General features: G+C 41.2%; 2 pseudogenes; one reads left to right on the plus strand and one right to left on the minus strand.

Annotated features, from left to right (window-relative positions):
- Window positions 1-9,513: 9,513 nt before the first annotated feature.
- Window positions 9,514-10,094, minus strand: LOC110297027 (sorting nexin-10 pseudogene; annotated as a pseudogene).
- Window positions 10,095-33,900: 23,806 nt separating this feature from the next.
- On the plus strand, window positions 33,901-108,947 carry LOC147003969 (uncharacterized; annotated as a pseudogene).
- The last annotated feature ends 35,232 nt before the right edge of the window (window positions 108,948-144,179 follow it).

Genomic DNA, 144,179 nt, shown 5'->3' on the forward strand with positions numbered 1-144,179 from the left:
TTTTTTGATTACTATTTATTATTATTATTAATTAATTAATTAATTTATTATATGTAAGTACACTGTAGTTGTCTTCAGACACTCCAGAAGAGGGAGTCAGATCTCGTTACAGATGGTTGTGAGCCACCATGTGGTTGCTGGGATTTGAACTCCCGACCTTTAGAAGAGCAGTCGGGTGCTCTTACCCACTGAGCCATCTCACCAGCCCCCTGATTACTATTTTTTGTTTGTTCACTTTGTTCAATTTTTGAAACAGGGTCTCTGTAGTAGCACAAGCTGGCTTTGAGCTAAGATTCCTCCTAATACAGCCTCCTGGGTGTGAAGACAAAGTTCATGAACACTTTCACAACTCCAGAGTGTGTCACCTCCACCTCTTACAAGTGGATTTCCTGATTTTGATAGTCACTTTCTCTTTGCTTGGGATTGAATTTCACTTTCTCTTTGCTTGGGATTGAATTTGACGAGTGAGCTCTCTAGACACAACCAGTCTCCTTTGTTGTCTTGAAGTGATTTTCTTTTTCTTTTTCTTTTTTTTTTTAGGTTTTTTTTTTTTTTTTTTTTTTTTTTTTTTTTTTTGAGACAGGGTTTCTCTGTGTAGACCAGGCTGGCCTCAAACTCAGAAATCCGGCCTGGCTTGAAGTGATTTTCTAAAAAATATTTTGCTTTAACAAAAACAAAACAAAAACAATCAAAAAATACAAACTATAAATTGTAGATTATGAGCAAATTTTAATGCAGGGCATGGTGTATCATACATGTAATTTCCCAGCCTTTGGGTGGTGGAGACAACAGGATCAATCCAGGCCAGCCTGGGTTATAAGACCTGTTCTCAAGAAGACAAACCAAAATTACAACAGAGACCCAGAACATTTTACTGCACTCAAGTATTAAATTAAAAAAAAAAGTCCACTAACGGATCAAGAGGGATTGTTCAGCAGGAAGGCACTTGGTACCAGGACTGACAACCTGGGTTTGATCCCTGGGACTCATAGGATGGAAGGAGAGAACCTAGAGTTCTTCTCTGACGTCCATGCATGTGCTGTAACAGCACAAGTAATTGAGTGTAAAAGAATTTTTAAAAAACTATTACTTATTTCTGTTCCATTTTCTCATTCTTTTACTTATCCAGGAAGGTACAGGGGAAACATAACGCACTGAAGAGTAGTGCCTTTTCAATGTGTGAGAAAGGTTTTTTACAACCTTGCTGGGCTTGAGAGATGGCTCAGTAGTTAACAGCACTGATTGCTCTGCCAGAGGTCCTGGAATTCAATTCTCAGCAACCACATGGTGGCTCACAGCCATTTGTAATGGGATGTGAGGGCCTCTTCTGGTGTGTCTGAAGACAATGATAGTGTACTCACATATATAAAGTAAATCTTAAAAGAAAAAGAAAGAAAGAAAGAAAGAAAGAAAAGAATGAACGAAATACTCTTGCATGTGCTTTAAGCAAGCACCTGCAAGCATTTAAGATCAAGAGCCAGTAAAATGATTTAACCAGTAAAAGCATGCCCAAGTCGGACTTCCTGAATTTTATTTTGGAAAGCTTTATAAAGGTAGAAGGAGGGCACTGATAGCAGGTAGTTGTCCACTGATGTCTATATGTGCGCACTGTGGCACATATGCCCCCTCCAAATACACACCGTGCACAAACACACAATCATAAGAGATCGATAAAATTTTTAAAATGTGTAACTAAGGTATCTTTTAGAAAGTAGATGGGTTTCCCCAAATTTATAAAAGCTTTATGGAACAAAGTGCAAGCAATCTACCTTGAAGTGAGCAGGAAACAAGACAGCATAGCAGAGTTTACAGTGCACTTGTGCAGCAGGTATGAAGTGTAGTTCAGTTCTTAAGTAAGCATCCAGGGGTGGCACATGCTTACGACTTCACGCTTCAGAGGTAGATGTAGGAGGACCAGAAGGTCAAGATCATCTTTGAGTTCTGCCTGTCCAAAACAAACAAACAAACAAACAAACAATGAGGAGGGAGTGTGGGAGGGAGAGAGAGAGAGAGAGAGAGAGAGAGAGACAGACAGACAGACAGACAGACAGACACACACACAGACACACACACACACACACACACACACACACACACACACACACACACACAGGGGTGAGGGAGAGACAGAGAGGTCACACACACACACACACACACACACACACAGGGGTGAGGGAGAGACAGACAGAGAGGTAGATGGATAGAAATAGAGACAGAGATACGACACACAGACAGACAGACAGACAGACAGACACACACACACACACACAGAGAGAGAGAGAGAGGTGGATACTCACTGACAATTCCTATCCCTTTATGTTGGAGACTTAGAGTAAGTTCAGGGTTACCCTCTGGTACATCATAAGTCTGAGAGTGGCCTGGGTGACCATGTCTCAGATAAATAACAAAACAAAATGAAAGTTTCCAGATAATTTCCTATTTTATATATTTCCTAATCAGTGGAATATTGACTTTGGATGTATGCAGTGTTGTGTACTGAGTGGTAAATATTCTACCCACATTTTAAATAGCAAATACTGAGTTAAGTATGAATTGGAGATTGACACATGCCTTAGGATTGCATCTTTACTTTGCTTTGGCTGACCACTGGATTTTTGGGTGTTTTAACTTACAGTGCTCCTTGATGCCCACTAGAGGGACCAGACCACAACGAGTACAGGTTTCTGTCACTCTCCACTTTGTGTAAAGCCCTTTCAGACAACAGGTCGAAGTTTACAGTGTTCCCTAGCCTCTCTTAGCTTCAAAAGGCCTACTTTATCAACACATATCAATACACCTATAAAAACATTGAATACACAGTATCACACGGACAGTTTAGAGAAGAGCAAAAGCTGGTCTAATCTGGCGGCTTGAGAACTTCTCAGGACATAGAACCGAGTTGTTTCACTTCACACCCAGTACTTCAGTACACGCCAAGTCACATTCTTACAAGTTTGCTGAAACACTCATTAAACAAGGCAAAGGTGAGCTTTGAAATCCGACTTTGTGTGGCAAGTCAATGTACAATGGATTGTGCAGAATATGAATATTGGTGACTAGCTTATGTTCAATAAAGCCTTGAATTTACTTGCAGTATTTAAAATTATACAGTTTGAAAATATTGTCTTTCAAAATAGAGTCAATGTATGCATTAGGAATCTGAGTCACAAGTCTTCAGTATTTCTGTTTTTACTTGAAACCTGTTTTTCAAAAGAACTTTATGATGTGAAACAACACATTTCAACATTTCATATACTTGTTTTTTTTTCCTAACTTAAAGTATTTTTCACATTTTGTGAAACAACAGATGAAGTAAAACAGGGTTTTATTTTACGTGAATATAGTTTACGAATCTCACGTTGCACTATTTCTCTCAAAAAGTCGGCTCCATCAGATAAAGATAACTCGTACAAGTAGAGAGTCTAATTTTTTTTTCCCACAAAAGATAGCTTTCATTTCAGTGCCCAACTTTTTTTTTTTTTAAATTCAGCATTAACATCGTGATGCCACGTGCTTTGTTTAAAATAACAGCAGCAGGACACATCCGCTCTCACATCGCTTTCCTCAGACTCAGGAAGACAGTGTAGCAACTGACTGTCCACTAGATGCCACACTTCCTTTGCTGTGTGCAGTGGCGGCTTGCAGCCGGAGGGATTGCACGAGCTAACAGGTTCCCACAGCTGCCCTTTGCTAGTGTTCTCCTGCCCCACCCTGCAATGGTAGGCCTAATCACCACACACTTTGCAGAGTCCAGGCTGGTGAAGTTGCTGAGATCCATAGGGGCAAGCCTAGGACGTTTGCTGACTTTGAATGTCATGTCTAAGTTAAGGGAACTTATAGTCTTTAAAAAGTTCACAGTGCCTATCTTGGAAGGCCTTTCCTTTTCATGGCAAAAATTAAAAAAGGATTTTGCTTTATTTCTGCATTTAATTTTTAAAAATTCGGTGTTCTTTTCTTAAGCTTGTCTTGTTCCCTCACTAGAGAAGGAAAAAAGAAAGCTGGTTTTAAAAAAAATCCCAAGGAGATGTAATTTAAATTTTTACAGAACTACACTGCGTGCAACTGATGCCCTAGATAACCTGACAGTTTTTGGAGAGAGAATGGTTGTTCTCCTTTTTGGAGATTGGCCTTGTCAGGCAGCTGAGGAGGGTCTTGAACTCCTGATCTTCCTGTCTCTACCTCCTAAGTTCTGGGCTGAGTCAGACCTTGGCCTGAGGCCTTGGCCTGAGGCCTGAGTCAGACCTTGGCCTTGTTAGGCAGCTGAGGAGGGTCTTGAACTCCTGATCTTCCTGTCTCTATCTCCTAAGTTCTGGGCTCGCAGCCATACACCATCGTGGCTGGGTTTATGTGGTATTGAGGACAGAATCAAGGTATTTTGTATAACCAAGGTGTTTTGCATGCTACATAAGCACTCAACCAACCTAGCTACTTCCTAAACCTGGCACTGAATTTTCAGAGGTCACTAAAACTGAAAAACAACCTTTCAGGTTTCTTTCCTTCCTTCCTTCCTCCCTTCCTTCCTCCCTTCCTCCCTCCCTCCCTCCCTCCCTCCCTCCCTCCCTCCCTCCCTCCCTCCCTCCCTTCCTCCCTCCCTTCCTTTTTTGCATACGTATGTATGTGTTTGGTATGTGAATACATTTATGTATGCATGTTCTCCTATGTGTGGCTATGCTGCATGCATGGGCAGGCCAGAAGTTGATGTAGGGTGACATTCTGGGTCCCATCCCACCTTCTATATAAGGCAGGGTCTCTCAATCAACTAGTCTAGCTAGCCAGATTGCTGGGATCAGGGCACTTCCCGGACTGAGGCTCCCAGGTGGCCTCCAGTATTCGAGGAATCCAAGCAGACCACAGAGCATTATCCACCGAGCATCTATGTGAGAGCTGGAGATCTAAGTCCTGGTTCTCATGCTTACGTGGCAAGTGTTTGTCCAACAAGCCATCACAACCCATTGCTTTTCTTTTTTTGAGGCATGTAATCCACAATGGGACTACAGCATGGCCAGGGTGATCTTGAACTTCTGACTTTTCTCCTTTCTGGGTGCTGAGGTGGTAATGCCCTGCTGTGACTGGCTTTTTTTGACATTTTCTTAGTAGGCCAAATTCATTGATGACATTAGAATTCAGTAAGTAAAGGAAAAATGCCTTTCCACTCTGTGTTATCAGACAAAGCCAGTAGGACTTAATTTACAAGTTGTATGTTGTACCTGAGAATTATTAATTGTTTCTTTTTTTTTTAAAGATTCATTTATTTATTATATGTAAGTCCACTGTAGCTGTCTTCAGACACTCCAGAAGAGGGCATCACATTTCGTTATGGGTGGTTGTGAGCCACCATGTGGTTGCTGGGATTTGAACTTGGGACCTTTGGAAGAGCAGTCGGTGTTCTTAATCACTGAGCCATCTCACCAGCCCATATTAATTGTTTCTTAAAGGGAATGCAAGTCATGGTTAGCATTTGGTGGTATGGGATCAAAAGCCTGCTTAGTCATGTGATTGTGTGGGATTTGTCATCTGCTTTCCTCTGGATTACCAGTTACCTAGGCATGTTTTTCTTAGGACAATTATTATCTTGCAACATTCTTTTTTCCTACTTATGAAACCTTTTAAGGACCTAGTCTATTATCTATTTATACTTTCTGCCTCTGTCTGTCTGTCTGTCTGTCTGTCTTAGGGTTTTGCTGCTGTGAACAGACATCACAACCAAGGCAACTCATAGACAATATTTAACTGGAGCTGGCTTACAGGTTCAGAGGTTCAGTCCATTATCATCAAGGTGGGAGCATGGCAATGTCCAGGCAGGTATGGTGCAGGCAGAGCTGAGAGTTCTACATCTGTATCTGAAGGCTGCTAGCAGAATACTGACTTCCAGGAGGCTAGGACAAGTGCATTAAAGCCCATGGCCTCAGTGACACACCTACAGCAACAAGGTCACATCTCCTAATAGTGTCACTCCCTGGCCCAAGCATATATAAACCATTACACTATCTCGCTACATATCCATCCATCCATCCATCCATCCATCCATCCATCCATCCATCCATCCATCCATCCATCCATGTGTTTATGTGTGTACAGGTGCACATACATGCGTATGGTGAGCGTGTATATGTATGTATGTACCAAGGCCAAAAAACAATTTTGTACACCATTTTTGTTGTTGTTCCCGAGACAAGGTGTCTTACTGGATTGTAACTTACCAAGTAAGCTACACTGGCTGACCAGGGACTCTCAAGCATCTGTCTGCCTTTGTGCACTCAAAAGAATGCCATCACCCTTGGATTTTGGGAATCAAACCAAGGACCTCATGCTTGCAAGGCAAGTACTTTACTAACTGAGCCATATTCTCCTCCTGTTCATACCTTTATTTTTAAAATTTATTTTGTTTTATTTATTTATTTTTTATTTTTCATGACAGGGTTTCTTCGGGTAGCTCTGGTCATCCTGGAATTCACTCTGTAGATAAAACTGGCCTCGAACTCACAGAGATCTGCCTGCCTCTGCCTCCTGAGTGCTGGGACTAAAGGTGTATGCCACTGCCACCATCAGAACCCTGGCTAAAGATTATATATATATATATATATATATATATATATATATATATATATATAATTCCTGCATGGCAGAAGAGAGCATCAGATCACATTATAGATGGTTGTGAGCCTCCATGTGGTGGCTTTGGATTTAACTCAGGACCTCTGGAAGAGCAGCCAGTACTCTTTTGTTTGCTTGTTTGTTTTTGTTTTTTTTCGAGACAGGGTTTCTCTGTATAGCCCTGGCTGTCCTGGAACTCACTTTGTAGACCAGGCTGGCCTTGAACTCAGAAATCCACCTGCCTCTGCCTCCCGAGTACTGGGATTAAAGGTGTGTGCCACCATGCCTGGCTCACAAGTGTTTGTAACTGCTGAGTCATCTTTCTACTCCTTCCCTGTCTTTAAAGATGAGATCTCACTCAATAGTTTGAACTAACGTAGAAGTCACTAGATAGCACAGACGAGAACTGGACTCACGGAAATCCTCTTGGTTCAGCTCCCTGAGCGCTGGAATCACAAGCATGTGGCCAATATATGGTTTAGATGTTCTGAGGAACCATTTTCAGATGTGCTTCTTACTGTAATGAAATGAAAAATTCCTTCTCAAGCCTTCTTTCTGTCTCTTTGTCTCCTCTGTACCTAAGTCTCTTTCTGTCTCTTTGTCTCTCTCTGCAACTGACAAATGGTCTAAATTTGTTGATTCCTTTTGAATAAAATATTTCTATACGGGAGGAAAATATTTGAAACATCTCCAATCTAAATTGCCTTGACTGATCTGTCTAGATAACTTGTACATCTGTAGCAGGAAATTGTCAAAATCTGTTATTTTTTTCCAAGTTTAATGTGAAAACTGTGGAGTTTACAGAGCAAATATGAAGCATCACTTCATATTAACTTTGAAGGTGACTTCATGTCGCCAAGAAGTAGTATGATAACTGACTATGTCACAACTTATGCTTTCCAAAACCGCCAGAAAACATAAATGATGAGAATTCATCTATACTGCTGGGGAGTGTGGGTTGCTCAGAAACTTTACATACAGCTGCATAATCATTTCCTTTTGGCATTAAAATAAAGACAATTAGAGGACACGGTTAACAGGATCTAAGACATAAATCAAAAATATTTACATAAGTTTAATAACGTTTCAGAGGGAACTTTAAAAAAGAATCATTCTTATTCCAAATTGAATCTTCCTTCCTTCCTTCCTTCCTTCCTTCCTTCCTTCCTTCCTTCCTTCCTTCCTTCCTTCCTTCCTTCCTTTCTTTCTCTCTCTCTCTCTCTCTCTCTCTCTCTGTATCAAGCATCTCAAAGGAAAATTCAATAACTCTTTATTAATACAACAACTTTTAACCCAAGCAAAATGGCTGCTTTTTGCCGCCGCTTTTGCACCCACCAGAGTGGGAGCCACTCATTGGAAGCAACAAGTTATCCCTCTTAGGTGAAAATTCCTTCTGCTGTTTTCCAGAGATACCTGGGAAGACTCTGGGGAGCCCTTGGCTAATAATCTCAGGAAAACTGCTGCCTCAGCTGAAACTGAAAGCTCATGGTGGATCCAAGACTTCTTATCTCTGGGATACTTAAAAAAAAAAAAGAAAGAAAAAGCTATTTTATTTTAATTAAGCCTCCATTTTCTGGGAGACACCTAAAAACAAAGGGCTTCTAAAACATGAACATGAGCTCTGATGTTAGCAACCCAACTTCCACTCCAAAATTACTGAAATATTTATGGATAAAATAACTCATAAAAACATTCTTCTAACTGAAAAAGTGAACAGCGAGGAGCCACCACTGATGCAAGTTACCTGGTGGTTTTTTTATGTACTTTTTTTTTTTAATGTCAGAAAATTAATAAGCTATGGCTCTAATTGCACAATGGAAAAAGTATAAGTTGTTGCCAGAACCTGTGTTTAAGCTGATTTTGGACAGTGAGAATGTATTTCTAAATCTGTGTATGGCAAATTTAAGCAAAATTACAAAGATTTTTGGTTTTTTTCCCTCCTAAGATGTAAACTTTTTTTTTTTTTTAGTGCATCTCTATTTGTAAGACACATTTTCCATTTACACATGGTACAGTATACTGGAAAGCTTAAATACTCTTAAATATTTCAATCAAATACTGAAAGGTGAAGTACTTTCCAGAGAAGTCCCCACAAAACAAGAGCCACATGTCAGAGAGGCAGGCAGGGTCTGTACTCTGACTCCAGTCGCATACTATGTTTATAGTAACTTCCTCATTGACACAGCAATGGTGCCCTGTCTGGCTTTAAATGCTAATAATACACCTAGCTCTTTAAAATCCAGTTAAGACCAACTGTGTGTGTGTGTGTGTGTGTGTGTGTGTACACATAGAGTTATATATATCTCATATAACTCATTTCACTTGAGAGCAGGATTGTATTTACAAGTATGGAATGCCAATAAAGGGCCGTATGGCATCCACAGACCTTGTAGCTTCACACAGAAGCTTGGCTAGAATTAGACAACTACTACTACTAAAAACTACTAGTACTACTACTAGTAACCCACCATTTTAAGAATTTCACTACCAGGCTGGCGAGATGGCTTAGCGGGTAAGAGCACTGACTGCCCTCCTGAAGGTTCTGAGTTCAAATCCCAGCAACCACATAGTGCATAGTGGCTCACAACCATCTGTAATGAGATCTGATACCCTCTCCTGGCACATTTAAAGAATTATAATAATAAATCTTTGGCTCAGAGTGAGCGCGTTTGACAGGAGCAAGCAGAGGTCCTAAAAATTCAATTCCCAACAACCACATGAAGGCTCACAACCATCTGTACAGCTACAGTGTGTACTCATACACATAAAATAAAAAATCTTTAAAGAAAAAAAAAAAGAAAGAAGAAGTTCACTACCTGGGATACTGACAGTGGCACTGGGTAAGAATCTATTATGAGCCAGCATTCTTTATGGCTGGGCATAATTTCATTCCTAAGGTGGTAGCCCTAAAATTCCTTCTCAGGACTCCTGCAGAGCTGGGCTCCTTTTACATCCATGAGAACTGCTGTAGTCACTACTGTGTTCAAGCCCAGAGGATGAACTTTCTGAATCATACTCTACATCGGTGTCTTTCTTCCCTTCTTCGCCTTCTTTGGGGAACTGTCTATTCATCAAGGCAAACTTGTGAATGGCTTCTTCCACCGAGTACTTGGTCTGCCCAGAAACACATGCTTCAATGTCCTCAGAGTTCAGATGGATCTGCAGGAAGAGGTGGAGGCTGTTGTCAGAAAGCAAGAGTGCATTCTGCAGGACTTTTCTGAAGCAATCTTCCAAGCCCTGGTGGTGCTGGTCGACATGCTGGCGGTTGTTAATGTTGAAAAATAGGTTTTTAGATGGAAATACTAACAATTGCTTTGGAGTCTTTGCCTCAGCCACACGAACTCTCTATCCCTTTTTCGCACACAAGATATTTTCATTGTAAAACACATGCTATTTGTGTGACTACACATCTCATAGTTGATATAAGTATGCCAAAAGTCTTCCTTCTGAATCCTGGGGTCTTGGACCCAGATGCTCACGAACTCCCATAATGCCATCATTCAGGAGCAGAATCACCTTATAGTCAGCCCCAGGCCAGCCAGGCCTACACAGTGAGACCTTTTTTCAAATCACCACAATCATACTGGCTGTCAAAATCTGTTATTATAGCTTTCCTAATATGAAATATTGTTAAGGACTCTTGTTTGAGAAGCATAATCAGTTTCCAGTAACTTTTTGAAGAAAACTCCAAGACACAGATCAACTAACGTGTGGCTGGTGAGATGTTCTAAGACCATCAAAGCAAGAGTGTGCCTGTAAAGCCGGGCGTGGTGGCGCACGCCTTTAATCCCAGCACTCGGGAGGCAGAGGCAGGCGGATTTCTGAGTTCAAGGCCAGCCTGGTCTACAAAGTGAGTGCCAGGACAGCCAGGGCTACACAGAGAAACCCTGTCTCGAAAAACAAAAACAAAAACAAAAACAAAACAAAACAACAACAAAAAGAGAGTGTGCCTGTGGCCTCTTGTACACTGGCCAGAGGACAGCCTACATTGGTAGAATCTAGCGTTTTTGTGTGTGCTTTTAAGAGTTAATACCAAAAACCTAAGTGTGCATTTACAGGTGAAAGATAGCCACAGGCTTGATCTCAAACACAAAACAGAACAAAACACTTTTTCTCTTTATTCAAACTTTGTTCTTAAGAAAAGACATTAAAATCTACTGAAACGTATTTCCATGAGATTTGAAAAACATACTGACTGATTTTAAAGACTCTACAGTCTTATTTTTAAGAAAAAGTCTTGGTGTGTACTGTTATTCTTAAGCTATCAAAAACCATAAAAAAATACATTCAATCTTCCTAGAATTTAGAAGTAACTATAGAATGTTGTTTGTTTATGTGTGTGTGTTGGTATGTATGTGTGTGTGTGTGCATAAGTGTACATGTACAAGTGTGCACATGAGTTCACACATGTCCAAGGAGGCCAGAAGAGGGCATCAGATACCTGGAGATAGAGTTATAGAAAGTAATGAGCTGCCTTACATGGACCCTGAGAACTGAACTTGGGCTTTCTGAGCAAACAGTATAAACTCTTCACTGGTGATTCATCTCTCCAGTGCTATCAGTAGGATATTTTAAAATAATAGACTCAAGTTGGATGTCAATTGTGCTACTTATTTTTCTATAGCTTTAAATAAATTATAGAAGATTTGAAAAAATTGTAATTATCATATTTATTGCCACTGTACTAGACTTTATCATCTTGTGCACATATCTCTGCTCAGGCCTTTGGTAACAAAAGAAAGAACTTAAGCATTCATAAATGTCTTTCTATATTCCTTGGTGATGAAAAAGGGGATGGATTCTGGTTGCTCAGATGACTTTCTGCTTTGCCTGGATTAGGGAATAGTTTTGTCTGTCTTTTGTCTTCCCTGTGCACCCCATGCTTGCTTCCCACCCAGCAACAGCATCAGCAAAATACTACATAGGGAATAATACTCAAAGAGAAACTAAGTGTCTGGAAGTTCACACTTTGGTTTGACTCGAATTTACTTTTACCTTTTAAAATCACCGTTGGTCATCAGCTGAGGGCAAGAAGGCAATTTATCTCTTTTGCTCCCTAGGACAGCGACAAATTTATTTCAAGCAGTGCCTTGTTATGAAGGGTGATTTCTTCTGTTCTTTGAGAAATGTGTAGATGAATGTGGATATCATGTGACATATTCACACTCCTTCTGTGGTCATCCCATGTTCTGTTTAGTTTGTGGTTGTTGTTTGTTTTTCTCCTGAGACAAGGTCTTGCTATGTAGTCCAGGCTGCCATGGAACTCATAGGTTGGCTTTGAACTCTTGATGATCCTCCTGCCTTAGCCTCCTGAGTGCTGGAATTACATACACAAGTTATCTCACCTGGTTAGAGGAAAACTACTTTAAATTTTTATTGAACTATAAAAATTTGTTTCTTTAAAAATTTTAAAAAGATTTATTTATTATTATACATAAGTTCATCTGTAGCTGATTTCAGACACACCAGAAGAGGGTGTCAGATCTCATTATGGGTGGTTGTGAGCCACCATTTGGTTGCTGGGATTTGAACTCAGGACCTTCGGAAGAGCAGTCAGTGCCCTTACCCTCTGAGCCATCTCACCAGCCCTTAAATTTTTAAAAAAAATTATTTTATTTATATGAGTACACTATAGCTGTCTTCAAACATACAAGAAGAGGGCATCAGATCCCATTCCAGAGCCACCACCATGTGGCTCTGGAAGAACAGTCAGTGCTCTTTTTTTTTTTTTTTATTTTTTATTATTTTTTTTATTATTATTATTTTTATTACATATTTTCCTCAATTACATTTCCAATGCTATCCCAAAAGTCCACCATACCGCCCCCACTTCCCTACCCTCCCATTCCCATTCTTTTGGCCCTGGCATTCCCCTATATTGGGGCATATAAAGTTTGCAAGTCCAATGGGCCTCTCTTTCCAGTGATGGCCGACTAGGCCATCTTTCGATACATATGCAGCTAGAGACAAGAGCTCCGGGGTACTGGTTAGTTCATCTTGTTGTTCCAACTATAGGGTTGCAGATCCCTTTAGCTCCTTGGGTACTTTCTCTAGCTTCTCCATTGGGAGCCCTGTGATACATCCAATAGCTGACTGTGAGCATCCACTCCTGTGTTTGCTAGGCCCCTGCATAGTCTCACAAGAGACAGCTATCTTTGGGTCCTTTCAGCAAAATCTTGCTAGTGTATGCAATGGTGTCAGCGTTTAGAAGCTGATTATGGGATGGATCCCTGGATACGGCAGTCTCTAGATGGTCCATCCTTTCATCACAGCTCCGAACTTTGTCTCTGTAACTCCTTCCCTGGGTGTTTTGTTCCCAATTCTAAGAGGGGGCACAGTGTCCACATTTTGGTCTTCATTCTTCTTGAGTTTCATGCGTTTAGCAAATTGTATCTTATATCTTGGGTATCCTAAGTTTTGGGCTAATATCCACTTATCAGTGAATACATATTGTGTGAGTTCCTTTGTGATTGTGTTACCTCACTCAAGATGATGCCCTCGAGGTCCATCCATTTGGCTAGGAATTTCATAAATTCATTCTTTTTAATGGCTGAGTAGTACTCCATTGTGTAAATGTACCATAATTTCTGTATCCATTCCTCTGTTGAGGGACATCTGGGTTCTTTCCAGCTTCTGGCTATTATAAATAGGGCTGCTATGAACATAGTGGAGCATGTGTCCTTCTTACCGGTTGGGACATCTTCTGGATATATGCCCAGAAGAGGTATTGCTGGATCCTCCGGTAGTACTATGTCCAATTTTCTGAGGAACCGCCAGACTGATTTCCAGAGTGGTTGTACAAGCTTGCAATCCCACCAACAATGGAGGAGTGTTCCTCTTTCTCCACATCCCCGCCAGCATCTGCTGTCACCTGAATTTTTGATCTTAGCCATTCTGACTGGTGTGAGGTGGAATCTCAGGGTTGTTTTGATTTGCATTTCCCTGATGATTAAGGATGTTGAACATTTTTTCAGGTGCTTCTCTGCCATTTGGTATTCTTCAGGTGAGAATTCTTTGTTCAATTCTGAGCCCCATTTTTTAATGGGGTTATTTGACTTTCTGGAGTCCACCTTCTTGAGTTCCTTATATATATTGGATATTAGACCCTTATCTGATTTAGAATAGGTAAAGATCCTTTCCCAATCTGTTGGTGGTTTTTTTGTCTTATTGATGGTGTCTTTTGCCTTGCAGAAGCTTTGCAGTTTCATGAGGTCCCACTTGTCAATTCTCGACAGTCAGTGCTCTTAACCACTGAGCCATCCCTCTGGCCCCTAGAAATTTCTTAAGAAGACAAAGCTTTTTAGTCCTGAGAACTGAAGAATGAAAAATTTGTGTTTTGCTAGCTCTAACAAAATGATCCTTTATGAAAAGTTCTTTATCAAAATCTTAAAACAAAGCTCCGGGGATTTAGTGATTTCACTGAAGTCTTACAACACTGAAGAAAAATGTATGTATGAGTTCACGGGTTCAATTCCCAGTAGTTCATTAATATTGTCTCCCAGTGAACAGAATCCAAGTGTTGAATGCCTTTAAAATATTTTATTGATCATTATGCATGTATGTAGAAAATGTTGGGGGGTATACGTCAAGCATGCAATGGAGAATGTCAAAGCACACCTATGGAGGTCGGAGTGTATTTTCTCTCCTCCACTTTAAAAGGATTCTGGGGATCAGACATAGGTGACCATATTTGCATTATTGGATGGCAAGTGCCTTTATCTACTGGCTAAGCAGTACTGCTGACCCTTGATGTGTTTTTATGCTTTATTTCACCAAAAGCTAAGTGAATAAAGCAATACAAAGACAATCATGCCAAATACAACCCTTGCCCATTTCTCCATGAGGTCTAAGCAAATACTAAGTTGGAATAATTACATCTACCACAAGTTAACCGGCCATATTCTTCACTTATTAAGGGTACTGCAGTCATACATGGACTGGGTCTTAGGCTGAAGGTTGATTGTTTCCTCTCACCACAGATTTGAAATTTGAACTTCTGACCCTCCAGTGTGATGGTATCAGAGACAAGATTTTGGGAGGTGATAATATCATGATATTGAAGCCCTTATGAATTGATTGGAAGGTCCACAAGGAGAGACACAACACTGGTCTGTGCATCTTCTATCATGTGAGGCTCAAATGAGAATGTGATTTTCAAACAGAGCAAAGGACTTCACTAGAACCCAGCTGAACACTGGTGAGTTTTTAGCTTACAGACATTTCTGTTGTTTGAACTATACAGTTTATGACATTTTATTATAGCAGCCATAACTAAGACATTACTGGCATCACTCCCATGGATGTCTTTGGGTAGTGTGCTAGTTAATTTTGTTGCTGTGATAAAACACTAAGACCAAGGAAACTTATAGAAGATTGGATTTATGATAGCAGAGGAATAAGACTTCACCAGGAAGGGGAGGTAATGTGACAAGTGGCAGCCATAGTGGCAGGAGCAGGAAGCTGAGAGTTCACACATTTAACTGCAATCACAAAGCAAAGAGAGCAATTTGGAAATGGCCAGAGGCATTTGCCCACCCTTAAAGCTCTCCACTAGTAATGTTCAAACCTCCCCATACTGCACCATCAACTGGGGACGAAGCATTCAAATATTCACGACTATGGGGGACATTTCCAAATCACTGTAGATAGAATGGGTAGATGAACAGAAGAACACTGATTTTTTTTTTGGTCAAGTGACACATGTTTCTTACGCCCTTCTGTTAGAGAGAGGGGATCTACTTCTTTGTTACTGAACCTGGTCCAGATAATTCACTTTGAACCAAGAGTATATATGACTGGAAATAGACAATTGGCTCACTGGGAGTAGTTTCTCTCATTACTTTTCAAAACTGTACATTTACCATCATTTGAATAAACCTGGGCAAGCCTAGTGGGGTGATCAGATCTGTGGTCCAGTTACTTTGTGGCTTAGCAGAAGTCCATCTGGGGGCTGGAGAGATGCTCAGTGGTTAAGAGCACTGACTGCTCTTCCAGAGGTCATGAGCTCAAATCCCAGCAACCACATGGTGGCTTAAAACCATCTGTAATGAGATCTGATGCCCTCTTCTGGTGTGTCTGAAGATAGCTAGAGTGTACTTATATATAATAAATAAATAAAAATCTTAAAAAAAAAGAAGTCCATCTGACCATAGAAACACGAGGGCTCAGCTACTTTTCAGTGAGCATGCCCAGTTCTCACTAAAGTCTTAGGTGCCAAGAACTTCCTATCTCCATGGAAAACTGAGATGGCTGACTATGTTAGACCCATGGTTGAGTCCAATCTGACATGTAGAGGAGTCATCGTGTGAACTCTGCCCAGATTTCTCATGTACAAAATCATGGTTGCCTTGTTTTGTAAGTAAACAGAGTTTTAACATAGTTTGTTATGCAGCAGAGACCATAGGATACAGACTTTAGGGGGCTTAGTTCATTTATCTCATTTTGGAGATGACAGTTGAAAATTTAAGAGGTTAAAAGATCTACTCAACATCAACAATTTGTCATTGTTTGATGACAAAAAATAAAAGATAATATGAAGAAATGTCAGGAGATATTGTCAAAAGGGTATGTTTGAATTGTAATATATAAAGACACCCACAGCTCATGAATGTTCTGTTGTGCTTACACGCATGGAAAGGCTGACCAACACAGCACATAAAAGCAAGATGGTTTATGTCAAGAGGATGTAAGTTCAAATCCTACTTGACTGCCATCTCATCTGTGTGGCCAACTAATCACTAGTTGCTTTGTCTGTACAGTGTGCATGCTTGCACATGCCTCATTGGCATAATAAAAAAGCATTAATAATAATACAACAATAAGTATTATGTATGGTGCCTAGCCTTTAGTAAGGTTTTCATGAATGGTTGCCATTGATATTATAAACATATATGTCAGAGATTTATTCAGAATGCTCAAGTTAATGATGTTTTAATATGTATGGTCATTAACAAAAACTACAGTTCGAGAAGTCAGAGATGCCTCTTCTCCAGCTTCCAGTACTGACCTTTAATCAGGGAGCCCAAGTCTAGTTTGCCACTCTTTTTGAATTTTTAAAAAATGTAATGAACATCTGTAGCTACAATATCTAGAAACTATTGGTAGCTACTAATTTCATTTTTAACAACTTTTATTCCTTTCAAGACAGGTCTCCTGCAGCCGTGGCTGGCCTTGAAATCTCGATCCCTCACCTGCCAAGTCCTGGAGTTTCAGGTGTTGGTAGCCAAATGGGAAATCTTAAGCATAGACCTCAGTTAAAAACTTTCATTTTTGTTTATAACTATTTTACTTGTCACTATATATACCACATGGGTCTCAGTTCACTATCAAGGGCTTCAACGAGAAAATAACAAAACCAGCTTTCAAACTGTTTCAAAGAAGAAAGGTAGCATAGAAGTCCAAAGACACTAAAATATTCTGACTGGTCCTTTGGCCACAATAGGAAGCTAGCTGGTACAGTTAAGAAGCGGAAAGCTATTCAGGTAACCGAGAAAAGAAAAAGCCAGCAGCTGTAACCCCCCAGCTGCAGATGGAAGAAAGAAACATTGCAGAAGAGGCATCTCCAACTTCTCCGTACTGTAGTTTTTGTGAATGACCATTGTCATGTCTCTGGTATGGGACCACATTAAGAAGAAAGGAAGAGATCATCACCGTGACCACACCGCAAGCCTCAGGAAAGCCATTGTCTGTTTCTTGTTGGAGGCACATTGTTCAATGTTTCACCGAGGAAAATATCCCTTGGCATTTCAGGGGCCGAGCTGCATCTCCGAAGCTCACTGTGCTTACAGTTGTCTGAGTATGAATCACATGGTTATCAGCTCAACTTTCAAAAGATGGTATCTCCCTGGACATCTGCTTTAAGCGATTAGCATCTAGGATCTGTGCATAGAAGTTTCTTAAAGTGAAAAATTATGATGTGTGCATTTAATATTAGCACATTTCAGATGGTGGAAAAAGACACTGTTTAGAAAATGTAGACAGAATTTCATTTCAGATCTCTCAATACCCTCCTCCCCCAACCCACAAGACAGATATCCTCATGGTGCCCTGGATAGCCTCAGATACCCTACATAGCCAAGGATGACCACAGACTTCTGACTCTTCTGTCATTACCTCCTGACTGCTAGGTTTACAGGTGTAGCATTGTGCTTGGTCTCTGCAGAGTTGAGGGCAGAAGCCAGAGTTTTGTGCATACTAGGCAAATGCTCTGCAAACTGACTTGTGTATCTTCTGCCCATGAGTCAAACCAAATTGTATCAGAAGATAATGTAAAATTTTGAATGAAAATTAACTTCTTTCAAATCTAGTTAATATATTTATATATAATTAAAATAGTTTATTTTTTGGTATATGAGTGTTTTGACTGTAGGTCTGTGTACCATTTATTTGTCTGGTGCTCACAGAGACCAGAAGAGGGCATCAGATAGCCTGGAACTGGAGTTACAAATGGTTGTGAACTGCCATGGAACACTGGGGAAATGAACCCAGGTTCTCTGCAGGAGTAGCAGTGCTATTAGCTGCTGAGCCATCTCTTGAGCCCACTATATATATGGCTGATTGGGATCTTGCTATGATTACTAGACAGGCCTCAAACTCACTTTAATCTTTCTGATTTATCCTCCCAAGAGCTGGATGTGCAGGCATGAGCCACAGTGATACACTTCCTCCATCTCTTCCTTTTTCTCTTCCTGTGTCTGTCTGTCTGTTTTTTCTCTCTGTGTCATCACTTCCAAGATGATAAAAATAAACAAAGACTCTCATGTTCACTTTTCCCTCCAAGGTGAGCACAAAGGAGAACTGCTTTACCACAAGACTTGTGATACAAATGATTCGGTATTGTCAAGCTGCCCAAGTGTGTGGTGAACAGATGAAACTTCTCTGTAGCTCTATAAGACAGGTGTAAGAAACAATGGCTTCTCTCAAGAGCTCTTCCAGAAGGGGTCATCTATGCCTGATGAGAGAGACCAAAATGAGATGGCAGTTCAAATTCCATTGCCCAGTGAGTCTACCAAGACTTCAGTTGGGAGCTGTTTCTGACAGGGGTGCTGAGTTACAGACTTATGCCTACAATGAACACAGCTGGGTTTGAGTCCCTTTCATATTATGTCTTCCAGCAAGGGACATTCAGGTGACAAGGCTTTCAGTGGCTAGCTGAACTCCTACCAGTTTCCTGATTTGTTCCGAAGCCACAAATTTCTTCCTTGGTGGAAAAGGTGTAGCAGCAGCCTTACCTTCAATTCTGTGGCCTTTTAAGAGGGACTAGTTTTTGTAAAAACCAACCACCACCACCACCAACCACAACCACCACCACCACCAAACAAAAACCAAAAACTAAAACCAAACACACACACACACACACACACACACACACACCCCTAAACAGTCTGTTGATATCTAAGACCTTGAGCCCATGTGGCTAAAGAGGAGCATGCTTTCTGTATGAGATAATGAACGAGTGGAAACTTTTTGAAGTTTTAAGTTTTTATAATCTTGTTTAATACTCTCTCTCTCTCTCTCTCTCACACACACACACACACACACATTATATTTAACTAGATTAAAAGTAGTCATGAGTTTGGATACATAAGAGAGTTGGTTTCAGTAAAGCCCAGAGACGTTGGTTTTAGTAGTTACCACATGCTTAGTTGTTACTAAAAACCTTTATTTATTAGAAAGTATCCCCAGAGATGCTGTGCACCATGGAGAGGCACAATTCAACATTCAGCTTCAGTCTCTTTTTAAAGGGAATAGAATAATAAGATTTTGTCTTTAAGTTTCTCTGGCAGTTTATACTAAAATTCTTTTAACCTCAAATTGATTTTTTATATCGATTTTTTTAAAACAGCCAAGAAAGAAATATGGTTCATACTCTGAATTATGCTAAAATAAATCAGCAGTTTAAACACTTTGTTTGTTTGTTTGTCTTAACAAAGTCTGGTTAGTGGCTGGTTTAACTTTTGCTCCTGAAGTGCATGTGTACGTTTTATGTATTGATGACTCTTTTAATCTTGTAAGAACCACATCCAGCAATGAATCACATTCTTCGAGTGAATAATTCAGTCCTGACGCCAACCTCAGAGGGGGAATATTGTGGTCATGCTGTCTGAACAGTGTGGTAGCTATGGCTACCTATATAATTCTTCCCAATGGAAAAAAAAAAGTGACAATGACATTAAATTTAATCAGGTTTCCCTTTTCTGTGGTTCCCACTGGGATGAGCCACTAGTGTCCTGCCTTAAATATTCAAAGGCCTTCCTGAGTAGTATGCATGTGTTCATGTACTGGGACAATGTCCTGCTACTGCAGAACAATAGATCTGTCACATAGTGCCCTTGCAACTGGGGGCAAGGCTAGCTAGCAGTGCTGAACACAAGGTTTGAGGGCTAAGCTTTAATCCAGGGAGCATCTTAACTCTCAACAAACATCAGTAAGGAAATGTACACAGGCACTTAGTGTCCTGGGGTAAAGAGCCCTGGTGGCTAAATGAGCTGCCAAGATTTCCAGCCTCACTTCACAGAGGTGAGAGGCCTGATACTGAAGCTCTCATGGTTGAAAAGTCACTGAAAAACAAACTAAGCACATATCTAAGAACAGAACTCACATCTATGACCCTGTATTTCTGCAGAACACTACAGAAAGAAGAGGTCACTTTCCTTTAAGTTATAAACAGAATTATATATTTTATATAAAATATAAAAATACTTTATCCCATTGTCTGTGTGTAGGAGGATTATAAACTGAATGTTAATTTTTTAAAGGATGAAAAACACCAAGAGGATCATTACTGAAGTCTTAGGAGGATGTCTACATCCGGTATGTGGCATTCATCTAAAATATCCCTCGTGCTTATAACTTTGGGACTTTGAAAAACAGAAGAAAGGAATATGCAAATTAAGTTCTATCTTTTCTTTCCTTTTTTTCCTCCCAGGAGTATAAAACCAATCAACCATTAGAAACAAAAACCAGTAAGCACAATTTTATATTTCTAGGAAAGAATTAAAAATTGTACATGGTAATTTCTGCTATGCAGACAGAGTAAGCCCATTTTGGGTTATGTTTAATACTAAAATCTGGTCAGAAAAGTTTTGAATAGTTTTAATATATTTGGACATCATATTGTATAACTAAATACAGTGTTTAAATGTTGTATAGTCATAATGTGATAAGATTCTTACATATTACTTTCTACAAATATATATATTTATATAACAAAATACATAATCAAGGTAGAAATGGAATATGTGATAAATGAAACGTTTCTTTGTTTCTTTTTTATTTCTTATCTCTTTTGCTGAGTGTTAGCTTGTATTCAAATCCGGCTCTATGTCTTAATCAATATGCATGCTTAATTTCTACTAATACCAATTTGAAGACACGAGAGGTATTAGTTTATTGCAGATTCTCTTATAGAGTTATATTTTAATTCACAAGTCAGGTGCTTGAATATGGACAACTTGAAATTGTTTTTAATGTCAAGATCATAATCAAAGAAGTAAGTGTCTCATGAATGGATCAGAAAATCTTTTGCTAATGACATCTCAGTGACCTCAGAGTCATGGAGGAGTTCAAGGTCAACCAGTGAGTTGCTCACAGTGGTCAACTATTTTTGACTGACTGACACTTGTTTTTTTTTAACCTTTGAAAATGTGATTTCATGTTTATCAAAGTTTGACATAAGGCATTGTTTATAATATAGAAATGGGGACCCTGTGCTATGGCTTTCCAACATAAACTTGACACACAATATATTGGCATCCTCTTTAGGACAGATCAGTGTCAAAGGTTAGGAGGTCAGGAACAAACAGACTTACTGAATAGGTTTCAGTCAGAGAAGGCAAGTTCCCCAGGAGAAACGCCCTTCCAGAGAGTCACATTTGTGGACTCTAGGCAGAGCCGCTCAGCTCTTTCCATATTTTCTATTGTTTGCTGACAGGTCGTTGGAGTGAACAAGTAACTCATGCAAATATACAGGGGTGAGAAAGTCATTATTTAGAGGGGAATGGAAGGAGCCCAGTGAGTTTCAGCGAACCTAGAAAAAAAAAGATTAGTAGGGAAAGTTTATTCTTTTTTATGTGTTTCTTTCTTATGTTTAGAGACAGAATCTCGTTATGTAGCTCTGGTTAGCTTGTAATTTCCTATGTAGGCTGGTCTCATATTCACAGAGATCTTCCTTGCACCACCATACCTAGTTGTGTTTTAATTTTTGTTTGTTCCATTGTTTGATTTATTTTGGACATTTTCTCCAGCAGCCCAGCTGGCCTTGAACTCCTGATCATCTTGTCTCTGCTTCCCAAGTGCTAGCATTGCAGGTGTGTGCCACCTGCACTGCATGGCAAACATTTATCTTTATCTAATCTTATGCCTCTTTCTGATTATTCTTCACTCTGGTGCATTTTGGACATAGGACACAGCTGATAAACATTTACTGTATAGTATAATCGAGTCCACTGCCTGGCTTTATTAGATTATTTTAAAATGTCATTATTTGTTTCTTTTGTATGTACATGTGTGGGTGCACCTGTACCATGGTATATGTGTGGAGACAGAGGACAGCTTGCAGGAATTGCTTCTTTCCTTCAATCACATGGGTCCTGGGATGAAACTCAGATTGTCAGGCTCAGTGGTAAGTGTCTTTTCCCTTGTAGTCATCTTCCAAGTGCTCATTAGATTAAAAAAGAAATATCTAATTTTCTTTAATCTAGAACAGTCCAGTTCCCAGTGTTCTATTTTATTAAATTTTTTTATGGGGGGGGTTGATAAACCATTCTTGCTCAGGGATAATACTTTGGTTTTTGTAGTGTTACCCTGATATCCCTGTTTATTTCTTTAGTTTCAGCGAACCTAGAAAAAAAAAGATTAGTAGGGAAAGTTTATTCTTTTTTATGTGTTTCTTTCTTATGTTTAGAGACAGAATCTCGTTATGTAGCTCTGGTTAGCTTGTAATTTCCTATGTAGGCTGGTCTCATATTCACAGAGATCTTCCTTGCACCACCATACCTAGTTGTGTTTTAATTTTTGTTTGTTCCATTGTTAGAAACTTGAAACAAAATTTGGTTTCAGAGGGGTTGTCACATAATTGGACACTCCTCTATTTTGTACACACTTGTTCTTCTCTCCATGGACAGCTGCTTCTGAAGTTCTCATCTGATGACAGCAGGCCCCACAATCCCGACTGTGACAGAATAGCCATAGAAATGCCTCAGTGATTTATGTTGGAGGTAGGACACTGGGGTTTGGCTCTTGTCCCTAGAATCAGGAATGTGCAGATGCACTTATTCAAAAACACAAAATAAAATTTTTGTAGGCGTGGGCAATGACAGCAAGAAGCCATTAAATATTGTCAACTGAAAGCAGTAAATGAAGGAGGAACCAGTTTTTCCTTCAGGGACATTTCCAACTGAATTCTCTGAAGTCATTGGTGAGGAACCTGCATTGAGCGTCCTGCCACAGTTACGGGGAATGACCAAGCACTGTAATGAGAATTCCCACACCCTCTCTCCTACTGTGCCCATCCCAGGTTCCCTCTCTTTAGAAATTTCTGTCACTACTGGTTCTGCTATAGTTGACAAAGAGGCCACCCCACAGCAGCCAGTGAAGCAACCCCGACAGCCTCTGTTGAATCAGTGATCCCTCTTCCCTACCATGCTCACAAAATTTCCAAGGATGTTATTATAACCAATTCTGAGAAGCTCTACAGAATTTTCTCAACTATCAAAGAACTGCCAATTTCTGGATTCTTCCCAAAAGGCACTGCAACATTTGCCCACCAACTTTCTGCTCTTTATTAGCAGGATGTCAAAGCAGAGTGCCATCCCATCCTAGAGCTGCTAGTGTGGTGTTGTGGGCATCTGGAACTCTGTCTTTCTCCTCATTCAGGTCAATATCACATGTCCCTGCAGCCTTCAGCATGGGTGTTCCAGTTGTTCAGTCAACTTTCTCTTTTCACAGTCACTATGTGGTGTCACTGCTCAGGGATTTCTTTCATACGTTTATATCAATTTGAGTGTTGCCATCTTTTCCTTCCAGAAGCATGGTATCTTCTATGGCAATGATCTCTCTAGCTTTCCTGAAATCATGAGTTTGAAAACCTCCAAGATTTAGATTCAACTCTTCTTTAAATACTGAACCACCAGTAGCAATAGTCATATCTTTAAGCTGGTTCCATTGTTCCCAAACCCTGGTGCTTTGACTGCTGCAACCTGAAGACCACTTTTATCCTGTTCAAAACCAAAGTACTTGGCCTTCTTCATAAACATTCTTAGTGATTATGACTATCGGTCTTCCAGTGAACACTGGCAAAATTATACAGTAGGTATGATGGAAAGAACACTTGAAAATTTCCTTCCATTCAACTGAAGATAGGCATGTTAGGATACACATTTTTAATGTTATTACAATATGGGGAAGCCTGGCAGTCGTGGTGCACGCCTTTAATTCCAGCACTTGGGAGGCAGAGGCAGGCAGATTTCTGAGTTCGAGGCCAGACTAGTCTACAGAGTGAGTTCCAGGGCAGCCAGGGCTACACGAGAAACCCTGTCTCAAAAAAACCAAATATATATATGGGGAAATATGTTCTCTGTCATGGTTTCAATAAGAATGACTCCATAAGCTTATGTGTTTGAATGCTTGCTTAGTCACGAGCTATTGCCACTTCTTGAGTATGTTTAGAAGGTGTGGCCTTGGTGGAAATGTGTCATTGGGGGTGGGCTTTGATGTGTCAAATGCTGAAGACAGCCCCAGTGTCTTTTTCTCTCTGCTGCTTGTAGATTAGGATGTAGAATTCTTATGTATTTCTCTAGCACCATGTCTGCCTACATGCACCAAGCTCCCTGGGGGTAGTTCTGGGAAGTCTGGTTGGTTGATATTGTTCTTCCTAAGGGGTTGCAAACCCCTTCAACTCCTTCAGTCCCTTCTATAACTCCTCTATTGGGGACCCCGTGCTCAGTTCAATGGTTGGTTGCAAGCATCTGCCTCTGTATTTGTAAGACTCTGGTAGGGTCTCTCAGGAAACAGCCATAGGCTCCTTTCAGCATGTACTTCTTGGCATCCACAATAGCATCTGGGTTTGGTTTTTGTATATGGGATCAATTCCCAGGTGGGACAGTCTCTGGGTGGCCTTTCCTTCAGTCTCTGCTCAACACTTTATCTCCATATTTGCTCCTGTGAGTATTTTGTTCTCCTTTTAAGAAGGACTGAAGCACCCTCACTTTGGTCTTCCTTCTTATTGAGCTTCACGTGGTCTATGAATTGTATCCTGGTTATTTGGAGTTTTTGGCCTAATATCCACTTATCAGAGAGTACATACCATATGTGTTATTTGTGATTGGGTTACCTCACTCAGGATAATATTTTCTAGTTCTTTCCATTTGCCAAAAATTTCATGAATTCATCATTTTTAATAGCTGAGTAGCACTCCATTGTGTAAATGTACATTTTCTGTTTCCATTCCTCTGTTGAGGGACATCTGCGTTCTTTGCAACTCCTGGTTATTATAAATAAGGCTGCTATTAACATAGTGGAGCATGTGTCCTTATTACATGTTGGAGCATCTTCTGGGTAGGATTTTGATTCTTGATCCATTCATTTAGTCTGTGTCTTCTGAATGGAGAATTGAGGCAATTGATAGTTAAAGCTATTATTGAAATATATGTGTAAATTGTGGTCATTACATTGTTGATTTTTGCTGTTGTTTGTGCTTTCAGTGGTACTTTGTGTTTTAATAATGATGGGTTTGTGTTTCTTTCCAGTCTCTCTGTTATGCCCATTCCTCTCTTCAGCTGGAAAGAATGCTTCCCGTGTTTTCTAAAGTTTCGTTTAGATACCCACATCTTAGGCTGTGTCTACCGAAAACCCTTTTTCTTTCTTCTTCAATTGTGGCAGAGAGTTTTGCTGTCCATACTAGTCTAGCCTGGTCATTAGACTCTTTTAGGGTTTGCAGTGCATAGCTCCAGGTTCTTCTAGTGAGACGTCAGTTGCTACTCTCCCGGATCATCCTTTGTATGTGACTTCATATGTGGTTTTTTTCCTCTTCCACATTTCGGTACACTTTCTTTTTTTCTGTATTGTTACTGTATTAACTCTGGCGTGCTGCGGAGATTTTCTGGTCTTGTCTATTTGCTGTTCTTGTGTCTGCATGGGTGTGTCTTTCCTTTGTTTAGGGAAAATTTCCTATGATCTTATTGAAGATATGGTCTATGGCAGTGAAATGGGACTCTCTCTCCTCATCTGTGCCTATAATTTGAAGTTTTTTTTAAAAATGGTGTTCCACATTTGCTGAATATTCATGTCTTTTTTTCCACATTTCTCACATATTTGGTCTAGATCCTCTATCATAGCTTCACATCCTCATATTCTATCTTCTGCTTGAGTTTCTACTTGTAAAGCTTTCCTATGGATTTTCTAGCTAACTTATTGGGTTTTCTCTCTTCCGGACTCATTTCATCTTGAGTCCCCTTCAGTGTTTCTAGCTCCTTACTGAATCCTCTTCTCACCTTCTGGGTTGTCTTTGCCGTGGCCCTCAGCTTTATCTTTGCGGTTTCTTGGACATCATTCAGCTGTTTGCTCTCCTTAAGTCTTTCTCCTTAATTTTTATCGAGTTGTTTCTTTGACTCTTCTTTAAACTCCTTGGATTATTTGATGAAGTTTATGATTACTCTTTTAATCTGTGTCCTGGGATTCATCTAGGTAGTTTTCATTGGTAAACATTTCTATGGTTTTGGAGATAAGATACTGACTTGATCAGGTTGGGGAAGATGAGAGGAATGTGAAGGGTTGTTGGGCCTTAGAGGCTTGGGTGGGACGTGGACAGAGGGGACTCAGCTGGTGTACAGGTTGTGCCATCTTGTCCAAGCCTAAAGTACAGAGATAGATCTGGTTGAATGGCAAGTTTTGATGTGGCATGGGAGGGTCTTGTAGGTTAGAAGAGAAGTAAGGAGATTTCTGGCAGAAGCCTAGCCATGAGTTGGGGTGCAGGCTGGGGAGGCCAGACTAAGCTGCTGCACTGGATGTGGAACGTGGGCTGGATTTAGCAGGCTGGAGAACAGGCATAGGTTAGGAGGTTATGGAGACTAAGTGGACTAGACCCTGGAGAAGGATCGGGGAGGTCAGTGGTGAGGAGGGGAGATGATGAGCAGAAGGCACCTGGGAGTAGCGTGGGCTTGGGCCACATCCCAGGTAGGAAAGTTTATTCACTCTTTGAGTGTAAGTGTGTGCATGGGGGTGTAAATTTGGATGGCAGCCAGCTTTGAAAACTCAGTTTTCTTTCCATCATGTAGGCTCTGGGGATTGAGCTCCGGTCATCTGGGCTGGTGACAAATGCCCTTAGAAACCAAGCCCTCTCATCAGTCCTGAAAGACCTCAAATTTTTGTAGAAGAAAACTAAAACATTTGGAATAAAATTTGCACTGCAGGAGATAACAGAAGACTAAACTCTGCCATTTTATGAAAACCCATTTGATTGCTCTAAGAAGCTCGACAATCCATTGTCACAAGAAACAGGAAGAAGCTGGGCAGTGGTGGCACACGCCTTTAATCCCAGTACTTGGGAGGCAGAGGCAGGCAGATTTCTGAGTTCGAGGCCAGCCTGGTCTACAGAGTGAGTTCCAGGATAGCCAGGACTACAAAGAGAAACCTTGTCTTGAAAAACAAAACAAAACAAAACAAAACAAAACAAAACAAAACCAAAAAAATGAATGAATGAATGAAAGAAAGAAAGAAAGAAAGAAAGAAAGAAAGAAAGAAAGAGGGAGGAAGAAAAGGACACTTAGGCACAGTGTGCTCAAGTTGCTCAAAACCCATTGTCTTAGTCAGGGTTTCTATTCCTGCACAAACATCATGACCAAGAAGCAAGTTGGGGAGGAAAGGGTTTATTCAGCTTACAATTCCATACTGCTGTTTATCACCAAGGAAGTCAGAACTGGAACTCAAACAGGTCAGGAAGCAGGAGCCGATGCAGAGGCCATGGAGGGATGTTCTTTACTGGCTTGCTTTCCCTGGCTTGCTCAGCCTGCTCTCTTATAGAACCCAAGACTACCAGCCCAGAGATGGTCCCACCCACAAGGGGCCTTTCCCCCTTGATCACTAATTGAGGAAATGCCTTACAGTTGGATCTCATGGAGGCATTTCCTCAACTGAAGCTCCTTTCTCTGCGATAACTCCAGCTATGTCAAGTTGACATAAAACTGGCCAGTACACCCAGGATAAGAGGAAAACTTGGAAACCAGCCATGGCAGCAACAAAACCATGGCACATTCTTTTCAAAACCCAGTGCAGACAAGACTGCAACAAGGTGACATCATGAAGGTAGGTAAAGAAAGAACAAAAGTAGGATTCTATACCTAGTGAAAATATATTTCCAAAATTGAAGAGAGGAGGTTGGAAAGCTTGTTAGGGAGAAGAAATAAGAGTATTTGCTACTCAGAGTGGTTCGTGCCTTTACTACTAATGCTACTACTACTACTACTACTACTACTACTACTACTACTACTACTACTACTACTACTACTTTGTGATCTTGAAGCCAGCCTGGTCTACATAACGAGTTCATCAAGAGCTACACAGTGGTCTTAACAAACAAAAATCATCATCATCATCATCATCATCATCCCCATCATCAATAGTCACAGAGGAGTAGAAGTGGCAGCAGCAGCAACAACAACAAAAGCAACAATGAAAGAACACTTGCTGTTGTTCGTGCAGAGGACCTGGGTTCTGAACCCAGTGTTCTCCATGTGGTTCACAAGCCTCTGAAACTCCAGTTCTAGAGGATCTGCTGCCCCCTTCTGGCCTCTCTGGGAGAGGCATTGTCTATATAAAAGTCTAGTTTTTTTGTTTTGGTGTGTGTGTGTGTGTGTGTGTGTGTGTGTGTGTGTGAGAGAGAGAGAGAGAGAGAGAGAGAGAGAGAGAGAGAGAGAGAGAGAGAGAGAGAGAGAGAGAGAGAGAGAGAGAGAGAGAGAGAGAGAGAGAGAGAGAGAGAACATGAAGTTGGGATAGGGAGGAAGTGGGGAGGTTCTGCTGGGAGACACTGGGGGAGGGGAAAACATGACCAAAATATATTGTATGAAAATATTTAAATAAAACTTAGAAATGACCTCCACAAACAAGATGCATTTTCAAAATGAACTATTTATTTATTTAATGTATGTCAGTACACTGTAGCTGCCTTCAGACACACCAGAAGAGGGCATCAGATCTCATTACAGATGTTTGTGAGCCACATGTGGTTGCTAGGAATTGAACTTAGGACCTCTGAAAGAACAGTCAGTGCTCTTAACCACTGAGCCATCTCTCCAGCCCTACATTTTCTAAAAAATGGAAAAGAGGTAAATTTTTGTTCCAGTGATGTACCAGTTAGAAGAATTACTCACAGATCTTCAGGACATGAAATGCTATGGGTAGAACTCCATGATGTATGGAAATGATACCACATAAGAAGTAGATCCTGAGATGAAAATATCAGCTCAGGACCCCCAAGACCAAGTTATCAGCACATAGGAGATTTATTTGCACCAGAGGGCAGGGATGAGGGATAGAGACAGGAGACAGAGGAAGAAGGAAAAGGGATCAAAGGAGCGGGGAGAAAGAAGGCAAGGGACAGGGATGAGAGGTATTTGTCCCAGGGGGACATGGGACAAAGTATTGTCTCTGGATAGAGAGGAGACAGACATGCATACAGGAAAATTGCAGTTTATAAAGGTACAAGGGAACCCTCGTATTAGGGCAAGGTGTTTAATTTAATTGGGAATGTTAATTAGGTGAACCAAAGGGAACCTTTGATGGCTGGACTTCAATACTTTGATAGCTGGACCTTGGTAGTCAGTTTCAGGAGGAGAGACTGGCCAGATTAGGGCAAGCTTCAGGGAAGTAGTCTAAAGGTCTTTAGCAAGGCAGAGGGAATTGGGGAGAAGGGTGAGGCCTGCCAAAGCCATGCTTGCCACAATCAAGTTGTCCAGAGTCCCTTCAGATCCTAGAAATGAAGTGCCCAGTGCACAGATAATACATGATCTACTGTTGTTATGTAAAGCTTTGAGCTAATCAGGAAATAGCAGTGTTTGTGGGAGTTCACTTACACGGAGAAGGACAGCAAAAATGTCAGAGGAGAAGACATGGAAGCCCCGGATCTATCAGGAAATTGGCACTATCTTTGTTGCATGCTGAAAGCTGACTGTGGAACATTAAAGGCAGATGCTGGAAGCCCTTACGCTACTGCGCCACACTGAAACAAGCTCCCACCACTGAGAGAGGCTGGACAGCAAAGTAACCTGAAAGCAGTCAGAGACAAAGGAGAAGAGCTCCGAGGGTAGACGGGACAAATAGAAAGTCAGGATGGAAGCGGCAGTTTACGCCAGCCCTACCAGTAACTGTGGTAGTTTCAATGGCCCAAGGTATAAGATCCCAAGCTGTTGGCAGGGATGCTAAGATATGTGTCAGTGGACTTTCTTACTGTTGGATGAGTTTTCTTCTCTCCCTCCCTCTTCTCCCCATCTCCCTCTTTTTTTTTTTTTTCAGTACTGAAGATCAAACCCATGGCTGCACGAATGCAAGGCAAGCACTCTCGGCATTGAGTTTCATTTCCAAGTCCCCCTCCCTTTTGGTCTTGTTTTATTTTGAGGCTGTGTCTAAGCTTTTCAAGCCAGCCTTGACTTCACTCTGTTATCCCAGGTAGGCTTCGAACTTGTGATATCTTGTCTCAGGTTTCCTGGTAGCTTGGAAAATATCGTAGGGCTTGTTGTTAATGTTCTGGAAGTTATTCGATTATTACGTCTTGTTTATATATGTAAAGAATTCTGGGAAGAAGTGTGGCATCCACCATTCTGTGGATGAAGCCTTTGTGATACACTCCCATTATCTTTTATTTGTTTTTGTTTGCAGGTGTGTGTATGCTGTGAGTGTATGCCATGTGTACCCAGGGAAGCCAGAAGAGAACTTCATATCTCCTCGAGCTGGAATTACAGGTAGTGTGGCAAACTGAAATCCAGTCTTCTGCAAGAGCGGCGCACACTTTTAACCACTGAACCACTGGTATTATTCTAACCAGCATATTTTTTTCAAGCAAAAGTCACCAGATTACTAAAGAAGTTGTCACTCTTTGCTGTTTTGATACTTACAAATAGGGTTCCTTTCCATAAAACACAAACAGCATCAAAATACTGCTTCATAGAAAGGATAATTATACAGTATTCCTTAACCTTAAAGTCTTATTTATTGATGACAGCCACACTTTAAAAGTCTTGTGTAAAAGCCTTTAACTTGTGGGAATTATAGTTTTAGTAATTCACAGCTGTTCTGTTATTTGTTGACATGCCAATTTCAAGGTCTGGGGACCAGTTCACTGTCAGGCATTCTGGCCTTATACACCAGCTAATCAACTATACCATATAAAAAGACAGTCTCTGGCTTTCATTTGTTGTGTTGCAAATCCTCAGGCATCGTGCCTTACATTTTTGACTAGCAAGTGCAAAATCCAGTTCAGGTTACAGTGGAAGTTATGAGCCCAGTCCCTGGCCTTTGACTTCTAATTTAGTGGCACAGTAGGTGTAAATTAATATATCACAGCAGAGCTTTGCTGCGGGTGTAACTGCACTGTGCCTTTAGCTGCTTTGCAGAGGGAAAATTCTCTCTCAAAGAGCTACCACTTTGTGCTTGTGTCTAAAGTGTAAAGACTCCTTCTCGGCTGCAGCAGGTGCTTCACTTCCAGTTTCTTTGTAGAGCTTTTAAGAGAGGTCTGACATTCAGTTTCAGGTAAGAAATCATTGATTGATTGATTTTTACATTGCTAATGATCAGGTAAATTTCATTATTGCAGTTTGAAGATTTGTATTTTGGAGAGATACTGGCCAAAGCTCTGATAAATATCTTGAAGTTAATATAAGGGACACGAGGAGTTGCTAAAACATTCTTGATTCTGTATTTAGAAAAAAAAAAGAATAAGAATGGCAATCAGTGACTAACATTAAAACCAACAGCCGCCGATTTTCTAAAGTATGTCTTTAATGACTGCATCTATGTGTGTGTCGCCCAAGCTATTCTAACAAGTTACCCTCATGTATGGAAATTAGAGTTTACAGCCATCTTGTCCACTCCAGCAGGGTGACAAAAGTCCAGTTGTTCTAGATTCCATAATTAATGCCCAAGATGTACAGTATAGCCCAGGGCTGATACTTCCATTATTTAGTACTTAAATATCAACGATTCAGCAAAGGAAACATTTTTGGTCGGGAGGTAGTGGGAGCAGGCTCACAGTTAAGCTGCGTGACAGCAGAACTGACGGAGAAAGGATGCTTGGATTTGTGTGCATCCTTCATGGCGAGGTTGTGCTAGAATTATTGCTACTCACTATTCACGGGCATACCACTTGGCGCAAACTTATATATGGAGTGACTTGGCAATAGCTTTCAAGAATTAACATTCACATGTGTTTGGCTCAGCTATGCCAATGCAGTAATTTCATCTGACATGAGCAAATGGTCAAGAAAGTGTATGCCCAGATGCAGCAAGTTACACTGGGAAAGCTGGAAGCAACTTATTCATGCATCAATAGAGAACTGCTAAAATAAAAAAGAGTATGGTATAGTCATGTGTGTGATAACTGCACTGTTTCAAAGCTTGAAATTCAGGTTTCTGTGGCAGCTGAAGTTTTCCACCTTGTATGTTTGAAGGGTGGAGCGATAACTCAGTTGTAAGCGCGGTATGTTTTCATATGGCAAAATACATTTCTACATGAGTGTCTGTATGTCTGTGTGTTGGTATTTTGTAAATCTTTTCCAAATTTTTGTGACAAGATTCAATTCAAGGTGTGAGGTTGGAAGTTTATCATTTTATCTGAGTTTATTTTGAAAATTATACTTCATTGGACGTGATGACACACATTTTTAATCCTAGCATTCTGATGGCAGAGGCCGGCTTGATCTACATAGCCAATCCAGAATAACCAGAGCTACAAAGTGAGACTCAGTCTCAGAAAAATCTAAATAAATAAATAAATGTAAAAAATAATAAAATAAAAGATACTTGTTACTTCTTAAATAAACAAATATAACATTGAGCCATTTTTATCTTTCACAATGATGAAAGGACTGAGGAGTAACATAGATACACAAATTTATTAATATGTTATTTGAACATGTGACCTTAGCGATGAGGCAGGGAAACTGAAACCTGAAAATTTTCATTCCTAATCTTGATCTTATTACTTACCTTTGCTTTCTGAAGGAAGTAATCATTTATTTTGTTTTGTTATAAAATAAGTGCCTTACTAAGAAAAGTTTATATGTTACAATCAAATTTAGAAGTATTGATTTAGTACTTTTTCATTTTGTTAAGTTGTTAAAAAATAATAAGTGATAAAAAATTAATAGTCAAATTTAACCTTGGATTTTTCTCCATTGTCCGTGCAGTGAGATGGAGAATGGATGGGCTTACCGCAGGATGCTGGAGAGTGGATGGGTTTGCTGCAGGATGCTAGAGAGTGGATGGGCTTGCTGCAGGATGCTGGAGAGTAGGTGAGCTTACTGCAGGATGCTGGAGAGTGGATGGGTTTGCTGCAGGATGCTGGAGAGTGGATGGGCTTACTGCAGGATGCTGGAGAGTGGGTAGGCTTACTGCAGGATGCTGGAGAGTGGATGAGTTTACTGCAGGATGCTGGAGAGTGGATGGGCATACTGCAGGATGCTGGAGAGTGGATGGGCTTACTGCAGGATGCTGGAGATTGGATGGGCTTACTGCAGGATGCTGGAGGGTGGATGGGCTTACTGCAGGATGCTGGAGAGTGGGTGAGCTTACTGCAGGATGCTGGAGAGTGGGTAGGCTTACTGCAGGATGCTGGAGAGTGGGTGGACTTACTGCAGGATGCTGGAGAGTGGGTGAGCTTACTGCAGGATGCTGGAGAGTGGATGGGTTTGCTGCAGGATGCTGGAGAGTGGATGGGCTTATTGCAATCCTGGAGAGTGGGTGGGCTTACTGCAGGATGCTAGAGAGTGGATGGGCTTACTGCAGGATGCTGGAGAGTGGGTGAGCTTACTGCAGGATGCTGGAGAGTGGGTAGGCTTACTGCAGGATGCTGGAGAATGGGTGGGCTTACTGCAGGATGCTGGAGAGTGGGTGGGCTTACTGCAGGATGCTGGAGAGTGAATGGGCTTACTGTAGGATGCTGGAGAGTGGATGGGTTTGCTGCAGGATGCTGGAGAGTGGATGGGCTTACTGCAGGATGCTGGAGAGTGGATGGGCTTACTGCAGGATGCTGGAGAGTGGATGGGCTTACTGCAGGATGCTGGAGAGTGGGTGGGATTGCTGCAGGATGCTGGAGAGTAGATGAGTTTGCTGAAGGATGCTGGAGAGTGGGTGGGCTTACTGCAGGATGCTGGAGAGTGGGTGGGCTTACTGCAGGATGCTAGAGAGTGGGTGGGTTTACTGCAGGATGCTGGAGAGTGGATGGGTTTGCTGCAGGATGCTGGAGAGTGGATGGGCTTACTGCAGGATGCTGGAGAGTGGATGGGCATACTGCAGGATGCTGGAGAGTGGATGGGCTTACTGCAGGATGCTGGAGAGTGGGTAGGCTTACTGCAGGATACTGGAGAGTAGGTGAGCTTACTGCAGGATGCTGGAGAGTGGATGGGCTTACTGCAGGATGCTGGAGGGTGGATGGGCTTACTGCAGGATGCTGGAGAGTGGATGGGTTTGCTGCAGGATGCTAGTTGATGTCTTGGGGGTGTTGATGGTGGGAGAATAGTCTCTTATTTCTTATTGTACTTATCCTCTGAAGAGGGAGTTTAAGCATGATATGATTTCTGTAATGATTGTTTACATTTGGGTACCAGAATTTAGTCAGTTCTGTTCAAAACAGGCTAGTCTGTTTATATTTATTATAATGAATGCTACAATAACCCTTATCTTAATAGTTCTTAATTACAGTATTGATTACTATTTTATTCATCTTCTTTTTGTTATTTTTTTCTTATCATTATTCTCATTGTATATTTTCATATTTTTAAAAATATTTAAAGCATTTTTATTTTATTTTTAATTTGTCTTTTACACTCCATATTCCATTCCCTGGCCCCCCATCCACCCTCTGACTGCTCCACATCCCACACCTTCTCCTGTTGCCACCCCGTCTCCAGGTGGATGCCCCAACCCCCACCCAGCTTTTTTTTTTCTTTTTAACTTTGGAATTGTATTTGGCCATTCTAGAATGGCTGGGGTTACAGTACATGAGCATCTATAATAACCTGCATGTTCAGAGATGAGGTATCTACGGGCTGTTCTTAACTAGGAGCCATTTCTACTCTCTTTTCTTCCTACCCACCAAAGGCATTCTCTCCCTCCCTCCCTCCCTCCCTCCCTCCCTCCCTCCCTCCCTCCCTCCCTCCCTCCCTCCCTTCCTTCCTCCCTCCCTCCCTTTCCCTTCTTTCCTCCCTTCCTCTCTCCTTTTCATTCTTCCTTCTTCTTTTACTTCCTTCTTTTCAAAGCTGGTATCAAACCTAGGACCTGACATAAATTATGTTGTCTTTCTCTTCTTGAACTCCATACCTATTTCCTTAGATCATTTTTGGTTGTAATGACTCTAAAGTGATACCTGCTGCTCTTACCCAGTGGATGGAGCCAGATATGTTGTTGACCCCCTTCCAGTGCACAAGAACACATCTCTTTTTTGGGTGGGGGAGACTTTATTCATTTATATTCCACATTATAGTATATCATTAAAGGCAGTTAGGGCAGGAACTCAAACTGGCAGGAACCTGGAGGCAGGAGCTGATGCAGAGACTGTGGAGGAGGAGTGTTGCTTACTGGTTTGTTCCTCCCGGCTTCCTCAGCCTGCTTTCTTATAACACCCAGGACCACCTGCCCGGAATGGGCAGATCCCTCCACCATCAATCACTAAGTAAGAGAATGCCCCACAAGCTTGCCTGCAGCCTAGTCTTATGGAGAAGTTTTCTTAATTGAGGAAGAATACGTCTCTTTATAAAGCCTTAGCCTGTCCTGAATGAACCAGTTCCTATACTTAGCATTAGTACTGAGTTTGAGGCTCACTTACTTGTGTGTGCACCTGTGTGTGTGTGTGTGTGTGTGTGAAAGATGGGCTCAAGTTTCCAGGTGAGACCTAAAAATTCTTACTTTCAAGGTCATCATATGTGTACCAAACCAGGCTGACTAGACATCTCCAGTTGAATTGACAATGTTTCAGAAATTCCCAGGATCATTTCCACTGACAGGATTTGTGGTGATTTTTCTGCGTTTGTCTGAGTGATGACTGTTAGACAGAAGATGACCTTGACATTGAAGGCGACGAGACCATTTCTCATGCACAAAGTCTTAAATTTCTCACCAGTCACACACTTATAAGCAAAGGAACTTTAAGTATAATTCTCGTTGACTGTTATAAGTTGTTGTCTTCCAGGTTTTATTAATGTAACGTTCTGATTGTTTAAAGCTTTGTGAAGAACCATTTAAATGTAATTCAAGTGTGAAATAACAGCATTTAGGGGTTTTAAGAAAAACAATTATTTCTGACTCGTTATTTGTGTTATTTACCTAACAAGTCACAAAGAAAAACATTTTTTAAAGGGGAATCTGAGCATGGTAGTACATACATTTCATCCAATCTTCAATGATTGGATCACTCTTGGTACATGTACTACACATGTGTTACGATGTCAGGCTGCTGCCGGGCATGGTGGCACACGCCTTTAATCCTACCACTCAGGAGGCAGAGGCAGGCAGATTTCTGAGTTCGAGGCCAGCCTGGTCTACAAAGTGAGTTCCAGGACAGCCAGGACTATACAGAGAAACCCTGTCTTGAAAAACCAAAAAAAAAAAAAAAAAAAAAAAAAAAAAAAAAAAAAGTCAGACTGCACATATACATGGATATGCACATAAACATGCAAAAAGATAAGATTAAATGTTTAGCACACCAGCTTCATACATTGGAAATACCAAGAACAGAAAATCCCCAAGTGCTGGGGCTGAGTGTAGGGAATGGCTCAGTAGGTAAGAGTGCTTAACATCTAACGTGAGGACCTGTGTTCAAATCCTCAACATCTGTGTAAAAGCTGAGCATAGCTACATATGCCTGTAACCCCAGCACTGTGGGAGGCAGAGGCAGGAGGATCACTGAGGTTTGCTGGATGTCAGCTTTGCTTCACATTCATTGAGAGATCTGTCATAGGGGAATGAGGCATAGAATGACAGAGCAGGCCACCCAGCGTTCTACTTTGTCCTCTCTGTGTGCACAAATGTATAGACCTCCACACGCATCACATCACATCCATGACTAACCCCCATCTCAATCCCAGACTTACCAAGTGAAGCTTATAACATCTAGTATTCCTTCCAGTAAGGGACAAACATTCTTTTTAGGCTATGTGGACAGTTTTTAAAACTTGGGTTAATGTCCAACAGTTTATCTATCTTATATACTTACAGTGTTCCCCAATCTCTCTGAGGATTCCCTTTATGTGAAGTAGTCAATGGATTTATTCTCTCAGGGACATGTATGCTCATGTGTGTGTGTGTGTGTGTGTGTGTTTCTACAGCCAGTGTTTCACTCTGAAGCCGAGGGTGGTTAATCTCAAATTTGTAGGAATTGTCCTGCCTCAGTCTCTGTAATATAATTCCTAGCATAATCCACTATGTTCAGCTTGTGAGTATTATTTTTTTGATGTGATATCAGGGTCATATGTTTGGCTTATATGCTATTTACAGTTTGTATGGTTCACTGCTATGATAGTTCTGTGAATATTAAGTATCAAACAGATAACAGATAATTGGGAAATATTCAAATAATACTAAAAGATCCTATATTTTCCTTTTAAAATATTTTATTTTTATTTTTAATTATGCGAATATGGGTGTATCTGTGTGCACTGTGAATACAGTGCCCGTGGAGGCAAGATGATACACCAGTTCCTGTGTATCTGTAGTTACAGACAGTTGCTAGTGCAGGGAGCTGAACGTGGGTCCCCTGGAAGAGCAGGTAATGCTGTTAACCCCTGAGACCTTTTTTCCAGCCCTAACTATTCCACTTATATCTTTAGCTAAACCAAGACTAGCATTAAAAAATTGAAACCTTTTGTTTTGAGATGATTATAGACTGACATTGTGTGGGAGGTCATGCCTTTCTATTCTTTCCTCTCAGTATTCACTGCCCGAGTAACAGGTACAATAGCAAAACTATGAAAGTGCACTGCTATCGTGGGCACGTGTAGTTTAGTCACAAACATTCTAAATCATATTCCCTCAGTGAAAGGTTTGTGTGTACACACACGGTGGTGCATGTGTGCAGCTCAGAGGAGAACTTGGAAGAGTCCCAGGAAAGAACTTCAGGCTTGCCAGGAGGCAGCAGTACCCCACACGGGGTCTCCCTGGCCATGCTGGGTCATGTTAACATGCGGAGATGGATGAGGTCACTGCTGAGATCAAGGTGCAGCACTAGGTCCTCATCACGGGGCTCCCCCTCATGCTTTCTTTCTAGTCTCACCCAATACCCCTCCACACTGCACCCCTGGCAACTGGTGATCTGTGGTTTTTATTTCCAAAAATGATTAGAAACTGCTTCTTCATTTGCTGACGGTATCCCGTGTTTAGGGTTAGTTTGCCTGTGTACTAAAACTTTATGTAAAATATATCATGCTCCTTTTTTTATTGCTTTGTAGCTCTTAGGAAATTCAGGGACACACACACACACACACACACACACACACACACACACACACACACACGAGCTTTGAGATACAGCTTCCTTGTGTTTAGACTAGAACATACAGAGATCTGCCTATCTCTGTCTCTGGACTGTTGGGATCAAAAGGGAAGCTCCAGAGGTGGAATTTGATGGCATGGATGATGGGACCTCAAGCTCTTTAGACACATGAGCTTTAGCCTTTAACGGCTGAGCTCCAGTCCTCAGGATATTTTTGAGATTTATTTTTCATATACATAGATGTTACCTACTTCATAAGTAGCATCTAGAATCAGTGATTTCCCCTTCCTCTCTCCATCCCTCTCTCTCCCCTTTCCCCTTTCCTCCCTCCTCCCCTTCCTCCCTTCTCCTTTTCTTTCTTTTCTGAGCAGGTCTTGCTATACAGAACTAGCCTTATAATCCATTTCCTTCAGATTCCCAAGTGCTACAATTACAGATATGTGTCACACACATGGCATGACAAGGGGTGATACAGACTTTTGTTTCATAAATACTGAAACATGAAATGAACACTGAAAACCATGGCTCTGTCTTTTGGAGTTAGAGAAGTGTAGGTGGACCTTTTATGTGTTTTCAGATAGGGAATTACTCTGCAGCCCAAGATGGTCCAGCACTCACCTTGGAGCCCACATTGGTCGCAAACTCATGGTAATCTTCTGTTTCCCTCTCAAATGCTGTGAGCCATCATATCAGGTTAGAAGTGTGGCTCTTTATACTTTAATTCTAGTAAATGGAAAAGCAGTTAAATTGCCGTCTCTGTCTTCCCAATGCAGACCTGGGGTAGGACTCACAGTCATAAGAAAGCAGGTGGTTGCTGATGCTACTGTGGAGTTTGTTACCTCTGTTCCCTTGACAGCTCTCACAGCACTCAATGTTCAGTCTTGGAGATGTATGCATATCCCCTGGGAAGAAAATGTTTCACTTGTTCTCTGGGGAGAACAGGTAAACCAAGTGTACAGTATATGAGATTGGCTTCATTTCTTTTTTTTTTTTTTTTTTTTTTTTTTTTGGTTTTTTGAGACAGGGTTTCTCTGTGTAGCCCTGGCTGTCCTGGCACTCACTTTGTAGACCAGGCTGGCCTCGAACTCAGAAATCCGCCTGCCTCTGCCTCCCGAGTGCTGGGACTAAAGGCGTGCGCCACCACGCCCGGCTGAGATTGGCTTCATTTCTACGAGAAGGAAAAATCAGATAAAAAGATTGCTTTATGAAACTCGACATTTTGTCTAAAGCTGCTATATAATAAGATGTTCTAGAAAAAAAATGAAATGAATAACCCACATGGAAGAAATTAGATAATTTAAAAAATACAGCATAAAAATACTAGTAAGAGAAAAATCTTCAAGTATTTAATTTTAAAAGAGCAGTCATGTAGATACAAACGATTCAGCATATGTTTTCACATTATAGTCACTGAAATTGAGCATCAAATGTACAAAACCACATTATAGCAACTCAAGGCGAACAGTAAGAGCTCACTTTCGGGTGCTGGGGAGATGGCTCAGTGGTTAGGAGCACATGCAGCTCTTTGGGAGTCCAACTTCCAGCACCAGGATCAGGCAGTGTGGATCAGGCAGGTACAGGGGCTGTTAAGAACCCCAGCTCCAGGGGGTCTTGACACCTCTGACCTCTTTGGGCACTGCTTTCATGTGCATACACCACATCCCACATATGTAATTAAAATAAGAAAATAATCAAAACAGGATTGTTCTTTCACACAATAGTCATTCAGATTGAACAACAATTCAGCTACCTAGTTAGCTGTGTTGCTTCTAAGCAGATCATGTTGTGTCTTACCCTCAGCTTGTTTGTAAAAAAAAAAAAAATCACAAGAGTGAGCTGCCATTACTGACACATGGTAGCTACAATTATAAAGCTAATATAGAAACCTCCAGAATCTTCAAAGTGGGAAGGATCTAGAAGATGATGAATTAACTAACTAAGGGACAAAGAATGAAGTTATCCTTAGCGCTTACACAATGTGGGGACTGTTCATGTTCCATGGTTCTGAGCTTACAGCATGACAGCATCGCTTACGTTCCTTCATTAGTGAATCAACCTCTCTCTGCTGTGTGTTAATGTGCTGGCTGCAATAAATTAATTTACTGGCAGAAATAGTCTTATCTCAAAAAAAGGGAATATATTAAAAAACTTTTTATGCTGCCATAAGTCTCCTTTCTTTACCTTCATTAAAAATTTCAGAGTGAGTATAGCATACTTCCAGTGGGGGGAAAAAAACAGTTCATTCTTCTCAATTTTCCAACCCATTTTTTTTCTAAGAAAATTTGTATCATCTCTGTGAGGCTTGGCAAAAACATAATTATCCTATTCTTTTAAATAAGCAGTGATAATTGCACTGGGTTACCTGAACCCCTGCCCTAAGTAACAGTGACAAATGGTTGCTCACAGCACAAAGATCAAGTGCTGGGGGGCATGGGGTCAGCGTCTTTACACAACACCTAATGGAACTGTCATTTTTCAGGGTTCCCAGTCAAAGTCAGGGTGGCGACAGGGTGTGCTCATCGCTAAGGTGCCATGTCTGGCATCTAAATAGAACCCAGTAGTTCCGGAGGAGCCACGTTATTAGAGTCTAATTGCCACTGTCTCGTAATTCTTTTGAGGTCTTTGTGTATTGGCTCACTTAAATATTCAATGTATCTAGCTAGGAGCAGTTATTAAAATGTAATCGTCTTGTACATTTTTATTTTCAATTCCAAAACACTCTCATGCATTAATAAACAGCATTGAGACAGGCTATGAATATCCATGAATAATGCAAGGTTTTTCTGTGCTCTTGGGGGTGTAAATCCGACACTGTTGGTCAGGAGCTCTGGGGAAATAAGGAATCTCCCTCCTTTCCACTGTAGCTCCTTTCTGTTCAGTTCGAGAATCTGTACTTTGAACAGCAATGTTTTTATTAATGTGTTCTTTGCAATAGAGTTATTTGAACTCATCATCATCCTAAGTTTATTTCACATTATTACTTTCTGGCTCGCCTTCCCAAAGCTAGCTATGAATACACAGTGGACTCCCAATGAGCAAGGCTGTTCTTGCCGGAAGGCGGAAATGATGCTTTCGTCCCCAGCTCAGGAACACAGCACAGCTCTTCTAAGATATTGAGACACTCTTCCAAAAAAATGGACACAGAGTCAACAACCAGAGAAATCCAAACACATCCTTTAAGGGGTTAGGGCTTCCTTAAATTCCCTGATTGACAGCTCTGGACTTGCCTAGTGACATTGTCATCTGAGGACTCCTCCACTTTCTTTCCCAGGTTTTCTGAAGCCTCTTTGGTGTCAGAAGGGGACAAACCCCTGTGGTACTGCCAGGCCCCTCTCTGTCAGAAGGCGAAGACCTGGACTAATTCATTGCAGTGCGGTTTAATTAAACTGCACCGGAGTTGTTTCCCTGGTAAAATAAGTGTGGGAAGAGAATGTGTGTCAAAAGGGACATGCCCCTCACTGGGCATGCTTTATTGTCACACCAAAGCTAATATATTGTGGGAATTCCATGGAGTCGATGATAAACTGTATTATCGAGCTCCATAAAATAGCATTCTACTAGTGCAGGTTACTGTAGCTCGCAATTCTATTAATCCTTCTAATTTATTATATTTGAGCTGTATGTAAGGTCTCATAAATTTATTATACTCCTTTCATCTAAGAAAAGCTGCATGATCGTTTCTCCTCTCAAATAAAACCCTTATTACTTGTTGTGTCTGTCTCTAAAAATGTAATAGCCACTTGTAAGAAATATAGTTACTGGCTGAGAAATGTAAACTGCATTTGACGTGCTGTCTACTTGAAAATTAAAAAATTCGATTAAGCCTTGTTGTATGAGTGAAAATCCAGTAGCACGATGATCCATTGAATTTTTATCTCCAGGTTTCTGGAGCTACCAATTTCACATCAACAATACCACTATACTTTTCACTTTTTATATCTTGTGTGTGACAAAAGAGTTTAATTATAATAGTCTTTTCTATTTATGTAGGAGGCCGGTAGGAAGGCACAGATAACCCTGCGTTGACTAAATGTACCTGACTAGCAGTGAAGGTAAATAAGCATGTGTTGGGTAAGTGGTAAGGGGAAAGCAATAAGAAGTTATTTTCTTGCTGTATAGCCGTCATAACCTCCCCATACACGTTCGTAAGCACATTGGTGGGTAGCAGCTTTGAACAACTAGTTATAGTAACACAGAACTTTATGTTTTTATTTAAAAGGGTAGCACACACACAGATAGCTCCATCCCAGTATGATGTTTTATTTATTGTCTGTTTTTGCAACAGAAAGGATTGAACCTGGGGACCTAAGCAAGTACCTCATTGTGAACTTCACCACAGCTCTCATTAGAATAGTCTAGCTACTACCTACAGGTTGCAGTCCTACACGGTTTCAGAAACCAGGGTGCCTTGCGAAGTAAATCTGGGAGGTTCTGTGAGCTGACACTTCCATGCAAAGGATTCCCGTAGGCTGACCTGAGACTGCTTCTAATGGTGGGCTGAGTAGTACCTGAGCATGCGTCAATGGGTTGAGACAGGTGTTCTTTGAGAGAAGCCAGCATCAACCCTAGTTTCTTTAACCCGAATTTTAAAGAACAGCGCTGAACGAAAACAGGAGAGCCGGATAAACATGGACTAGAAAACCAGCCATATGACATTTCCTCCTCAATATGTATGAGTCACCAGAAGAGCCCTTCTTCAGAGTCCTCAGGATAAAGAGATATTATTAGCTGCTTCCATGTGGATGGTCAGAATCAAAAATTAAAAGGAGAGGGGTGGAGAGAACAGGCTGAGCTCCTAAATGGGATTGCCGATTTCTCTCATCACAGTTCAGGTAACAACAAAGAGAGAGGCTAATTTTCTGGTATTAACTAAATTTCCAATGTTTTGGATGGAAATGAAGATGAGTCTTTGCTTCCTTATTGCTCTTGTTTTCGATGCTAAAAATCCAGCAAATGCTTTAAGATACCCTCTGTGAATTGGCTACAGCTGACAGCATGGGTGGCCCTATGCCCTGCTGTGTTATCTCGATTCCCAGCAACAGGGCAGTGTTTGTCCCATAGAAGATTAAAGTTGTTCCATTTCCACTAGGGAGTTATATGGCATGGTGGAAGGAATATGACTTTGGAACTTATTGCACCTATATCTGGATCTCTGTATTGCTTTTTAATAACTGCAAATGCAAAAAAAAAGGCTTAGTTTTTCTGATTTCCCACCATAGGATTTTAGTAGCAGTTTTACTGCACAGCATATGCGGTGTGCCTAGTATGGGTCCCTCCTCACAGTACCACTCAGCAAGCCTTTGTAATTATTTGCCATTATTATCTTTGCTCATGTGTTGTGGACACTGAAGGTCCTGCTCCTGAGGTGCTATTAAGCAACTTTCTCAGCACTAGAATCTTAGTTTGTTTTTGTTTGTTCTGTCTTTAACTTGCACACTGCATTTCTGGACAAGGGTGAAGTAAATTGATAGTAGATGCAGTGACCCTCCCTGCCAACAATGTATTTCTGGACGATGGTGAAGTAAATAGATTCTAGGTTGAGCAACCCTGCCACCTAACCTGCTCTGGGATTAGACTACCTTCTTTCTCTCTTCACTTGGTCCAGAAGGCACAACCAGAACATGCTTCTGTCCCTACCCAGTACAGATGCAGTACTACAGAGAGCAAATGCTCCTCACTTTCTGCTTATAGAGTTGTCTCCAGAGAGATTAAAAAGGAGTGGATTCTAGAACTTCACAGATAGAAAGGACCTTAGACCCTCCTTCCTTCTTAGCTCTCACTTGGGTAGCATCTCTCCTACTTGTTACCATAACCTGTGATGAGCAATACATAATGCATATGGTACCAAGACTAACTCACTGAATATCCATCATAAGCTCAAGGAGTACAAGATTGTCCCCTCTAACCAATGGATGTGCATGCTGATTGTTACAGATTGTAGGTGGCTTGCTCTAAACTAGATCATACATATAGCAGGTACTCAACCAGGCAACAACTGGGTGGTGATTACTTCATGTCAGGCTTCTGATTGCAATATCTGCATCCCTCAGTACATACAAATGCAACTTTATTTTTCTAGACACTTCTAGATAATACCTGGTTTTGGCCAATTCAATGCACATATAAGTTCAGTGAGGTTGATTTTATGCTTAGAGTTGTCTTCCTAAAGGTTCTTTGAAAATGAAAGTGCATATACTAGATAAACACATTCGACTTTTTATTGACATATAATGTGGTAAATGCAACATACAAGGGAGTTCTTTTACATTGTTAAGTCTATAAACTGCATTTATTATTATTAGTGTGTGTGTGTGTAATATATGTACCCATGTGTTAGGCATGTGGATGCCATGGTATGCATGTGGAGGTGAAAAGCTAAAGTCTGGGAGTTGTTTCTCTCCTTCTACTGTGGATTCTGGCTTTTGAATTCAGGTTATCCTGAGTTATATCAACAGTCTTGTCAGTTTTTTTTTTAAAGTATAGAGTGTGACATTGCATAAAAATAAAAACAACTAAGTGTCTTTATAGGCTTACAGCATTAAAATTATAGATGATATTTAATATGTTTGTAATATAGAAATACAGGGAAGATTTCAGTGTAGGAAAAGTATTTATAAAAATATAGTTTTAGTTTTTGCATAAAATGAGGTAAGATTAAATAATTTTAGAATGCTGTGTTTCATTTAGATGGTAAAAGCCAGAATATTTGGAGGGATACCAATACAGAAGGGGCTTCAGGACACTCTTATTAGTACCTTAGTTAACATCAGCTCTATAGAAGAGTGTACTAGAGAAGCTTCCACCCCTGAGGAAGAAAGCAATTTTGCCCCCTAGATATGAACGCCACTGGAGAAGTGGACTAAGTACTTTTTAGATTTCAGGAAGTGCTGTGAGACATTCAGGAGACATATGAAAACTTCAAGAGACCTTTTCTGGATGCTGGGGATAAGAGTCACTATTATTTGGAAATATAATGAAAGTGGTTTACCCAAATAGTTTCAAATCAATATATTTTTCTACCTGTGGAGTAGAATGACATTCACAAATGCCAATTTCTTCATTTTTTAATAGCAATACTCATTTCTAAATAATATCAAGGCATGAGATTTTTGGTCTAATTCATATAAGATTGTTGAAAGGGAGCTATCATGTAGACTCACAATAAAATAGCAATCCAGGGGCAACAGTAAGACTTAAAAAAAGAGAAACTTGTTGTTAGTATTGCCTCCTTATTTGTCTAATTATTGCATTGCTTTCTACTAATAATGAATCAACTACATGGAAATCTGATTATTGCCTAGTTAAGGAGACCCACACTGCCCTACTTACACCTTTCTGCTATTTATGTCTAGGTTGTCTTTTACTTGCTCTATAATATTATGTACTTAGACAACATTACAATGCAACTCAGAACTTTGTTTTCATGCACCAGACTTATATTAAAACTCTGTTACTCTTTTGTCCTCTGGTCCACAGCCGAGACTGGGAATGAGCATCTATGGAACAAGAGGTTAGCAGAAGAGTAACATGCTCTTTGACCTGTTCGTGACATACTGTATAAAGATTTGGGGAAATGCTGTCTAGGATAATCCATCATGGAGTAATTTAGTATAACCTTGATGACCTTGCTCTTCCAACCTATTGCAAACTCAGTGCTGTGAGTGTTCTAAAAAAATTTATATACTGTATAAAGAAAGACTCATTCCCTAAAGAGTAACAAAAATACGCAATGAGAGTTTGTTGATCCAATTAAAGAGTGTGTAGTGTGTAAATGAAATGATGCTTCATATGAAAGTTGCTTAGTAACTGTTGAAGTCTACAGACACTGGGGACAACATTTCCAAGCTTATCAACCATATCTGTTAAGTGAGGGCTCACATCACTTTTCTCTAGGCTGTCAATGCATTCATACACAGCTTGAATATACTGGTAGCTTAATGATACATATAAAATCATTTTCCACTTTGAGGGGAAAGATACTTAGAGCCCAATAAACACGAATCTAAGGAAAATTAACTAAGAAAGAGAAATAAGACATAGAAGTAACAGCCTGGTGTAGGTTGTGCATGCAACAGGTGAGCAATGAGAAGGCATAAAGCCCAAGAGAAAGCAATGGGGAGGAGGGAGAGAAGGTGAGAGAGGTATAGAAGGAGACTCATCTACAGTTTCAATCTTAGAGTAAGTTGTTTGTCCTACTACTTATCACTAGAGAATCAGTGGCTTAGGATGCTTTAGTTCTTAATTTCTGTTTGGAAATCATCAGCCGTGAGCAGAAAGGGAGCCACAGAGCACAGATGAAGCAACAGGAAAAGTTCCCACCTTTGTTTTCCTCAAGTCTTGTTGAAAAGACAAGGACATGGCAGTAAGGAAACGTAAGAATAAAGTCTATAGTGCTACAAAAGAAAGCACATGGAATGTGGTAGCAATTCCCTCCCCTAATGGTTTGCACACTGTGCTTGTAACACACATTGCAGGAAAGTAATGGTCTCTGAAGTTTTGGCATTTTAAGGTCAGTATGAGCTTCAGTAGGGACATCAGTACAAATTGATTTGTTAGGAGGGAAAGCCATGTTTAGGAGACCATTATGTTTTGGAGGAGTGTTATATATATCTGGGAAATCAGTTTTAAACAGACACCAGTCAAGCCCAATGGACAAAAATGGCATGGCAAACACAGACACTCAGTGAACCAGGATCATGGTGGAATTTGGGTCTAAAGGCAAAATTACTCTCTACACTATTTAAAACCTCACTAATCTTTGTGTCACAATATAGTGAGTAGTAAATCACTCAACATAAACCCATTTAGTTCTCTGCATTCAGATTGTGGGTGGCAGTGCAGAAACACACAGTTGAACACCTGGTAGCGCACAGTCTGCTGAGAGACAGGAACAGAGCACAGGGCGCAGTGAGATGACAAAAAGTCATGCTAGAGACAAAGGCACATGCACCTCACTGGTATTTTGATTATTTTAAAAAACCAATCAATGCCGGGGCCTAGCAAACACAGAAGTGGATGCTCACAGTCAGCTATTGGGATGGATCACAGGGCCCCCAATGGAGGAGCTAGAGAAAGTACCCAAGGAGCTAAAGGGAACTGCAACCCCATAGGTGGATCATTATTATGAACTAACCAGTACCCCAGAGCTCTTGTCTCTAGCTGCATTTGTATCAAAAGATGGCCTAGTAGGCCATCACTAGAAAGAGAGGCCCATTGGACTTGCCAACTTTATATGCCCCAGTACAGGGGAATGCCAGGGCCAAGGGGTGGGGGTGGGTGGGTGGGGGACTGGGGGGGGGAGTGTATTGGGGACTTGTTGGATAGCATTGGAAATGTAATTGAGGAAATTACCTAATTAAAAAAAAAAACAAAACAAAACAAAAAAACAAAAAAAACCAAAACAAAAAACAAACAAACAAAAAAAACCAATCAGTAAATCTTTAAAAAGTGTGTGAAGGAAGAGGGGAGGAAAGGCATGTGGAGGGGAGCAGCATAGCAGAGAAGAGTGAGACCTGTTTGTGTGCTGTCTAGCGTAAGAAGATACGTGGTCAGGCCCAGCTTTTGGAGTCCCTTTAAGAGACAACAAATTGAGACCAGGACTGGGGTAGCTAGGGTGCAGGGTCGACTGACACTCGCCAGCTACCCACAACACCCGCCACAGGATCTTAAGACTTCTGGTGAGTGGAACACAGCTTCTGCTCCAATCCAATTGCGCGTGGGACCTGAGACTGCATTAGTTAGGGAAGCAGAAAACCAGCCTGAGTAGGGCCACAAGCCTCTTCGGGTCTGACCAGCACCTGGGTAGCTAGAGCACAGGGTCGGCTGACACCCGCCAGCTACCCACGACACCCGCCACAGGATTTTGAGACTGCTGGTGAGTGGAAAACAGCTTCTGCTCCAGTCCAATCACACGGGACCTGAGACTGCTTTGGTTGGGGAGGCAGAAATCCGGCCTGAGTAGGGCCACAAGCCTCTTCCGGTCTGAACAGCACCAGGGTAGCTAGAGCGCAGGGTCTGCTGACACCCGCCAGCTACCCACAACACCCGCCACAGGATTTTGAGACTTCTGGTGAGTGGAACACAGAGTCTGCTCCAATCTTTAAACAGTGACAACAATAACAACTAATCCCAGAGATTACCAGATGGCGAAAGGTAAACGTAAGAATCTTACTAACAGAAACCAAGACCACTCACCATCATCAGAACCCAGCACTCCAACTTCGCCCAGTCCAGGGCACCCCAACACACCAGAAAAGCTAGACCCGGTTCTAAAAGCATATCTCACGATGATGGTAGAGGACATCAAGAAGGACTTTAATAACACACTTAAAGAAATACAAAGGAACACTGGTAAACAGGTAGAAGACAGTAAAGAGGAAGCACAAAAATCCCTTAAAGAATTGCAGGAGAACACTGCTAAACAGGTAGAAGACATTAAAGAGGAAGTACAAAAATCCCTTAAAGAATTGCAGGAGAACACTGCTAAACAGGTAGAAGACATTAAAGAGGAAGCACAAAAATCCATTAAAGAATTGCAGGAAAACCAGACCAAATAGGTGATGGAATTGAATAAAACCATCCAAGACCTAAAAAGGGAAGTAGAAACAATGAAGAAAACCCAAATTGAGGCAACACTGGAGATAGAAACACTAGGAAAGAAATCTGGAACCATAGATACGAGCATCAGCAACAGAATACAAGAGATGGAATAGAGAATCTCAGGTGCAGAAGACTCCATAGAGAACATCGGCTCGACAATCAAAGAAAATACAAAATCCAAAAAGATCCTAACTCAAAATATCCAGGAAATCCAGGACAAAATGAGAAGACCAAACCTACGGATAATAGGAGTAGATGAGAATGAAGATTTTCAACTCAAAGGACCAGCAAATATATTCAACAAAATTATAGAAGAAAACTTCCCAAACCTAAAGAAAGAGATGCCCATGAACATACAAGAAGCTTACAGAACTCCAAATAGACTGGACCAGAAAAGAAATTCCTTCTGACACATAATAATCAGAACAACAAATGCACTGAATAAAGATAGAATACTAAAAGCAGTAAGGGAAAAAGGTCAAGTAACATATAAAGGCAAGCCTATCAGAATTACACCGGATTTTTCACCAGAGACTATGAAAGCCAGAAGGGCCTGGACAGATGTTATACAGACACTAAGAGAACACAATTTCCAGCCCATGCTACTATACTCAGCCAAACTCTCAATTACCATAGATGGAGAAACCAAAGTATTCTACGATAAAACCAAATTCACACATTATCTTTCCACGAATCCAGCACTTCAAAGGATAATAACAGAAAAAAATCAATACAAGGACGAAAACCACGTCATAGAAAAAGCAAGAAGGTAATCCCTCAACAAACCTAAAAGAAGACAGCCACAAAAACAGAACACCAACTCTAACAACAAAAATAAAAGGAAGCAACAATTATTTCTCCCTAATATCTCTTAATATCAATGGACTCAACTCCCCAATAAAAAGACATAGACTAACAGGCTGGCTACAGAAACAGGAACCAACATTTTGCTGCTTACAGGAAACTCATCTCAGAGAAAAAGATAGACACTACCTCAGAATGAAAGGCTGGAAAACAATTTTCCAAGCAAATGGTAGGAAGAAACAAGCTGGAGTAGCCATTCTAATATCTGATAAGATTGACTTCCAACCCAAAGTCATCAAAAAACACAAGGAAGGGCACTTCATTCTCATCAAAGGTAAAATCCTCCAAGAGGAACTATCAATTCTGAATATCTATGCGCCAAATAAAAGGGCAGCCTCATTCATTAAAGATACTTTAGTAAAGCTCAAAGCACACATTGCACCTCACACAATAATAGTGGGAGACTTCAACACACCACTTTCACCAATGGACAGATCATGGAAACAGAAACTAAACAGGGACACAGTGAAACTAACAGAGGTCATGAAACAAATGGATCTGACAGATTTCTACAGAACATTTTATCCTAAAACGAAAGGATATACCTTCTTCTCAGCACCTCACGGTACCTTCTCCAAAATTGACCACATAATTGGTCACAAAAGAAGCCTCAATATATACAAAAATATTGAAATTGTCCCATGCACCCTATCAGATCACCATGGACTAAGACTGATCTTCAATAACAAAGTAAATAATAGAAAGCCAACATACATGTGGAAACTAAACAACACTCTTCTCAAAGATAAAAAAGTCCACCTTCTTGAGTTCTTTATATATATTGGATATTAGTCCCCTATCTGATTTATGATAGGTAAAGATCCTTTCACAATCTGTTGGTGGTCTTTTTGTCTTATTGATGGTGTCTTTTGCCTTGCAGAAGTTTTGCAGTTTCATGAGGTCCCACTTGTCAATTCTCAATCTTACAGCACAAGCCATTGCTGTTCTATTCAAGAATTTTTCCCCTGTGCCCATATCTTCAAGGCTTTTCCCCACTTTCTCCTCTATAAGTTTCAGTGTCTCTGGTTTTATGTGAAGTTCCTTGATCCACTTAGACTTGACCTTAGTACAAGGAGATAGGAATGGATCGATTCGCATTCTTCTACATGTTAACAACCAGTTGTGCCAGCACCATTTGTTGAAAATGCTGTCTTTCTTCCACTGGATGTTTTTAGCTTCCTTGTCGAAGATCAAGTGACCATAGGTGTGTGGGTTCATTTCTGGGTCTTCAATTCTATTCCATTGGTCTATTTGTCTGTCACTATACCAGTACCATGCAGTTTTTATCACAATTGCTCTGTAGTAGAGCTTTAGGTCCGGCATGGTGATTCCACCAGAGGTTCTTTTATCCTTGAGAAGAGTTTTTGCTATCCTAGGTTTTTTGTTATTCCAGATGAATTTGCAGATTGCGCTTTCTAATTCGTTGAAGAATTGATTTGGTATTTTGATGGGGATTGCATTGAATCTGTAGATTGCTTTTGGCAAGATAGCCATTTTTACAATGTTGATCCTGCCAATCCATGAGCATGGGAGATCTTTCTATCTCTGAGATCTTCTATAATTTCTTTCTTCAGAGACTTGAAGTTTTTATTATACAGATCTTTCACTTCCTTAGTTAGAGTCACGCCAAGATATTTTATATTATTTGTGACTATTGAGAAGGGTGTTGTTTCCCTAATTTCTTTCTCAGCCTGTTTATTCTTTGTGTAGAGAAAGGCCATTGATTTGTTTGAGTTAATTTTATATCCAGCTACTTCACCGAAGCTGTTTATCAGGCTTAGGAGTTCTCTGGTGGAATTTTTAGGGTCACTTATATATACTATCATATCATCTGCAAAAAGTGATATTTTGACTTCATCTTTTCCAATTTGTATCCCTTTGATCTCCTTTTGTTGTCGAATTGCTCTGGCTAGGACTTCCAGTACAATGTTGAATAGGTATGGAGAAAGTGGACAGCCTTGTCTAGTCCCTGTTTTTAGAGGGATTGCTTCAAGCTTCTGACCATTTACTTTGATGTTGGCTACTGGTTTGCTGTAGATTGCTTTTATCATGTTTAGGTATGGGCCTTGAATTCCTGATCTTTCCAAGACTTTTATCATGAATGGGTGTTGGATCTTGTCAAATGCTTTTTCCGCATCTAACGAGATGACCATGTGGTTTTTGTCTTTGAGTTTGTTTATATACTGGATTACGTTGATGGATTTCCGTATATTGAACCATCCCTGCATCCCTGGGATGAAACCTACTTGGTCAGGATGGATGATTGTTTTGATGTGTTCTTGGATTCGGTTAGCAAGAATTTTATTGAGGATTTTTGCATCAATATTCATAAGGGATATTGGTCTGAAGTTTTCTATCTTTGTTGGGTCTTTTTGTGGTTTAGGTATCAGAGTAATTGTGGCTTCATAGAATGAGTTGGGTAGAGTACCTTCTGTTTCTATTTTGTGGAATAGTTTGTGAAGAACTGGGATTAGATCTTCTTTGAAGGTCTGATAGAACTCTGCACTAAACCCATCTGGTCCTGGGCTTTTTTTGGTTGGGAGACTATTAATGACTGCTTCTATTTCTTTGGGGGATATAGGGCTGTTTAGATCATTAACCTGATCTTGGTTCAACTTTGGTAGCTGGTACCTCTCTAGGAACTTCTCCATTTCATCCAGGTTCTCCAGTTTTGTTGAGTATAGCCTTTGGTAGAAGGATCTGATGGTGTTTTGGATGTCTTCAGGATCTGTTGTTATGTCTCCTTTTTCATTTCTGATTTTGTTAATTAGAATGCTTTCCCTGTGCCCTCTAGTGAGTCTGGCTAAGGGTTTATCTATCTTGTTGATTTTCTCAAAGAATCAGTTCCTTGATTGGTTGATTCTTTGAATAGTTTTTCTTGTTTCCACTTGATTGATTTCGCCCCTGATTTTGATTATTTCCTGCCGTCTACTCCTTTTGGGTGAATTTGCTTCCTTTTGTTCTAGGGCTTTTAGGTGTGTTGTCAAGCTGCTAATGTGTGCTCTCTCTAGTTTCTTTTTGGAGGCACTCAGACCTATGAGTTTTCCTCTTAGAAATGCTTTCATTGCGTCCCATAAGTTTGGGTATGTTGTGGCTTCATTTTCATTGAACTCTAAAAAGTCCTTAATATCTTTCTTTATTCCTTCCTTGACCAAGGTATCATTGAGAAGAGTGTTGTTCAGTTTCCACGTGAATGTTGGCTTTCTATTATTTATTTTGTTATTGAAGATCAGCCTTAGTCCATGGTGATCTGATAGGATGCATGGGACAATTTCAATATTTTATATCTGTTGAGGCCTGCTTTGTGACCAATTATGTGGTCAATTTTGGAGAAGGTACCATGAGGTGCTGAGAAGAAGGTATATCCTTTTGTTTTAGGATAGAATGTTCTGTAGATATCTGCCAGATCCATTTGATTCATAATTTCTCTTAGTTTCTCTGTGTCCCTGTTTAGTTTCTGTTTCCATGATCTGTCAATTGGTGAAAGTGGTGTGTTGAAGTCTCCCACTATTATTGTATGAGGTGCAATGTGTGCTTTGAGATTTACTAAAGTTTCTTTAATGAATGTGGCTGCCTTTGTATTTGGAGCATAGATATTCAGGGTTGCTAGTTCCTCTTGGAGGATTTTACCTTTGATGAGTATGAAGTGCCCCTCCCTGTCTTTTTTGATGACTTTGGGTTGGAAGTCAATCTTATCAGATATTAGAATGGCTACTCCAGCTTGTTTCTTCATGCCATTTGCTTGGAAAATTGTTTTCCAGCCTTTCATTCTGAGGTAGTGTCTATCCTTTTCTCTGAGATGAGTTTCCTGTAAGCAGCAAAATGTTGGGTCTTGTTTGTGTAGCCAGTTTGTTAGTCTATGTCTTTTTATCGGGGAGTTGAGTCCATTGATATTAAGAGATATTAAGGAAAAGTAATTGTTGTTTCCTGTCATTTTTGTTGTTAAAGTTGGCATTTTGTTCTTGTGGCTGTCTTCTTTTAGGTTTGTTGAGGGATTACCTTCTTGTTGTTTCTAGGGCGTGGTTCCTGTCCTTGTATTGGTTTTTTTCTGTTATTATCCTTTGAAGGGCTGGATTCGTGGAGAGATAATGTGTGAATTTGGTTTTGTCGTGGAATACTTTGGTTTCTCCATCTATGTTAATTGAGAGTTTGGCTGGGTATAGTAGCCTGGGCTGGAATTTGTGTTCTTTTAGTGTCTGTATAACATCCGTCCAGGATCTTCTGGCTTTCATAGTCTCTGGTGAAAAATCTGGTGTAATTTTGATAGGCTTGCCTTTATATTTTACTTGGCCTTTTTCTCTTACTGCTTTTAGTATTCTATCTTTATTTAGTGCATTTGTTGCTCTGATTATTATGTGTCGGGAGGTATTTCTTTTCTGGTCCAGTCTATTTGGAGTTCTGTAGGCTTCTTGTATGTTCATGGGCATCTGTTTCTTTAGATTTGGGAAGTTTTCTTCTATAATTTTGTTGAAGATGTTTGCTGGTCCTTTGAGTTGAAAATCTTCATTCTCATCCACTCCTATTATCCGTAGGTTTGGTCTTCTCATTGTGTCCTGTATTTCTTGGATGTTTTGAGTTAGGATCTTTTTGCATTTTACATTTTCCTTGATTGTTGTGCCGATGTTCTCTATGGAATCTTCTGCACCTGAGATTCTCTCTTCCATCTCTTGTATTCTGTTGCTGATGCTCGTATCTATGGTTCCAGATTTCTTTCCTAGGGTTTCTATCTCCAGTGTTGCCTCATTTTGGGTTTTCTTTATTGTGTCTACTTCCCTTTTTAGGTCTAGTATGGTTTTGTTCATTTCCATCATCTGTTTGGATGTGTTTTCCTGTTTTTCATTAAGGACTTCTACCTGTTTGATTATGTTATCGTGTTTTTCTTTAAGGATTTGTAACTCTTTAGCAGTGTTCTCCTGCAATTCTTTAAGGGATTTTTGTGCTTCCTCTTTATTGCCTTCTGCCTGTTTAGCAGTGTTCTCCTGCATTTCTTTAAGTGTGTTATTAAAGTCCTTCTTGAAGTCCTTTATCATCATCAGGAGATATGCTTTTAAATCCGTGTCTAGCTTTTCCGGTGTGTTGGGGTGCCCTGGACTGGGCGAAGTGGGGGTGCTGGGTTCTGATGATGGTGAGTGGTCTTGGTTTCTGTTAGTAAGATTATTACGTTTACCTTTCGCCATCTGGTAATCTCTGGGGTTAGTTGTTATCGTTGTCACTGTTTAAAGATTGGAGCAGAAGCTGTGTTCCACTCACCAGCAGTCTCTAAATCCTGCGGCGGGGGTCGTGGGTAGCTGACGGTACCCCGGTGCTGGTCCAGCCGGAAGAGGCCTGTGGTCCTACTCAGGCCGTTTTTCTGCTTCCCTAACTAATGCAGTCTCTGGTCCCGCGTGCAATTGGATTGGAGCAGAAGCTGTGTTCCACTCTCCAGAAGTCTTAAGATCCTGTGGTGGGTGTTGTGGGTAGCTGGTGAGTGTCAGCCGACCCTGCGCCCCAGCTGCCCCGTGTTTTTCTGACCGGAAGAGGGTTGTGGCCCTATGTAGGCCGGATTTCTCTCTCCCCAACCAGAGCAGTCTCAGGTCCCGCGTGATTGGACTGGAGCAGAAGCTGTGTTCCACTCACCAGCAGTCCCAAAATCCTGCGGCGGGGGTCGTGGGTAGCTGGCGGGTGTCAGGCAACCCTGGGCTCCTGCTACCCCGGCGCTGATCCGGCCGGATGAGGCCTGTGGTCCTACTCAGGCCGGTTTCTGCTTCCCTAACTAATGCAGTCTCAGGTCCCGCGCAATTGGATTGGAGCAGAAGCTGTGCTCCACTCACCAGAAGTCTTAAGATCCTGTGGCGGGTGTTGTGGGTAGCTGGCGAGTGTCAGCAGACCCTGCGCCCCAGCTGCCCCGGTGCTTTTCTGACCGGAAGAGGGTTGTGGCCCTATGTAGGCCGGATTTCTCTCTCCCCAACCAGAGCAGTCTCAGGTCCCGCGTGATTGGACTGGAGCAGAAGCTGTGTTCCACTCACCAGCAGTCCCAAAATCCTGCGGCGGGGGTCGTGGGTAGCTGGCGGGTGTCAGGCAACCCTGCGCTCCCGCTACCCCGGCGCTGATCCGGCCGGATGAGGCCTGTGGTCCTACTCAGGCCGGTTTCTGCTTCCCTAACTAATGCAGTCTCAGGTCCCGCGCAATTGGATTGGAGCAGAAGCTGTGCTCCACTCACCAGAAGTCTTAAGATCCTGTGGCGGGTGTTGTGGGTAGCTGGCGAGTGTCAGCAGACCCTGCGCCCCAGCTGCCCCGGTGCTTTTCTGACCGGAAGAGGGTTGTGGCCCTATGTAGGCCGGATTTCTCTCTCCCCAACCAGAGCAGTCTCAGGTCCCGCGTGATTGGACTGGAGCAGAAGCTGTGTTCCACTCACCAGCAGTCCCAAAATCCTGCGGCGGGGGTCGTGGGTAGCTGGCGGGTGTCAGGCAACCCTGGGCTCCTGCTACCCCGGCGCTGATCCGGCCGGATGAGGCCTGTGGCCCTACTCAGGCCGGTTTCTGCTTCCCTAACTAATGCAGTCTCAGGTCCCGCGCAATTGGATTGGAGCAGAAGCTGTGTTCCACTCACCAGCAGTCCCAAAATCCTGCGGTGGGGGTCGTGGGTAGCTGGCGGGTGTCAGGCAACCCTGCGCTCCCGCTACCCCGGCGCTGATCTGGCCGGATGAGGCCTGTGGCCCTACTCAGGCCGGTTTCTGCTTCCCTAACTAATGCAGTCTCAGGTCCCGCGCAATTGGATTGGAGCAGAAGTTGTGTTCCACTCACCAGCAGTCCCAAAATCCTGCGGCGGGGGTCGTGGGTAGCTGGCGGGTGTCAGGCAACCCTGTGCTCCCGCTACCCCGGCGCTGATCCAGCCGGATGAGCATTCTATCTTTATTTAGAGCATTTGTTGTTCTGATTATTATGTGTCGGGAGGTATTTCTTTTCTGGTTCAGCCTATTTGGAGTTCTGTAGGCTTCTTGTATGTTCATGGGCATCTCTTTCTTTAGATTTGGGAAATTTTCTTCTATAATTTTGTTGAAGATGTTTGCTGGTCCTTTGAGTTGAAAATCTTCATTCTCATCCACTCCTATTATCCGTAGGTTTGGTCTTCTCATTGTGTCCTGTATTTCCTGGATGTTTTGAGTTAGGATCTTTTTGCATTTTCCATTTTCCTTGATTGTTGTGCCGATGTTCTCTATGCAATCTTCTGCACCTGAGATTCTCTCTTCCATCTCTTGTATTCTGTTGCTGATGCTCACATCTATGGTCCCAGATTTCTTTCCTAGGGTTTCTATCTCTAGTGTTGCCTCCTTTTGGGTTTTCTTTATTGTGTCTTCTTCCCTTTTTAGGTCTAGTATGGTTTTGTTCATTTCCATCATCTGATTGGATGTGTTTTCCTGTTTCTCTTTAAGGACTTCTACCAGTTTGGTTGTGTTTTCCTGTTTTTCTTTAAGGACTTGTAACTCTTTAGCCATGTTCTCCTGTAGTTCTTTAAAGTCCTTCTTGATGTCCTCTATCATCATCATGAGATATGCTTTTAAATCCAGGTCTAGCTTTTCAGGTGTGTTGGGGTGCCCTGGACTGGGCGAAGTGGGAGTGCTGGGTCCTGATGATGGTGAGTGGTCTTGGTTTCTGTTAGTAAGATTCTTACGTTTACCTCTTGCCATCTGGTAATCTCTGGAGTTGTTATAGTTGTCTCTGTTCAGAGGTTGTTCTTCTGGTGATTCTGAGTATCGTCTGTCAGCAGACCTGGGAGACAGGCTCTCTCCTCTGAGTTTCAGTGGTTAGAGCACTCCCTGCTGACAAGCTTTCCTCTTAAAGGGAAGGTGTACAGATATCTGGCGTTTGGACCTTCTCCTGGCCGAAGAAGAAGGCCGAAAACAGGACCTTTCCCATATGCTGTGTTGCTTTGGCAGGTCACAGAAGCTGTCAGCTTCTGTGGTGCACACTCTCAGCTGTGCAGACTACCTTCCTAAGTTCAGAGGAGTCCTGGATCCAAGATGTGCTCCCTGCTCCTGAGGCAGAGGGCTCCTGTGCAGGGTAGAATACAGTCTTCCAGCTGGGAGGGTGCCGGATGTCTGCAGCCCCAAAAGGGTGCTGCCTCAGCGACTCTGTGGCTCCCGCCTGTCCCAGAAGCTGTCTGCCTCTGTGGTCCTCACTCTCACCTCTGCAGACTAAGTTCGGCGGAGCCCCGGAGCCAAGATGGCGCTCCCTGCAGGGTGGATCACTGTCCTCCGGCTGGGAGGGTGCTGGATGTCTGCAGCCCCAAAAGGGTGCTGCCTCAGCGACTCTGTGGCTCCCGCCTGTCCCAGAAGCTGTCTGCCTCTGTCGTGGCTTATTTCTTAACTACTACTAGAACCACCTTTTTCAGGCTTCCAATGTAGACCAAGGACCAGCAGTTCTCCAGTAACCATCCAGGTCTTTGACGCTGAATTAGGACTCTTGAGGTACCCAGCCTCATGAACTAAGTAACTCCTGGGTTCTCAGCCTCTAATGAAGGTCAACTGCATTGCATAAATTAACTGAATACTTCTACTAGTGATATGTATGTGTTCTATAGGCACTGCTCCTCTAGAGAACCTTAACTCATAAAACATGTTAAGATTTCGTAATGTTGAATTGTTAGCCCCTTAAAGTTTCTGTGTTTTCTCTCTATCACCTAGGTAGTCTCTTGTACCCTTTAAATAGCACATTCACCTTTAAAAATATTCATTTACTGTATTTTATATGTACGAATGCTTTTCTCTATGTATGCCTATGCACCGTGCATGTTGCTGGTACCTGAGGTCAGAAGGGGCATTAGATCTCCTGGAGCCGGAGTTAAGGATTTTATAGAGGGGAAAGTGAGTTGCAGATTCTTCTAATGGGTAGAAGTTAAAATAGTAAAAGTGATAGGCTCTACCAGAGTTCAAATAAACCCTGGAAAGCTGGCAGCCTCCTTAGTCACAGTATCTCCCCAGCTGACTCTTACAGAGGGTCTACGGACAGGACACATTTCCTTTCAATCAGCTTCACTTTCTAATCCTCTTTTGTAAGATTCTGAAAGGCAAGGATTTAATATAATGCAAGCTTTACAGACCTTCCTAAGACAAGAGAATTCACAGGCAGACAGGTGAGTGAGTCATTAGATGTCTGGGTATGGGGGCAGTTGTTAGCCACCATAAGGATACTGGCAATAGAACTCAGGTCCTCTGCAAGAGCAACAAGTGCTTGTAACTCCTGAGCTGTCTCTCCAGCCCCTAATCCCACCTTCTAACCTACCAGAGTGCAGCCTCACATTCTGCTTCCCCAAAAGATGCCATTCTTCAACGGCTGTGGGCTGCTCTGCAGCTATTTTTATAATGTCTTCTTAAACATTACTGCCTTTACTATGGAAGTCTTAAAAAAAAAAAAACCTCTGGGAATCACACTTGTCCAATGTCTTGCAGGTACAAAATATTAGAGCCCATCTGCTGTGTGACACTATTTTTTGGGAAACATGAAAGAAAATGAGGTTCTAGTCTAGTCTGAGCTCTATGAGTTCTTATCTCAAAAAACCCGAAGATGAACGACAAAACAAAACCACCCCTGAAATGAGAACAAAACAACCACACCATACACAGACACAGACACAGACACATACACATACACAGACACAGACACAGACACAGACACAGACACAGACACAGACACAGACACAGACACAGACACAGACACAGACACAGACACAGACACAGACACAGACACAGACACATAGACACACAGACACAGACACAGACACACAGACACACAGACACACAGACACACACAGACACACACACAGACACACAGACACACACACAGACACACACACAGACACACACACACACACACACACCCCACACACAAATAAAAGAGCCCTGATGGAGAGACATTAAGGAGGGCAATCACTAGGTTCAACAAAGGGCTGAAACCTGCATATTCTTCTCTAACTCTAAATCTATTAAAGAATTTACACTTTTGAAAACAAGAACATAAAAGCAATAGAAACATGACAAATGGAATTCAAGGAAGCAGCCTAAACCATGATTTATTGGTGTGAGTTAAATATTAAGTCTTGGAAATACCAGCTATCTCTGCAGTCAGAAATGGGAAAGCGCTATCAGTTAGCAGATCCTGTCCTCCTGGGAGCCTCCTGGATTGTGTCTGGTCCCAGATAGAGGATAAGGCCCTCCTCTCGCCCAGAGGCCATCCTTCTAAGTACCCACTTGGCAGGCATCCTGGAAAATGGCGATGCCGTGCGGGCTAAGTTACTCTTCTCAGAGATCTCTATTAGACGTGATAAAGGGAAAACCCCACTCAAAGCACAGACTGTATGCAATTCAATGTACATTTTAAAAGGACATACTAGTGAGTATTTACACAGTGGGTCAGATTTTTGTTCTGAGAGAATCAAAAGAAGAAAAGGCCCCTTTGAGTGGAGAATCTGCCTTTTTGTTTTCAGAGATGGCGGACAGAGACAGGTGATTCTGAAGGCATCGCTTTCAAAGATGAACATTTTATAAGCAACGAAAGTTTCAGATGTTACACTGACCATACCCCGTTACGGCGTTTCACAGCAATTGTTGACAATTGTTTCAGAGTCTTTTACCTGTTGTTGGTGGAAGGTAAATCTGAAGCAAGTTGTTGTTGCACATATCCTCCCTCCTCTTTCGTAGTCACAGAGAATGAATGTCTATTATCAAAGAATGGAGAACAAAAGAAAAACTGAAGAATCCAGCCGTCCTCTCAGGCTAGCGGGACAGTTTCTATTTTCAGACTAAGAATGTGCAAATGAATGTGTTAGTGGAAAAGTTTCCCGAAGGAGCAGTTACAAACTGCTTCAACAGTAAAAGCCACACTAGACCACACATCTGATCCATTTACCTTGGGTTAATTTTTACACTTAAAAATACTATTATGATTGATGATTAGAATAAAGAAGCTCAGAACTTTGGGGGCTTATTATTTTTCAGACTGAATTGTCACACAAGTTCTCAATACCTTTCAGATTGCAGGTAACATAGATTATATCCTTCCGAGAATGGTTGCTCCTTAAAACAAGTCTTTCGAGTTTTTGTTTTCGAATGATACTTATAATATCACAACTTTTTATCACAGGGATATAAACTTAAAAACCTCCCCGTTGAGAATTCACGAGATAGTTAAGCGAGCAAAGGCACCTGCTGCCAAGCATGATAACTTCTGAGCAATCTTGAACCCCCCATGATGACAGGAGAGACTCTTGATAGCTGTTCTCCACCTACGCCTGTGTGCCATGTCCTCATTACCATGATTATGTATAATACATCATTTTTTAAAATAAGTACGCTTAATATATAGGCTTCTTTAAACTTAAAGAATCCCTGCATGGAGATATTTTTGTATGCTTAAGAGTATGGAGAGACTTGACTACTGTCTTTCTTAAGTTCTGTTCTCCATGCGGTGAGGATTTTTAGCAGCATGTCATTGTTCTTGCAAAGCCTTTGCCCACTGCTTTCCTGAAAGTATCTGTCTTCTGGGTCATTAAAGCCAAGGCACATAGCAAGAGGCCATCTGGCGATGACTGTTATTGTTTCTGGATAGAGAGAGAAATTTGCTCTAGAAAGCAGGTTCCCTGCCTGTTATTCATGACTAAGAAAGAGAGTTGTTAAAACCAAGGTCTAACACAAAGGTGGGGTGAACTTTAAACACAGAAGCAGGCAAGCTTCTGTGCTCCAGCTCTGAGCTGTAGTTTTGGTAAATGCTGTGCATACTGAACTGGTAGCTCGAAAACGGAAGGGTTCTATGAAAGAAAATTCTAAGTGTGGTGTCTTACACTTGTGATCCCAATACTAAAGGGACCAAGGTAAGACAATTGCTGTGAGATTGACGCCAACTTTGACAACACAGTGAAGATCAGGACAGTCATAGCAAGTCTGCGTCTTAGTTGACCTGTCAACAGCCCATCAAAGATGTGAGAGGGGCTTATAGGGCCCCACCCCTCCTCTCTGAACTATGAACTTACTGATTCTGGGGCATGAGAAGTCTGTATCTTCAGATGTGTACCAACTGGTGATTCTACTGGGCTCTGTCATCACACAGATGAGCCACTTAGTGACTCACAAAACAAAAGACATGAACAAATATGAGAAAGTTGCTGAAGGGAGGGGAATTGACAGGGAATGGAAGGGAGATAAAAAAGGGTGGAGAGACAAAAGTAACCAAAATGCATTGTACACATGTGGGAAATTGTCAAAGGAAAAGTTTAACACATAAACAGATGAAACTGAATGCAGCCAATGGACCTGAGCTTTGAAAGAGACAGGCTAATTGTTTCTCTATTTCTAACTCTGCAGTGGAGTGTTATATGTTGCTCTATAATTCATTGCTACACTATACTGCTGTGCTATAGTTCATAGTTCATTATTTTTCCCCTTAAGAAGTGGTTATTGGAAAATACACTTCATTTAATTGAGTCAGGTTGTATTTTGATTCACCAAAATATTCTAACTACATAGCAATGAAACACAAAGAAGGAAAACACAGCAGCCAAGGCCCAGAGGAAAAGACAATGTGGTACACACAGGGTGGGATCTTGTGTCAGTTCCGGTCCCTGCATTACTGAAGTCTAAATACAGTTAGAAAATGGGGGACATTTTACTCATGAAACAAAAATGATTGAGAACTATTTTACTATAAGGCTGCATTAGAACTTAGATAGCATTGCTCTGCATTTAATAATAGTGCATAGCATCAGAAGAATCTTTCATTTGTTTTCCTTTGCTGAAACACCGAGAAAGCCATGGTGTAGACACACTGTTATGTGAGCTTAAGTTACCAGCTTTTTTTTTTTTTTTTCTTTTGAGACAGGCTCTCCATGTACAGCCTTGGCTGGTCTAGAACGTTCTGTGTGATCCAGGATAGCTTCAAACATAAGGTTCTTTGCCTGCCTCAGCCTCTCCAGTGCTGGGGCCACAGGTATTTGAGACTACACCAAACTCTACTTCTTTTGGTTTAAAAAATTTTGTTTGTTTATTTCTACTTATATGTGCGTGTTTGTGCACATGTTGTGTGTGTGTATGTGTGTGTGCTTTGCGTTTTTATATGTAATTATGAGAATCTGCTCTCTCCTCTCCCCGTGTTACTGAGCTGTCCAATGAGCCCCCCTTTTCAATTTTTCATTTATATCATCATACCCTTTGCTTCATTAAACAAGATATTATCAAAAGCATGGCTAGTAACAGTTTGTGGGAGAAATATAGAAAAATTGAATGGTTCAAAGTAGTTATTTTATTATTGCTGGTTTTAGAGTGTATGTGGGACTACGAAATAAATAAAAAATAAGTTCTGCTTTGAACAACTATTTTTAAAAAAGGATGATGAGGATTTCATATGTTAGAAAACAGCTGATAACATAACCCAACTCATAGGATGCATTTCTATGAGCATGGCCCTTCCAGTTAGAAAGAGTCCATCAAGATTCGAAGGAAGGGCACAGTTGAAATAAAGACTTTAGTAGGATGCAAACATGAGAGCAGAAAACTTAGCTGCAACAGGGGCTCTGAGAGGCACCTTTGTGCCTGGTGGCCCTGTGCAACAGAAGAAAGACTTTGCCTTAGATGAAAAATTTCATCTTTACTTATCTCAATAGTTCATGCATACAAAATCAGTTCCAGTCTCTTTCTTATATTGGGATTGAGGTGGACCAATAAGAACAAAGATTTAGTTCTTCTGTTTTTACTTTTGTGTGCTCTTCTCAGTACACTTCAGCATGAATAAAAAGAAAATAGGTAGTGCTTAGTGCCACTATGTTTTTTTTTAAATGATCCTAACCAACAGGTGACACAGATGAGTGTAGTCTTCACCCCTTATCAATGAAACTTCACTGTAACAGATGGAGAGCAGTATAGAAAGCCAACCAATCAAAAAGCTAAGATGTAAAGTCCAGTCCCAATGAATACACCTACAAAATACTCCTGCCCCTAAGGTTCAGGGAACATTGGGAAAGGATGGTGGGAAGATTGTAAGAGCCAGATCAGGGAGTTTGCTATGAGACTGTGTGTCCACATAACACCTGAAGCTATACTCGTAAAGTCCCACCAACATGATCACTCAAATGTGAGTGAACAAAGATGACACCAATGATCATGGCAAACTGGACAGAAAAAAGCCCATGAGGCCTCAGTTCTATGAACCCAAGAGTTATGGGTCACTGAGGAAAGCTGGGAGTGGGAGAGGGAGTCCTCCCCAGGGAAGAACACACCAACTGGTTATCCAGTGCCAAAAGGTCAGCCCTAAAAACATACATCCAAGCAGCATTAAACATACTGAACAGAATATGTGTATATATGTATTCTTACAAGCATGCAGTAGCAAGCAAATGAGAAAAAAAGAGGCCATGAATTTGAAGGATAGTAGAGAGTGGTACATAGACGGGTTTGGGGAAAGGAAAAGGAAGGGAGAATAATTGTAATTATGATCTCAAAAAATGTCACCTAATAAATAAATTAATAAATAAATACAATGTCAAAAAAAAAAAGTTAGAGTCTCTTTTCGCCATCTTGGCTCCTGTGGAGGCCTGCTGGGAACAGGACCTCTAAGGCATATATTACCTGGACAGCAGTGCTGTAAGGCTATTTTTGGCTATAAGTGAGTTCCAGAGAATCAAAGAGAACAGACACATGGGTCTTCTCAAAACTGAAGGTGGTTATGCTGGAAGTGAAACTGAATTCCACTCAGGCCAGAGATGAGCCTATGTGTATAAAACAGCATAGCGACCCCTGCAGGTAAACTGAACACAGCCAGAGTAATCTGGGGAACAGAGCTCAGTGCAGAGTCCATGCTGAATTCCAAAGTGGCTTGACTAGGAAAAGGTTGTTGGGTACAGAACTCATGTGATCCTGAACCTTTCATGGATTAAACTAAAGAAATGCAAATAAATAATTGTTCTTATTCTTTAAAAAATGTCAATTATATCTTGGTAAAAGAATCAGCATTGAACACCCTTCATGTTAGCCGGCACCCAGTAGGTTTAAATTCTGTTCACAGAAGGCTCTGATTAGAAGTGCAGGTCATTATCTATCTATCTATCTATCTATCTATCTATCTATCTATCTATCTATCTATCATCTATCCATCATCTATCATCTATATTCTGTCTATTATCTATTTACTTATACCTATCTGTATATCCATCATCTATCTATCTATCTATCTATCTATCTATCTATCTATCTATCTATCTATCATCTATCCATCATCTATCATCTATATTCTGTCTATTATCTATTTATCTATACCTATCTGTATATCCATCATCTATCTATCTATCTATCTATCTATCTATCTATCTATCTATCTATCATCTATCCATCATCTATTACCTATATTCTGTCTATTATCTGTTTATCTATACCTATCTATATATCCATCATCTATCATTTATCTATCTTCTCTCTATCAACTATCTACCTATCATCTATTATATATAATCTATTATCTATCTATAGCTACCCATCTATCTATCTATCTATCTATCTATCTATCTATCTATCTATCTATCTCTCTACCTATATACCTACATACTTACCTATCTACCTACCTTTCTATTCATCTATTATCTATAACCTATTATCTGTCTATATATCTCTATCTATCTATATATCCATCATCTATCTATCTATCTATCTATCTATCTATCTATCTATCTATCTATATCTATCAATCATCTACCTACCTATCTATCATCTATTATCTATAATCTATTATCTGTTTATATATCTATATCTATCTATACATCCATCATCTTTTATCTATCCATCCATATATCTACCTATCTATCTACCACAATACCTCTCCTGGGCATATATCCAGAAGATGTTCCAACCGGTAAGAAGGACACATGCTCCACTATGTTCATAGCAGCCTTATTTATAATAGCTAGCCAGAAGCTGGAAAGAACCCAGATGCCCCTCAACAGAGGAATGGATACAGAAAATGTGGTACATTTACACAATGGAGTACTACTCAGCTATTAAAAAGAATGAATTTATGAAATTCCTAGGCAAATGGATGGACCTGGAGGGCATCATCCTGAGTGAGGTAACCCAATCACAAAGGAACTCACAGGATATGTACTCACTGATAAGTGCATATTAGCCCAAAACTTAGGATACCCAAGATGTAAGATACAATTTGCAAAACACATGAAACTCAAGAAGAATGAAGACCAAAGTGTGGACACTTTGCCCGTTCTTAGAATTAGGAACAAAACACCCATGGAATGAGTTACAGAGACAAAGTTTGGAGCTGAGACGAAAGGATGCACTATCTAGAGACTGCCATACCCAGGGATCCATCCCATAATCAGCCTACAAACACTGACACCATTGCATACACCGTGTCTTGTGAGGCTATGCCGGTGCCTAGCAAACACATAAGTAGATGCTCACATTCAGCTATTGGATGGACCCCAGGGACCCCAGTGGAGGAGCTAGAGAAAGTAACCAAGGAGCTAAAGGGGTCTGCAACCTTATATGTGGAACAGCAATATGAACTAACCAGTACCCCCTGGAGCTCGTGTCGCTAGCTGCATATGTATCAGAAGATGGCCTAGTCGGCCATCAGTGGAAAGAGAGGCCCATTGGTTGCAAACTTTATATGCCTCAGTACAGGGGAATGCCAGGGCCAAGAAGTGAGAGTGGGTGGGTAGGGGAGTGGGGGGTATGAGGGACTTTTGGGATAGCATTGGAAATGGAAATGAAGAAAATACCTAATTAAAATAAAATTTAAAAAAGAAAAAAAAAGAAAGAAAGTGGGCCCTGCATCCAGTTCTATTTTGTAGAGAGAAGCCAGGCATTGGTGGTTTAATTAGCAAGGTCCATGTTCCATGTTTCATAGCTAGCTACTAGATGGTAAGGCAGGTTTTGAACCCAGGCAGGCTGGCTGCAGAGCCTATGCTACCCACTACAGAGCAATTAAACAGAGCCCACATTAACCACTACACTGCAGTTAAATGCATGCTTCATTCAAACTTTGGAGAAGTTATTTGATTGTGATTTATTACTCAAATATTTGCTATTTTAGTTAGATATGGTGTCACCTGCCTACCAGTGCTTGGTAGGTAGAAGCAGGGGGATTGCCACAAGTTAGAGGTCACTTAGGACTACACAGTGAGTTCCAGGCCACTTAAGGCTATAAGACTGCACAGTACGAACCTGTCACAAAACACACAGACACACACACAGACACACACAGACACACACAGACACACACACACAGAGAGAGAGAGAGAGAGAGAGAGAGAGAGAGAGAGAGAGAGAGAGAGAGAGAGAGAGAGAGAGAGAGAGAAACTGCAGCTGATGTACACTAACATGGGAAGCTGATCTGAGCTGAGGCAGAGGATTGTCAGCCTGGACTACATAGTGAGACATTGTGTCCCCCAACCCTCTCTGCAATAAAATAACACAAAAGAAATCAACAAACCAAATACAAACAAATCAAACAAAAGGTTCCTGGGTGTATAGAGTAGAGTCTTGTAAATTCTCCATCCTTTTGACTGTCTTGCATGGGGTGGTGGGCTTGCTGGTCCTAGTAGCAGCTCTCCAGGCAAAGAGTTACAGAGAAAAAGGAGCTTGGCAGGGCTTCTGTTTGTCTGACAGTCAGTGCATTGGTCCATAGGGGAATATGACATTTGAAGAACTAGCAGAGCTGGTGTGTGCAGTAGGCAAGGGTGCTAGGACAGTCTCGATAAATCTTCAACAGCCTTCCCCTGTCAGTGGGAATAAATGGAATGCGGGATTGACTGTGGAATTGTTGGGGTGTGAGGGGTGCAACGGCTAAAGTGGAGTAGCCTGGTAAAATAAGAGGGGAAATGAGTCTTTCCCTCAATTCTGACACATTTCATTGTCTTTCAACTACTTCATGTAGATGTCGGGTCTCAGACAACAAACCACTCTGTTTCAATGTCTGCTTCGACCTGGCCACTGAGTCCCCAGCCCACTAGGGTTAACAAGAATCCATCAGAGCAGCAATTTCCTATGAAAAAGAAATCCTAGCAGGCCCATGTCTGGGTCTGGGCAGCTGATGGATTGCTTCTTTTTATAGAGCCAAGTCATCTTCATAGGAATCAGCTTTCAAGTCTATAAATTTCAGCTTGGAAATCATTTCTCTTGATACTGCTTTCAGCCCTTCTTTTTAAAAGGCATTAATTAGCTGAGTACATCCACCAAAGAACACAAAGTGTTTCTGCAAAATAATACCATAATTTGTATTGAAAATGTTATTGAAGACTGAAAGAAAGAAAAGAATTACAAAAAATGGGAAAGTTATAATTTATTGGAAATCTGGGATAAGTCACCTTTCCCCTGTTTGATCTAATATATCTGATTTTCATCTCACTTTTCCATCTCCCCCCTCTTTGCACAATTTAGACAGTGTCTCCTCTGTTAATCTGTCAGAAAATACTAACTCACAGTTTAAAATCAACACTGACAGCCTACAGAAAAACCTCTCATCTGTGAGGTAAGTTTCAACGTTCACAAAAAGTAGGTCTTTTCTTCCTATTATGTTTTGGCGCAAGATTAAAGGTTCAGGCAAGACTCCTCTCTATAGGCCAAGTGATTTTTATCTCAGATGTACTTTTTATCATGCATTTGTAACACAAGGAACATGCCAAGATACATGTAAATATATTCTATTAGGCTATGGAGAATCCCATTTGCTTCAGTTTGTTGTTGCTTGAGACAAGAGTCTCATTAGGTGGCCTGGCTGCCCCTGGATTTCTCTATGTAGACCAGGCTGAAATCTCCTGGGACTAGAGTTACGAAGGATTGTAAGCTGTTAGTGCTGGGAATTGAATGTGGGTCCTTTGCAGGAGGAGCCAGTGCTCTTAACCACTGAGCCATCTCTTCATGCCCGTCATTTCCTTCATACTAAGGCACTGATATTTTACATCAAGAAAGAAAGTTAAGCAAATTAGCAGTCAGATGTTTTCTCTAGCAGTTTTGTTATGGTAACAGATTTTCACAGATGTAAATTTCTTAGTTAACTTATCCAATAATAAGGAGGCAGTGGAGGTAGGCTCTGTGATACAGGACAGCAGAGCTGCGATGTCAGTTTAGATTTGGATCTGGCTTGCCTGTTGTTAACAAAGTCTTGCCTGAGTAGTTGCCTCTGTTCTTTTTCTGTTCAGTGACTGAATCCTCAAGGGGTTTGTGTGTACACATTAGATCCCACAATGAACAAATTAATGGATTGCTATGAATTTTATAGATGTTGTAGTTGAATCAATGTTCACATAACTCTAAAATATTTTCCGAGTCACATAAAAAGATACTGACTGATCTTTTAGGTGAGATGGCTTATCAGAATGGAAATGGAAAATTTTACAATGTATCTCTTAGAGATTTTTTCCAAGCTTAGTAGAAAGAGCGCATATAATAGTGATACAGGAATCTTGAAACATTTTAAGAATTGATATTATTAATACTTAAATCACTTCCTAGGTTTATGTGGAGGAAGAGAGATTTTGGCTTAATCAACAGTGTTGTCGTTCAGCAATCAAATGAACAAAGAACAAATGGAAAGGCGTTTAATGAAGAAGAAGGGAGGTAAACCCTGGGTGACACTTCAGGGTCACCCAGGAAGGAGCAAGTGATTTGGGTGTGTGAACTCAGCGTTCTAGAGACCTATAAAGAGATGCATAATATGAACGGTTTTTGGGCTTCTGTAACACAGAAACACCACTCAGGGGAGATGAAACTTAGCCTAAGATAGGGGTCCCAGCCTGTGTTTCTCTGGGTGAGAAATGGTGTGACCTGGGACCGAGGCTGTGGTTCTCAAGCTCCTGGGCACCTAGATGCTGCTGGGAACCAAGAGTTGAGAATGGGGCCAGCTGGCCTGAGACGAGCGGGGACACAGCAGGGAAGAGGGGAAATCCACTTGGCCCATAACAGCTGATTTTTTTGTGTATCGAGCTTGTATCTCGCAACTTAGTTTGCTAAATTTCTGACATGAGGTCAATAATTTTTAAGGAACACTTTATTTATTCTTTGACAAGTTCATACAAATATAAAACCGTAATCAAGCTTCCTGGGCCATTCACTCCACACATACCTAGTCCCACTATTATTATACATATTTGCAGCAACTGCTTCTAGGCATGTATATAGCACTGTGGCCCCTTTGCAGATTTTATAAAAGGATTTTCAGGCAGGCACAGTGATGTATGCCTGTAATTCTAGCACGTGGGAGGCAGAGGTACTGTGACTGAAGCAATTTCAGAAAGCCTGGTCTCCTGGAACATGGACAGTTCCAGGCCAACGAGGGCTGCACAGTGAGAAGCTTCCTCAAAAACAAAACTGTTTTTATGTAGTTCTCATCTGGAAGATCATATCATCCTTGAATAAAGACGGCTTCATTTTTTTTTCTTTTTCTTTTCAACCTGGATATCTTTTATTTCTTTTTTATTGCCCAGCGGCTTCAGTTAGGTCCTCTAGTAGAATGTTGATTAGAAATGACAAGAGCGAACTGCCTTTTCTTTCTGCTTTCAGTGGGGAAGACACATTAAGTTTTGCACCATTAGGTGTGATGTTAACTGTAGGTTTTTTGTTTGTTTGATGGTACATGATCTTTATTTATCAGGTAGAGAAAGTTCCCTCCTCTGTCTAGTTTGTTGAGTGGTTTAACAGTAAAAGGGAGGTGGATTGGTTTCACATTCTGCTGAGCACAGTAGAGCACTGCATGCATTTTTCTCTTTGTTTCTGAAGGACCAGTCCATTATGCTGATGGATTTGATATGTGGAAAGAAGACTGCAGTTTGGACAAAACCGACTTAATCTGGGTGCCCACTCTGTGTGCTGCTGGTTTAGGTTTGCAGCATTTTGTGAGGACTTCTGATTCACACTTGTAAAGGATGTTTTCCATCTTTGTGCCTTTATTTGACTTTGGAGTGAAAGGCTACACTAGCCTCATAGAATGCGTTAGAAAGTACTCCATCCTCTACCACGTTATGAACAAAATCGAGAGGGCTCAAGTTAATTGATTTGATAGAATTTGCCAAGAGAGTCTGGGCTTTTCTTTGTTGTGTGTGTTTCAAGGACAGGTTCTCTTTACTTATTACGAGTCTGCATACATTTTTTATTTCTTCTTGAGTTAGTGTTGATAATTTCGATGTTTTGGGAGGTTTAAATAGCATCCAGGTTATAGAAATACAGCTTTCTAGGGTAGTTTCTTTTAACTATTTTTGTTTGTTTGAGACTATAACCCATGGTGACCTTGAACCCCTCAGTCACCCCCCCTTTTTTTTGCTTTTTTTAAAATTTATTTATTTATTTATTTATTACACTCCAGATTTTATTCCCCTTCTGGTCCACCCCCTGACTGTTTCACATCCCATACCTCCTCCCCACCCCTGTCTCCACAAGAATTTTCCCACCCCCCACCCCACCTCACCCCACCAGACCTCTAAACTTCTTGGGGCCTTCATTCTCTTGAGGGTTAGGTGCATCTTCTCTGATTGAACCCAGACTTGGCAGTCCTCTGCTGTATATATGTTGGAGACCTCATATCAGCTTGTGTATGCTGCCTGGTTGGTGATCCAATGTCTGAGAGATCTCGGATGAGGCGGGGGGTGGGGTGGGGGGGTTCAGGTTAATTGAGACTGCTAGTACTCCTACAGGGTCACCTTCCTCCTCAACTTCTTCCATCTTGTCTCTAATCCAACCACAGGGGTCAGCAGTTTCTGTCCATAGGTTGGGTACAAATATCAGCATCTGACTCTTTCAGCTGCTTGTTGAATCTTTTGGAGGGCAGTCATGATAGTCCCCTTTTTATGAGCATTCCATAGCCTCAATAATAGTGTCAGTCCTTGAGACTTCCTGTTGAGCTGGATCCCACTTTGGGCCTGTTGCTGGACCTTCTTTTCCTCAGGATCTTCTCCATTTCCATCCCTATAGTTCTTTCAGACAGGAACAATTGTGTGTCAGAGTTTTGACTGTGAACCCTCAGTTTTCCTACCTTGATCTCCTCAGGGTTGGTGTTACAGGTGTGTACTGCCACACCCAGCTAATCCTCCAGTACAGTTAGCAGTCATGTCCCTACTTCTGCTTCTGACTTTTTTTAAAAAAAATATTTTATTAGATATTTTCTTTATTTACATTTCAAATGTAATTCCCTTTCCTGGTCTCCCTCCGAAAACCCCCTCCCCGTATCTCCTCCCCTCTCCGCCTGCTCACTAACCTACCCACTCCCACTTCCTGGCCTTGGCATTCCGCTACATTGGGGCATAGAGCCTTCACATGACCAAGGGCCTCTCCTCCTATTGATGACCGACTAAGCCATCCTCTGCTGCATATGTATCTGGAGTCACGAGTCCCACCATGTGTACTCTTTGGTTGGTGGTTTAGTCCCTGGCAGCTCTGGGGGTATTGGTAAGTCCATATTGTTGTTCTTCCTTCTGTTTCTGATTTTAACTTTCCCCCTTTCCTTAAAAAATTAGTCATGTTGAAAGTCTGCCAATTTTGTTGATGTAATAAAGAATTAACTGGTTTCTTTGCTCTCTGTCTTTCTCTTTCTATAGTTACATATAGATTGAATTCAGGGCCTTACAAATATTGAGTAAGTGTATTTTGCTACTTAATCAATTTTCTTATCTTATTATTTTTGCATGAAGATAATTGTTCTGTAACCATCTTTTCTTACAATTTATTCTGCCATATACTTTCCCACCTACCCGTTATATTTTTGTAAAGAGTGGACAAGCAAAAGTTCTGACAGTGGGTAGCTGTTACCCACTGAGGTCTACTGTTCAAAGGTTTTGGGATTCTCTTAAGGGCCACACTTGGGAGTTCATAATGAAGTGATCGCTCTCTTGAGTTCCTCCCCCCTTTCCATCTTCCCAACAAATGAAGTTCCCACACTATCCTTTCTTGGTTCCTGTATCCTGTGAGGACACCAGCCTGTGCCCTGTTGAGGACCATGTTGAGCTAATGAGCTTAAGATTAGAAGTTTATTTTGCTCATGAATTGCCCCACTGCTTTGAGACAGTTGTGAGCATCTTGACTGGGGCCCGTGGCAGAACAAAGGCACTTCTCTGACCCAGTCTAGTGGCAGACATTTATGTTACCAGCATTCAGGAGGCTGAAGCAGGACCATTGTAAGTTTGAGACAGGCCTGGGCTACAGTGAGACTCAGTCTACAACAAAACAAGATTAATAGCCAAACAGAAATGAATAAATAAACAAAACATTTCCTCCCTTCCCCTGCCAGTTGCAAGATAAAAATACTGGCTAAGGTTTCAGAATTCCCTTCAAAGGAATGTCCTGTGACTTATGGACATCACATAAATTTTCCCTTTTCAAAGTGTATCAGTTCCCATAAGACCATCCTGTAGATCAGCCTTTCTCAGCCTTTCTCATGGTGCAACCCCTTAATAGTTCCTTAGGTTGTGGTGACCCTCAGCCATAAAATTATTTTCATTGCTACTTCATAGCTGTAATTTTATACTGTTATGAAATATAATATAAATGGTTTTGGATATAAAGGTTTTCAAAGGGGTCATGACCCACAAGTAGAGAATCACTGTTGTAGATCCAGGTTTTAATATACAGACTTTCTGGGAGACACACAGTCCTTTTGCTAGAATATTGGCTTTCATTATATGTAATGTTTCATAACTGTTTCTTCCAAAAAGTATAATGGGAGAAATGAGAGAGAGATAGAGAGAGAGAGACAGAGAGACAGAGAGAGAGAAAGTCAGAGACACACTGGGACTGTCTTGGGCTTTTTTGAAAGCCTCAAAGCCCACTCCTAGTGACACACTTTCTCCAACAAGGCGACACGTCCTAATCCTTCTCAAGAAGTGCTACTCCCTCTTGACTAAGCATTCAAATGGGAACCAATGTCATTTAAACCACTATAATGTAGAAGAAGAAAAACAAAAAGTCCAAATGTGGTTGGATTTTATTATGCAAAGAAGACTTTGCAGAGAAACTGGTAGTATAAAATAACACAATCTGGCCAGTTGTGGTGGCATACACATTTAATCCTAGGCCTTGGAAAGAAGAAGCAGGCAGATGCTCTGCAAGGCTGAGTTCTAGGACAGCCAGGACTACATACTGAGAGTCTATCTAAAAATAAGATAAAATGGTGATTGTGGTGGGTTGAATAAGCTTGGCTCACAGGAAATGACTCTATTAAGATGTATAGATTGTGAGGATAGGTTTGGTTTGGTTGAAGGAAGTGTGTCATTATGTAGGCAGGCTTTGAAATCCTATGCTCAAGCTGTGCCCTGTGAGGAAGAGTCCCTCCTAGATGCCCATGAGACAGTCTCTCCTGAGTGCAGTTAGATCAAGGTGCAGAAAACTTGGCTCCTCCAGCACCATGTCTCCCTCCAGGGTGCCATGCTTCCTGCCATGATGATCATGGACTGAACCTCTGAAAGTGTAAACCAGCCCCAATTAAATGCTGTCCTTTTATAAAAGTGGTCTTGACATGGTGCCTCTTTACAGCAATGGAAACCGTAACTAAGACAATGATGATGGCTATAATAATAACAACAATAATAAATAAATAATCTCTAAATAAACAAATAAATAACATGTTTTACATTTTAGAAACTTTTTTTTACAGTACTGTATTGAGAATGTATTGATAGAGGAAGAAAATGTTTAGAGTAAAGTGGGTGTGGTCTCTCGTGTTCTTTGTGAGAGGACAAATAACATGCAGGTTTAGATAAATCTTTTTGGTTATGGATGTAGTTCAGCAATGAAGCTTTTTTTTTCCCATATAAGACCCCTGGATTTGAGCCCAATGTTAGAACATAAGTTTAACTTTATATTTAATTAAAAACCACTATGTCAATGAAATTGTAATGTATATACTTTTGAAACAAACAAATAAGGTAAATTAATTCTTTAATTATTGTGCTGAAATGTTAGATTGTACCATATACTTTAATCTGAACTTGGATTTTACTGAATTAATTTTCACCAATGTTGGTATTCTTCACGCAAAATTTAAAGGGGAAGTTAAGGTTTGTCTCTCTTTTTTTTTGGATTTTGACATTTAAAATATATATTTTATCAAGTCATTTGGCTCTGACATGGAACTTGATACGTAGATTAGGTTCATTCCAAACTTAAAGAGACCTACTGGCCCCTGTCTCCTGAATTCTGGGCATGTATCACATCCCAGCCATTGACATCACATTTTAAAGATCAGTCAATGTAAGTTTTCATCTGAAATTATTTTCCAGTATTAAAAAATGGGTGTTTTTGTGGGGCTGGGAGAAAGCTGAAAGGGCTCAGGGGATAGGAACCCTTACTGTGTAAGCATAGCGACCTGGACCTGTAGGCATAGATTTTCCAACTTGCTCTTAATAAGTGTTCAATCCCTCTTCTAGCACACCATCCAGCAGAGGTAGAGGAAGAGAAAAGTTATTAGGATATGGGGGAAATGGTTCCGTTCAGCAATAATTCTTTAGGGCAAGCTTGATCTTCTTGGGCAGCAGTTCAGTCCTGTAGCAAACACCAAATACTACTCAGCAGCAGGAGACCAGTCCTGTAGGCAGGCAGACACCAGGCACGAACCAGTAGCTACAGTCTACTCCTTTCAGCAAGCAGAAATCAGGTAGCCACAGTTCAATCCTGAAGAAACCATCAGCCTTGCCAACTGGTCTCAGGCAAGGCTGAGGAAGTGGCAAGCTGTGGCAGGAACCTCATGAGCAGTTCTTGAGTGAGTTTCTCTCAATGGCAGCATTACCAGGAGTTGAGTTCAACAACGCTATGTAAAGCAAACCAATACATGTGTGTCTTTAGAGAAGAATAGTGAGGCAGAGCAAACCAAACTAATGCTCAGTCCTTGTCCCCAACACTGTCTGTGGGGTCATATTTATACTCCTTCATCAAGTGTCCTTTCATGTGTTTGTTATATCAAAACATACTCTCACCTGTGTCTGCTTCAGGAAAACAGTCTTTCACATGTCTGCTTCAGCAAGACATCCTTTCACCTGTGTACTTCAGCAAAACATCATTGGACATAACTAAAATTCCAAAAAAACTAGGAGTTTCCACTTCAGGGACCCAAGTTCAAGTCCCTATTGCTCATGTAAAAAGATAGGAATGACCAGAAACATGGCCATCAGCGCCACTATGAGGAGCAGAGACAAGAGGATCTATCTCTTTGTCTTCCTGTCTCCTGGACTTGCTCCAGGTTCAGTCAGAGACTCTTTCTCAAGGGAGTGAGGTAGAAAGTGAGAGAGCAGGACACATTCTCTGGGTTCTGCACATGCGTACAGGCACATGTACCTACAAACACATTGGCACACATCACAAAAATATATACATATATACAAACATCACACACACTCACATATAAAGGTAAATAAATAATAAATAGCCTTTACATTTTTGATATAATTTATGCTATTTATTTTATTATATAGTAAAGTGCTTTAAAATGTGGTGATGGCTATCAAGATGGTTCAGCAGGTAAAAGTTAAGCAGGCAAGTTTAGGAGGGCAGTTTAGTACCCCCAGACTCGCGCTTGGTTTGGGATTATGCACATCCCCCTTGAAATAATGGCTCAGCAGCTTAGTTCCTTCACTTGGACGTATGTTGTGCACACACATACTTGTTTCCGAACAATGCACCTAGTAAATCCCTGACTTCCTACTTGCATTGGGCTACACACTCCTATCTTTGAACACAGGTATGATTCCCTGTGCCTGGTAACAATCAAATTTAGACAGTTTCTACTCAAATGTGCTTCCAAGGCCTCTGTGTATGAAGAATAGAGACTACTGCTGCAACCTAAACTAGTTTGGGTTGTCCCCAACCTGTCCCCTCTAGTAACTTTTTTTTTGGGAGAACCTCATATTTATCATATAATAGCTATGCATAATTGGTTATGCATATAATTAAAATTAGATACATTTTGGGAAGAGACATGTGCAGTAGAAAATGAATGTATGTGCTAACCCATCAATCAAAATAGAGAATCACATAAACTGTCCCCCTGGTAACACCTTGCTCTCTTGAGCTCATGAAAGGAAGCCCTGAACAATAAGGGGCCTTTGAGTGCTCTTGCTCATGTGGTCTGCGTATATGTGTAGGGCTTGAAAACATATCTCCACTAGCTCTTTGCTCCAAGTAAACTCATATTGCTTTTTTTTGTGGCAAATTTGTGTGAATGCTCATTTTCAGCTCTTTACCTAAGAGACCAAGAGCCTGGAAACAGCTGACCTGGTCTCCTAGCATCGGTGGCAAAGGCACTTGCTGCCAAACCTGACAGACTGTGTTCCATTCCACAGGCACACATTGTATATGAGAGAACTTCCCTCAGTATGTCCTCAGATTTACACACACACACACACACACACACACACACACACACACACACACACACAAATATTACATCCATAAGGCGTAAAATGTTACTAGGGAATTAACAATAATAACCTTTCTATCTCTATTTACTATTTCAATAACTTATGCTTTACATTAAGATATAGATATCTATTTTCATGTCGTATATATTATTGTTAGTCTTTTTTTCTTCTACAGAGAGTAATAGTTAAAAGGGAATGGAAGATTTTAAGCAACTCCTTTGTATTTCACATGTTCAGGATGTTGTGATGTCTTACTGTTTCTTTAAGACACTTCAGACGATGGCTGCAGAGGATGTTAAGGTGGCCTGTGCTGCTAAAACAGAACTTCCAGAAAGTTCCAGCGTAGAACTGACAAGGTCAAGTGCTTTGAACTCACAGCAAAATACTCTTCAAAATGCTTGTCCTTGTCCAGGATTCCACACTTGGAATAGAGACAGTTTGGAGGCAGGGAGATCAGGATTCTAAGGCCACCCCCCACTGCACAATGCATTTGTGGTCAGTATGGGTTACACTGGACCTTGCCTCTGTGCTAACCCCTGCCCCCACACTAACAAAACAGAGTACTATTTTCTTCACCTTCATGTTGGCAGGATTTTATGAGTTTTGATGTTGTCACCTTGGAAAATTCTGGTGATTTCATGCTGTCAGAGTCTATCTGCAGGCTGCTATCATTGTGGAGAAACTGCATCGGGTATGTTAGCTACAACAGAGATGGTTAAGGACTGGGGCTGATCAAAAAGCTTTCATTATTTGTCATTACTTATAGTTATAATCATGTCCATTTTATATATAATACTGGCATATGTCCTTTTGCAATATAAAAATCATCGACAGAAGTGTATGTTTCATTGCAGCCAAGGCACTCAGTAGCTCTTAAGTAAAAGTCTTAGAGCCCACATGCTAGGCTTCAATTATTAATCTCAGGCAGTAAGAGCAGCATGATGTTATCTTGATAGTTCATATTATCTCTTGTTAAACAGTAACTGAAATGCAAAATTCATTTATTCTCTGAACTGATAATTCTGGTCACTTAATATTTAGTAAGAACTACATTAAATAATTGAGTTCAATAATTCAACTACATTGAATAGCAGAGTGTATAAGACAGCATTTACAATTACAGAGCTCATTGTCTGGAGGGAGAACAGACAGTAAATTCAAACCACAAGACAATTTCAGAAATGAATGTGGTGATGATGTAAACAAAACACACCCATCAGATCAAAGTGCCTGCAGGGTAATTTTGTGTTAGGGCAATTGTGAATGATGGTTGACCAGAAGGGTTAAGAGGCAGCTATGGGGATAGTCACTGGAAGATGCTAGGCAGAATGAAAAGCAACTTCAAAAGCTCTGCATTGAGCATTAGCTGGAAAACAACATGAGTCAGGCAGCATGATGGATCATAGCGGGATGAAGGACAATGGGGCATGTGGCAGTCACAGAGACAGTTTGTGACAGATAGTAAAAGAGCACCCAGACAAGACCTCTCTCTCTCTCTTTCTCTCTCTCTCTCTCTGTCTCTCTCTGTCTCTCTCTCCCTCTCTCTGCCCCTCTCTCTCCTTCTTCCCTCTCCCCTCCCCTCTCCTCCCCCTGGCTCCCATGCCCTGTGGGTTGAACCTAGGGCCTTACACTATTCTAGACAAGCATTCTACCTTCAAGCTATATCCCCAGCTCTATTCTTTTTAAACAATATCTCAATAAATTGCCCAGGACTCAGACTATTCCTAGAGTCCAGGCAGGCCTCGAGCTTGAGAACATTTGCTTCAGTCTCTGAAGTAACTAGGATTACAGGCCTATGCCATCTGGCTACATTTGCAATTTTTTCTAAGTCCAAAAGACACTTGATTATCAAGTGTCAAGAAACATGGTATTTTGTATATTTCAGGACGTGTCCTGGGATTGCTGTCTGGGAAATAGATTTGGGTCTCCATGTGGGAAGCAGGAAGTTTTGAGGCATTTATAAAAGATGCCAGTGGCACCATCAATGCTGGTAGCTATGCCACTGAGAAGTGGGCTGATTACAGGTCTACTTCTTTGACTCAGTTTATCAACTTTATGCTCTATTAGTATGTGATGACAATGTAGGTGACATGCAGGGTAGAGGTAGCAAGGTAGACCTCGGGGACATTTGTTTGAACAGTTAATTCAAAAGAGGGGTGGTTTATTATTGAGGAAAGACATGGAGAAATACAGACTATCATGGATATCCAGCAATCCCAGGACACGTCCTGAAATATACAAAATACCATGTTTCTTGACACTTGATAATTGTTTCTTTTTGGACTTAGAAAAAATTGCAAATGTAGCCAGATGGCATAGGCCTGTAATCCTAGTTACTTCAGAGACTGAAACAAATGTTCTCAAGCTCGAGAATTTCAAGACAAGGGGATTTCAAGACAAGAGATGCAGATGGAGAATGAGGATCACACAAACAATAAAGCCATGGACTGGTGAGACCCCAGCTGACAAGCTGGACAGGTAAAGAAATGAGGACGCCCAACTAAGTCAGGAGAGGCTGAGAGTCCATTCTGATGGACGTAAATGTACTGATGAGGTTTTCCCTGAGGGGTTAGGGAAAGGAGGAAGTAATTGGAGGTTAGTATAAATGGTTAACAAAGGTGTTCTGGATAGCTTGTATGTTTGTGCCTACTCAAGTGATCCAGTAGACAGCCTCTAATGGGACAAGGGGAGTTACATGGTAATTACTGGCTTAAATTTCTTGAACATGGGAAAAGGAGATAAAATCTAGAAAGTCCGGAGATGCCTTGGAATTTTTTAGGCAGAGGGAAGTGTTTTCATTGTAAGAAGAGGAAGGCCGAGAATGTGTGTGCAGATGATACATCTTACCAGCCTGGTGCTGGGAAGCTGACGTGTTTCCTTTCTGATTGCTACTCTCTTCCCAGGACAGGAAGAGGTGGGATCCCAAGCTGTGGAAAGGAGGGATTTTCAGAGGGTTGAAAAGTGAATGGAAAACTGACTTTTGTCTGAGCATGAGAAATGTCATAAGTTTCCCGGCTGCTGCTGAATGCTCGTCAAAAACTAGTGGTCAGAAATTGAGGCGGAGATCAAGTTACATGGCTGATGACGTCTCATGAAGAACACTTGGTTTTTGGGTAGAGGTACAGAGTAGATGGGTGGATGAGTTAGATTAAGACCACATCTTAATTAAATAGTTAATGTAACACTTACAGGAGGGATGTGGGAGTTAAAGGAAAGTTGATTATAAGGACTTCACAGATTCTAGAAGGACAAGATGGAATGAGGGAGCCCAGGATGAGAACCGGAAGTCTTTTCTCTCTACACCACTGAAGAACTGCTGACACTGCAAGCCAAGAGGAGAAGTGTCAGGGAGAAAAAGTCTGTGCCCTCGCTGTGGTGGCTTTTCCTCTAGTGTGGTGGATTCATTAGCAATGCCAAGGTATTCATGGTATTGAGTACGGGTGAGCAATATAGATAGAAGCAAAGATTGGAAAAATGATCTGGCAATTGAGAAGATGAGAGATTAAGAAAAACAATGCTCCCTCCCCCATGACACTGTCTCTGAGCAAATGGAGTACTGGCCACCTCTGCCCATTAAAGGAGCCATTGGATCTGGGCACAGGACTACATCACCCTCCCTGTCATTCTTACTTGACAGCCAGTGCAGTAGGAACTTTGCTGAAATTGTGGACAGTGCATACATAATAGGGTGCAGAGCATATTGTCCCCGCATAAAATATCCCTCTAGGTTCAAGATCCCAGGCAAAACCTTAGCAGCAATAGTCCTTCAGGTGTAACTGTAAAGAATGATAATCTTAAAACTGCAAATGATAAAGGATTAAAAAGATTAAAAGATGTGTTCTATCAAAATGGAGAATTGTGAGTGTTGATCTTGGACTTTTTCCTAGGAAAGCTCTTTAACATCATGTCCTTTTAGAGAAAGTCTTGAGACTTTGGAAGACGAACATTGGTTGGAGCAGACCCACGTTATCATTATTAGAAAACAGAGGCTTCCTTTAAATTATAGCATTGTTTCTAGAGATTGGTAGACTTATGTAGCGCTGTTTGGAAAATGCTGAGGAATCATTTTCCTGTCTTCCACTACAGAGAAGTAAAGACACATTCAATGTGGAATACGGAATAGATTTGTGAATCTTTGGTTACTAGTCCACAAAGCCCTATGAATACAGGAATAAAACTTCCATGTTGAGTAGTGGTCGCGTAAATTTTCCCAAGCCCTTCCTGGGAACTGACATCCTACTTGGCAAAAAGACATTTACACAGGTACCTGACATCCTGGTTGGCAAGTTAAGACAGGAATGTTACACAAGACAAGTCACATCCTGGTTGACAAGTTAAGATATGAATATTAGACAAGCAATTCTCTGCCATACTTGAATATCCCAACCAATGGGAGCAGGATAAATGAACATCAAAGACATGTTTCTAAGGAAATCCTCCTATCCCTAAATCCTGATTGGTGGAATAATTTGGCACAGATGTTTGTAGGTCTCAGGCTTAAAATGCCCTGTAGTGCCTTAAGTCGAGGTTATGGTTCAGCTCTGGAGCCTGAATCATATCCCCAAGCGATCACTCTTGGGGTGTGGCAGTCAATATACCATACCTAGTTGACTGAGTGGCTTGTGTGGTGATTCCCAGTCACCAACAGTAACTGAGAATATTGATGTATTTGTCACAATCAATACATGTGCAACTTGAAGTATGGGCCTTTACATACACTACAGAGTACAGCTAGGAATAAAGTATTGGTATTAGTTCATCAGTTATAGCAAACACACAACTTGAATGCAAGGTGCTAATCACTGTAGATGCTACTGCCATGGGATCAGCTTTCTGGAGTGTTCTGTGCTGTTTGCTCAATTATTCTGCAACCCAACCCCGTGCCAAAAAGATTTACTCTTTTAAAGAAGAATGAGATTTATTATTAAAAATAAGGCTCAATGTGGGAATCAGGCAATCAACTATCTTTTATGAAAAGAATGTTTGTGATATGTGTCACTAATACAGATAGAAAACAGTTATAGGATCCATGAGAAACCACCATTCTTCATGATTACTTTCTTGTAAAGTGGGAAAGAGGGGCAGGCAGCTTCAAGAAGAATGTCACTGTGCTGGGTGAACACTATTATATCCACACACATGGGTTTAAAGCTTTTTTTAGGCTGAGCATCCTGCCTGAACCCTGGAGATCTTATCTATGTGAGAATTATAATGTTGGCCTTTGGGCTATGGTAAAGATTTAGGGAGCCTGGTCATCAGAAGTGTCACATGAGGACTAGCTTTGCATCCCATTGGGTTTTGTCATGCTTTAAAAATTACTTTTATATTCTTTGTGAGTTTCCCATCATGCACCCCGGTCCTGTTTATCTTTCCATCCCCTCATATCTGTCCTTTGTCCTTGCAACCTCCACCTAAAATAAACACACATACACACCAGCAAAAAAAAAAGTAATAGACAAAAAAAAAAAAAAAGTAATAGACAAGCGAGACGATTACTATGAACTTGATACCAGGCCATAGTGAGACCATTAGAAGTGTGTGTGTGTGTGTGTGTGTGTGTGTGTGTGTGTGTGTGTGGTTTCTGCACTGAACAACCAGTAACTGGACTCGTGCCCCAGCCATTAGTGGCCTGTAGATATTTGTTTAGAGGTGAGAGCTCAGGAAATTTCCATTGTTAACATTGATTGATGTTGCTATTATTTCTGGTCTTTTTTATCAGCCATTTTTAGGAGACACTTTCTCTGTAGACTTGGTTGTATCCTGGCTTTTACAATCTTTGTACCTGCTTTTCCATGAGTTTTCTAAGCCATAGATGCAAAGGTTGTGATGTAGATATTTTCCTTAATGCTGAGCTTCCTATGATCTGTTCATCTCCTCTTTGTGTCCAATGATGGTTTTCATTTGCTATAACAAGAAGCTTCATTGATGAGGGGTGGTAGCTATACTTATCTGTGAGTATAAGGATATGATTTGTAATATAGTAAGGATTTATCCTGGTTTTGCAAAGTGGTGTCAATAGATTTGTTTCCAAGGTCCACTAGCCCTGGGAGGCTGGCTAGGTTTCCTGTAGCAGGCATTATTTCCTTCCCGTTGAATGGCCCTTAATAACAGTTAGGCAGCTCTTAGTTTCCACCCACATGTGAATGCTACTTACTGTTATCTGTACACATATCTTGCCATGCTCATAATTACAGTGGTTTATAGGACATGTCATAGGACTGTTTGGTTCCCTTCCTTGACAGCTTGCATAATATTTTTTGGAACCATGGAAAGAGACTTTCAGGTCAGATACAGCTTGAGTCATCCAAGTTGAGGATCCTAAGTGTGTGATGATGTTTTCAGCAATAGGGGCCACCCTCAAACCCTTAAAGTCAACTGAAAGCTACATCTATAGTCTATATTGTTTTAGGAGTTGCTTGGAATACTCTGACCAAGCCTTCAGAAGGAGGTTTCTTATCCCTGATACTGGGGATTTTATTAGGAATCTAAACAGAGCATTATCAAGAAAAGAGATAAAAATGGTGAAGAACCAGGGCCAAGAAGTGGGAGTGGGTGGGTAGGAGAGTAGGGTGGGAGGAGGGTATGGGGGACTTTCGGGATAGCATTTGAAATGTAAATGAAGAAAATACCTAATAAAAAATTGGAAAAAATGGTGAAGAAATACTTACAAAAGTGTTCATCATCTTTAGCCACCAGGGAAATGCAAACTAAAATAATTTTGAGATTTCATCCCACCTGACTAGAATGGGAAAGATCAACAAGACGACTGACAACAAATGCTGGTGAGGCTGTGGAGGAGGGAACCATCACTCACTGTTGGTGGAAACACAAACTGGTGCAGTAAATATGGATGTATGGAAAATCCAAAGAACGAACGAACAAACAAACAAACAAACACCCTAAAAATAAAGCTACTGTATGACCTTGCTGTGCTACTCTTTGGCAATGCCCAAAGGACTTGACATTTTGTTTTACAGATACCTGTTTAGCAATGTTTATAGCCACCCTATTTATAATAGCCAGAGAATGACTTAAACATCCTTCAACAGATGAATGGATAATAAGAATGTGCTATAGATACACAACAACATACTTTTCAGCAGTAACAAAAAGGAAACTAAAATTTTTAAGTAAATAGATGGACCTAAAAATGATCATATTAAGTTAGTTAACCTAGATCCAGAAAGACAAATGTCACTTGGTCTCTTCCATCTTGAGTTTCTAGCTCCAAATCCTCATATATGAGTGTATAACATAGCATAAACAAAGAGTCCAGATGGTCTAAAGAAATCATAGATAGGTAGCAGAGGGGATGGGAAGAGATTAGCAGGAGGCAGGTGACCTGAAGTGGGACACAGAATAGTGGGTCAGGACTCCAACTGAGAGTGCGTGAGAAGGTAGGTCAAGATAGAAGGAAGAGGGACAAATAGCACCAAGGTTGTTTGAAAAAGTCTCAAGAAGTCATTTTATATTGAAAAATTATACAAAGTACATATAAATGTACGCACACACACAGATAGAGATAGATTAGATACATACATACATACATACATAGAGAGATAGAGATAGAAAGAAAGATAGATAGATGGTAGATAGAGAGGAGATTAAAGAAACTTAAGTGATTTAGGCTGACAAAGAACCATAGATTAACAAAAAGTAGTTCTTTTTTATTAGATCATTTCTTCATTTACATTTCAAATGCTATCCAGGAAGTCCCCTATACCCTCCTCCTGCCCTGCTCCCCAACCCACCCACTCCTGCTTCCTGGCCCTGGTATTTCCCTGTACTGGGGCATATAATCTTCCCAAGACTAAGAGCCTCTCCTCCCGATGATGGCCGACTAGCCAATCTTCTGCTAAATATGCACTAGCCTTCTGGAAGTTTTTCAATGGGAAGCATACACAGCTTTGATAAGAATGTATCCACACATTTTTGTTGTTTGGCTATGCATTTCAATGACACAATGCTTGTTTGCTATCTTTGTCTCTGTCTTTTCCCCTGGAATGTAGTCTAACCTTGAATGCTGGGCACTTAAAAAAAGCATCTCTTGAATTGAGAGTTACATAGCTCTTGATGAAAAGTCATTCTTTTTATAAAACAAAACAAAACAAAATCAGAGAAACTTGCTTAATAGATTCTTGGTTATTCAGACAGGACCCACACATCACAGCTAACATGTGCCCACACAGACACACAGCTAATAGTAAAATGTTAATCTAGGAACACATTTCTTTTTAAGTGTTTTTTTCTCAGTTTGCTCTGGAAAGTTCCACAAAGCATCTGTAGGTTTAAATCTGTAGGTTCAAAGTGGGCACAGAGAGGAAGGAGATTTAACCCTCTGTGCCTGGTGCCCATTATTCTCCCTGTGTCTCAGAGGAGTGTGGACTCTGTCATGCTAAGCTGAGCTGTATAGGAGCAAGGGAATGTTACAGTGAAATGAGAGACTGGAGCAGGTCACTCGCCTTTGTTGAGTTTCTCCTTCTTGTCGAGCCACCAGTTGTAGCTCTTGCTTGTCACTGGGAGCCTATCACAAAGCCCCTTCTGTTATGACACTGCACCTGAAACTACCATCAGCCAGCCGAGCATAAACAGTAAGGTGGAGCCAGAGTCCCAAAGCTCCTTGTGCACAATAGCCTCTGCTGTCACAGAGCCACAATCCCTGGCTCTTAGGGTGGTATATTTTTCCTCATCATATGCATGACAGAAAGTCTAATGGAGCCTGGAGTAGCTTTTAAGATCCTATAAAATGGTCTGTTATCAGTTTCATCGGTGTCCCCAAGATGTCTCCCTGGATGTCAGAGAGCCCACAGTGGCTGTATTTACAGTCGTGAGGTCAGTTGGGAGTAGAAAATAATTAGCTGAAAGAATAAGGGGGGGGGGGTTTGCAAACAGAGTACAAGCTCACTGCTCATGGCCTCTAGTGACGAATGAGAGTTTCTTCAACACCCTTTTGATTATGCTCAATCTCAGTCTCCACAACTGAAACATAAAATGTACTGGGATGTGTATTTCTTAATAAACAGTTTGATCTCTGTCCTTAATGACAAAAATCTTAAAAACATGACAAGATTTTACTCCTGAGTTTGGGATACGTTTTTTTGTTTTGTTTTGTTTTTGTTTTTGTTTTTTGTTTTTGTTTGTTTGTTTGTTTTGTTTTTTCAAGACAGGGTTTCTCTGTATAGCCCTGGCTGTCCTGGAACTCACTTTGTAGACCAGGCTGGCCTTGAATTCAGAAATCCACCTGCCTCTGCCTCCCGAGTGCTGGGATTAAAGGCGTGCGCCACCACTTCCCTTTGGGATACGTAATTGTTAATGGTACTGGGGAAAATATACAAAGTAAAAGAACCCTGAAACAACATCACGTGGTCATGTCTGTTGTTTTCTAAGATTTTAACATTGTGATAAAAACTGAAAAGACATTTTTTGATGCTTTAAAGTTTTTATTTCATGTGGTCTTTAGATAAGATCTCACTCTGTAGCCTAGGCTTGACTGGAACTCATTGCCTAGTATAGGTAGTTTCAAACTCATGGTAATCCTCTGGTCTCAACCCCCGAAGTACTGAGAGAAGAATGAGCCACCGTGTCTAGCTGGAAAAGACTGTAAAATCTTTTTAAGCCATTTCAACTTCCCCCATCGTCTTCTCCCAATTCCACCCTCACAAATCCCTCCCTCCACTTCCTCCTCTTCTCAGAGAAGGGGAAGCCTCCCCCTCCTTGGGTACCAACCAGTTCTGGGACATCAAGTTCCAGCAGGACTAAGTGCATCCTTTCCCACTGAGACCAGACAAGGCAGCCCAGCTTGGGGAAGGAGATCCAATGGCAGGCAAGAGAGACAGAGACAACCCCTGTTCCAGTTGTTGGGGGACCCATATGAGGATCAAGCTGCAGATCTACAAATGTGAAGGGTGCCTAGGTCCAGCCCCTGCATGCAGTTTGGTTGGCGATTCAGTCTCCGTGAGGTTTGATGTTCCTAGGTGAGTTGACTCTGTATGTCTTATGGTGTCCAACTTACTTCTTTTTATTTAATGTTAATGAGTCTTTTGATGGCATGTATATCTTTGTGTACCACATATGCATGCTCTTCCCACAGATTCCAGAAGAGAAGATGTATTTCCCTGGAGCTGGACTTACAGCAGTTGTGAGTCACCAGGGAGCCAGACATGGGTCCCCTGCAAGAACAGCAAGCTCTCTGAAATGCAGGGCCATCTCTTTAGCACCCTGGAAAAGACTTTGGCACGCACAAAGTAACACTCTGTATGACCTAGATCTTATAGTCTATTAAGAACTGAAACTACTATTTTCACATATTGGTTCCTTTTACTATTCCTGGAGTTCCTGAAATCTTTGTCTCTCCTCTTGAGGTGATCAATACTATTTAGGCCTTCTCACTGAGTGCAGGAGCTTGGGGACCTCTCTTACTTTAGGTTATTATTGAACATACCCCAAAAGGTCAGTGGGACGTTTAATTTTGTGGACCATTCTCAGTTTATCTGAGGATCCTATCGTCTTGCAGGGAAGGTGCTTAAATTAGATAAGATCATATCATCTAAGGCAGTTCAGTGAAATACATCTGACCAACGTGTCATTTGTGGATGCCGGCATTCTCCACATTGCCCTTAGAAGCGGCTAATCACTAGCTCTTCATGCATGGACCCTGTCATATGAGTGATCCTTCCCTTGCTTTCTAGTTAGTTTTACTGTATGCAAGTATTTATGGTCCCTCTAAGTGGCGTGAATGTGGAAGCTTCCAAGGTGCCCATGGCCCAGCTTCCCATGTACAGGATGTAGCATTTCCTTTCTGGCTCCTGGGAGACCTCTCTAGGAACACAGGGCCCAGCACCTCTCTCTATGAACACAGATCTTTGCTTCCACAACCTTCTTCTGAAGTTTCAGCCTCCCACACTGAGGGACTCCTTTGTAAGCCTTGGGAAAAACAGGCCTTCCTCATTCCATGACTTTCCCCTTGCTTTTTCCCAAGGGGATAGACTTCAAGACACCATAGTGGTATAATTAGCCCGTTTCTTTTTATCCTGCCTTTCTCTTTCTTCTGGTCAGTGAATTGAGCACAGACCTGACTATCTGATTGGATAGGGGAAAGAAAGGTGAGATTCAAAGTGGAGGAGGGTAATTTATACTTCAAATCTATTATTCTGCCTTTCATGACCAATTACTTTTTACTCTGAATAATGCTCAACAATTTAGTGTCAACTTATATAATGCTCAAATGTTTGTCCGTTTTCTTAAATAAAACCCAGAAATTCAAGCACATAAGATCAGGTTTCACTATTAGAGCCAATTCTCTGTGTTAGCTTGGAAAATTTCTCCTCCTAGTACATTGCTCTTTCTGTAAATGTTGGTGGACACTTTGCAGTCACCTTTGCCTTATAGCTAGCCAGCCTACTGAAGCTAATTGTTACAATTATTTATTTGTGTGTGAGGGCCATACATGGAAGTTAGGTCAGCTTGCAGGAGTTGACCCCCGCCATTATGTAGGTTCTGGGAATAGACATCAGGATTTATTTATTTATTTATTTATTTATTTATTTATTGGTTTGTTTGAGACAGGGTTTCTCTGTATAGCCCTGGCTGTCCTGGAACTCACTTTGTAGACCAGGCTGGTCTCGAACTCAGAAATCAGCCTGCCTCTGCCTCCCGAGTGCTGGGGTTAAAGGCATGTGCCACCACGCCCAGCAGACCTCAGGTATTTAGACTTCAGCATCAGTAAGCTATCTCACTGACCTTTAAACAACATTTCTTAAATTTACAAATGGACACCATGGTCAGGTGTCTGCCATGCCAAGCTGTTTGAATACAGAACAATGAAAATTGCATTACCTCATGTGGTGATGACAGATGAAAGATGCCCAGCATTGGACTGTAAATGAGCATTGGATCAAGACTCTGCCTCTTGATGCTGTATTCAGACTATAAATAGCACCATCTTGGAAGTTACTAGCCATGTATTAGTCCCAGAAATACTACGAAAATCTGGCATAAGATCTACATGGATGCACTTTCAGAAACTTCTGGTAAAACTCTGATGTGAATTAAAGTTTTGGAACATAAGCAAGTGATGCTGGGCAGGAGGATTTGCCCCTAAGACTCAGTTTTCTCATTTAGGATTAAGGAGCATTCAAGATCTGTGCCAGAGCAGGCTCTCAACCTGTGGGTCGCTACCCATTCATGAGGGTTGCCTAAGACCAAAGGAGAACCCAAATATTTACATTACAATTTATAACAGTAGCAAAATTAGTTATGAAGTAACAATGAAAATAATCTAATGATTGAGGGTCACTACTAAATGAAGAACTGCATTAAAGGGTCACAGCATTAGGAAGGTAGAGAACCACTGATCTAGAAGGAAGGTGTTTGTCCAATTGTGCTTGCTCAATTCTGTGATTGTGACAAGTCTCCTTGACCTGATCCTTTCTCTTCAGAGCACAGATGCACATCAAGTGTTTGGAAGCATCGTATGTTCCAGAGTGGTGACATAGCAAAATGAATAAGGTTCAGGCTCTCTTCGAGTCAAGCCTGTGGCTGAATGCTGAGCTTCATTTCTTACCAAGTGACTTATGCTAAGCTCTCAGTTTCTGAGGGCCTGGTTTTGTCTCCTGTGACATTAAAATTGTGCAGTAACAACTACTGTGTCACAGAGGCAGAATGAGAAGACATTCATGTGACAATGAGTTTGGACAGGGTGAATGCTTTACAGACCAGCACAGCAGATGTTCACAGATGGGTTGGTGCCTGAGAAATGCCAATGCATTTTGAGTTAAACACATTTCTAAGGGTCAGAGCCAAAAGACACTATTTCTGCCTTGAAGGATCTTCTAAGAAGTACTAGACATGTAACTGTACAATCTCAGAGGTATTTGTGACTTCCTAGTAGTTATCTGAAAGAAAATTTGAAGACACAATAATGGGAAAAGGACAATTTGAGTGGAGGAAGCTGGTCCATCACTTCAGCTGATAGAGGCTAACAGAACTCTCAATAAAATCCCAGTGGAAATACCAACAACTAGTACACTGCTGTCTGCCAAGCCTGCTCAGGGCCTTAGTCTATCTCCTCAGGAAACAAAGGGACAGGTGACATTTGCATTTGCTACACTTATGAACTTGGAACCCTGACTTTATGACGGCAAAGGCTGATAAAGAAATTAATGGAACTAGATGGCAGGTTCTGACAAAATCACACCAAACAACAGGTCTCATGTGGAGGTTTATTAAAAGGGAGGAACAAGGGGGACACAGAGGCTGCCTTTGAGGGGAGAAAGAAAGAAGGGGTGGGAGGAATGTGGCTCCTGTGCAGGGGGACACGCAATAGAGGTGACAATGGCAATGTGTTGCCTCTGGGCAACAAATGATATATCTTGTCATTGGGTTGCCTGATGGTCCTATTGTCACTAGGCAGGGCTAGCAGTGGAGGATGCATGACTGCTAATAGAAATAAATACATACTACTATAACAGGCCCCAGAACTTAAGACAACTGACACCATACTGGAAGCACTGTTGTTACCTTAGGTCACATTATATATGCCCCAAACACCTGCAGAAGTGGGAACAAAGACCTAACCCATTAATGACCTAGTCCAAAGTGCCAGAATCCAGGGCAGTCCATAAATGTACTAATCTAAGTGTACTAACCTTGGCTTCTGGAGTTTTGCTTCTTTCTAACTGTTCTTGCTAAGAGAAGTATATCAAACAGGATGTGGGTTTTGTGCATAAAAAAAATGAAGGGGGATGGGGTTTGGTGTACATGATTTGGGCAAGTTCCCCATGAAGTTACCTGACATACACTTGGTTTTTGAAGTTAACATGCCTGGGTGTTCTCTGAAGCAGTAACCTTGCAACAGTGTTGCACATAGAGATTTGCCAAGCCTGAGAACTTCAGAATTACCTCATCTTGGTGCTGGAGGTACTAGGATTGTGTGTACTGGTGGTGTGGAGTCATCTGACTCTATAACATCAGCTAACTCCATCTTCTGAGCACCCCTGTTCTCCATCTCTTTGTTTCTGTGGCACTTGACTAGTTAGTGAGCATCCCTCCTTATCTCTACCTGCATTAGAGCAGCTCTGTAATCTCATCTGAAGATTCTTGATTGAGAAAAGTGCAGAAGACAGATAATTTACAGTTGCGGATATAGCTCAATGGTAGAGGGATTACCTAGCAAGTGAGAGGACCTGGGTTCAGTCTCCAGTCCTGGGGGAGAAAAGAGGCAAATGATCAATTGTGTGGGAAACGTACCTTAAAAATGAAAGAAAAAGGCAAAGAGAAATTATAGCAAAGTTGCTTTATTTAACATAATATTATAAACTGAAAAAAATGTCTTACTAGTTAGGCACGGCAGTTAATAAAGAATAATGGTGCTTTAATCCTAGCAGCTGGCCAGAGGTGGAGGAAAGGTCACTGAAACAGGAAGATTGTTAAGAATTTGAGGCCTGCAAAGGATACAATGGGATCCAGGCTATTCAAGGCTCTCCAGGAGTATACCTCAAACAAAATAAATCAAAGCGCCGACAATCAGAAAACAAAACCAAACAAAAACTTAAAACCTTAAAAGTTTTATTTAATGTGCTTCTTAGAGGAAATAAATCTTTGACTAGCCTTTCATAAGAGCTTATTTTTGAGAGCATGTGCAGACAGCAGGGCTTGTAGCTTCTACTGAAGGCCTAGGTCATTCCAGAAGGTGGACATCACCTTGGGAATACAAACAGTTGCATGCTGGATGAGAAATATGCGAACATTGTGTATTCCCCTTTGGTTTTGAGAGTGTCACAATACATAGGTCACCCAAGCGAACAATATCTAAACTGTTCGGAGACTTCCCAGAATCTCCTGGGAATGGTAAAACAGGATACAGCCTTTTATTCTCATTTCCCTCCGTGAAATGCTCTCCTCTTCTTGGAACGCAGGCTGGTTGCTGTGCATACAGATAGGCGCTCACAAAGGGGAATGACATTTAAGCATCTCACCTTCTATGCCGTACAGCCTGTCTGTCCTTTTAAACCTTGCTGCTGGGCCAAATGCAAAGGAGCTACTGTGTGACTTTTCGTTTATCTTCTGTACCCAAGCTACAAAGTTAGTGCTTGAGTGTGTCAGGTATCACCTGGGGACTTGGGAACGAGGCTTTTTACAGTGAACCCAATCCCATGACCTGTACCACACTGCCTTTGATTTGAAGGCAGGTTAGTTGACTACCAAGACAGCCTACGACATTAATCAGAATCAAGTTCACCTGAAATGTGGGCACACAGTAATTGCTAGTTTGCCACATGATAGCTTTCCGCATACTGTGTTACACTCTGGGTACATGTGCCAGGGGGAGACGGGAGTGCTTTTCCTCCTAGGCGTGCTGCTTGAGCAAGGCTCTCAGTTCATAATTCTTAAGAAATCTGAAGTTCAAAGAGGTAAAAAATGTTTGTCTAATATCTTTGTGCTTCTTTAACCAATATTTCTGCTTGTTATTTTTTCCCTGTGGCTCATTTTCTAGCTTTGTATGTGCAGTGAAGATTCAAGCGAGATTTTGAACTTTTTAAACCATAAACCATCCATATTGTGTTGCCTTGCCTCTTAATACTTTAACTGATAATACTCAGTGGCTGATAATACAGCCACTCCATGAAGACAATTTAAGGGCATACCAACATTTTTTCTGCATTAACATTTCTTCCAGTGAGCTCACCTCAGGAAGCTGGGAATAGATCTACCTGGATGAAGACCCAGGCATGTTACTCTTGGACATATACCCAAAAAACTCTACATCATACTACAGAGACCCCCCCTTTATCATATTCATTGATATTTTATTTGTAATAGCCAGAAATTAGAGACAGACTAGACGTCTGTCAGTAGATGAATGGATAAAGAACATGTGGTACATTTATACAATGGACTATTACTTAGCTGTTACAAAAAACCAAAATTATGAAATCTGTAAGTAGATGGATGGAGCTAGAAAAAATTTATTCTGAGTGAGATAGTCCAAACCCCAAAAGACAAATGTGTGTAGTATATTTGCTTATATGTAGATGTTAGTTAAGTCTTCCATAAGCATGCTACAATGCATATAACCCCAGAGGTTAGGTGTAAAGTAAGGAATTAGGGAGAGGGAAGTATCTCCATAGGAAGGGGAGATAGAGTATACATAATAGATAGAGTATACATATATATAAATGGCGGAGGGGGACTGGAATGAGAGGATTAAATGAGAGAAGGAAGGAAGAGGGGAATAGGAGAGGGAATATGTGGAGGGACAGCTAAAACTAAGGGCCATTTGAGAGGTTGTATGAAAACATACTACAGTAGAAGCTTCTTAAAATATATACATATATGACACAAAATCTAAGTGGAATCACCAAATAATGGGGAGACAAAGCCCTGACTAGACATCTCTTGTCACCAAATGAAACCTCCAGGGCCAGGAATGGGTTATATCTTAGCAAGTGGCTGGCCACAGGGGCCCCAAGGAAAACCCTAAATAACTCTGGCTATAGGTAGATCTTCACAAACTGGTGGTCAGGCCCTGTTGCTGAAGATAACACCAACATAACTCAATGACATAGCTCATGGAGAAGTCAAGCTGGTGCCTACCTAGAGCCTTTACCCCTACTGACTAGTGTTCATGGTACTGGAAGGTACTCTGTATGTTAGCAGAGGAGAGGGGTAAACGCTGACTCAGCTACAAACCCTGTGATCAACAATGGTCACCTGACTGCAAGAGACATTTGTGCAGTAGTGGCACAAATAACCAACCACTGTCTGATTAGATTTAAGGCTCACTTCATGATAAGGAACCCATGCCCAGCATTGCTTGAGTATCCAAGACCTGGACACTAAACAGGCCATAGTCTTTGGGGAAAACCAAATTCTACTGTTTTGTTAAGGGGATGTCGCAACAAAATGACTCTTAATGAATTTCCTATGTGCAGCCATCATCAGAGAATATCATTCCTCCAGGAGATAGGAACAAATACAGATATCCACAACTGGACAATGCAGTAACCTTGAAATTCTCAGTCCTAAATGGGATGTCCCTATCAAATCTCTCTACCTAGGGCTTAGGGAACTCTGGGGAAGAGGAGGAGGCAGAAATATTGTAAGAACTAGAAGGGATAGAAGACACCAAGGAAACAAAGCCTTCTGGACACCAACAGGCCTGATGCAAATGTGAATTCATAGAAACTGTAGCAGCATGCCCAGGGCCTGTATAAGACTAAGTCAGATGGGGTCGAAGCTCTGAGAGGGGAGTTGACAAATGCCCCCATTCACTATCTTTTCATGTCCTCTCCTCTCTTTAGATGCTTATGTCCTCTTGCTCTCTCTAGCTTCCAAAGGAAATGAGACTTACTTGGAATGACTAATGGAGGAGAATTACAAATAAACTTTCAACTTTCAATTTTTACACTGAAATTGTGCATTCTATTTCTTTGTATTAATACTGATAGTTAAATAATAGCAGCCTTCCTTGATAGACAAATAAATAGGCTTCCAGCATATGAGCTCATAAACTCATATCAATTTAGATTACAACAGAATTGTAAATACCATCTTGGATTACTAACGACACATAGATAATGACTTTATGTGTAAAATAGTGCTCTTATATGAACTACAGTGTGTAGACAGTACAAAGAGCAGTAAACAAGAGTCTGTGACCAACAACATCATGACCAAAAGAAACTTGGAGAAGAAAGAACTTATTTCATCTTATACTTCCAGGTAACAGGTTATCACTAACTGAAATCTGGGCAGGAAATAAAGGCAGAGAACTTGCAGGCAGAAACTGTATCAGGATCATGGAAGAGTGTTGCTTACTGGCTTGCTCTGCATGGTTTGTCCAGCTACTTTTCTTTTTTTTCATTAGATATTTTGTTCATTTACATTTCAAATGCTATCCTGAAAGTCCCCCATACCATCCCCCTGCCTTGCTTCCCAACCCACCCACTCCTGCTTCCTGGCCCTGGCATTCCCCTGTACTGGGGCATATGATCTTCACAATACCAAGGGCCTCTCCTCCCATTGATGGCTGACTAGGCCATCCTCTGCTACATATGCAATTAGAGACACAGCTCTGGGGGGTACTGGTTAGTTCATATCGTTGTTCCTCCTATAAGGTTGCAGACCCCTTTAGCTCCTTGGGTACTTTCTCTAGCTCCTTCATTAGGGGCCCCGTGTTCCATCCAATAGATGACTGTGAGCATCCACTTCTGTATTTGCCAGGCACTGGCATAGCCTCACAAGAGAGAGCTATGTCGGGGTCCTTTCAGCAAAATCTTTCTGGCATATGCAATAGTGTCTGGATTTGGTGGTTGTATATGGGATGGATCTCCAGGTGGGGCAGTCTCTGGATGGTCTTTCCTTCTGTCTCAGCACCGAACTTCATCTTTGTAACTCCTTCCATGGGTATTTTGTTGCCCATTCTAAGAAGGAGTGAAGTATGCACACTTTGGTCTTCCTTCTTCTTGAGTTTCATGTGTTTTTCAAATTGTATCTTGGATATTCTAAGTTTCTGGGCTAATATCTGCTTATCAGTGAGTGCATACTATTTGTATTCTTTTGTGATTGGGTTACCTCACTCAGGATGATGCCCTCCAGATGCATCTCTTTGCCTAAGAATTTCATGAATTCATTGTTTTTAATTGCTGAGTAGTACTCCATTGTTTAGATGTACCATATTTTCTGTATCCATTCCTCTGTTGAGGGACATCTGGGTTCTTTCCAGCTTCTGGCTATTATAAATAAGGCTGCTATGAACATAGTGGAGCATGTGTCCTTATTACCAGTTGGAACATCTTCTGGATATATGCCCAGGAAAGGAATTGCTGGATCTTCTGGTAGTACTATGTCCAATTTTCTGAGGAACCACCAGACTGATTTCCAGAGTGATTATACCAGCTTGCAATTCTACCAACAATGGAGGATTGTCCCTCTTTCTCCACATCCTTGCCAGCATCTGCTGTCACCTGAATTTTTGATCTTAGCCATTCTGACTGGTGTGAGATGGAATCTCAGGGTTGCTTTGATTTGCATTTCCCGGATGATTAAGGATGTTGAACTTTTTTTCAGGTGCTTCTTAGCCCTTCAGTATTCCTCAGTTGAGAATTCGTTGTTTAGCTCTGTACCCCATTTTTTAATAGGGTTATTTGATTTTCTGGAGTCCACCTTCTTGAGTTCTTTATATATATTGGATATTAGTCCCCTATCTGATTTAGGATTGGTAAAGATCCTTTTCTAATCTGTTGGTAGCCTTTTTGTCTTATTGACAGTGTCTTTTGCCTTACAGAAGCTTTGCAATTTTATGAGGTCCCATTTGTCAATTCTCGATCTTACAGTACAAGCCATTGCTATTCTGTTCAGGAATTTTCCCCCTGTGCCCATATCTTCGAGGCTTTTCCCCACTTTCTCCTCTATAAGTTTCAGTGTGTTTGGTTTTATGGCCCAGCTACCTTTCTTATATAGCCCAGGTCACCTTCCCCAGGGATGATCTTACCTACAATGGGCTGGGCCCTCCTATATCACTCAGCAATCACAAAAATGGCTCCAGACAGTGCCATGAGCCAATCTGGTAGAGACAGTTCATCATTTGAGATCTCTTCTCCATTTTCCAAATATATCCAAGTTTATGTTTAATTTTTAAGAACTTACCAGCACTGTGCAATTATGAGTTACATTAAGGCAGTATTGTAAATAAATTCACAAAATGATAATTGAGTACTAATAGTTCTCATTTCCCTGGAAACAGAAATATTTAGCCTCGTAACACATAGACAACTCTTGGTAAGGAGTGGAAGTCCCCAGTGTATTATAAACCACAAGTATAAATGAATTCAGATAGTATGTGACACTGTGAGAAGAGCTGTGAAATCAGGAGGGGCTTGCTTCTGGGCTTCTTAGGGACTGACTCATGGAAGTTTCTCAACACAGTCTAACAGTCAAGCAAACACAAACAATTGTGTAGTTACATCGAAAACAGTTGTATCTAAGAACAATGTGTTTTTGTTAAATATGAATCCTGTGAACTGCATCCCTGTGAACCAAATTAAGATGTGCAAATTTTAGCAGAAAGATAATTTCAATTTCTAACATTTTGAATTTTAAAGATTTTTTATGGCTGTTTTATATATTTTAAAATACTATTATTGGATATGTTTAGAATTCTTCTTTGCTCGGTGTTCTTGTACATCATTTATTTCATATTTAGCTTTATTTATTTTGATGTGTTGTACTGGGGGGGTGTAAGAATATCATATTGTGCACGTGGATATCAGAGGGCAAATTCCTGGTGTTAATTCTCCCTTTTCATCATGTGAGTCCCAGGAACCAAATTTAGGTCCTCAGACTTGAGAGCAAGCAAGCACATTTACCCATTTGTTTAACATTGTAAACCAAATAACTGAGCTAGTTAGGGGGAGTTTTAAATATATATTTAAATTAAACTTTAATGCATTTTCCCAAACACATGGATGATTAAATATATTTCACAGCTTATAGGACTTATTTTCCAAAGATTATACTATGGGCTGAATGTATGCTAAAATGAGTTGGATATGGTTTAATGCATTTTGAGGTTGATCCCTGGTTTGGAAAAATTATAGGAGATGAAACATTTTTAAGATTAAAAACATTTTTAAGTGTATGAGTCTTTTGCCTACATATATGTGTACCACATGTGTGTCTAGTGCTCACAGAAGCCAGAAGGTCTTCCGGAACTGGAGATGGAGAGAGTAAAAGCCACTCTCTCAGTACTCAGAACAGTAACCTGGGTCCTATGCAAGAGTATCAAGTACTCTTAGCTGCTAAGCCAAGTCTCAAGGCAATGGGACCTGTCAAATATGATACCTACTGGAAGGTTTCTCTGTAGTTGTGACACTGTCTTCAGAGGGAACTGCCTTAGCTCATTTGTAACTCTGGTTAGTTCTTTGTAAAGGAATGTCAAAACAAGACCACCATTCCTTTTGCTCTGACTTCTTGTGTCACCATGCACTCTCTCCTTTCTGCAACTGTTCCTGCTGTGATTCCATTGGCCTTTCTTTGTGAACAAGTCCTCACTGGAGCTAAACTAGCACCACCCCTGGGCCTTGAATGCCAAAGTCGTGGGCAGGTTTTGTCTGTTTTCAACAAAATATCCAGTCTCAGGCATTTTATTTTAATAACAGGAAGTAGAACATTGTTCATGTGTCCCTCCAAAATTGATTTTGCATACTATGATATTGTTAGGAGATGGGGTTTTTGGGCATAATTAGGTTAGGAAGCCTCTGCCCTCAGAAACGAACATAATGTCCTTATAAGACAGATGGAGGGAGCTAGTGTGTATTTTTGTTCTTGAATCTTTTCTGTTATGTGAGGTCAGAGCATTTGCTTCCTTCAGAGGACAGATGATGGAGTAGCAGAACACCATCAAAGAAGATACTGTGAGCCTGTATCAGACCCTCAGTCTACCAGTGGCTTGATCCTAGACTTTCCAACTTCTACAATAATGTGAATAAACTTTTATTATTTATAAGTCTTAGGAATTTTTTTTTTTTTTGTTTTTCGAGACAGGGTTTCTCTGTGTAGCCCTGGCTGTCCTGGCACTCACTTTGTAGACCAGGCTGGCCTCGAACTCAGGAATTTTCTTTTAGCAGCACAAACAGATGAGACAGAGATGAACACACAATCTTGTGTTCATTCCTTTGCCCAGTTATACAACCTGTCTGTCTCCCATCATGGGCTGATGAATTTTTCTCTATCTTATTGGAGATGGATGGTCTCCATGGTTGCTTTAACCATCACAGCATATCTGAGTGATACCAGGAGGTTTCTGTTGAAGCCTTTAAGTAGCCTGAAAAGAATCTTTGCATCTATCTACTATAAGAGAAGTGTGAATCCCACAGAACACAAGGCTATGAAAATCCAAATTATTTGAGAGCCTGTGGAAGACAAGAACTTGAGTAAAAAGGGGGAGAGAGGAAGGAGAGAGGAAACAATGACTGCTACACGGCATACAGTATGTCAATAGCTGCTGTTTCAGAAATGGCGGCAGCACCCTCAGCCACCGTGACTAAAGCTGAAGACAAATGATAAAGTGCCCTGCTAAGCCTCTTTGAGATGTCTGAGTCAAAACCCATGAGCAAAGTAAGTATTGCTTTAAGCTATTAAATTTTGAGTTACTTTCTTAGGTAGCAATCCATAACAAAAATGTAAATATTGACACGTTCAAGGTTTATTACCTTCCAAACTGTAATGTATGCTCATGTCTTCCTCTGTGGCACAGTGCCAGGATGAGTCACAAGTGTTGGCATAAAAATTTTAAAGATAAATTTTCCCTGCTCCTCAGTGCTCAAAATTTAGACACAGAAACAACTCCATAGGGTCTATGAGACAGAAGCAATTATAAGATAACATAAGAACACAGAAGGAACAATTAATTGTTATATTATAAATTAGGTACTGAAAGAAAGAGAACTCTATATTCCACACTAAGTAACATGAGACTGATGCATCTGGAATCTGATTCTCTCTCTCTCCTTCTCCTTCTCCCTTCCCTATTTCCTGTCTGTCATTCATTCATCCCTCTCCCTCTCCCTCTCCCTCTCCCTCTCCCTCTCCCTCTCCCTCTCCCTCTCCCTCTCCCTCTCCCTCTCCCTCTCCCTCTCCCTCTCCCTCTCCCTCTCCCTCTCCCTCTCCCTCTCCCTCTCCCTCTCCCTCTCCCTCTCCCTCTCCCTCTCCCTCTCCCTCTCCCTCTCTCATCTATCTACATAGTGTTTGCAGTTATGGGGATCAAATCTATGGCCGGGCGTGGTGGCACACACTTTTATTTCTTTTTTTTTTTTTTAAAAGATTTATTTATTTATTTATTTATTATATGTAAGTACACTGTAGCTGTCTTCAGACATTCCAGAAGAGGGCGCCAGATCTCGTTGCGGATGGTTGTGAGCCACCATGTGGTTGCTGGGATTTGAACTCTGGACCTTTGGAAGAGCAGTCGGGTGCTCTTACCCACTGAGCCATCTCACCAGCCCGGCACACACTTTTAATCCCAGCACTTCGGTGGCAAAGGCAGGCGGATTTCTGAATTCGAGGCCAGCCTGGTCTACAAGGTGAGTTCCAGGACAGCCAGGGCTATACGGAGAAACCCTGTCTCAAAAAGAAAAAAAAGAATTAAAAACTAAAACCAAGATATTAAAAAAAAAAAACGACAAAAAAGTTTGAAACCAAAACAAACAAACAAACAACAAAAAACAACCTATGGCCTTGGACATACTAGGCAAGTGATAAAGCATAGAGCTCTACCCTCCAGTAAATCTTTGTTGAATAAATAAGAGGACAAAGGAATGAGAGAGATAATGAATGTATGGGGTATGAGGTTTGGGAAGGAACCCTGAAAGAATTGAGAAAAGACATGATATGAACATATCCCAGAAAAGACATGATATGAACATATCCCAGTAAATGTGTAGAATGTTTATTGATTAAGGATAGTGGGGGAAAAAGAAAGCTGCTCAAATATGCTAATAACTGAGGTGGCCTATGACATGTCATCAAAGAACACTGCAAGGTCAGTAATGGAGACAGAGAGCAGAGAGGATGGACTGAATCTCTAAATGGAAAAAAAAATCTCATCATGCAAACCAAATGGTTTGAATTGAGTTAATTTTTAAGCAGCAGCACTCTCCCTCATTCTTGCATCCTACACATCTCTCAGACCGAACAACAATTGTGATTCAGAATTGATTCTTGAAGATAATTACCACATTTCACCCAATTTTTAAACTCCCGAGTTTGCCTTATAGACAACCTAATTTTCATTTATCAATAAACTAAGATAAAGCTTACATCTCATTTTATCTTTGGGAAGTCCCAAATAACTATTCTTTGCCATGTTTGTCTGTTTTTCTGAGAGCAGGCCTCTGTGTCCTAGGCCTCTTAGTTCAAGTCTCTGTATCTCATGTCTCAGTATCTCAGATCTCTGATTTCAGGTCTCTGTATGTTTTAGACCTCTGTATTCCGGGCTGCCATTGGCTTCTGTTTGTAGCAAAGTATGATTTTAAATTTCTGTTCCTTCTTGGTCAGCTTCCCAAGTGTTGGATCACAGGCATGCACTCAGTTTTGAGGGTGGGTCTTGAGGTTCCAACCCAAGGCATCCTACATGCTAAGCATCTCTCAGCCCAAGACCATTATTCTTGACCACTAGGCCTTTAATTTATAGGAGCATCCTGGGATGCCTTTTATGTTCCCATGCATTAATTCATTGACATACTTGCTCATATTTGCTGTAAGTAGTCTCTGGAAATATGACAGAGCATCACTAATTATCAAAGGTTTGATCCCTATTAAAATCCTAACAAATAAGAATAGGTAGACCCCAGCCAGGGAAGATCTATGTCTTGCTCAGGTATCCTCAGAAAAGTCCCTTCTGCAGTAGATGGGAACAAACACAGCCACAGCCAGACATTATGTACAGGGAGATCTTGGGACATTCAACCCTAAATGGGATTTTTAAATTAAATCTCTCCCCTTAGAGTTCAGGAAACCCACATGAAAAGGCAGCAGAAAGAGAGTAGGAGCCAGAGGGAAAGAGGCATACAAAGATAACAAGGCCTTCTAATCCAACAGGATCGCTGCATGTGTGAACTCACAGAAACTGAGACAACATGCACATGGCCTGCATGAGTCAGCCCTCCCTCGATGGGGTCCTAGAGGTGAAAGGAGAAGAGGGCATATGCTCCCATCCCTAATCCAGAAGCAATGTCCAACTGATAACTACATGCAAATGAAAATTTACTTTCCTCAAAAGGAGTCTGACTGTGGAAACAAACCACACTTAAGGGTCGGCTGCATATCCAGCAGTAGATGGTCAACAGAAAAAGAACTCTATGCCATCGTTGGAGGTTTCTTGCCTTACAATGTCATGTCAGGACACTTTTTAAAAAAATCATATTTTTTGCCTTTATTATATATTTTTTCTTTTGTCTTTTTACTCTACATGTTCTTTGCATATACATTATAGCTTCCAGTTCTGTGTTTTTCTGGAATTCGTGAGTGTGTGAAAGAGTGGGTCTCCTGTGTTTTGTGACTTTTCTTGGGCTCTTCTCCTTCTGTTTGTTTGCTTTGTTTGATACGGATGGGTTTTATCTTACTAAATTTTATTATTATTCATTAGAAACCTGTTTGTTTTCTAATAAGAGACAGAAAGGGGTGGATCATATAAGGAAAAAAAATCTATTCTCAATAAAAGGACAAAAAGAAAAAAAAAGAAGAATAGGTAAAAAAAAATTAGACTACCAAAGTTATTGACATATTGATCTTGTAATGGACTTTTTTGCAAATATATTGAAGAAACAGTGTAATAAATGGACTATGTGGACTCTGTTTATAAGGTATTTAAAAAGTAAATAGTTTAGAGTATTCCCAAATAAATACATAGAAGCTTAAATTAAATAAAGAAATAGATATTAGACGCAACATGAATGATAGTGTTGACTTGGGGCTAATTCTCAGCCATGCATAAAATGAGAATTCTTCTTTGTATAACTTTTTATTTTTCTATATTGATGTGGTTTCATTAGAAGCTGCTGGCCTAGGACTTGCTGTGAGCCCAGGCAGGACTCACATTTGCATTCTCCTGCCTGTCTTGTAACTGCCTGGATTCCAGGTATCTGCTCCCAGGCTTTGCCTGTAGTGATTTTGCTTAGATGGCTGTGGTAGCTCACCTGAGATGCTGACAAGGTGGCTTGCTTCTGGGAATCTGAGTGGCTGAGTGGAAAAGGCAAAGGCCCTTTCTCACCCAGGTTTATCTAGCAACTATTACCCAGTAGTCCCAAAGAAAACTCAAAAATTAAACTGACACATTTCGATGTTCAATGAGAACCTAGGAAAAGATGGTGCTTGTTTCACATGTCATAGGGAGAATGTGGTTTCTTTTCCAAAGTGTCTGGTAAGCTATTTTCACTATGAATTATCTCTCCCAACATCCACATTTGTTTATGTACCCTAATTGAAAATATTGATGAGCTAGAAATCACTATACTTTTAAAAAACTTTATTAAGAACCTATTGGTGGAACAACAATATGAACTAACCAGTACCCCCAGAGCTCTTATCTCTAGCTGCATATGTAGCAGAAGATAGCCTAGTCAGCCATCACTGGGAAGAGAGGCCCCTTGGTCTTGCAAACTTTATATGCTTCACTAAGGGGGAACGCCAGGGCCAAGAAGTGGGAGTGGGTGGGTAGGGGAGTGGGTGGGGGAGGGTCTGGGGGACTTTTGGGATAGGATTTGAAATGTAAATGAAGAAAATGCCTAATTAAAAAAAGAAAAGTAAAAAAAAAAGTAGGAGATAGAAAAAAAAGAATTTTATGGGTGTTTTGTCTGTATATCATGTGTGTACAATGTACACAGAGGCTAGAAGAGGAGTTATCTTTGTTATATATTTCTTTTCCCTTTTTATTCTACATGTCCTTCACATGTATATTATAGCTTCCAGTTTTGTGTTTTTGTGGAATTTTTGAGTATGCGAACAAGTGGGTCTCTTATTTTTTGTGCCTTTTCTTGGGCTCATTTCATTCTGTTTTTTTTTTTTTTGGTTCAGTTTTGATGTGGTTTTGTTTTATCTCTTATTTTATTATTATCCATTATAAGCCTGTTTGTTTTCTAACGAGAAAGGGGTGGATCTGGATAAGAGGGGATCCCCTTGGGCTGCAGTTACTGCTATCATTTATGTCTCAGGAATTGAACTGGGCTTCTCTGGAAGAGAAACCTGTGCCTTCAATGACTATATCCATTATGGAATTTTGGGGATAGTTCAGGACTTAAAGGGTATGCTGCTAGACTCTTGTAAGAGTACATTTTGTATGAAAATGTCACCAGAACATGAAATGCCCATAGTTTTGGATGTATGTGTAAAATGTTTCTGGTATACATTAACATTTGAATTGGTGAAATATATAAAATAGATGGGTATACTCCACATAGGTGGACATTCTCAGTTTGTTGAAAGAACGAATAGACCAAAAAGGTGGAAGAAGGTTGATGTTTCTATGTTGGGACTTTGACCTTCCCTTGCTCTCAGTGATCCCTGTCTCAGCCTTTAGACTGTAGCACCAGCTTGCCTTTGGCTTGCACACAGAAGATTATGAGACATCTCAGCCTCCACAGTTCTATTACTCCATTCGGTGTGATAAATGTATCTCTTTTTCTTTTTATCTCTCTTACTTGCTAGTTCTGGAGAACTCTTATCAATTACATACCATGTGCTAAAACACACCCTGGATTAATATGTCCTTTAAACCGGATCTTGGAAGCATTATACATATGGCATCATATGATAACAGATAGCCATTAACATTAAATTTTATATCACCCACTGAAAAGGCTCTAAGGTAGCAGGTGACTCGGTTCAATCCTTAAACCTGTCTAGACTGTAGAACTAACTGCCGCATGACTGTTAGTGGTTTTAAGGTGATTACTCATTCACAGGCATTTGGTATCATTCCCAATACTGTTAGGAGACAGGTGTTGGGCTATAATCTGTGCACAAAAGTCAACCTTCTTACTTTGTTTTATGATAACTTGTGTTATGGTCGAGTAAAAAACTTTATATTGTTTACAACACTGAGCAGAGGCAGCAGAGCACTAGAGCACTTAGCACCGCATTTTTTTTCTATTAAGAATAGCTGACACCATTGCATATACTAGCAAGATTTTGCTGAAAGGACCCAGATATAGCTGTCTCTTGTGAGACTATGCCGGGGCCTAGCAAACACAGAAGTGGATGCTCACAGTCAGCTATTGGATGGATCACAGGGCTCCCAATGGAGAAGCTAGAGAAAGTACCAAAGGAGTTAAAGGGATCTGCAACCCTATAGGGGGAACTACATGATGAACTAACCAGTACCCCGGAGCTCTTGTCTCTAGCTGCATATGTATCGAAAGATGGCCTAGTCGGCCATCACTGGAAAGAGAGGCCCATTGGACTTGCAAACTTTATATGCCCCAATACAGGAGAATGCCAGGGCCAAAAGAATGGGAATGGGTGGATAGGGAAGTGGGGGGGTATGGGGGACTTTTGGGATAGCATTGGAAATGTAATTGAGGAAAATACGTAATAAAAAAATATTAAAAATTTAAAAAAGAAGTCCAAAAACACGTCTATAAAAAGGTGACTCACAAAATTCTACCCTGTTCTACATCTGTAGAAGCAGCTTGAAAACAACATTGGTGTAGTCACCTGCCAGTAAAAAAAAAAAAAAAAGAATAGCTAACATGGCTTGATTACATCCTATATGCCACAATTCTAGATATTTTATAAGGAATATGCAATTTCATATTAATAATATTAATAATCATATGTAATATGCACATATAGCTCTTTAATTCTCACATACATTTGCTACCTCTGCTTTTTGGAAATGGTCTCACCATTACTCGCTAGTTGCTCAGAACTTCAACCCCAGGTTTGGGCTCCAGAATATCTACCTATTCTTTTAACCACTGTGTTGACATTAGACAGTGAACAGATAGCACTGTTTCTGTTTATGTATGAGATTATAATCACACATTATTTAAAGATTACCTGTGGAGGTTGGATACTAGCTGTAGATTTAACTTAGGATGAATGATTAAGATCAAATTAACAGCTGTGTTTTGAGTGAACTGGGTGTGATAATTATGGGTAAGCAAACCCAGAAAAGCCTGCCAAATGTCAGAGACATAAATTCTAATCACACCAATATTCAACATGAAAAGTTGACAGCAATTGTTTCAAAGGTTGGGGTGGCAGATGAATTCACCAAGCATGAGAAAGAACTACCATTTCCCACTCTTCAAGTAAGAATGTAGCCAAAGCAAATGGGAGAATGATGCCTTTAAATCCCCATTGGATGCGCTTTTCAAAAAGTCATGATTAAAAAAACTAAGAAAAGCAAAGCAGTTCAAAACTCTGAATAGAAATTCTACTAGTAAGTCATTTCAAATAAAGTCAGTTGCAAAGGGACGTTGCTTGTAAATTAAAATAAGTATAGATGTAAATTAAAGATTTTCTAGCACCACATATACAAGTATAATTCCACATGCAATTTGATTTCTTATAAAATCTTTCAGCACAACATCAATAAAATCATTTAACATCAAAAGGGACAAAGCCCAGAACTCCTTCCTCCGTGTGTCATGTGCCATGCAGGCCATTTCACACACCTGCTGTGGGCGTGTTCCTATTGCCAACACACAAGACATGAGCAGAAATCCATTCTTTAAATAATTTATTCAGAATGAGAAACCTTCCTTTATGCTTATTTCTGGTATTAATCAGGATAGCTACTTCTACTACACAGGATATAAAAAGTCTTTTCAATTGCTCCTTTTAATTTTGAGTTTATAATCACATAGTTTCTTCCTTCCTTTTCCTCCCTTCAAAGCCTCCCATATAACCCTCCTCTATCTCTTTCAACCTCATGGCCTCTCTCTCTCTTTTTTCAATTGATGTTACATGAACATATATGTATGTATATTTACATATTCCTAAACATAGCCTTGCTCAGTATGCAAAGTGTTACTTGTATGTATGCTTCAAGGGCTGACCATTTGGTCAATCAATTGGTGTGCTCCCTCCTCTTCCCTGGGGAAGACTATTCCTCCCTGTCTCAGCATTCCTGCATTGCTTATGGTTCTTTATGTAGGGTTGAGGGATCTAGAGGAACAGTATTGGAAACATTGTGTGGAAATTATGACTTTATTTTTCTGTGAAACTTTTAGTAGCTAGTAGATTGCTAGAACATTATGATCATGATCAATAGCTTGATTTGGCTTCACGAGAAACACAAGCAAAAGAAGTTAAGTGAAAATGTATAAGAATGCTCTTGTATGTTTGAAGAGTTATTTTTCTTCAAAGTCAGAAAACTAATGTCTATTTATTTTGTTGACGAAGTATACTGTTATAAACACTATTACTGGGACTGCATAGAGAAATTGCAAAATACTAATCCTTCAAAAATGAAACAAATCTTCCTTTTTTGTTTTATATGTATAAATAGATCACCCTCAATAGCTTAGGTTAACCTCAAACTTAAGTAATCCTTCTGCCTCAGCCTCCTTAATCCCTTATTAAAGGGTGAGTCACTATGCTTGTCTGCTTCTTCCACACTAAGAGCCTGCTTCTATAGCATTTCTGGGAGAGTCTGAATAAGAAAATATTGGTGCGAGTCATGAACAGACAGGATGAAAATGCCTGCTCTCTGTTAGAGGTGCTGAAGATTCCTTTTTTTTTTTTTTTTTTTTTTACAGAAAATCACAATGTACTCGAAGGAGGAGTTTATATGAATCTAAGTCCTGGCACAGTGCTTGTACCAGGATGTCATAGACATGTGAATATAAGGATACCCACAGATTCTTGGCAATCTTCAAATTAGTAGGAGATATTTTACAACTGTACAGATGTCCTCACAGACTGCCAGGTTCCTGTGCTGGCTGGAATTTTGATGGGCACCGTTTTATATGCCCCTTTAGGCGATCCAATCTGGAATAGGTCATGTCGCAGTTTTTACACTTGAAGGGTCTATACCCAGTATGCTTTCTTATGTGGCGTGCGAGCACATCTGGGCGAGCGAATTTCCATGTGCAATATGTGCATATGTAGGGCTTCTCCCCAGTGTGTCTGCGTTCATGTTCTCTGAGTTGGAAAGATTTAACAAAAGCCTTTCCACAGTTTACTTTAGTGCAGATGTACACCTTCCTTTTTTGGCGGCCGAAGTTCTAAGATCCTTCATCCTCTTTGGGGAATATCCTGGTACCAGAAGGAAGCTTGGAGGGCTTGCTGAGGGTTTTCCTGGGGCCAAATGGGACTTTGAAAAGTATGAGAATCTGTCATCAGAGGGCATCTGGCTACTAACACGGGATAGCATCCATCCTGTATTATAGGTCTGGTCACCACTGGGGGTTGTCATCTGCATGTCATAGAAGGTTTGGTCCCCATTGGGTGTTGTTGTTTGGCCTCCATAGAAGGTTAGGTTACCATCCGGAGATGTCATATGGTATCCATAGAAGGTTTGATCATCATTGGATGTTGTCTTCTGACTTCCACAGAGAGTCTGGGCACCAGTTCCTTGAGCCCTGTAGTAAGATACATTGCTGCTAGGAACCATTGTCTGACCTTCATAGAAGGTCTGGTTTCTGTTGTAGGTTGTCCTTTGACGCCCATAGAGACTTTGGTTACCATCAGAGGGTGTCATCTGGTTCCCATAGAAGGCTGGCTCATCACTGGGAGTGATCTTCTGACTTCTATGGAGAGCCTGGCTCTCACTGAGGGGCATTTTCTGATACCCATAGACAGTCTGGTCAGCACTGGGAGTTGTCATCTGACTGCCATAGAAAGTTTGGTAACTGTTAGGGGGTGTCCCATAGGTCAAGTCATCAGTCTGCATTGCCATTTGACTCTCATAGAGAATCTGGTTAGTATCCAAAGGCATCGTCTGACCGCCATAGAGAATCAGGTTAGAATCATGTGGCATTCTCTGACCCCCATAGATAGTCGGGTTGGAATCATGAGTCATGGTCTGACCCCTATAGAAAGTCTGGTTTCTATTTGGAACTGTCATTTGATCATTATAGTAGGTATAACAACCACTGAGAATCTTCATCGAATCTCTGTAGATATTCTGGGTACTGTAGGTTGTCATCTGATCTCTATACATTGTCTGGTCACTACTGGAAGTTGTCACCCAACTTCTCTTGACATTCTGGTCGCTATTGAAGGTCATCGTCTGATGCCCATGGTGAGTCTGATCAGCATTGGAAGTCACCATCTGACCCCAAGAGGAGGCTTGGTCACCCCTGGACATGACTGGACAGTTTTCAATTGAGGTTTGGTCAGCATTAAAGTTTACCACAGGGCCCTGATTAAGAGTTGCTAGCCTATTATCATCAAGGGTTGTTATCTGGCTCTCTTCATTAGAGACTGTCACCTTGTTTCTTGAGGCTGCTGTCTTCTGGTATCCAGGGAGTAAGGGCCTGGAGCTATCATTGACATTGGTCAGCTGTGAGCTTGCTGTGAATATCACCTGGTCAACGGGCAGTGTTGGCTGTGCTGGCTCTGCAAGGGGTATATTAAGGGCTTTTGCAGGGTGTGGTAAAACTGGCTGGGGGAGAGTAGAATATTCAGAGGTTGTCACTGTGGAACTGTTGGAAGTCATGATACTGGACTGACTTGCACTGGCTGTCCTTGACAGGGGCTCTGAGAGGCTCCAAGACCTGAAGCTAAGCTGCTGCTTGTGCCTGCTTCTTCCTTGGCAAGAAGACTTGGAGAAACTCTAGTGTCACAAATGTTTGGAGGATGGAGTTAAGCTTTTTGTAGAACTAGATTTTCAGTTGTAAGAACAAAATGTGTCCAGAGTGGACCTGCCAGATGCAGATGAGTATCTGAGAACACAGGGAAGCAGGGAGGGAACCTGGTGCACACAGTACAATAGTGCTGCCTCTGGTCTATAAGCTTCAGGCCCCCAGGAATGCGAATGGAGCTGAACTGCTGGACAGGACCGAAGCAGATCCAGAAAGTGGACTCTGATGGTAACCACTAGCTGATGTGATCTAGGTGGACTGGAAGAAACCGCTGAAGATTTCTTAAACACCGTTCTAAATATTATGTGTTGATGCTTCAGCTAGATTTAAATACAGACTAATTTATAAATTTCTATTATTTCTATAGTTCCTGATGGAAAAGTCTCAGTGATCCTGGCAAAAGTGAGCCCTTTCAGATGTGGGAGAATTACCTGAAGCACTAGATCCTAAAGAATACAGCTATTGTCAATTCCCACTTACAGTCTTGATCTTTGGGGGCGTTTTCTCTCTCAGTGTATTTCTCTGTGCTCAAAAAAAGTGGAGAGAGATTACAAAGTGTGCTTTAAAGTGTATTAAATATAACTTATGGCAAATTTGTAACACCTCTTGAAAAACCCTGCTCTCAGGTCCCCCACGTGCTTCCTCTGGGGGAAGATAATACAATTGTGTTGATTTAAAGGTTCTGTCTAGTTCTTTTAAGCATTCCTTTGATGCTGTGTCGCTCTGCCTGTAATAGACTGTTATTGCCCTATATTGAGTTTACAGAGTGAGGGTAAATCTTTGGTGATGTGATTGAGCCTCTGCAAACTCAATATTGCTCACCCGGCCTTTATAACTTTCAGCTACACTGCCACAGAACAGCACACATTTTCATTTTTACCTTTTTAGATTTTCATTCTTTGTTCTGAAGCTGAGAGTGGGTATGCTGATATATGGTCTTCGGCGTTTACTTGGGGAGGCAGTAACTCAGAAGCCAAAAGAACACTGTCAAATGGGTTATTTTTCTTTTTCTGAAATCATTGATTTTGTGTTTGATCTCTTTTTTATTGTGTTTCATTAAGTTCTCAGCTCTAATATTGAGAAGACACAGCAGCCAGGGGAAACTTTACCAAGGTCTAGTTCAAATGAGATCTTAGAGGACATGGGGAGGCACTCAGAAAAGCTTCTCTGGAGAACTGTTTCTCCTTGTTGAAGATGACAGACGGGGGCATGTGAGATTGGAAGCATCAACATACATTGTGGGGACTCAGGGAAGCCTGAGAGAATGTAGTCCTGGGTTAATGTCTGCTCTTGATATGACATGACCATGTCAAGGATCCTCAATTCACACCTACAGGAAAACGGCAAAGCCTCCCCACCCTGACCTCCTGAGGCTCAGAGCAATGGCAAAGCCTTCCTCTTGTCTGAACATGGATGGTGATGAGTACAGAAAATCTATACTACAACTTTCTCCCTATAGGATGAGTAGGCATGAAGACTGCTCTCCCAGAGAAACTGCTCCTGTGGGATTAGCTGCATACCTGCTTCCTTGTTCAACTGTATACCATAGACCCAGCCTCCCTTTTATCTGTTTGTAATAATGCTTCTCCCTTGTTTATCTTTATAAAAGAATGCTAGCTATGTGTTTAGCTATATGAACTAACATCATCTCCCTGTTCAACAGTTTATAATAAATACTGAACTTCTGGGGTGCTGCGATTTCTCTATCAGAAACCCACTCCACATGGATCCAACTTCTTTTTTTTGGGGGGGGTTATTCTTTTTTCTTTTTTTCTTAGATATTTCCTTCATTTACATTTCAAATGCTATCCCCAAAGCCCCCTATACCCTCCCCCAAACCCTGCTCCCCAACTCACCCACTCCTGCTTCCTGGCCCTGGCATTCCCCTGTACTGGGGCATATGATCTTCACAAGACCAAGGGCCTCTCCTCCCACTGATGGCCAACTAGGCCATTCTCTGCTATATATGCAACTAGAGACACAGCCTGGGGGAGGGCGGGGGGTACTGGTTAGTTCATATCATTGTTCTTTCTATAGGGTTGCAGACCTTTTTAGCTCCTTGGGTACTTTCTCTAGCTCCTTCGTCAGGGGCCCTGTGCTCCATCCAATAGATGACTGTGAGCATCCACTTCTGTATTTGCCAGGCATTGGCATAGACTCACAAGAGAGAGCTATGTCAGGGTCCTGTCAGCAAAATCTTTCTGGCATATCCAATAGTGTCTGGGTTTGGTGGTTGTATATGGGATGGATCCCCAGGTGGGACAGTCTCTGGATGGTCTTTCCTTCTGTCTCAGCACTGAACTTTGTCTCTGTAACTCCTTCCATGGGTATTTTGTTCCTCATTCTAAGAAGGAACGAAGTATCTACACTTTGGTCTCCCTTCTTCTCGAGTTTCATGTGTTTTGCAAATTGTATCTTGGATATTCTAAATTTCTGGGCTAATATCTGCTTATCAGTGAGTGCATACCATGTGTATGAACCCAACTTCTTTGTCTGTGTGTCTGTCATCTCTTCATTCCATTTATTCTCATATTCAGGTCAAGTCCCTGGGAACTGTGTAAGGAGTAATAAATAATACTAATATTGACTTTCTTTTCTGTATTAAATAATTATCAGCTTCTTTAGTTAAACATTTTGCAAAAAAAATTAGTATTTTTTTTTTTTTTTACTGAAGTATAATTCAAATCACAGGTTAAAGCTATCAGGACTAGGGTATACAATACTTTTGTGGTATGTATAAGTACTGGGTTTGATCCCTAGCACCACAGTAAATTCATCCCCCTCCAACAAAACAAAACAAAACAAAACAAAACAAAACAAAACAAAACAAAACAAAACAAAACCCAAAACTAGCCTATAGTAGCCTAAGTAGCCTACTACTACTACTACTACTACTACTACTGCTACTACTACTACTAAATCCAAGACAAGATGTCCTGTATTCCAGGCTATCCTTTGAACTCACTATGTAGCTGAAGATGCCCTTGAACAGATTGCCTGATGCTCCTGTCTTAACCTGTAGGTACTGGGATTACAAACATGGGCCACCATGCCCAGTTTAATGTAAGATGCCACATATTCTATTGATATTGTTTTCTCCTGTTGTCTTAAGAGATATAACCATAGAATTTTGGAACAGATATTAGTTGATAAATCCTTGGAAATTACTCATTCTGCCATCCCTCCCCTCCCTCAAGGACTGGACTCCATTCATAATTACCCATTTGTTGTGTTTTGGATGTGACTTATCCCCAGAGATGCATGTGTTTGGATACTTGGTCCAAAGTTGATGGTGCTGTTTGAGAATGTTATGGAACCTGAAGGAGTTGGAACTTTCCTGAGGTGAGCACATTACTAGGAACAGATTTTGACATTTTATATCCTAGCTCCACTCTCTGGTCACCCTGCTTTCTGAACTGCAAGTATATTATGATGGTCCTGTCCTGAAGCTGTTTTTCTCAGGATATTTTTTGTCATAGTAACAGAGAGGTTATTAAGGCAAGGGCTCATATTAGTCATGGGGTAATCATCACAATAAACCTGATTATGTGTCTTTTTGGTCTTAGGAAATGTTTTTTTTTTGGGGGGGGAAGGAAGTGGAAGAGTTTGGAATCTTGGGTTAGAAAACCTTCAGAATGCTGCAAATAGGCTCTTTCCGTGGGAAGCTGAAAGACAGGATGTGGTGCCTGACTCAGCAGGTTACAGAGGGGAGCAAGGACCATATCAGGATTCGGGATAGGGGCCATTCATGTTGTAGTCAGGCAAAAAGTGTGGCTGCCTTCTGGTCATGTCCTGAGAACTTGCAAGAGGATGCCTTTGAAAGTAATGGACTGGTTTCTTTGGTGGAGGAGATTTCAAGATAGCATAACATTGATTCAGTGGCTTGGTATTGTTGATTTATCTTATGCAGATCTACAGGGAAACATAACAAGTGGGAGAAAGAAATTTTTTAGATGTGCATTTTAGAATGGAAAAGATCTTCAGGAAGCTTAGGGCTGACATTGAACCTTCTGTTAAAAGGCTGTAATTGTTAAGGAGATTAGCTCCATTTAAGAGAAACCTAGTGTTCAGCAGTGAGATAATAGGAGAGATGCCCTGAAGTCAAGGCCCCCTAAAGTCAAAGGCTCCACCTCCTAAAAATTCAAGTTCATTGAAAAAAAGAAAGGAGCCTAAGGTCAAAATACTGAAGGACCTTTCTGGTCCTGTAAAGTATCTGCCTAAGGAAGTAGTACCCCCTACCCTCAGCCTCAGCACACAGAAGCTGCTGAAACTGAGGTCCAAGAGAACCAGACCCCATCCTGAATGGTCTGCAGAACTTTGTAGTATCAACAATTAAACATTGGTTTTGGAAACATGAAAGACACAATATTGAGGAGGTTATGGATCTTTCTCCCATGGTTGCACAGAGCTGCTGAGGCCAAGCAATGAGTGGAAAGGTCAGAGTCCCTGCAAGGAGTCCCTGAGATGCCATTTTGTGAAGCCATTAAGGTGAAGCTTTGGTTATAGAGACCTCCAGATGCTGTAGATGCCAAAGACATGAGATGCCTGCCAAAGATGAATATATACAGGAAATGGAACCAGCTCACCAGACTGGTATTTCAGGCCACAAAACTCGAGGGGTGGAGCTATCTAAACACTTAGAAATTGAAATAATTTTATCCTGTGTCTCAGATGCAGGACATAGAGCTGCAGGCTTTGATGTTTGCCCTTCCAGGTTCCAATTTTGCTTTATTCCAATCTTTCTTTGCTGTGCCTTCCTTCTGCTCTTTTGGAATGGAAAGGTTTCCTTTGTGCTATTGTATGCTGGAAGTGTATGCAAGAGCTTTGGAATCAGATATACAAGGGGAGCATAGTAAAGAAACTGTTGACATAAATATGATATGGTGAAGGGGAAGGTTTTTATTGTAGATATGAGAAAGAACAGCTAGGTCCATGTAGAAGACTCTAGATAAGAGAGAAAAAGAAGTAGATTGAAAATGGCCAGCATGGCCAGGACGATCTGAGAGGGAGAGAATAGCGGTAGCTAGAGATTAGAGAGTGCATAGTGAGAGAAGCAAGAGCAGTGAACTGAGAATATCCAGATTATAAGGAGGCATAGGTGAGGGGAGGGAAGGGCCAAGAGACAGGCACAGGGACTTTGAAATGTATAACAAGTTTTTGAGAATAGGGACTGAGGGACCCTGGAGGCATGAACCTTGATATGTTAATGGGTGCCACATATAGCCATGTGTCCCTTTTGTCAGAGGTAAGGGAAATGACTCCTTTGACAGTCTGGAACTGGCTTTCCAAGTTTCTGAGGAATGTTGGCTTTTATCTAACTCCCAGAAATCCTTCTATAGTCCAGGTTGTCCTCAGTTCTGGATATTTGAACTGCCTTTTGGAGTTTGGGGAATTGAAGTTTCCTTTGGTCTTGACTAAGAGTACGTCATTGTTTTTATGATTATCATTATTATTTATTTTATAGGTGATCACTATTTAGGGATTGTCTTGTGTTTACCTAGAGATTCGGATTTTGAACAGATTTAGACTTTTAAAAAGACTATGGGGACTTTAATGTTGAACTGAATGTTGGACATCATTGAAATGTCCATGACTCATATTGTGGTTTGAATGTGACATGTCTCCTATCGGCTTATGTTATAGTGTCTCCACTTGTGGGTCTATTTGGGAAGGTTGTGAGACATGTCAAAGGTAGAGCCTTCCTAGAAGAAGTAGGTGTGCTAGGGGAGACCTTGAGGTTTTGTAGCTAAGCTCCACTCCCTGTTTTAGCTCTGTTTCCAGACTGCTGGTGCAATGTGATTAGCTGGCCTCACTCTCCTGCCCATACCTTCCCCACTATGATGGACCCATTCTGGAAACATAAACCAAAATAAATCTGATATCTCTTAGTTGCTTTTGGAAGGTAATTAAGACACCATCCTATTGTATTCAGTCTCAGCAATATAAGGAACTAAATCATGAAGTGTTTCTTGATAGGATTCCATTTTACAGATGAGTACAGAATACTTAATGAGAATGGGGGGGGTCAGACTCCTTCCTTGTCCAATTCTGCTTCTTCTGTGTGGCTTCTCTCAGTCACTCACCAACTCACCGGACTTTCACCCACTCTCTCAGCCCCTTTCTCAGCCCCTTGTTATTTGTACTTGCTCTTCCTTCAGTTGTATTCAGCTTTATTTTCATTTCACTCCAGGGTAGCTGTGAACACTGGGGAGTGAGTGAAGATCTCTTTCACATCACACACAAACTGAGCTGTATCCAGTAAGTTTGTAGACCTGCACAAATCAATTAAGGGGAGGGTCTCCCAAGGCCCGACTCCTAGCTGAGGAGCTATTGGCTGAAGACTGCCTGAGCAGGAAGAGTCAGTTCTCTTCAGGAATGTGGTCACTGGGAGTTCCCCACATTTATGTGCATATATACAAGACTAAGTTTACTCAAAAAAAAGTAAAAATTACAAAAGCACAGTATGAACTTCACAGGGAGATATGATGGGAGGTTGTTAGAGGGGAGTGTCAGGGTGGATAAATGAAGGCACACATTATACACATTTAAAATTTTCAAAGAATAAAATTTCAACTAAAGAAACAAATGTAGTTTTGGGGGGGGCACAAATCTATTTGAATTACTTTTCTTCATGAAAGGGAAGAAGACAAGTATTCTAACTATCCTGAACTCCTTAGTCTCTGTCTTATTTTTGAACTTAGCAGTAGGCTCTGCTTTAACATGTCCTATGCAGTATATTTTTTCACTAAAAACTGTCAACAGCCCTCCCATGCCTTTGGTGGCGTGAGGACTTTGCAGATTTATATTTGTCACCTTTGCCTTGAGTGTCAGGAAAACTCATGCACAGGGTTATGATGAGTGCGCATTTCCCTGAGTTTAACTTTATTATCTAAAGCTTAGTTGCTTTACCTATTATTTTGTTTTCCTTGTCTAATATTTACCTCGGTATATTTTGCTTCTATTTGTTGAGGAAACAAAACCTACAAGGTTTACTATGAAGATTAATTAAACTATGTGTGCTAGCTCAAAATAGCAGAGAAAGGGGCAGTATTATAGTACAAATTTAGTTCTTTGTTCTGTGTTGTTATTTTACTAGAATAGACTGGTCAAAAATCATAGAGATCAACCTGCCTCTGCTTCCCAATGGTGGGATTAAAGGTGTGTGCCACCAAGTAGAGAGTGTGCTTTTAATTTTAAGCCACTTCTATTTCCTTTTCCCTCTCTTTCTTTTTAGAAGATATAACAAAAGCTAAAGCTGATTTTTACTACATATTATTTCTATGAAAACATAAATATGGAGCAAAATCCATAGTGTATTATGATACATATAGTATGGATTTTTATATATATTAGTGTATGTGTGGATTTGGTCATGCATATGCTCATTCACATGGCTATGTGGACCTTCACAATGTTTACACATTGTTCTCGGCTTTCCACATTCTTTGATACATGGTTCTTTGCTTTTTTATGAGGTGGGTAAGCTCTCAGTAGTTCTCATCTGGCCTCCCTTATCCCCCATGATTTGTGGAAACAACGAACACTTTCACTATTTCTTCTAGTTTCTATCTGGATTCTGGGGATCCAAACTGGCATCATCAGAATTTCGAAGCAAGTGCTTACATCCCTGGGAGCCATTGCTCCAGCCTCAGTATTATTAATTAATTAATTAATTAGTTAGTTAATTAATTAATTTACCATGCTAGAGCATTGAAATGTAACCTTCCGTTCAAGTTGTGAAAGAAATAAAAGTGGAAGGGCAAGGAATAAAATCTGTTAAATGTTCTTACTATCATTTATAACAGCAATTATCAGGTGTACTATCAAATAGCAGCTTCAAATTCTTTGGTGGGTCACATTAGAAAATATTTTTCTTCCATCACATCTCCTATCTATGCATCATCTGTTGACAATTTAGCATTATTTTCATATTTTCATCTTCTATCTTTCCTCTTTCGGTGTGACAGGACGCTCAGGAACTGTATTCTTCAGATCCTCATGCTTTGGATTAGATTCTCCAATGAGGTGGACCCAAGTCAAGATCTGCCTCATGTATCTCATTCATCCCTCATCCCCATCTCTGGATTCACCCAGCTCTGGTAACCTCTGTCCCTTACAAATGCTTCATCAACTCAGAGGGTACCTCCTAGCTACTTGGCACACCAGATTCTTTTTATTAGATTCCTGCTGCTAACAATAACCATGGATGCCAAGTCAGGTTATTCCCATGACTGAGACTGGGGCTAGAATCAAGGATTTTGGAGCATCTTGAGAAGTGAAGAACCCCTATATGTATGGAAATCAGTTCAGAAATCTTAGCGGGAAAATGGTTAAAAGGAAGTGTAATATAGATGGACTGTCCAAAATCTGAGAACAATTTTAATCAGGAATAGCCTGATTTGTCAACACATACAGCACAAAAAAAGGTAGACATAGAAGAAGCAAGGAAATGACAGAAGTCAGAATTGTCCACAGCCCATTCTGAATGTCTGTGATGGACACTTCCCTGAAAGCGTCGTGGATGTGATTGTAAAGAAGAACTTCCCTGAACCCACTGTACTCAAGCTCAGTATTTGAGCTGTACTCAAACCAACTACTCTCAGTGATGGGGTACAGTTGGAGTATCTCAGTCTAGTTAGTAAATATTCTTGTATTTCCTGCCTGTCATGGTCCACATCAGTCATCCCTAGAGAGAGGAACTGGCCCAGCATGTGGAACAAGTCGATAGTGAATATTGTAGAATTTGTCACTTGAAGTCCACTTACATCTTTGGTGGTTCCTCCAAAGGACCACCCATACATGATTTGGAGGTGGAAATCTGTATTCAAACACTTGAAAGACTGACTGACATTTTAGAGTGTGGGAAAACCAATCTGAGAACAACCTACTTTGTTCATGATGAAGAAGATAGAATGCTAGGGGTAGGCTTTGAACCCCAAATATGAAAAGCTGTGTCAAGTAAGGAATTATAGGCATATTTCTCCATGTAGTGATATTAATAAGAATGGCCCCCATAGGCTCATAGATTTGAAAAGTCACCGGGGAGTAGCAGTATTTGAACAGATTAAGGAAGTATGGCCTTGTTGAAACAAGTGTGTCACTGGAAGAGGGCTTTGAGGTTCCAAAACATTATGCCAGGTCTGGTGCACCTCTCTGCAGACCCAAATGTAGAAGTCTTAACTTCTCCAGCACTGTGTCTACCTCCATGCTTCCTGCCATGATGATAGTTGACTAAAACTATGGAACTCTAAGTCAGCCCCAATTAAAAGCTTTCTTTTGCAAGAGTTTCTATGACAATGCTGTCTCTTTACAGTAATAGAGCAGTGACTAAGACACCCTACTACATCCCTGAAACAATTTTCAGAGTTATTTTCTCCTAGAAAATGTAGGCAGAGTTTTCAGAAAATAACCATACAGTGATTTGAAAAGCAAGCAATAAAAGCAGCATGTGGCTTACAAACTAAAGAATTTGAAGATTAAAAAAAAAAGTTGTGCATGCTGGAAGAATGATGGTGCCAGGATTTTCTTCACCTGGAAGCAGGCAGACAGGATACCTCTGCAGACGTGAGCCTGGTTTAAAATTTGAAACCATTTCGGCTTTCTTGGAGACTTTTCTCCTAACATTCACTGCTTCAGTCTGAGAAGGTAAGAGCCAGGAGGGACCGTGAGACTGTGGGAGATCAAAGCAGGAAAAAAAATATACCTTGTAGGTTAACGGTTCTGTTTGCAGTTAAGAATAAGCTCCTTGCTGGTTCTTTGAGAAAATCAACAAGATAGATAAACCCTTAGCCAGACTCACTAGAGGGCACAAGGAAAGCATCCTAATTAACAAAATCAGAAATGAAAAAGGAGACATAACAACAGATCCTGAAGACATCCAAAACACCATCAGATCCTTCTACCAAAGGCTATACTCAACAAAACTGGAGAACCTGGATGAAATGGAGAAGTTCCTAGACAGATACCAGGTACCAAAGTTGAATCAAGATCAGGTTAATGATCTAAACAGCCCTATATCCCTCAAAGAAATAGAAGCAGTCATTGATAGTCTCCCAACTAAAAAAAAGCCCGGGACCAGACGGGTTTAGTGCAGAGTTCTATCAGACCTTCAAAGAAGATCTAATCCCAGTTCTTCACAAACTATTCCACAAAATAGAAACAGAAGGTACTCTACCCAACTCATTCTATGAAGCCACAATTACTCTGATACCTAAACCACAAAAAGACCCAACAAAGATAGAAAACTTCAGACCAATATCCCTTGTGAATATTGATGCAAAAATCCTCAATAAAGTTCCTGCTAACCGAATCCAAGAACACATCAAAACAATCATCCATCCTGACCAAGTAGGTTTCATCCCAGGGATGCAGGGATGGTTCAATATACGGAAATCCATCAACGTAATCCAGTATATAAACAAACTCAAAGACAAAAACCACATGGTCATCTCGTTAGATGCGGAAAAAGCATTTGACAAGATCCAACACCCATTCATGATAAAAGTCTTGGAAAGATCAGGAATTCAAGGCCCATACCTAAACATGATAAAAGCAATCTACAGCAAACCAGTAGCCAACATCAAAGTAAATGGTGAGAAGCTTGAAGCAATCCCTCTAAAATCAGGGACTAGACAAGGCTGTCCACTTTCTCCATACCTATTCAACATTGTACTTGAAGTCCTAGCCAGAGCAATTCGACAACAAAAGGAGATCAAAGGGATACAAATTGGAAAAGATGAAGTCAAAATATCACTCTTTGCAGATGATATGATAGTATATATAAGTGACCCTAAAAATTCCACCAGAGAACTCCTAAGCCTGATAAACAGCTTCGGTGAAGTAGCTGGATATAAAATTAACTCAAACAAATCAATGGCCTTTCTCTACACAAAGAATAAACAGGCTGAGAAAGAAATTAGGGAAACAACACCCTTCTCAATAGTCACAAATAATATAAAATATCTTGGCGTGACTCTAACTAAGGAAGTGAAAGATCTGTATGATAAAAACTTCAAGTCTCTGAAGAAAGAAATTATAGAAGATCTCAGAAGATGGAAAGATCTCCCGTGCTCATGGATTGGCAGGATCAACATTGTAAAAATGGCTATCTTGCCAAAAGCAATCTACAGATTCAATGAAATCCCCATCAAAATTCCAACTCAATTCTTCAAGGAATTAGAAAGTGCAATCTGCAAATTCATCTGGAATAACAAAAAACCTAGGATAGCAAAAACTCTTCTCAAGGATAAAAGAACCTCTGGTGGAATCACCATGCCGGACCTAAAGCTCTACTACAGAGCAATTGTGATAAAAACTGCATGGTACTGGTATAGTGACAGACAAATAGACCAATGGAATAGAATTGAAGACCCAGAAATGAACCCACACACCTACGGTCACTTGATCTTCAACAAGGGAGCTAAAACCATCCAGTGGAAGAAAGACAGCATTTTCAACAAATGGTGCTGGCACAACTGGTTGTTAACATGAAGAAGAATGCGAATCGATCCATTCCTATCTCCTTGTACTAAGGTCAAGTCTAAGTGGATCAAGGAACTTCACATAAAACCAGAGACACTGAAACTTATAGAGGAGAAAGTGGGGAAAAGCCTTGAAGATATGGGCACAGGGGAAAAATTCCTGAATAGAACAGTAATGGCTTGTGCTGTAAGATCGAGAATTGACAAGTGGGACCTCATGAAACTACAAAGCTTCTGCAAGGCTAAAGACACCATCAATAAGACAAAAAAACCACCAACAGATTGGGAAAGGATCTTCACCTATCCTAAATCAGATAAGGGACTAATATCCAATATATATAAAGAACTCAAGAAGGTGGACTCCAGAAAGTCAAATAACCCCATTAAAAAATGGGGCTCAGAACTGAACAAAGAATTCTCACCTGAGGAATACCGAATGGCAGAGAAGCACCTGAAAAAATGTTCAACATCCTTAATCATCAGGGAAATGCAAATCAAAACAACCCTGAGATTCCACCTCACACCAGTCAGAATGGCTAAGATCAAAAATTCAGGTGACAGCAGATGCTGGCGAGGATGTGGAGAAAGAGGAACACTCCTCCATTGTTGGTGGGATTGCAAGCTTGTACAACCACTCTGGAAATCAGTCTGGCGGTTCCTCAGAAAATTGGACATAGTACTACCGGAGGATCCAGCAATACCTCTCCTGGGCATATATCCAGAAGATGTCCCAACCGGTAAAAAGGACACATGCTCCACTATGTTCATAGCAGCCCTATTTATAATAGCCAGAAGCTGGAAAGAACCCAGATGTCCCTCAACAGAGGAATGGATACAGAAATTATGGTACATTTACACAATGGAGTACTACTCAGCTATTAAAAAGAATGAATTTATGAAATTCCTAGCCAAATGGATGGACCTGGAGGGCATCATCTTGAGTGAAGTAACACAATCACAAAAGAACTCACACAATATGTATTCACTGATAAGTGGATATTAGCCCAAAACTTAGGATACCCAAGATATAAGATACAATTTGCTAAACGCATGAAACTCAAGAAGAATGAAGACCAAAGTGTGGACACTGTGCACCTTCTTAGAATTGGGAACAAAACACCCAGGGAAGGAGTTACAGAGACAAAGTTCGTAGCTGTGATGAAAGGATGGAACATTTAGAGACTGCCGTATCCAGGGATCCATCCCATAATCAGCTTCTAAACGCTGACACCATTGCATACACTAGCAAGATTTTGCTGAAAGGACCCAAATATAGCTGTCTCTTGTGAGACGATGCCGGGGCCTAGCAAACACAGGAGTGGATGTTCACAGTCAGCTATTGGATGTATCACAGGGCTCCCAATGGAGAAGCTAGAGAAAGTAACCAAGGAGCTAAAGCGATCTGCAACCCTATTGTTGGAACAACATGATGTACTAACCAGAACCCCGGAGCTCTTGTCTCTAGCGGCATATGTATGGAAAGATGGCCTAGTCGGCCATCAATGGAAAGAGAGGCCCATTGGACTTGCAAACTTTATATGCCCCAATATAGGGGAATGCCAGGGCCAAAAGAATGGGAATGGGTGGGTAGGGAAGTGGGGGGCGCTATGGGGGACTTTTGGGATAGCATTGGAAATGTAATTGAGGAAAATATGTAATAAAAATATTAAAAATTTAAAAAAAAAGTTCTTAGCTTTAATGAAATCTTATTTATTAGTCTTTTTCTTCATGGGTAATACACTTTGTAAATTTTATTTTTAAAAAATCTTTCTAAAATTCATGAAGATATTATTTTAAACTTTCTTCTGGAGGTAGAATTTTTGGCCTTTAATAGTCAGACCCATACTGTATATTGAATTAAATTGTGAGCATGGCACAGTGTCTGCATGGATCTGCACTGGGCCCTCTGCATACATTAAAAAAAAAAATTCAGGTGACAGCAGATGCTGGCGAGGATGTGGAGAAAGAGGAACACTCCTCCATTGTTGGTGGGATTGCAAGCTTGTACAACCACTCTGGAAATCAGTCTGGCGGTTCCTTAGAAAATTGGACATAGTACTACCGGAGGATCCAGCAATACCTCTCCTGGGCATATATCCAGAAGATGTCCCAACCGGTAAAAAGGACACATGCTCCACTATGTTCACAGCAGCCCTATTTATAATAGCCAGAAGCTGGAAAGAACCTAGATGTCCCTCAACAGAGGAATGGATACAGAAATTATGGTACATTTACACAATGGAGTACTACTCAGCTATTAAAAAGAATGAATTTATGTAATTCCTAGCCAAATGGATGGACCTGGAGGGCATCATCTTGAGTGAAGTAACACAGTCACAAAAGAACTCACACAATATGTATTTACTGATAAGTGGATATTAGCCCAAAACTTAGGATACCCAAGATATAAGATACAATTTACTAAACGCATGAAACTCAAGAAGAATGAAGACCAAAGTGTGGACACTGTGCCCCTTCTTAGAATTGGGAACAAAACACCCAGGGAAGGAGTTACAGAGACAAAGTTCGTAGATGTGATGAAAGGATGGACCATTTAGAGACTGCCGTATCCAGGGATCCTTCCCATAAGCAGCTTCTAAACGCTGACACCATTGCATACACTAGCAAGATTTTGCTGAAAGGACCCAAATATAGCTGTCTGTTGTGAGACGATGCCGGGGCCTAGCAATCACAGGAGTGGATGTTCACAGTCAGCTATTGGATGTATCACAGGGCTCCCTATGCAGAAGCTAGAGAAAGTACCCAAGGAGCTAAAGGGATCTGCAACCCTACTGTCGGAACAACATGATGTACTAACCAGAACCCCGGAGCTCTTGTCTCTAGCTGCATATGTATCGAAAGATGGCCTAGTCGGCCATCAATGGAAAGAGAGGCCCATTGGACTTGCAAACTTTATATGCCCCAATATAGGGGAATGCCAGGGCCAAAAGAATGGGAATGGGTGGGTAGGGAAGTGGGGGGCTAATGGGGGACTTTTGGGATAGCATTGGAAATGTAACTGAGGAAAATATGTAATAAAAATATTAAAAAAAAAAAGAATAAGCTCCTGAAGGGCTCTGCAACCCTATAGGAGGAACAGCAATATGATCTAACCAGTACCCCCTGAGCTCGTGTCTCTAGCTGCATATGTAGCAGAAGATGGTCTAATTGGCCATCATTGGGAGGAGAGGCCCTTGGTCTTGCAAAGATTATATGCCCCAATACAGGGGAATACCAGGGCCAAGAAGCGGGAGTGGCTGGGTTGGAGAGCAGGGCAGAGGGAAGGTATAAGGGACTTTCTGGATAACATTTGAGTTGTAAATGAAGAAAATATCTAATAAAAAATTGTTAAAAAATGTTACTGGTGAACATTTGGATAGATTTTAATCCTTGCTATAAAATGGTGTTTCAATAAAAAAAGAAAAAAGAATAAACTCCTGTTTGTCCTATGTTAAGTCTTTGCAAATTGAGGTTTCTATTTGTAATTACAAAGTTTCTTTTTGTTCTATGCAGGTTAAGGATTTTTTTGGAATAAAAAGAGTTTCATTTGTCCTGTGTTAAATCCTTGCAAGTTAAGGTTTCTATTTGTAATTAAGAATAGTCTCTGTTTCTTAGATGTGATGTAAACTGCTTGTAACCCCATTCACCTGAACAACATCCTCACCCTTGTCCCTTCTCATTCACTGTATTTTTTTTTGGTTCTCCTTCTGTGTAGCCCTAGCTGTCCTGAATCTCACTCTGTAGACCAGGCCTCGAACTCAGAAATCTGCCTGCTTCTGCCTCCCAAGTGCTGGGATTAAAGGCATGCGCCACCACTGCCTAGCTTCATTGTATCTTTCTAACAACATATAACAACCAATCCTGCTGCTGACAATGTCATAAACAAAAGGACTGGAACCATGTAAACTAAAAGATTGTCATTGAGTAAACAGAAACCTAAACTCAGTGTGTCTCAGGAATCTCTGTTTACCAGGAAAGCTACTACCTCTGTTATCTACCCCAGTGGTCACATCAATTACCTCTGACAAGGGCATCTAGTTCCTGATTAACACCAACAGGGTGTATCAGCTCAAATACCTTCTGACTATCATGTGGTATCTGTTTGCATCCCTGCCAAGCTGTTGTTCTTTACCCTCTGAGGAAGCCTATGAGTTTGTTTCTCTAAATAAACTTTTTGTCTACCCATAGAATAGTGGTCAAATGTGGTGGTTTCACTGTGCCTCAATTAAAGGTAGAGAGCACAAAGTCCTGGGTGATCTCCAGGACTACATAAAATCAGGTGTGGTAGTACATTCTGTGGTCCCAGCAACACCAAAAGTTCAGCATTATTCTTGGCTCTACCAAGAGCTAGAGACCAGCCTAAATCATATGACACCTTATATTAAAAGAAAAATAACTCAAACAGCCTCCCAGAGACAATTATTTTATTAGGTATTTGAATGGTAAGTGGAAAAGAGGAGAAAGAAGAAGAGGAGAAGGAGGAGGAGGAGGAGGAGGAGAAGGAGGAAAAAAGAAGAAGAAGAGGAGGAGGGAGAGAAGGAAGGGGAGGAGGAAGAGAAGGAGGGGGAGGAGGGAGGAGGAGGAAGGTGGTTATAGCTAGCAGAAAATTTGAGGAAGTGAGAGGCCCAAAATTTAAATGATTTTATGTTTTGATAAGGACTTGGGTGAGAAAAACTCTTACCAAATAGCAAAGTCCCCTGTGAATGAGGAAGAGCAAACAAACTAATGTCTGGATGTCATGAACCTGTGTGGTCTGGGGTTGTACTGATTCATAAGTTTTATATTGTACTTAACTCAATGCCCATTGCACATCACCCTGCTCCCTTTTCTTTATCTAGCAATACTGGGGATTTGTCTTAGGGGTTTACTGCTATGAACAGACACTATGACCAAGGCAACTCTTATAAGGACAGCATTTACTTAGTACTGGCTTACAAGTTTATAGGTGCAGTTTGCTATTATCAAGGAAGGAGCATGGCAGCATCTAGCAGTCATGATGCAGGGGGAGCTGAGAATTCTAGATCTTTTTTTTTTAATATATTTTATTACGTATTTTCCTCAATTACATTTCCAATGCTATTCCAAAAGTCCCCCATACCCTCCCCCTCTCCCCCATTTCCCTAACCAGCCATTCCCATTTTTTTTGACCCTGGCGTTCCCCTGTACTGGGGCATATAAAGTTTGTGTGTCCAATGGGCCTCTCTTTCCAGTGATGGCCGACTAGGCCATCTTTTGATACATATGCAGCTAGAGTCAAGAGCTCCGGGGTACTGGTTAGTTCATAATGTTGTAACACCTATAGGGTTGCAGGTCTCTTTAGCTCCTTGGGTACTTTCTCCAGTTCCTCCATTGGGAGCCCTGTAATCCATCCACTAGCTGACTGTGAGCATCCACTTCTGTGTTTGCTAGGCCCCGGCAAGAGAAAGCTATATCAGGGTCCTTTCAGCAAAATCTTGCTAGTGTATGCAATGGTGTCAGCGTTTGGAAGCTGATTATGGGATGGATCCCTGGGTATGGCAGTCTCTAGATGGTCCATCCTTTCGTCACAGCTTCAATCTTTGTTTCTGTAACTCCTTCCATGGATGTTTTGTTCCCAATTCTAAGACGGGGTACAGTGACCCTACTTTGGTCTTCATTATTCTTGAGTTTCATGTGCTTAGCAGATTGTATTATATATCTTGGGTATCCTAAGTTTTGGGCTAATATCCACTTATCAGTAAGTACATATTGTGTGAGTTCCTTTGTGATTATGTTACCTCACTCAGGATGATGCCCTCCAGGTCCATCCATTTGCCTAGGAATTTCATGAATTTATTCTTTTTAATAGCTGAGTAGTACTCCATTGTGTAAATGTATCACATTTTCTGTATCCATTCCTCTGTTGAGGGGCATCTGGTTTCTTTCCAGCTTCTGGCTATTATAAATAAGGCTGCTATGAACATAGTGGAGCATGTGTCCTTCTTACCGGTTGGAACATCTTCTGGATATATGCCCAGGAGAGGTATTGCTGGATCCTCCGGTAGTTCTATGTCCAATTTTCTAAGGAACCGCCAGACTGATTTCCAGAGTGGTTGTACAAGCTTGCAATCCCACCAACAATGGAGGAGTGTTCCTCTTTCTCCACATCCTCGCCAGCATCTGCTGTCACCTGAATTTTTGATCTTAGCCATTCTGTCTGGTGTGAGGTGGAATCTCAGGGTTGTTTTGATTTGCATTTCCCTGATGATTAAGGATGTTGAACATTTTTTCAGGTGCTTCTCAGCCATTCGGTATTCCTCAGGTGAGAATTCTTTGTTCAGTTCTGAGCCCCATTTTTTTTTTCTGTGGATCCATTTATTACTGCTATGGATAAAATGCCTTTCCAGATAAGCAGCCTATAATACTTCTCTGAAACAAGTTACTTCAATGTTATGGTGCTTTCTTTATACATTTTTTTCATACTTGAATTAGCGATCATTCATAATCAGTGGTCTAATTTTTTTTTTTTACACAATGACCTCTGAAACCTCACGATTACAATTTCTTTTTATTTATTTATTTATTTATTTATTTATTTATTTTTTAAATTTTTAATATTTTTATTACATATTTTCCTCAATTACATTTCCAATGCTATCCCAAAAGTCCCCCATAGGGCCCCCCACTTCCCTACCCACCCATTCCCATTCTTTTGGCCCTGGCATTCCCCTATATTGGGGCATATAAAGTTTGCAAGTCCAATGGGCCTCTCTTTCCATTGATGGCCTACTAGGCCATCTTTCGATACATATGCAGCTAGAGACAAGAGCTCCGGGGTTCTGGTTAGTACATCATGTTGTTCCAACAATAGGGTTGCAGATCCCTTTAGCTCCTTGGGTACTTTCTCTAGCTTCTCCATTGGGAGCCCTGTGATACATCCAATAGCTGACTGTGAACATCCACTCCTGTGTTTGCTAGGCCCCGGCATCGTCTCACAAGAGACAGCTATATTTGGGTCCTTTCAGCAAAATCTTGCTAGTGTATGCAATGGTGTCAGCGTTTAGAAGCTGATTATGGGATGGATCCCTGGATACAGCAGTCTCTAAATGTTCCATCCTTTCATCACAGCTACGAACTTTGTCTCTGTAACTCCTTCCCTGGGTGTTTTGTTCCCAATTCTAAGAAGGTGCACAGTGTCCACACTTTGGTCTTCATTCTTCTTGAGTTTCATGCGTTTAGCAAATTGTATCTTATATCTTGGGTATCCTAAGTTTTGGGCTAATATCCACTTATCAGTGAATACATATTGTGTGAGTTCTTTTGTGATTGTGTTACTTCACTCAAGATGATGCCCTCCAGGTCCATCCATTTGGCTAGGAATTTCATAAATTCATTCTTTTTAATAGCTGAGTAGTACTCCATTGTGTAAATGTACCATAATTTCTGTATCCATTCCTCTGTTGAGGGACATCTGGGTTCTTTCCAGCTTCTGGCTATTATAAATATTGAGCCCCATTTTTTAATGGGGTTATTTGATTTTTTGGAGTCCACCTTCTTGAGTTCTTTATATATATTGGATATTAGTCCCCTATCTGATTTAGGATAGGTAAAGATCCTTTCCCAATCTGTTGGTGGTCTTTTTGTCTTATTGACGGTGTCTTTTGCCTTGTAGAAGCTTTGCAGTTTCATGAGGTCCCATTTGTCAATTCTTGATCTTACCGTGCCAGCCATTGCTGTTCTGTTTAAGAATTTTTCCTCTGTGCCCATATCTTCAAGGCTTTTCCCCACTTTCTCCTCTATAAGTTTCAGTGTCTCTGGTTTTATGTGAAGTTCCTTGATCCACTTATATTTGACCTTAGTACAAGGAGATAAGAATGGATCGATTCGCATTCTTCTACATGATAACAACCAGTTGTGCCAGCACTATTTGTTGAAAATGCTGTCTTTCTTCCACTGGATGGTTTTAGCTCCCTTGTTGAAGATCAAGTGACCGTAGCTGTGTGGGTTCATTTCTGGGTCTTCAATTCTATTCCATTGGTCTATTTGTCTGTCACTATACCAGTACCATGCAGTTTTTATCACAATTGCTCTGTAGTAGAGCTTTAGGTCCGGCATGGTGATTCCACCAGAGGTTCTTTTATCCTTGAGAAGAGTTTTTGCTATCCTAGGTTTTTTGTTATTCCAGATGAATTTGCAGATTGCACTTTCTAATTCCTTGAAGAATTGAGTTGGAATTTTGATGGGGATTGCATTGAATCTGTAGATTGCTTTTGGCAAGATAGCCATTTTTACAATGTTGATCCTGCCAATCCATGAGCATGGGAGATCTTTCCATCTTCTGAGATCTTCTATAATTTCTTTCTTCAGAGACTTGAAGTTTTTATTATACAGATCTTTCACTTCCTTAGTTAGAGTCACGCCAAGATATTTTATATTATTTGTGACTATTGAGAAGGGTGTTGTTTCCCTAATTTCTTTCTCAGCCTGTTTATTCTTTGTGTAGAGAAAGGCCATTGATTTGTTTGAGTTAATTTTATATCCAGCTACTTCACCGAAGCTGTTTATCAGGCTTAGGAGTTCTCTGGTGGAATTTTTAGGGTCACTTATATATACTATCATATCATCTGCAAAAAGTGATATTTTGACTTCATCTTTTCCAATTTGTATCCCTTTGATCTCCTTTTGTTGTCGAATTGCTCTGGCTAGGACTTCAAGTACAATGTTGAATAGGTATGGAGAAATTGGACAGCCTTGTCTAGTCCCTGATTTTAGAGGGATTGCTTCAAGCTTCTCACCATTTACTTTGATGTTGGCTACTGGTTTGCTGTAGATTGCTTTTATCATGTTTAGGTATGGGCCTTGAATTCCTGATCTTTCCAAGACTTTTATCATGAATGGGTGTTGGATCTTGTCAAATGCTTTTTCCGCATCTAACGAGATGACCATGTGGTTTTTGTCTTTGAGTTTGTTTATATACTGGATTACGTTGATGGATTTCCGTATATTGAACCATCCCTGCATCCCTGGGATGAAACCTACTTGGTCAGGATGGATGATTGTTTTGATGTGTTCTTGGATTCGGTTAGCAGGAACTTTATTGAGGATTTTTGCATCAATATTCATAAGGGATATTGGTCTGAAGTTTTCTATCTTTGTTGGGTCTTTTTGTGGTTTAGGTATCAGAGTAATTGTGGCTTCATAGAATGAGTTGGGTAGAGTACCTTCTGTTTCTATTTTGTGGAATAGTTTGTGAAGAACTGGGATTAGATCTTCTTTGAAGGTCTGATAGAACTCTGCATTAAACCCATCTGGTCCTGGGCTTTTTTTAGTTGGGAGACTATTAATGACTGCTTCTATTTCTTTGGGGGATATAGGGCTGTTTAGATCATTAACCTGATCTTGATTCAACTTTGGTACCTGGTATCTGTCTAGGAACTTCTCCATTTCATCCAGGTTCTCCAGTTTTGTTGAGTATAGCCTTTGGTAGAAGGATCTGATGGTGTTTTGGATGTCTTCAGGATCTGTTGTTATGTCTCCTTTTTCATTTCTGATTTTGTTAATTAGGATGCTTTCCCTGTGCCCTCTAGTGAGTCTGGCTAAGGGTTTATCTATCTTGTTGATTTTCTCAAAGAACCAGCTCCTCGATTGGTTGATTCTTTGAATAGTTTTTCTTGTTTCCACTTGGTTGATTTCACCCCTGAGTTTGATTATTTCCTGCCGTCTACTCCTCTTGGGTGAATTTGCTTCCTTTTGTTCTAGTGCTTTTAGGTGTGTTGTCAAGCTGCTAATGTGTGCTCTCTCTAGTTTCCTTTTGGAGGCACTCAGAGCTATGAGTTTTCCTCTTAGAAATGCTTTCATTGCGTCCCATAAGTTTGGGTATGTTGTGGCTTCATTTTCATTGAACTCTAAAAAGTCCTTAATTTCTTTCTTTATTCCTTCCTTGACCAAGGTATCATTGAGAAGAGTGTTGTTCAGTTTCCACGTGAAGGTTGGCTTTCTATTATTTATTTTGTTATTGAAGATCAGCCTTAGGCCATGGTGATCTGATAGGATGCATGGGACAATTTCAATATTTTTATATCTGTTGAGGCCTGCTTTGTGACCAATTATGTGGTCAATTTTGGAGAAGGTACCATGAGGTGCTGAGAAGAAGGTATATCCTTTTGTTTTAGGATAGAATGTTCTGTAGATATCTGCCAGATCCATTTGATTCATAATTTCTCTTAGTTTCACTGTGTCCCTGTTTAGTTTCTGTTTCCATGATCTGTCCATTGGTGAAAGTGGTGTGTTGAAGTCTCCCACTATTATTGTATGAGGTGCAATGTGTGCTTTGAGCTTTACTAAAGTTTCTTTAATGAATGTGGCTGCCTTTGTATTTGGAGCATAGATATTCAGGATTGATAGTTCCTCTTGGAGGATTTTACCTTTGATGAGTATGAAGTGTCCCTCCCTGTCTTTTTTAATGACTTTGGGTTGGAAGTCAATCTTATCAGATATTAGAATGGCTACTCCAGCTTGTTTCTTCATGCCATTTGCTTGGAAAATTGTTTTCCAGCCTTTCATTCTGAGGTAGTGTCTATCCTTTTCTCTGAGATGAGTTTCCTGTAAGCAGCAAAATGTTGGGTCTTGTTTGTGTAGCCAGTTTGTTAGTCTATGTCTTTTTATCGGGGAGTTGAGTCCATTGATATTAAGAGATATTAAGGAAAAGTAATTGTTGTTTCCTGTTATTTTTGTTGTTAAAGTTGGCATTTTGTTCTTGTGGCTGTCTTCTTTTAGGTTTGTTGAGGGATTACCTTCTTGTTGTTTCTAGGGCGTGGTTCCTGTCCTTGTATTGGTTTTTTTCTGTTATTATCCTTTGAAGGGCTGGATTCGTGGAGAGATAATGTGTGAATTTGGTTTTGTCGTGGAATACTTTGGTTTCTCCATCTATGTTAATTGAGAGTTTGGCTGGGTATAGTAGCCTGGGCTGGAATTTGTGTTCTTTTAGTGTCTGTATAACATCCGTCCAGGATCTTCTGGCTTTCATAGTCTCTGGTGAAAAATCTGGTGTAATTCTGATAGGCTTGCCTTTATATGTTACTTGGCCTTTTTCTCTTACTGCTTTTAGTAATCTATCTTTATTTAGAGCATTTGTTGTTCTGATTATTATGTGTCGGGAGGTATTTCTTTTCTGGTCCAGTCTATTTGGAGTTCTGTAGGCTTCTTGTATGTTCATGGGCATCTCTTTCTTTAGATTTGGGAAGTTTTCTTCTATAATTTTGTTGAAGATGTTTGCTGGTCCTTTGAGTTGAAAATCTTCATTCTCATCCACTCCTATTATCCGTAGGTTTGGTCTTCTCATTGCGTCCTGTATTTCTTGGATGTTTTGAGTTAGGATCTTTTTGCATTTTACATTTTCCTTGATTGTTGTGCAGATGTTCTCTATGGAATCTTCTGCACCTGAGATTCTCTCTTCCATCTCTTGTATTCTGTTGCTGATGCTCGTATCTATGGTTCCAGATTTCTTTCCTAGGGTTTCTATCTCCAGTGTTGCCTCATTTTGGGTTTTCTTTATTGTGTCTACTTCCCTTTTTAGGTCTAGTATGGTTTTGTTCATTTCCATCATCTGTTTGGATGTGTTTTCCTGTTTTTCTGTAAGGACTTCTACCTGTTTGATTATGTTATCGTGTTTTTCTTTAAGGATTTGTAACTCTTTAGCAGTGTTCTCCTGCAATTCTTTAAGGGATTTTTGTGCTTTCTCTTTATTGTCTTCTGCCTGTTTAGCAGTGTTCTCCTGCATTTCTTTAAGTGTGTTATTAAAGTCCTTCTTGAAGTTCTCTATCATCATCAGGAGATATGCTTTTAAATCCGTGTCTAGCTTTTCCGGTGTGTTGGGGTGCCCTGGACTGGGCGAAGTGGGGGTGCTGGGTTCTGATGATGGTGAGTGGTCTTGGTTTCTGTTAGTAAGATTATTACGTTTACCTTTCGCCATCTGGTAATCTCTGGGGTTAGTTGTTATCGTTGTCACTGTTTAAAGATTGGAGCAGAAGCTGTGTTCCGCTCACCAGCAGTCTCTAAATCCTGCGGCGGGGGTCGTGGGTAGCTGACGGTACCCTGGTGCTGGTCCAGCCGGAAGAGGCCTGTGGTCCTACACAGGCCGTTTTTCTGCTTCCCTAACTAATGCAGTCTCTGGTCCCGCGTGCAATTGGATTGGAGCAGAAGCTGTGTTCCACTCTCCAGAAGTCTTAAGATCCTGTGGTGGGTGTTGTGGGTAGCTGGTGAGTGTCAGCCGACCCTGCGCCCCAGCTGCCCCGGTGCTTTTCTGACCGGAAGAGGGTTGTGGCCCTATGTAGGCCGGATTTCTCTCTCCCCAACCAGAGCAGTCTCAGGTCCCGCGTGATTGGACTGGAACAGAAGCTGTGTTCCACTCACCAGCAGTCCCAAAATCCTGCGGCGGGGGTCGTGGGTAGCTGGCAGGTGTCAGGCAACCCTGCGCTCCCGCTACCCCGGCGCTGATCCGGCCGGATGAGGCCTGTGGCCCTACTCAGGCCGGTTTCTGCTTCCCTAACTAATGCAGTCTCAGGTCCCGCGCAATTGGATTGGAGCAGAAGCTGTGTTCCACTCACCAGCAGTCCCAAAATCCTGCGGCGGGGGTCGTGGGTAGCTGGTGAGTGTCAGGCAACCCTGCGCTCCTGCTACCCTGGCGCTGATCTGGCTGGATGTGGCCTGTGGCCCTATTCAGGCCGATTTCTGCTTCCCTAACTAATGCAGTCTCAGGTCCCGCGCAATTGGATTGGAGCTGAAGCTGTGTTCCACTCACCAGCAGTCCCAAAATCCTGCTGCGGGGGTCGTGGGTAGCTGGCGGGTGTCAGGCAACCCTGCGCTCCTGCTACCCCAGCGCTGATCCAGCCGGATGAGGCCTGTGGTCCTACTCAGGCCGGTTTCTGCTTCCCTAACTAATGCAGTCTCAGGTCCCGTGCAATTGGATTGGAGCAGAAGCTGTGCTCCACTCACCAGAAGTCTTAAGATCCTGTGGCGGGTGTTGTGGGTAGCTGGCGAGTGTCAGCAGACCCTGCGCCCCAGCTGCCCTGGTGCTTTTCTGACCGGAAGAGGGTTGTGGCCCTATGTAGGCCGGATTCCTCTCTCCCCAACCAGAGCAGTCTCAGGTCCCGCGTGATTGGACTGGAGCAGAAGCTGTGTTCCACTCACCAGCAGTCCCAAAATCCTGCAGCGGGGGTCGTGGGTAGCTGGCGGGTGTCAGGCAACCCTGCGCTCCCGCTACCCTGGCGCTGATCTGGCCGGATGTGGCCTGTGGCCCTACTCAGGCCGGTTTCTGCTTCCCTAACTAATGCAGTCTCAGGTCCCGTGCAATTGGATTGGAGCAGAAGCTGTGCTCCACTCACCAGAAGTCTTAAGATCCTGTGGCGGGTGTTGTGGGTAGCTGGCGAGTGTCAGCAGACCCTGCGCCCCAGCTGCCCTGGTGCTTTTCTGACCGGAAGAGGGTTGTGGCCCTATGTAGGCCGGATTCCTCTCTCCCCAACCAGAGCAGTCTCAGGTCCCGCGTGATTGGACTGGAGCAGAAGCTGTGTTCCACTCACCAGCAGTCCCAAAATCCTGCAGCGGGGGTCGTGGGTAGCTGGCGGGTGTCACGCAACCCTGCGCTCCCGCTACCCTGGCGCTGATCTGGCCGGATGTGGCCTATGGCCCTACTCAGGCCGGTTTCTGCTTCCCTAACTAATGCAGTCTCAGGTCCCGCGCAATTGGATTGGAGCTGAAGCTGTGTTCCACTCACCAGCAGTCCCAAAATCCTGCTGCGGGGGTCATGGGTAGCTGGCGGGTGTCAGGCAACCCTGCGCTCCCGCTACCCCAGCGCTGATCCAGCCGGATGAGGCCTGTGGTCCTACTCCGGTTTTTTGGATTTCTTCAGGATCTGTTGTTATGTCTCCCTTTTCATTCCTGATTTTGTTAATTAGGATATTGTCCCTGTGCCCTCTGGTGAGTCTAGCTAAGGGTTTATCTATCTTGTTTATTTTCTCAAAGAACCAACTCCGAGTTTGGTTCATTCTTTGAATAGTTCTTCTTGTTTCCACTTGGTTGATTTCACCCCTGAGTTTGATTATTTCCTGCTGTCTACTCCTCTTGGGTGAATTTTCTTCCTTTTTTTCTAGAGCTTTTAGATGTGTTGTCAAGCTGCTAGTGTGTGCTTTCTCCAGTTTCTTTTTGTAGGCACTCAGAGCTATGAGTTTCCCTCTTAGAAATGCTTTCATTGTGTCCCATAGGTTTGGGTATGTTGTGGCTTCATTTTCATTAAACTCTAAAAAGTCTTTAATTTCTTTCTTTATTCCGTCCTTGACCAAGGTATCATTGAGAAGAGTGTTGTTCAGTTTCCATTCGAATGTTGGCTTTCCAATATTTATGTTGTTATTGAAGATCATTCTTAGTCCATGGTGGTCTGATAGGATGCATGGGACAATTTCAATATTTTTGTATCTGTTGAGGCCTGTTTTGCGACCAATTATATGGTCAATTTTGGAGAAGGTCCCGTGAGGTGCTGAGAAGAAGGTATATCCTTTTGTTTTAGGATAAAATGTTCTGTAGATATCTGTTAAGTCCATTTGTCTCATAACTTCTGTTAGTTTCCCTGTGTCCCTGTTTAGTTTCTGTTTCCACGATCTGTCCATTGATGAAAGTGGTGTGTTGAAGTCTCCCACTTTATTGTGTGAGGTGCAATGTGTGCTTTGAGCTTTACTAAAGTGTCTTTAATGAATGTGGCTCCCCTTGCATTTGGAGCATAGATATTCAGAATTGAGAATTCCTCTTGGAGGATTTTACCTTTGATGAGTATGAAGTGTCCCTCCTTGTCTTTTTTGATAACTTTGGGTTGGAAGTCGATTTTATTCGATATTAGAATGGCTACTCCAGCTTGTTTCTTCATACCATTTGCTTGGAAATTTGTTTTCCAGCCTTTTACTCGAGGTAGTGTCTGTCTTTTTCCCTGAGATGGGTTTCCTGTAAGCAGCAGAATGTTGGGTCCTGTTTGTGTAGCCAGTCTGTTAGTCTATGTCTTTTTATTGGGGAATTGAGTCCATTGATATTAAGAGATATTAAGGAAAAGTAATTGTTGCTTCCTTTTATTTTTGTTGTTAGAGTTGGCATTCTGTTCTTGTGGCTGTCTTCTTTTTGGTTTGTTGAGGGATTACTTTCTTGCTTTTTCTAGGGCGGGATTTCCGTCCTTGTATTGTTTTTTTTTCTGCTATTATCCTTTGAAGGGCTAGATTCGTGGAAAGATAATGTGTGAATTTGGTTTTGTTGTGGAATACTTTGGTTTCTCCATCTATGGTAATTGAGAGTTTGGCCGGGTATAGTAGCCTGGGCTGGCATTTGTGTTCTCTTAGTGTCTGTAGAACATCTGTCCAGGATCTTCTGGCTTTCATAGTCTCTGGTGAAAAGTCTGGTGTAATTCTGATAGGCCTGCCTTTATATGTTACTTGACCTTTTTCCCTTGCTGCTTTTAATATTCTATCTTTATTTAGTGCATTTGTTGTTCTGATTATTATCGGAGGAATTCTGATATTGTCGGGAAGAATTTCTTTTCTGGTCCAGTCTATTTGGAGTTCTGTAGGCTTCTTGTATGATCATGGGTATCTCTTTCTTTAGGTTTGGGAAGTTTTCTTCTAAAATTTTGTTGAAGATATTTGGTGGCCCTTTAAGTTGAAAATCTTCTGTCTCATCAACTCCTATTATCCGTAGGTTTGGTCTTCTCATTGATCCTGGATTTCCTGGATGTTTTGAGTTAGGATCCTTTTGCGTTTTGTATTTTCTTTGATTGTTGTGCCGATGTTCTCTATGGAATCTTCTGCACTTGAGATTCTCTCTTCCATCTCTTGTATTCTGTTGCTGATGCTCGCATCTATGGTTCCAGATTTCTTTCCTAGGGTTTCTATCTCCAGTGTTGCCTCACTTTGAGTTTTCTTTATTGTGTCTACTTCCCTTTTTAGGTCTAGTATAGTTTTGTTCATTTCCATCACCTGTTTGTATGTGTTTTCCTGTTTTTCTTTGAGGACTTCTACCTGTTTGGTTGTGTTTTCCTGTTTTTCTTTAAGGACTTGTAACTCTTTAGCAATGTTCTCCTGTATTTCTTTAAGTGAGTTATTAAAGTCCTTCTTGATGTCCTCTACCATCATCATGAGATATGCTTTTAAATCCGGGTCTAGCTTTTCGGTTGTGTTGTGGTGCCCAGGACTAGGTGGGGTGGGAGTGCTGCGTTCTGATGATGGTGAGTGGTAATCTCTGGTAATCTCTGCGGCTGTGCAGAATACACTGGGCGGGGTCCCGGAACCAAGATGTCTATTGCTGATGCTCAGGCAAAGCGCTCCCTCTCTGCTCAGACCCCTTTCCACTGGCCGGAATGTGGCCGGATGTCAGGGGCCTGTGCAGAATACACTCGGCGGGGTCTCGGAACCAAGATGTCTGTTGCCGATGCACAGGCAAAGCGTTCCTGGGCCGGTTGGATCCCTAACCACTGGCCAGAAAATTGTCCAGCTGTCTGGGGCCCGAAAAGGGGGCTGCCTTAGAAGCTTTGTGGCTCCCCCCCTCCCAGGAGCTTTTAGCTTCTGTATTCCATACTCTCACCTGTGCAGAATACACTCAGCGGGGTCCCGGAACCAGGATGTCTGCTGCTGATGCTCAGGCTAGGTGCTTCCTCTCTGCTCAGACCCCTTTCCTCCAGCCTGAAGGTGGCTGGAAGTCTGGGGCCTGTGCCGAATACACAGGCAGGGTCCCGGAACTAAGATGTCTGCTGCGATGCTCAGGCAAAGCGTTCTCGGGCCGGTTGGATCCCTAACCTCTGTGCAGAATACACTCTGCGGGGACCCGGAACCAAGATGTCTGTTGCCGATGCTCAGGCAAAGTGTTCCCCCTCCAGAATTCTAGATCTTTATCTGAAGGCTGCTAGGAGAAGACTGGCTTTCAGGAAGTTATGAAGAGGGTCTTAAAGCCCAGGTCCACAGTGACAACAAGAGCACACCTTTTCCAACAAGAACATACCTTCTAATAGTACCACTCCCTGGGCGAAGCAGATTCAAACCACCACAGGATCCTTACGAATATTTGGCAAGTGAGTTAAATGGAGTTACATACAGTCCCTGCTCTTTACATTATACTTAAAAAGAAAATACTGGACTAAACGTTGCATCAGAGGAGTAAAGGGTACCAGTTCCTAATTCTGAAGTCGGTGAAGATATGAAAAATTAACTGGCTATAGATAGAATTTTAGTGACAGAAAAAACAAACAAACAAAACAATAGCTTCTAACCTTCCAACTCCAGGGATCTATTGCCCTAAGGCCTGAGCTGTTGAACCCCCTCAAATAGGCTGTCTAGTATTGTCCAGGATCAACAGTGTCATGGCAAGGTAGCTCTAAGGAGACATAGGCCTACATTTATGGCTGCCCTAGGTAAAGACCTCTCAGTGGCCTTGCTGCCCCTTTCTGTTTGTAGAAAATGCCTTCACTTGGATGTCCCCTTCTTTCTCTTTATTCCAGCCAGGCTAAGCATAGACATTCTGCCTGCCTTTTTATGTTCTTCTGCATTTTCTCCCACATAGGTATTGTTCTTAAGAGAGTATTTGCCCTTCAATTCCATCTTAGGATTAAAAAAAGACAAGAGTTGGCTCCATGGGGGGAGTACTTGACTTAACAAGAAAGTCAAGAAAACGAAGAAAGGCCAATACGGCTTTGCTGGCCTGGCTTAAGAGTTCTCAGGGGTATAAGGAGTAGCCAAGAGGAAGATTCATTTTCTGAAAATATCACAGTTTGAACCATTTTTAAAAGATGGTTCATCTGCTGAATGTGAAGGAGACTATATGTAAAATGTTATTAGAAACAGTGCTGATGAAAATGCCTAGGAAATGAGAAGACTGTGTGGAAACTTTTTCCAGGAAAGATGCGTGAGGGAAGTTCTCTGCACTCCCTCTGTACCCCTTCTCCATCCATCTTCCCTTCCTGTTATACACCACAGGGTATCTTACCATTCTCTCTGCTGTTTGGAATATTCCCATCAGATATTAGCTATTAAATACTCGATTATTTGGGTCTAAGACAAAGTGTAGAATGAAACACACATGGCACCCGGAGAGCAATCTCATACGGTCCAGCCAGCATTCGCTGGGCCTGGTGCAGCTCTTTAAATACGGTGTCCTGGTGCACAGGCTCTGCCCTATGGTTCCAATCTTGTACCAGGCATTTACAAGCTCAGAGAGACTATTTAGGGAAATGGTTGGTCCAAGGAATTAAGCCAGTTTAATCTTTTCTTGTGCACTGAGGTGCTTCTGCTCAGGCCAGAGTGCCTTGTTCTTGTCATTCACCTACATTGTCATATGGATGATTTTTCAGAGAGTATGATTAAAAGGCTTCAAGTTATATTTGTTGAACTGAGTGAGGAAGTCGGATGCTGTCTTAGTCAAGTTGACAGCCAGGAATAGCCACTACAATCCACCCCTTGTCAACTTGACACAAATAATATCTCATGTTCACATGAAACAATAACAAGGTGTGAATATGCCTAACATGATATAATTATCCCTCGTACAATCGCAAACACATTTGTAAATTTACAATGGGGCAATGTCCCCTGGGAACATCCTTTTAGTGTCTCAACTTAAATACAAATTGATGTTAAAGAAGTTGAAAGGAAGACAAATATATTCGTTAGCAAAATAAGACAGGGGCATTCATATTACTTTATAATCCTCGTTTCTGCAACTGGTTACATGGCTTCCATTGGTATTTATAACTACCTTCCTCTACTACCCATTCTGTATTTCCTCCACCTTCGGCAAGCACCTCAGCAGGTCTTAGCTCTTTTCCTGGAGGATTGACCCATACCTTCATTCCTGATGGGTCTGCATCCTTTGTCATCCTGCTTGGCTATCTCTGGAACACAGCCTCCTTGTGCTTTCAGAAAACACTTCCCAGAAGATGTCACCTCAACGATGCTGGTCTCTTCTTAATCACCGCTAATTTCTTAGCTCCACCTAACCAGCATCAATAGTCCCAGTAATGCAAAGGTTTTACTTTAGTAGTTCTGGTATCTTGTTAATCACAGCTGTTTCTTCAGCCCCAGCTAACCAGAACCACAGAATCTTCACAATCCAAAATAGCAATGGCCCCGAAAAGAGTCTTTAATTTTCCCTCTGAAAATTCATAAGCCAGGCCTCCATTTTTCTGCACTGTTCTCAACATTATCTTCCAAGCTCCTACACAATATCTCACAGAGTTCTTAACAGCGAATGGATCTTCTGGCCCAAAGTTCCAAAGTCTTTCCACAGTCCTCCCCAAAACATGGTCAGGTTGTCACAGGAATACCCCACTATGCTGGTACCAATTTGTCTTAGTCAAGTTGACAACCAGGAATAGCCTCTACAGATGCACACAGTGGTTGTGGTTTGAGGATGATTTCTCAAAGTCCCTGAGAATTGCTCTGTTCAACAATACAGAGAGGTGCTGTATACACTGACTTGAGTTTATAAAATTCCAGTTTCAGTATTTGATAGAAATGACCATGAGAGAACAAGTCCAGAAGAGAAAGTCGACACAGGTTAATGAGATGATGAGTCCCATCAAATCTGAGCAGATTTTAACAGGATTGGAGACCTGTAATCACCTTCGGTGTTGGGGACTGGTCTTGTCTGGTCTGCGGCAGCAGCAATTAGGCCTCAGAACAGGTCATAAAATGCCTGCCCAGAACTTACATGGAATGAATTTCAGCATCCAGGGACTTCTAAGCACTTTCCTAGATGTGCAAGTCAGTGTGAGTAGGAATAACAAGCTCCAGATGGGGAAGGTCTTAGTGTTTAATGCTGATGAACTTGGATGCTAGACTATAATGGCTAAGTGTGGTTGGATTGGGGTTTAGAGAGACAGTGTGTTTTAGATGGCTGATGACCTTCTGTGTCTTCTTGTTGGTGGAAGAGATTATTCCTTTAAGCCTTTTAGAAGAGCACTCACCTCATTTAAAAGACTCTATTCTTTTGGCCTAATTACTTTCCAGAGATCCTCCCTCCAAGAACCATCACCTTGGGAATTTGTGGGGGACACATGCCATCAATAATGGGGATAACAGATTTCTAAAGCATTTGCATGGATTTGCCAAGTAAAACCTTTCCAGGGGTGGGGGTGACAAAAAATTCTTTCCAATTTATCTATCACTTATTTCTATAATGATTTAATTCTGCAAGAAGGTGAAGAACAATATTCCAGATGCAAATAGAACTTCCTCCAGGAAGGAAAATTGAAAACTTTCACAGCTCCTCCTCCTATGTTCTTACACACATATCTCTTTATCCTACAGCCCTTGCCTTTTCTTCAACATTACCGCTTGAGTGCATAAATAAGCACTTGGTCTCATCTAATTCATGAAAACCACTAAGACTTGATATTCTACAAAGATATCCCTATTCACTTAAATTTTTATGAATGGATATATATTTTTAAAAGCATCCTTTCTGGATGCGAAATTTTTGTTTTGATTTAGAGACAAGGTCTTCAGTAGAAGCCCAGGTTGGCCTCAAATTTAAAATCCTACCCTGTGTCTCAGTGATTACAGGTATATGCCACCATGCCTGCCACGACTGAAGGCTTCTAAAAGATGCACGCTTTCTAAAAGACACTTATTGCTTTCACACACTTGAACATTGACTGTTTAAACCTGTAGCAGGAGCCTAACACTTTCATAAACTCTTTTGATATTTTTTTACCAGAGACAAAATAACTTATATGCTGATGCTCCTTCAGTAACTGTTATAGATAAAACATACACCTTTTCCTTTGAGAAAGCTTAGGGCAGACACTTGGTGGTCTTCTATTTTAAGATCGATGTCTCATGTGGAACATTAGACACAACAGGCCTCTGTAGGCATGGCTGTAGAGTTTGGATGTGAATAGTGTGACCCAGGAGGTGAACTTCACAGAACATAGCAGAGAGGAACATCAACAGCCATCATTCAAGCCGAGTCATTTATAGTTCTCTCCTACAACACACCTGTTATTTCAGATGAGTTGGCTATTCTTCAAATGCCCTAATTTGCATGGACTCTCAGTGACCTATCTGTAAGCACACAGCAAACACACACCTGCCGTGAAGGTTGGACCTTCTGTTTGTAAGTCATTGCTTATTGTAGAAAAAAATAGTAAAGCTGATATTGAAAAGGATGTAGGAAGAGCAAGCAATCTGAGTACGAAATGAGAGTGTGGTTGTCAGAGAGTAAAATAGAACTGAAGTCAGATTGATTTATATCCAGGAAACTCTCTGCAAGCCCTAAAAAACTTCTCTCATGGAACTGAAAACAACACAATAAAGTAAACTTCTTTCTTTTTAGGACAAGCTACATTTGGAAAGGAAACCCTGCAGCCAAGAAAGCCCGAGAGTCTGAGTGTATATTCAGTTCATCATTTTTGTTGATCCAAGGCTTTTCTGTTACAGAAGAGTGCAGAATTCAGAAGATCAGGACGTCCTGAATATACTTGAGGACACCCCACCTCTTCTACACTGGTGGTGCCCTCAGCTTTGGCTGAGAAGGTTTAGCGTTACCTTTTTTGAAGCACCTGGTCAAAGAAAGAAAAAAGGAGTTTTAAGAAGAGGAGTTTTAGCTTTTCAGGACACATTGTATACTGAATTTAAGAAAAAAAATTTTTAAAGAAATCTATTATTTCCTTGGCATGAATCCTGAATATAAAAAGGAAAGAAGGTAGCAACTGCATCTCTGGAAGGTGGAAAACCCAGACAATGAGTTGGGAGAGCTGGCTCTTAACTTTGCTACCCACCAGTAATGTGTCACTATGAAGGCTACTGTCTCTAGGTTGTTGCCTCACATTTGTAAATAGAGGTTTTAGATTTGATTTTAAAGTTTCTTTCAGGCCTAACATGTTATGGTACACCTTGCCCTCCCCGAGGAAGCTTTTCTCATAAATGTTAACTTCATTGTGGCATGTTCTGCTCTGGGAAGAGTAGAAAATCCAGACTAAAATCAATATACAGCACTGCCTGATGTTGAAACACTGTAAGAAGTAGATAAAAGTGACTTTTGAAGAAAATACATCATAGCACTTCATGAGCTATCCCCTAATAAGAATACAAAGCAGTGTGGAAGAAGCAGATGACACTTGTCACTGTTCCTGGTAAAATTTTCCATAAAGAAATCTCTCTCTGCATGTGATGACTCAAATCTGAATTGCCTGCTACAAACTCATTTTGAATACTTGTTTCCTATGGGAAGTACTATATTTTAAAGTCAAGAAGGGCTGAGGTAGCAGCTTTGGGTCAGTACAGGGAAGCCCTTGAAAGGTCTAGCCTGGCACCTAGTTCTGGTCTCTAGTTCTGTGTCGTGGTCTTCCGTGATATGACCAGCCTTTGCTACACACTTCAACCTCTGTGACCTGAGCTGCTCCACCAAGTCTTCCCCACCACAATGGCGAAAGCCCTCTGAATCATGGAACCAAACTAAATATTTTCTCCCCTGAGTTGTTTTTCCTCGGGTGTTGTATAAACAATACAAAAGACAGAACATTTGTATTATATTGGTGATTCATCCTACTGAAGAAATTTGCTACAGAGGCAGGGAAAAGTCTCACCCGGAAGGAAAGTGATTTCCATCCTCCCAGGTCTGAGATTTGAGCTTTCATTCTTTTTCTAGAGAGGGGATGATTTCTGTGGTTCTGCCACTGGAATCACATCATTGGTTTATCCCTGTCTTGTTTTCATTTCTGTCCTGGTCCCATGAAGAGGCTGTGTTGACCCTTAGAGTCAACAGCAACAGTACTAAGTTTGCTTGCCCCTTGGTTTCTGTAGGAGTTCCTTCTAAGGGTTCATGGGAAGAAGTAAGCAGATAGGAGAAAGTGGCACGGTGTAGTCTCTGTTCCTCATGGCCCTGGATCTGTGGTTATCCTCTTATAGGGCAGAGTTCTCATGTGATCTACAGATAAAGCTTCTCCCACTCATCTAGGACCCTCACCATGGCAATGTGCCATAACAGTGCCGTTTCCTGCCTGAGTTCATTCTGGGCCCGATCATCTTGTTTTCAATTCATGGAAATACTGTGTTCATTGTTTCATGGTATCCTAGAGAAAGGCTCTGGCTTCAAAGACCCTATCATCCTCTCTAAAGAGTTTCTAAAACTGGTCTCTAACAGAGAGCTAGGGAAAGGCATAACTAAGGTAGACTTGGATTTTAAATCTAGACTTGTAGTCTGTACGAATTCTTAAATATTAAAATCCTCTGTAAAAGAAAAAAAAATATATAGTTTTTGCAATGCTAACAAGCCTTGCATATGTTAGCTTTGTTGTCA

This window comes from Mus caroli, unplaced genomic scaffold (assembly GCF_978045245.1).
Source record: "Mus caroli unplaced genomic scaffold, Mus_caroli_1 scaffold_7, whole genome shotgun sequence".
In the NCBI taxonomy this organism is placed as follows: domain Eukaryota; kingdom Metazoa; phylum Chordata; class Mammalia; order Rodentia; family Muridae; genus Mus; species Mus caroli.